The sequence below is a fragment of the Raphanus sativus genome, chromosome 6 (assembly GCF_000801105.2).
Source record: "Raphanus sativus cultivar WK10039 chromosome 6, ASM80110v3, whole genome shotgun sequence".
Taxonomy (NCBI): domain Eukaryota; kingdom Viridiplantae; phylum Streptophyta; class Magnoliopsida; order Brassicales; family Brassicaceae; genus Raphanus; species Raphanus sativus.
Genome location: NC_079516.1, coordinates 49,030,565 through 49,145,957, shown reverse-complemented (window position 1 = coordinate 49,145,957; position 115,393 = coordinate 49,030,565). Strand labels below are relative to the sequence as shown.

At 32.0% G+C, this 115,393-nt stretch overlaps 15 protein-coding genes, 1 long non-coding RNA gene and 2 other non-coding genes across 21 annotated transcripts; 7 read left to right on the top strand and 11 right to left on the bottom strand.

Annotated features, from left to right (window-relative positions):
- The first annotated feature begins 11,069 nt into the window (after positions 1–11,069).
- On the top strand, positions 11,070–11,833 carry LOC108810533 (auxin-responsive protein SAUR15-like). The gene has a single exon (XM_018582639.2). It carries the CDS (start codon positions 11,172–11,174, stop codon positions 11,562–11,564), a length of 393 nt encoding a protein of 130 aa, XP_018438141.1. The 5' UTR covers positions 11,070–11,171; the 3' UTR covers positions 11,565–11,833.
- Positions 11,834–13,159: 1,326 nt separating this feature from the next.
- On the top strand, positions 13,160–18,614 carry LOC108813368 (kinesin-like protein KIN-5C). Its single transcript, XM_018585905.2, has 22 exons — positions 13,160–13,393; positions 13,467–13,596; positions 13,814–13,972; positions 14,050–14,399; positions 14,477–14,615; positions 14,719–14,816; positions 14,920–15,076; positions 15,192–15,261; positions 15,355–15,431; positions 15,573–15,626; positions 15,718–15,798; positions 15,879–15,990; positions 16,062–16,148; positions 16,230–16,405; positions 16,492–16,653; positions 16,733–16,840; positions 16,937–17,095; positions 17,178–17,261; positions 17,344–17,549; positions 17,645–17,856; positions 17,938–18,089; positions 18,175–18,614. Exons 1-22 carry the CDS (start codon positions 13,335–13,337, stop codon positions 18,370–18,372), a joined length of 3,030 nt encoding a protein of 1,009 aa, XP_018441407.1. The 5' UTR covers positions 13,160–13,334; the 3' UTR covers positions 18,373–18,614.
- Positions 18,615–18,953: 339 nt separating this feature from the next.
- LOC108813369 (ubiquitin-60S ribosomal protein L40) lies at positions 18,954–20,000 on the bottom strand. The gene is made up of 5 exons (XM_018585907.2): positions 19,844–20,000; positions 19,682–19,768; positions 19,490–19,592; positions 19,197–19,263; positions 18,954–19,103 (listed from the first exon to the last, which is right to left on the bottom strand). Exons 1-5 carry the CDS (start codon positions 19,944–19,946, stop codon positions 19,077–19,079), a joined length of 387 nt encoding a protein of 128 aa, XP_018441409.1. The 5' UTR covers positions 19,947–20,000; the 3' UTR covers positions 18,954–19,076.
- Positions 20,001–21,015: 1,015 nt separating this feature from the next.
- LOC108807264 (40S ribosomal protein S14-2) lies at positions 21,016–22,308 on the bottom strand. The gene is made up of 5 exons (XM_018579529.2): positions 22,172–22,308; positions 21,870–21,989; positions 21,718–21,763; positions 21,335–21,550; positions 21,016–21,241 (listed from the first exon to the last, which is right to left on the bottom strand). Exons 1-5 carry the CDS (start codon positions 22,172–22,174, stop codon positions 21,174–21,176), a joined length of 453 nt encoding a protein of 150 aa, XP_018435031.1. The 5' UTR covers positions 22,175–22,308; the 3' UTR covers positions 21,016–21,173.
- A 129-nt stretch (positions 22,309–22,437) lies between these two features.
- On the bottom strand, positions 22,438–22,517 carry TRNAL-UAG (transfer RNA leucine (anticodon UAG)). The gene has a single exon. It is a non-coding gene; the product is annotated as a tRNA-Leu (tRNA).
- Positions 22,518–22,669: 152 nt separating this feature from the next.
- Positions 22,670–22,743, bottom strand: TRNAN-GUU (transfer RNA asparagine (anticodon GUU)). Its single transcript has one exon. It is a non-coding gene; the product is annotated as a tRNA-Asn (tRNA).
- A 157-nt stretch (positions 22,744–22,900) lies between these two features.
- LOC108807233 (peptidyl-prolyl cis-trans isomerase CYP18-2) lies at positions 22,901–24,217 on the bottom strand. Its single transcript, XM_018579492.2, has 5 exons — positions 24,058–24,217; positions 23,824–23,919; positions 23,672–23,733; positions 23,351–23,484; positions 22,901–23,244 (listed from the first exon to the last, which is right to left on the bottom strand). Exons 1-5 carry the CDS (start codon positions 24,127–24,129, stop codon positions 23,114–23,116), a joined length of 495 nt encoding a protein of 164 aa, XP_018434994.1. The 5' UTR covers positions 24,130–24,217; the 3' UTR covers positions 22,901–23,113.
- A 1,741-nt stretch (positions 24,218–25,958) lies between these two features.
- Positions 25,959–27,108, bottom strand: LOC108805977 (glycine-rich protein DOT1). Its single transcript, XM_056987567.1, has one exon. The coding sequence runs from the start codon at positions 27,053–27,055 to the stop codon at positions 26,192–26,194; it is 864 nt and encodes a 287-aa protein (XP_056843547.1). The 5' UTR covers positions 27,056–27,108; the 3' UTR covers positions 25,959–26,191.
- An 11,640-nt stretch (positions 27,109–38,748) lies between these two features.
- LOC108810531 (casparian strip membrane protein 1) lies at positions 38,749–40,546 on the top strand. The gene is made up of 3 exons (XM_018582637.2): positions 38,749–39,075; positions 39,955–40,078; positions 40,167–40,546. The coding sequence occupies exons 1-3, from the start codon at positions 38,792–38,794 to the stop codon at positions 40,380–40,382; spliced, it is 624 nt and encodes a 207-aa protein (XP_018438139.2). The 5' UTR covers positions 38,749–38,791; the 3' UTR covers positions 40,383–40,546.
- A 451-nt stretch (positions 40,547–40,997) lies between these two features.
- LOC108836038 (casparian strip membrane protein 1) lies at positions 40,998–42,708 on the top strand. Of its 2 annotated transcripts, XM_018609250.2 has the most exons (3): positions 40,998–41,975; positions 42,143–42,266; positions 42,354–42,703. In XM_018609250.2, exons 1-3 carry the CDS (start codon positions 41,695–41,697, stop codon positions 42,567–42,569), a joined length of 621 nt encoding a protein of 206 aa, XP_018464752.2. In that variant the 5' UTR covers positions 40,998–41,694; the 3' UTR covers positions 42,570–42,703. The 2 variants fall into 2 exon arrangements, with proteins under 2 accessions (XP_018464752.2, XP_056843839.1); XM_056987859.1 differs by having other exon boundaries at positions 42,143–42,708.
- A 15,896-nt stretch (positions 42,709–58,604) lies between these two features.
- Positions 58,605–61,895, top strand: LOC108809732 (B3 domain-containing protein At2g36080). 2 transcript variants are annotated; one of them, XM_018581887.2, is made up of 3 exons: positions 58,615–59,510; positions 60,590–60,777; positions 61,660–61,895. In XM_018581887.2, the coding sequence occupies exons 1-3, from the start codon at positions 59,000–59,002 to the stop codon at positions 61,708–61,710; spliced, it is 750 nt and encodes a 249-aa protein (XP_018437389.2). In that variant the 5' UTR covers positions 58,615–58,999; the 3' UTR covers positions 61,711–61,895. The 2 variants fall into 2 exon arrangements, with proteins under 2 accessions (XP_056844332.1, XP_018437389.2); XM_056988352.1 differs by lacking the exons at positions 60,590–60,777; positions 61,660–61,895 and adding an exon at positions 59,985–60,583 and having other exon boundaries at positions 58,605–59,510.
- Positions 61,896–71,869: 9,974 nt separating this feature from the next.
- LOC130496277 (uncharacterized) lies at positions 71,870–72,570 on the bottom strand. The gene is made up of 2 exons (XR_008935389.1): positions 72,255–72,570; positions 71,870–72,162 (listed from the first exon to the last, which is right to left on the bottom strand). It is a non-coding gene; the product is annotated as an uncharacterized LOC130496277 (long non-coding RNA).
- A 2,803-nt stretch (positions 72,571–75,373) lies between these two features.
- On the top strand, positions 75,374–76,431 carry LOC108809861 (transcription repressor OFP15-like). Its single transcript, XM_018581996.2, has one exon. The coding sequence runs from the start codon at positions 75,483–75,485 to the stop codon at positions 76,293–76,295; it is 813 nt and encodes a 270-aa protein (XP_018437498.2). The 5' UTR covers positions 75,374–75,482; the 3' UTR covers positions 76,296–76,431.
- Positions 76,432–90,180: 13,749 nt separating this feature from the next.
- On the bottom strand, positions 90,181–91,116 carry LOC108809638 (transcription repressor OFP6). The gene has a single exon (XM_018581787.2). It carries the CDS (start codon positions 90,988–90,990, stop codon positions 90,427–90,429), a length of 564 nt encoding a protein of 187 aa, XP_018437289.1. The 5' UTR covers positions 90,991–91,116; the 3' UTR covers positions 90,181–90,426.
- Positions 91,117–92,847: 1,731 nt separating this feature from the next.
- LOC108813617 (HVA22-like protein j) lies at positions 92,848–94,893 on the top strand. Its single transcript, XM_056989639.1, has 6 exons — positions 92,848–92,902; positions 93,020–93,118; positions 93,534–93,590; positions 93,677–93,740; positions 93,838–94,059; positions 94,162–94,893. The coding sequence occupies exons 1-6, from the start codon at positions 92,871–92,873 to the stop codon at positions 94,444–94,446; spliced, it is 759 nt and encodes a 252-aa protein (XP_056845619.1). The 5' UTR covers positions 92,848–92,870; the 3' UTR covers positions 94,447–94,893.
- On the bottom strand, positions 94,722–97,676 carry LOC108813616 (protein WVD2-like 4). Of its 2 annotated transcripts, XM_018586219.2 has the most exons (11): positions 97,526–97,588; positions 97,349–97,416; positions 96,860–97,114; positions 96,463–96,777; positions 96,324–96,373; positions 96,164–96,250; positions 96,006–96,086; positions 95,829–95,919; positions 95,675–95,746; positions 95,499–95,606; positions 94,722–95,392 (listed from the first exon to the last, which is right to left on the bottom strand). In XM_018586219.2, the coding sequence occupies exons 3-11, from the start codon at positions 97,013–97,015 to the stop codon at positions 94,979–94,981; spliced, it is 1,374 nt and encodes a 457-aa protein (XP_018441721.1). In that variant the 5' UTR covers positions 97,016–97,114; positions 97,349–97,416; positions 97,526–97,588; the 3' UTR covers positions 94,722–94,978. The 2 variants fall into 2 exon arrangements, with proteins under 2 accessions (XP_018441721.1, XP_018441720.1); XM_018586218.2 differs by lacking the exon at positions 97,349–97,416 and having other exon boundaries at positions 97,526–97,676.
- Positions 97,677–101,076: 3,400 nt separating this feature from the next.
- On the bottom strand, positions 101,077–101,925 carry LOC108810796 (RING-H2 finger protein ATL70-like). Its single transcript, XM_018582876.2, has one exon. The coding sequence runs from the start codon at positions 101,828–101,830 to the stop codon at positions 101,303–101,305; it is 528 nt and encodes a 175-aa protein (XP_018438378.1). The 5' UTR covers positions 101,831–101,925; the 3' UTR covers positions 101,077–101,302.
- Positions 101,926–110,093: 8,168 nt separating this feature from the next.
- LOC108835971 (E3 ubiquitin-protein ligase PUB23-like) lies at positions 110,094–111,759 on the bottom strand. Its single transcript, XM_018609183.2, has one exon. It carries the CDS (start codon positions 111,657–111,659, stop codon positions 110,433–110,435), a length of 1,227 nt encoding a protein of 408 aa, XP_018464685.2. The 5' UTR covers positions 111,660–111,759; the 3' UTR covers positions 110,094–110,432.
- Positions 111,760–115,393: the final 3,634 nt, after the last annotated feature.

Genomic DNA, 115,393 nt, shown 5'->3' with positions numbered 1-115,393 from the left:
TAAATTAGGTGTCTTAGAATCCAGCATGATAAAGATTCGTCCTTACTCCTTTTCAAGGGTTGGATCCAGTTAGCTGACGAATCCTATGATGTCATGTCCCCTTCTTAATGAATTGAAGTGGCACCACATCATTTGGAAGCTTCTATATCAATACTTAATTATTTTCATATACTCCCTCGTATCTATAAAAATAATTCATATTTTAGAGAAAAAATATTTAACAAATTTATTTATCTTTTTATATTTTTAATGTACTTTTTTGCTGTTTGCTGGACAGAGATATTTATGAGATAGTAGCTTAAATCAGAAGACCAACCAAAGGTATCCGCATTGGTACATAATCACGTCTTTTCATTTTCCATGAAATGCAGACAAGACAACCTTCAATAATTTACTATTGATACATAAAACTTGAGCTGATCTAATCGAACATCTTAGCTTTTATTCTGTGCTGTTCACTACAAAAAAAGAAGTGAATTGAATCACTTATATTGTATCACATAATTAAGTGATTCTATTTCAAATCACTTATCTTTAAATGAGACAAATAAATATAAATTAGCATCAATTAATAATAAGTGATATTATTATTAATTTATTTTGCATCAATTCAATGAAATGATATATTTTTCGCACTTTGTATCACTTTACAAAAAAATGATTCTATGATGAAAAGTTGTATCAGTTAAATAAATGATGTATTCATTGTTTTTTGTTGACATCACTTATTATTAAATGATACATAGTTTACTTCCATAAACAATTGATGCCAACTTAAATTACATATAATTATATTTATCTTTGACATCAGCTTAATAAAATGATGTTATTTTAATTTAATTTTGCTTCAATTAAAAAAATTGAGTTAATATAAAGATAATTTACACCAATAAAACTGTGAGCGTAATTACGTAATATCCCAAAAAAAAAATGGAACCACTATCATAACTACTTGAACCAATCTTGTTAAGAAAATAGAATAAATAACCAAAAATAGATCACGATCGTAAAAAATATTTTGTGTTTATCTCTTTAATTCCTTTTATTTGTTTGGCCATGTTCTCATATAACTGTTCACCTCAGTAAAATAACGCATGATGTTCTTTGTCAATAACTATATCTTCATCTTCCTCTTATTCTTCCTCTTACTCTTTCGATTTTTTATATTTTTTTTATCAGTTTAAAATTTATGGTTCTAACTTATTGGACTCAAAATAAATTTTCAACAAGAACCAAGCACTTATATGAGTCATTATGATGACAATTTGTTTTTTCCTTACGAAGGATAATGGAAGTTTATGAAAGGTATTAGTTTCTTGCTTTTTCATTTCTTCAATTTCTTGAGAAAATTACAAGTTTATAGGTTTTCTGTTTATGGCTTACAGATCTTTGGGAATGTCCAGAGGTAAAAATGGATACGACACTGATTTGAAGTATGGAGAAAAAGTAGAAGTCGGAGGAAGTCTTTACTCCAGCAACAAAGACTGAAAGATGAATACAAAGTATAAAAAGAAAAGAAAGAAAAAGAATCTCGATTGAAAAAAATTTCATGGCCAATTCTGTTTATCTATTTTTACATTTCTTTTGTTCTTTATAAATTTATCTTCCTGCTTCTTTCTATTTTTTTTAATTTTCCGTTTGGTTGTATTGTCACTGAAAAAAAGAAATTATTAATCAAAAATGTTTATCTTTTTATAAAAATACTCTATAAACGATAATTACAAAATAATAGTTATAAATAATATAACAATTAAATTTATTTTTAAAAATTATATCGATTTTTATTTATTTATCAATAAATAATATAATTAATTAAGATCAGTTATTGTAACCGATGTTAATATAAACATCAATTAAGAAATTGATGTAACTGTTAGTATCATATTCAACAATTGATACATATTAAAATCATCTATAAGAACTTATGTGAATATTATTAATTTTTGCATCAATTCTTGATAAAATGATGCAAATTATTTGTATCACCATTTTCAAAGTCATTTATTTAAGTGATGCAAAATTCTTTTCCATCATTTATAAGTGATGTAAAAAATGAAAATAAATGATGTTAAACAGTGTTTTTTTTGTAGTGGTTTGTGCAGACAATACGACATATCACGTCCTATTGTATACACGTCAACTTTCTTTGACATTTCTTCCTTTTTCAATTTTCATTAATATCTAGCTTAAAACCATTCCCAATAATGTTTTTTTCACTTTTTGTTGAAGAAAGTTTTGTTCCATTAATTTTTCATTTCTTACTTCAAAATGAATAAATGAACAATATGTCTTAAAATTTAAAAATATATTGTTCAGACCTCTATTTTTTAAGATGAAGGCTATTATGAATGGGATTGCAGATAAAACACAGAACTAATGCAGATCATCTATTTTGCAGATATGACTGCATTTGTTCCCCATTCATCATAAAAAATACAGACCAAAATAAAATAATAAAATATTAGTTAATCTGCATGCAGATTAGTTTTGGGAACTAATTATAGATCTGCATATAAATAATTGAACTGCGTTGGACAGCATGTTGGAGAAAAATCTGCATGCAGTATGTTTGATTTGTTTTTTCAGTTGATAGTTTTGTTTAATTCATTAATTCGTTTTCAAACAAAACATTAGTTCTCTTAAAATTATAATTTGATTGTTTATTTTATTTATTATTTAAGTATTAGCTCTTTAGACAAATTTATTTATACAATGAATACGGAACATATTTTATTTATTTATATAGTAGATTCTATACAATTTTCCTGAATATTATAATATCTTTTCAGTTTACATATCACTAATTATTTTAATTTTTTAAATATATATATATATATATATATATATATATATATATATATATATATATATTATTATATGTAATTTATAAATTGAAACTTGTTAAAATCCTGGATTATCAGAATATTTTTCTTGGGTTTTTCGAGTTTGACGCCGGTTTTCAGATTTTTTTTTCGGTTTCCAACTTTAAACCTAAATCGAATTGAAACAATTGTTAACTTGTTTATGTTTTGGGTTTTACAAAAAAAAATAATATGACCCAAACCCGACAACATTCGAATCGATTCCAATCCAAAAAATTGTTTTTTTAAATGAATCTTAAAAATCTTAACTGTAATAACCCAGTCCGACCCGAACTATACAAAGATTCGCAATACTAGTTCTATCATAGAACTTCTATGGTTGAAAAAATGATTCGGAAGAACCGGAGATCTGACAAATAAATTTTATGATAAATATTAGAGAAATTACTGCAAATATATTATGGGAAAATAATATTTTCAATTTTATTGTATGCTATTTACCTTTTATAGTGTTTAAAGTTTCCTTGTTTTTGTTAAAATAATAAAAATATTGATTAAAATTTGTATTTTTGTTTTAGATACTTAACTTAATTTTTTTTTTTTAACATTTGGTTAAATATGTTAATTCGATAAATTAGTTAAATCAGTTTGAGTGTTCAAAAAAAAATGTTAAATCAGTTTGATCTGCATTTGTTCTGCATGATCTGCTTGATCTACATTTGTTCTGATTGATCTGCATTTTGGATTCGATCTGCATTTTATTGATCTGCATGCCATTTGAAGCCGAACTTTCTAAATTATAAGTTAGTTCTTAACTTTTACTTATTCTTATCTTATGCTAAATATATACTATATATGTTACTATTACCCAATTAGTTTAAAAGATTCAGTTATTATTTTCATTGAATGTTTATATCAAAACATCATAGAAATCATTTAGAATAAAAAATATAAATAATTGTGAAGTTAAGTTTGAAATTTTGTTTTAGAAAAAAATACCTTGAAACTTTAAAATTGAAAATATTTTTGGAGATGTTCTTGTCTTTACCATATTCAGCATCGCTTTTGGAAAATTAAATATCCACCCATGGAACTTATATAAAGCACATAAAATCAATAATATTCTTAACTTTTCTAACCCACCAACGAATTAACGTGTTGATAATTATTTTTTATATCGCATCATTTGATAAAATACAGGCAAGTTTAATTGGCATTATGGAACTTTATATAAAGCATAAAATCTATAATATTCTTAGTTTTTCTAGTTTTCCACTCGTGTTGGCTTCTTATTTGTTGTTCTTTCCATTTTCTCCAAACTATTGGTCAAAGTTTGAAAGTTGGTTTACATTTCTTATGAACAGAATAAGCTACAGAAAAAACTAATGATAAAAATTCAGTGCTCCCTAAACATTAATGGTGAATTTTCAAGACAGTTACAGTATTTTAGTTTCTCGTCAATATTTTCTTTTGTCATATGAAAAAGGGACATTGATTATCTTGGAAACTAGGTTAAGAAATACTAAGAGGTTGACTATAGACGGCTAACCGGTGATATACCATTGTCATTTGACTAATCTCACGTAATCTGTGTTGAGAATGTAAGATAAGCATCAAAGGCTTTGAAAGTCGTTTCCGGTCAAATATCAGCCCACAGACTAATTTTAAATACATCAACGAATAAAATAGAATAATAAAACGAGTATATGCTCCGCTCCTTTCTACTAAAATGTTTTATTCCACAATGGTTTCTAGAATCTCTCTTTGCCCTTACCACCAAACAAGAAAATTTAAAGCAGGTAGATAGTAATTGTATCCTTCTACATTTTCTGACGATCGAGTTAATCAGACATCGATCTACGAGAAAATGGTAAAACCGTTTAGATTTTACGATAACCGATAAGGTATTCGATTAATCAGACGCCTTGGCTAGTCATTTGATTAATCAAATATGCACGTAATCATCAGTTGTATCCTCGGTTATTGGCTAGTTACAAGGTTGTTAAGCTAAACATATAAACATGAATTAACACATAGGTGTACAATCTACAATCTATCATATTAGATAATTTTAAATTTCAAAGCCAAAGTTATATATAAAAACCAAAATATGATTATTTCAACTAGGGGAGGGAATAAAATGTAATATGTTCTAGAAACAGAGAGGAGAGAAAGAAGAACATTTCGAATTTTATAGTGTAAGTAGAACTCTGAACACTCCACAACTCTAGAAGCTAAAACTAGTTATTGACTTGTATTCGCTACGTCATGAATGACATATTTGACAATTTCGGTCCCCGCATAGAGATATTAGTTTTCATCAACATATTCGAATACTGATCTCAATCAGTTGTCTACGTACATGTTATTGGACGTCTTTTAGATAGGCCTGGGCACGGATCGGATATTCGGGTTTTTGAAGGTATTTGTGATTTGCTTCGAATGTTACGGATATCTGATTTTTCGATTTGCTTTGCTTCGGAAAAATACGGATATTCGGAAAAACGGATATCCGGAAAATAAATAGATATTTGCGGATATTCGCGGATACTTACGGATCTCTCATTTGTTTTGATTAATACAAATAATCTTAAAAATTTGATACAAATTTGTTTTGTAAAATATATTTTTTGCATGATATAAAAGATAAAAATTAAAAAAAGCAATGAATCTTCATATTTTGTAAATTTTTAAACTTAGTTAAAATTATAATAACACAAAACTTAAAAAAATTATAATTATCGTAAATATTTTTCTTCCTTTTATGTAATACTTTTATATAAGTAATAATATGAATAGAATCTATCAAATAATATATTAGAATAATAATTATATAATTTTATACATTTAAAACTTTAAATATAATCAAAATATACATGTATTTATATATTGACGGATCGGATCGGATATTCGCTTCCCAAATTTTAATATTTGTGATTTGCTTCGATTTTGACGGATATTGAATTTTAGTATTTGCTTTGCTTCGAAAGCTTACGGATATTCGGAATTTTCGAATCGAATAGCAACGGATAACGAATCGAATCAAATTTAACGGATAAAATGCCCAGCCCTACTTTTAGAAATGCTTTTAGCCAGCTAGTAAACTTATCGGTAAAAGTTAACCGTGATGAAAAATATAGTCACAGTACCGTCAAGCAGAGCCGGTCTTGCAATATTTAAGGTTGGAAACCCAAAACCAAAAAGTGGCCGTTTTAAACAATTTGCTGATGGGAGGAACACACGAATGAATATGCAGGCCCGGTTTGAGTGGGTAAGGCAAGAGTATATATAGCCGGATAGCCCACATACTGACATACACATACTGTTTTGTGAGACGTTATTATAAAGGACAAACGACTCAATTTCTTTAAAACTGAACGCACAGATACTGCACAATATAAATAAAAGAACCGTTGTTCATTTTATGCGAAAACACATAGAAACTTGAGAAAAGTTTTCTAGGTCCTAGATTCAGAATTGGCTGGGCTAGGCCTGAGAAAATGCATTGATAATTGGTAGCATGGTTGTTATCACAGACATCCGTTTTCCATATCCAATGAACTAAGATATTTCATTGGTGATTGATGTATGATGATAAATAAAAAGATGCAATGATTTTACGAGACGATAGTAATAAGCAATGTTCAGAAATTGATGGGCGGTAACTAGGTTTTTTATTGAGAAGTGAGAACTAATAACTAGGTTTTTTTATTGAGAACTAGCTACTAAGCAAATTATTCGGGATCTGGCGAAGTCTAGATAGTAACTAATTATTGATTTATTTATATATCTTTATAGTTATATGAGATATTTTAGTTCTTGAGTTTATTTATAAAATTATTATGATGAATTATCAAAATTACAAAAAAAAACTAAATAAATGTGTGGATTTGTACTAATATCATTTCTTAATTTAATATATCTTAACTAATTTCGATTGATTTTGACTAATTTAAAATAGATTAAACCGACATGAATGAGATAGACTAGAAACGACATTTTTTACGTCAATGACACCAAAATTGGGTAAATCAAAATAAATCAGATTTTTTAAGAAAAACTGATTAACATTGTAACTCAATGGATGTCATCAACTGTATTGTAACTCAGTGGATGTCATCAATTCCGAATAAGTTGACATATTGAACATAAGGCAAACGGGATTATACAAATGCAACATATCAAATCCCTCATTTCTAACGGTGCTATAGAATAGGGATTGTTTACTTTTAGACTCAAGTACGACGGTTTTCAAGAATAGTTTTATCCTATATATGGGGATACAAGGAATCTAAGTGAAGTAAAATTAGTCAGGAAACATAGCGATGGAATGGTGATGATAGCTAATTACGAAATATTTTAATGTGGTGCATATATGGAAAACAACATGTACTGATGAAACTGTGACAACACAAATGTTTACGTAAAGTCGTACGTTGTCTCGTAATTGACGTTTCCATTACTAATTATCGCGCCTGGTAGTAATATAGTCGCGGACTTGCAGTTCCGGATCATTATTTGGATTCTTTTGATTTCTTCTTTGCAAAAGTCTAAAAATACTTATATTCTTTTGTATTCATTGAATCCTCACTTTTCATGTCAAAATATGATTTGATTGATTATATGTTTGTTGCAACCACGTTTGCAACGAAAGATACATGATTGAAATGATGTATAGTTGCTGTTGAATTATAAGATCTGGACACAGACCAAACTTTTTAAAGAGTTTATTAAAGTTTTTAATAAATGTTTACGGCCTTCAGAGTTTCAAATTCGGCGTTCTATCACCAGATTAACATAATTTCAATAAACCATTATCAAGAATGGCTTATCATTTTTGAGTTGCACAGAAATTATTTCATAACTAGAAACATATATAGAATAAAGTCAAAATAACCATCACCGAAATAATGTTTGTTAGTAATCCGCATCAAAACTGTGAAGAAACGAACATTAGAATATGAATATGATTTATGCAGCTTTTCTCAGTGACAGTTTTTATTTGAAGCATATTATGATTCTTGAAAACTTTTGAATTAAACAGAACTATATACTTATCCCTAAACAAAAGACCGTAATCTTGCAGAATCGTTACTACGACTCGATGGTTTACCTTTGACTCCAACTCTATCATTGATCATCCACGTGAAAGGTGGCATTTTTTAAAAGGCCGACAAAATTTTAGTAATAATATAGTCTCAATATATTTCTCGAATCTCAAAATAGTACATCGATCATAAATCAAACATATAAATTGACACACATTTGTTTGACCGTGCTAACTTCTTCAAGTTTGCTTTATCATCTGTATATATACATATAATCTAGGTACATATAAACTCGGTACATATAATACTAAGCGAGTGCAAAAATGTTCTTATATGATCCCACTGGGTAATAGCTATGGTCGCTTTCTTGCATATTAGAAAATTTCTGATTGAGTTATAGTTAGGGACCGATTGGTCATGTATGAAGACAAAAACATAGGAGTAAAACCTAGCTAAGTAACAAATACATATTCAAAGAAAGGGGCGAACCTAAATAGAATACTAAGTAGAGAAAACTGGAGTCAACTTACATAGAAGTAGCCAATACATGCTGGAATGTAATCTCGAACTTGATTTATGTAACGAAAACACCATAGTCCACAGATTTCTTTGAGTAGATACACTTGAGTTTAATGGGGGCCATTAGAGCATTATTATCGCATATACCCACCAAAGGTTTCTTTAACTTCTTTTTTTACTTTTTATCTTGAAAAAAAAAAGAAAAAAATTAAAACACCCCACGTGTCCGCGAACTGGGCAAAACACCACCAATATACGTTTCTTCATTGGCTACATTTTCTTCTTGTCTTCTTCTCTTTGGTGGACCCCAGACCAACTTTTCTCCTGCATACTCTCTCAAGATACTGGGATAATAATGCTCTTAGAAGAATTTCGAGAAGCTCTAAACCTTTGACTATGGACAAAGTCAAAAGTATGGTGGCCCAATATATGGTCCAATGGTTCTTCCACTTGTGTCCCTTCTCAACACTTCCCCGCTTCAAAGATCAAACCATCCTTTTCACGTTTGTTGTCCCTTCCCACATTTTTTCCACTACAAATTAAGATTTATTGTCGAATACAAGAAAAAGTTATAGTTTTTTTTTGCTAAATAAAAGTTAAACCCGGATCAATAATGGTACATAAAAAGTTATAGTTATCATAGTAGGCTAATTAATATAAATACTACGGCTAATTAATATAAATACTACTGCAGTAGCATATGTTTTCTACACAGTTAAAGCCTTGCCTTTTGTTTTCTTTTTTGAGTGTACGTGGTAAATAAATCGTTTTTTCGGCTTATAGAAATCAAAAGTTTTACTATTTCTATCAACCATCTTTTGAAATTGTCGTGAACGCAGACATATGCTTAGCAAGTAAAAGCGAACAAAAGAACATATATATGTTTGGTTCCATGTTATTTACAGATAATATGTACGTTAGATAAACCAAAGTAGTTACGATTTACAAACACGTAGCTAAGTAGCTTTTAAAAGAAAGTTACATAAAAAAGTGGCTTTAGAAGATCATCGTATAGCTTATGCTACCGAGTTTTGTATTGGCATGTTGCAATAAACTTTGTTTAGGCACCAAATTTGTTGGGGGTTGCTAAAAATAAGCGATAAATAAGAAAGAAGTCTCCTTCTAGCTGCTTGCTTATGAAAATTTAGAATTCAATTTATAATTCAACTAAAAGCTTAGATCTTTTTGATTTACAGTGAAAGAAACCAGTAGATGTGTCAATTTTCTTTACTATTTCTTTTTATTTACTATTTCATTATCAATAAAACGATAACAATACAGATACTTATGATTGTAATAGGTTATATGATACAGTAGATACTTTATATAAGTCAATAATTTTACTACAAATCAAACGATATCTCTAAAATTATTTTTTCACGTACTTTATGTTCTGAAGTGATCTGAACCTATGCTAGTAGGTTGGTGTACAACATTTTCAATCCAATCATTAACTGGCCAATAAAAAAAATAAGATGTTATAAAACGATGAAATTATCTATTTTAAACATTGGATACAAAATTTGATCAATTTTGTTTTCTTCTTCATGCTGACTAGAACACAATGGTGAGCAGGATATACATTGAACTGTGATTATAAATAATTACAACTAACGTGCTAATAGTTTAAACACAGCTAATAATGTAGAAACTAGAAGTCGTTATAGGCGCTCGTTGTATAGGAGCAGCCGGCATAAAGAGCCGTCTTGATAACATAATTATTTCTTACATTTATACAACCTACAAATCATAATTTTTATTTTAACACATTATTTTCTACATATATACAATCCCTACAAATCACAATTTCGTATTTTAAATATCAATACACTTCCGATATATAAACTAAATACTATTTTAATAGGAGTTTGATAATTATGAAATAATTTCCGTTATATACAACCACTCAAACTAACCACTTCAGAAATTTGAGTGATTTCCTATTTATTTATAAGATATTTACACGTTAGCCAACAATTCATGCATATACATATGTCAACAAGCTATTAGATAACTCTAGCTGACATTATTATATATCACTAAAATATATAAATCTCAATATACTACAGTACGACATTATTTATGACATTTTACCTACTACCAAATACTATATGTACATGGTTAGATGCACATGCATATATATAAGAAACATCATTTACAAATATTAAACTTTAAACATCACTAAAAACTACTTAATATTCGTCTTAGAGTTGTGTTTATATCCGATAAGTTAATTAGTAAATATTGGTTATTATGTGATTCAAGCAATGATCTCGTTGAATAAAGGGCCACATATAAAGAATCCTGAATCAAGCATGACGTTTTATATATTAACTTAAATGCCACAGACCGCATGTACGAATACACATCCGTGATAACCTATCGCTGGCGTGATGAACTAGGTATATAAATAATAAGTGATGCCATATTTATTCATTTACAGACTCCAAAGACATGAATCACGTAACCATGATTTGCGACGAGATATATGTCATTTTTATTATCATAATATTTAAAATGCAACTCTCTCCGCCAAGAAATGCACCCCACTATTAGAAGTCAACACAGACAAAATACATAAAAATAAGATAAAAGTCAATAGCGATCGCCAGTTCTCATTTTACTATATTCTTATATATATGATTTATCTAATCTTGATATATAATCACCAACCATCTTCTTCTTCTAGTTTCTTCATCTTCACAATCTAACTCTTCTACATATATCTTAATTAAGAGCTTCCCGGTGGACAAAATATATATATGTAAAAACATATATAAAAATGCTGGGAAAGAGAATAGCTTCTTTCAAGAATCTAGCCAAGAAAATTAAGAGCATTAACACGAGAGAAGGCGGCTCCGAGTCAACTCAGAGCATGTCTCTTCTGATTGGTGAGGCGGAGGACACGTCTCCGGCGGCAACAAAGACGCCTACGGGAATGTTTGCGGTTTACGTAGGGGAAGAGCGCGTGAGGCGAGTGGTGCCGACGAGCTATTTGAAGCATCCTCTCTTCAGAATGCTTCTCGACAAGTCACACGACGAGTTACACTGTCTCCAGCAGAAGGTTATGTTGGTTGTCCCTTGTAGCCTTTCCGTCTTCCAAGAAGTCGTTAACGCCATCGAGTCTTGTCATGGCAACTTCGACTTCGGCGATTTTGTGGAGGAGTTTCTTTGATTTTAATTAGTCAAAAGAACATTTCCAAGACGTCGCTCAACGTTCTTGTCGATCATCATTTTGTTTTCGTTTTGATAAAAAAAATAGATTATTGCTTAGGTCTTCTTAGGAAAATATATAATCGTTTGTAGGACTGATTGTGGTGAAGTTTGTGTTACATTAATCCATCACCCCTTTGCTGCGTGGTGTGGAATTTTTCTTCTTCTTTTTTCTCATGGAAATAATTGTATTAAAATATCAATACATAATTGGATTAATGTGTTTGGTTTCTTTTAGAAAGTTTGGTCAGAACATGTTGGGATGTTTGTGGGAAGAAATGTTGGTGAGTTGAGTTAGAAATTTGTCTAAAAACATCGGCAGACTGAGACTGCGAATCTGTGACATTGAGAGGGTAATGAGAGAGAGCAATCGCATTCCTCTTTTAAAGCATCACACTAGTGGTTTCTCACCAAACCTTTTAAAACTTTTTAAAATACAAAAATATAAAGAGAAACTGTCTCTACACTTACCACATAATAATTAAATATATAAAAGATTGATCTTGTAAAACATATTTTCTCTTGTAAATAGTGAAATTTAATTTTGAGAGATTCATGTTAGTTTAACTAATAATGATGCTCTTGTGATCTTAGAGTATGTTCAATGGGAGAATTCGTCCCTTGAAATTTTTAAAATACATATATGTGTATATACATATAAATAATAGTATTTAATTGTAGGGTGAATTTTCTGTAACTTTTAAATACCTACAGTTAAATATTATTATTTATATACATATACATATATGTATATTAGAATTTTAAGTGGAGAACTCCCAATCAAGAATGCTCTTATATCATAACAACAAAAGTTATCTTGGTTATATATATGTTTGATGGGAATATATATTTTTCACACTAGTTTACTATTTTTTTAATTTCTGAAAATTATTACATCAACCATTTTATAATGAATGATTACAATTTACATCACATGATAAAAAAATATCTGATGGCTGTAGATGATCTTTCTTTAACACTGTCTTCATTAAATAAGCATAAACTAGTAATTTGCAAAAAAAAAATAGATTTTGAATCATGGTATAGAAGAATTCCTCCCACATGGCACCTTAATTTGTTTCTTTCGTATATAAACGTTTACATTAACTTGATACGTTGACAACATTGACAAAGAACTGACTGAAAAAGCAAAATTACACCATTATTTCCATGCTATGTGGCCTATCAAAAAAGAACAAATCGACCTCCCTAACAAATCAATTAATCTATATATATCACTTTCTTTTTTGCAATTGTTCTTAAGATAGCAAGCAAACATCACAGGCCACATCTTTATTTCTTCTTATAGTAACGTAAATGTCTACTCAGTTACAAAAAAAGAAAAACATAAATGTCTACTCAAAAGTAACACTGAACTCCCATATAATAGTCATTTGGGCCTTAAATGGGCAGATTAATAATTCGTGGACCTCAATTTTGGGAGGGCTACGACATCGTCGGCCTGTAGAAGAGGAAAGGGCAATGTGGTAATGTTTGATAGTATGAAGAAACGTTTAATAAAAATTCAAAAAGAGGAGCGCGTCTTCAAATAATTCAAATCTCAAATCCACCACTAACACACACACACACACACACACACTCTCTCTCTACTAAGATCCCGTCGCCGGCGAGAAGAGGAAGAGACAGAAGCAAAGAAAAGAGAGATCTTCCCGGATTCGTACCAGATTTAAAATCAGTCTCTCTGGATTCACCGTCCGCCCGCCGCGTAAAAATGTCCGGCCGTCACGACAAAGAGAAAGGCGTTAACGTTCAAGTTCTTCTCCGGTGCAGGTATTCAATTTCTCGGAATTGATTTCAGGGTTAGGATTTTTGGGCCTAATCGCACTTTTGATTGATTTGACAGGCCGTTTAGCGAGGATGAGCTGAGGAATAATGCTCCTCAGGTTCTCACTTGTAATGATTTGCAGAGAGAAGTTGCTGTCTCTCAGAACATCGCCGGGAAGCATATTGATAGGGTTTTCACTTTCGATAAGGTACCAAAGCCAAGCAAGTGAAGTTTGTTTGAGTGTGTGTAGCTAAGTCAAAAGTGTATGCTTGGATCATCTCACAACTTACTGTGTGTGATGTTCATTTGTTCAGCCTGTTTGCTTTTGTGAAGTAGAACTACGTTAGTTATGTGAAGGTTGGTGGACTTTAGTGAGTAATCTATCCACATGCTGAATGTGTGTGTGTTTTATGTGTTGAGCGCAGGTGTTTGGACCATCGGCACAGCAGAAGGATTTGTATGACCAGGCTGTTGTTCCCATCGTGAATGAAGTGCTTGAAGGTTTTAATTGTACTATTTTTGCGTATGGTCAGACTGGTACAGGGAAGACATATACAATGGAAGGAGAATGTAGAAGGTCCAAGGTATGTGTTTGCTTTATAGGTTTTGCTGGTAATATTTTCCTAATCTTAGCTGTTTAAATCCATTTTAATTGGCACAGGGCGGGCCTAGTGGAGGGCTTCCAGCAGAAGCAGGTGTTATCCCTAGAGCTGTGAAGCAAATCTTCGATACTCTTGAGGGCCAGCAAGCTGAGTACAGTGTTAAAGTCACGTTTTTGGAACTCTACAATGAAGAGATTACCGATTTACTTGCCCCTGAAGATATATCTAGAGTTGTTTCCGAGGATAAACAAAAGAAACCCTTACCTCTCATGGAGGATGGCAAAGGTGGTGTTCTTGTTAGAGGGTTGGAAGAGGAAATCGTGACGAGTGCCAGTGAAATCTTCACTTTGCTCGAGAGAGGTTCCTCTAAACGGCGAACTGCAGAAACATTCTTGAATAAACAATCAAGGTAAGGTCTTTGATGTTTGTGTTCGTTGTAGTTTTGATGTCAAGGTCTCTCCTACATAACGGAATTCTTGCTTTCAGTCGGTCACATTCTCTCTTCTCAATAACGATACATATCAAAGAAGCTACTCCAGAAGGTGAAGAGTTAATCAAGTGTGGCAAGCTCAACTTGGTAGACTTGGCAGGATCAGAAAATATATCACGTTCCGGTGCTAGGGATGTAAGTAACATCTTACTGTTCGATTGAGTTGGAACGTTCTCCTTTCAGTTTCTAGATTCCTGGCTGCTAATATATCAGAACTGAAAAGCCTTTCTCTATCTAGGGCCGCGCTCGAGAAGCTGGTGAAATAAACAAAAGTCTTCTTACATTAGGGAGAGTTATCAGTGCTTTGGTTGAACATCTTGGACACATTCCTTACAGGTTTAAACTCGTTTTCTGGGGGTTTTCTTTATGTTACTGATCATGTAGCAGTGTTTCAAGCTACGCTAAATCCTATAATTAATTATCTTGCATTGAATTTTAGGGATAGCAAGCTCACCCGCTTACTACGTGATTCTCTTGGTGGGAGAACGAAGACATGTATCATAGCGACAGTTTCACCTGCTGTTCACTGTCTCGAGGAAACCTTAAGTACTCTAGATTATGCACACAGGGCAAAGCATATTAGGAACAAACCAGAGGTATTGTCTTTGTTATAAGTTTTTCATTCATCAATTTTATTTTCTTGTTTCCACTAGGCCAGCTACTGAAAAACCATAACTCATGTTCGTACTCTTGTATATTTCTCTTTGACAGGTTAACCAGAAAATGATGAAATCTACTTTGATAAAGGACCTTTATGGTGAAATAGAACGACTAAAGGCGGGTAAGACACATTCTCTCTTATTCGCCACAAAGTCTTCTGCTCTGGCTCCTCTGCTTGTCTATTACTCATGTTTTTCTTTGTTTATCTTTATAGAGGTCTATGCTTCCCGTGAGAAAAATGGTGTTTATATGCCAAAAGAGAGATACTATCAAGAGGAGAGTGAAAGAAAGGTATTGATTTTCTGAGTTCAATTGTTCCCCAAACTTCTCATAGAATGAAGGAACACAATGTTCATTTGACACAAAAGGAAATGCTTACCTCATCACCTCCGTACTCGTCTACTAATATAATTCTTTTTGCTCTTTTTGTAGGCAATGGCTGAACAGATTGAGCAGATGGGTGGTCAGATAGAGAATTATCAAAAGGTTTGTTTCTTATTACTTAATAGACCAAACCATAGTTGCTGCTTACGGAATGACATTTGAAAGTTGATTGTTTTCATGTTTTTCTGACCAGAAACTTGAGGAATTGCAAGACAAGTACACTGGTCAAGTGCGGGAGTGCTCTGATCTGACTAACAGACTTGATAACACCGAGGTATTAGTTCTTCCTTTTTGATGGGCATATCTGCTTATAAATATCTCCGGATGCTCTGACACTTCGATTGTGATATCTAGAAAAACTTGAACCAAACGAGCAAAATGCTTGCTTCCAAAAACGAGGAATTGAAGAAATCTCAATATGCCATGAAGGAGAAAGACTTCATCATTTTAGAGCAGAAAAAATCTGGTATTTTCTAAATCATTACTCTAATGAAGTGCTTGAAATTTTTTTCCTAACATTCTTCCGCATATTGCCAGAAAATATATTGGTTCAACAAGCTTGTACTTTACAATCCAACTTGGAGAAAGCTACTAAAGAAAATGCTTCATTACACCAAAAGATTGGTATGTGTTTTAAGTTTAGCTACTGTGGCTGTCTTTTCATCAGCAATATTATTAGTATATGATCGATTTGGTGCTGTGCAGGAAGAGGGGACAAGCTCAGTGCGGATAACAGAAACGTGGTCGACACTTTTCAAGCAGAACTTTCAGAACAAATTTCGAATCTGTTCAATATGGTTGCTTCATGTCTATCCAAGCAAAACGCACACCTTCAGGGTGTTAACAAACTGTCCCAATCTCGTTTAGAGGCACACAACAAGGTACAACTGTGTTATTCTTTGGTTTTCTAACAATCTTGTATTAATTATCTACCTTTGTAACATTATTTGCAAATTTGTTTTCCCAGGCCATTCTCGAAATGAAAAAGAAGGTTCGAGCTTCTAGGGAGTTGTATAGTTCTCACTTGGAGGCAGTGCAGAATGTAGTCCGCTTGCACAAGGCAAACTCGAATGCTTGTCTAGAGGAAGTTTCAGCATTGACGACTTCAAGTGCATGTTCCATTGATGAGGTATGCCTTTGCTAATTTCTCTCCTTTTCTTCGAGTGACTATTGGTTTGTTCTAAATGTAGTTGTCTTGTGGATTTCAGTTTCTTTCTTCAGGAAGCGAGACAACATCTTCATTATTTGATGAACTTCAGAATGCTCTTACGTCCCACCAAGGAGAAATGGCTCTCTTTGCGAGGGAACTGAGACAGGTTAGTGCTCTGAGATACAACAACATTTTGTTAGCTTAAAACTTTGGCCTTGGAAATTACAAAAGCTGTAAGCTGGATTGTTTTCCTAATACGCAGAAGTTCCACACAACGATGGAGCAAACGCAGGAGATGTCTGAATACACAAGTACCTTCTTTCAGAAGCTTATGCAAGAGTCTAAAAATGCTGAGAATCGTGCGGCAGAGGCAAATGATAGCCAAATAAACAGCATCATCGATTTCCAGAATACTTACGAGGTTGTTATATTACTACATCTATTCAAGTTTCGTGCTAAACATGTTTGCTTGAGCTCATCTATAACTGTCATGTGTTGTGCAGGCTCAGTCCAAATCTGATACAGAGAAACTTATAGCGGATCTAACTAGCCTAGTCTCAAGTCACGTTCGTCGCCAACACGAACTGGTTCGTTGCTTCTTATTCCATTTGTCTCTTTGTCTTCCACTTCGTTATACTTAAAAACTGTATTATATTTGTTTCCTGGCAGGTGGATTCAAGACTCCATAACTTCAAACACGCCGTCTCTTCCAACAAAACTTTCTTGGATGAACACGTCTCAGCCGTAAATAATCTGGCTAAAGACGCAAAAAGAAAATGGGAGACGTTTTCTATGCAAGCTGAGAATGACGCCAAAGAAGGTGCTGATTTCTCGGCTGCAAAACATTGTCGAATGGAGTTACTGCTTCAGCAATCGTAAGATCATTGCTATGGTTTTCGCAATTCCTTTTGAGTTACAAATCTTTCAGTTACTGTATTTTAACAATTTTTTCAATCCTTCTATCCGTCAGTGTGAGTCATGCGGAATCAGCTTTTAAACACTGCAAGACGACTCACGAATCTTTAAAGGAGATGAACAGTAAGCAAGTTGCAGATGTCTCGTCACTTGTTAAGTCTGCTTGTGATGATAACGAGCAGCACGACACCGAAGTAGATTCTGCAAGGACTGCGGCTGAGAAAGATGTAACCACGAACAGCGATGAGATAATCCAGCACATTGATCGTGAGTTCTCTTTCGTCCCCATGAATGGTTCCTATGGTTAAAAAGACAAGAGTCTAAAACGATATCCTTGTGATCTTTCAGGCATGTCGGAGGATGAGAAAGCGTCTGTATCACAAATATTGGACAATGTCAAGACACATGAAAAAGCTCTTCAAAGTTTCCAACAGGATCATTGCTGCAAAGCCAGATGCATTGAGGATAAAGCTCAAGAAACTTTTCAACAAAGATACATGGTAAGTTGTTTCTCTAAACCCTTATTTGTCTTCACTTTTAGAAGATTCTTCTTATTCACAAACTCTCATTTGGTGAACCGCACAGGAGTATGAACCCACAGGGACAACTCCGTCTAAGAGTGAACCGGAGGTCCCAACCAAAGCCACTATTGAATCACTTCGAGCAAAGCCAGTGGAGTCATTGGTTGAAGCGTTCCGCGAAAACAACTCTTATGAATCCTTTGCGGCGAAAGAGACAAAACCGCAACAGCTAACACGGTCGCCTCTCTCACAAGTCAACTAGGGAACCACCTCTGTTCCGTTTTATGCTCAATTTGGTTTTTTGAAAGTAGTGTATGTGTCTGTATAACTATATTATCTTTGTGCACATTGTGAAAGTATGCGATCAAATCAATGAAGATCTTGCAGGATCTTATACTTCATTTTTTTTTAAGTTTTAAGTCGTGAAAACAAATCTCTTGTGGGATTCAACTTCTCAATGTATGCTTTCTCATTATTATTTCAGTAGTGGAATTTCTTACAACAGTCTTAAGATCTCAGAGATTTGGTGATAATCTTGTTGCAGTGGTTTGTCATCTATTTTTCTTTTGGAAGAAATTGGATCCAGTTTTGTTTGGGGACCGGTTCTATTCTCATTGTTCTCTTAAGTATGTGTATGTGGGGCGGTGATATTGGAATGCAAATCATAAATCCTAACAAACAATATGTTTAGTAGTTTGTATTTAAAGCTTTTGCTCATGGTAGCTTAACTAAAACTACATGGAAATAAAATTGATATAAGAACTAACACAACTATTAGCAAACTGGATAAGACTATAGAAGGATGGAATTTGTAAAAAGAAAAAAAAGCCAAAGATAAAAAGATTTACTAAACAACAATCTTTTATGATTAAAATTCACTGAAACAAAGTTTGTGTCAAAACACTTGAGATGTCTTTCAAGGAAAAAAAAAACATAGATAAATAAGTTTGTTGTGAAGAAAACAGATCACTTGATCTTCTTCTTCGGCCTCAACTGCAAAAAGAATCACAGATCACAAATCAATCAACTCAGCACACAATAATTATACTCATAATGTAAAAAAATGAAAAGGGGAAGAACCAAAACCTGGTTGCTGTGTCCACACTTCTTCTTCCTGCAGTTGACAGCCCTTGGGTGCAGACGAGCATAACACCTAAAAAATCAAACATATTACTTATAAGAAAACATTCTTATCCCCAAGAAGAGACTTGTGTTAAAAGATACTCAAGCTACAATTCATGGTTCGACAAAATGATCAACATACTTTACGAGCAACAAGTAACACGAAGACAATGCGATGACATAGAAACTCAAACATTACTCTAATACTAAACTACGTTCATCACTTTCAGAAAAGAGATTGGAGTGATAAAGCTTACTTGCGGCAAATCATTTTGTCTTGATTGTACTTGCGAGCCAAAGCCATCAAAGAAGGCTCGATGATACCTCCCCTTAACCTCAGAACAAGATGCAGAGTCGACTCTGTTCCAAAAACAGAGCACTCAATTAACAAACAATCATTTCATTTTCGAGAGAGAGACAGAGAGATATTGAAAGAATCGTTTTTGAACCTTTCTGGATGTTGTAGTCAGCCAAGGTGCGACCATCCTCAAGCTGTTTTCCGGCGAAGATCAACCTCTGCTGATCCGGTGGGATTCCTGAAACAGAGCAAAAACGATTAGATAAGAAGAGATCACAACTTTAAAAAAAAAGACAGGAGTTGGGTTGTTTACCTTCTTTGTCCTGGATCTTGGCCTTGACATTGTCGATGGTGTCACTGCTCTCCACCTCGAGGGTGATGGTCTTGCCCGTCAGCGTTTTCACGAATATCTGCATCTTCTTCTTTTCAGCCGCAAGTATCAGAAGAAAAGTTTAGGTTTTGCAAAGAAGAAACTATTTATACTCCATTTCTAGGGTTTTTATGGGCCCTGTGAGCCCACTAAATTTTGGACATTGAGACATCCATTTGCAAACAAAACATAATTAGTGAAGCTAAGAAACCTGTAAAGATCAACTTCTTTCCACTTCGTTGCTTTGAATGGTAACCAACTGCCCTGGACCGCACCACCGTCAGCAAGATGTCATCAATCCATGTTTCCTTTTTTTTATCGAAGCATTAGATAGCTTCATCATTAAAAAGTTTGTGAACGAAGGGATTTGGAGATTCTATCAGAACAAAGAGACTTGAACAAGAAAAAGAAAAATAGAAAGCAAATGTGGTGGAATCACGAGAAAAGCTTTGGATAAAAGGTAAATACACATCCACTAAGTTTATCTTTTTAAAAAATTTAGTGTTTATCAAAAAATTAACATTTACAGAAGAATGAAAACTATAAAACCCTATAGGAAAAACAGCAAAAGAAAGTTTCAAAAAAAAAAACAGCAAAAGAATACGAGTACAAAATGTGTCCATCCACGTTTACTGTTTGCATTGGATTTGTAAAATCATGTTTATTGTTTGTATTGGATTTGTAAAATCATGTTTAATGTTTGTATTTAGATGGAGATAATGAATGAATTACTAGAGTAACAAGTTAAAGAAGCATAAATTGCAGATTAAAAATTATAAAAGTATTGAAAGACCAAGACATCAAGAAGTAAAACAGAAAAAAACTTCAAAGTAATGTTTATGTTCAACAAGTTAACTAAGATCAATGTAAATATTCTAAACCAAATCTAATTTATCTTTATATGTTTATGGTTAATTAATTATGTGTGAATATGTATACACATATCCTTGATAAATCAAAGTAAAATTATACATGAAATTTTAGTTATATATGATTCATTTTTTATGAAGAAATTTGACTTTAAAAATAATGGTTTTACTTTGTCCAAAAAAAAAATAATGGTTTTATTTTTTAAGAAAAAAATAGTCCCATGCATGGCATGGGGTCAATACTAGTAGTAGATAAATGTTGTTCAAATTTAACAAAAAAACATTCAACTTGGAACCTAGTTCAAAAGAAACATTGTTCTGACAAAATGAAACAAATGAGCTTAAATGGCAAAACACGAGCTAAACTCAACAAACATTGTTCTGACAAAATGAAACACAATTGTTCAGAGCCTCCTTCCTCTTCTACCACCCTTTCTGCGGGTACTGTCCGTTGGGATCGGAGTAACATCCTCTGCAACAACAACAATAACAAAAACAATTGCTTAGAAATGCTCATTAAAGCAAGTCTCGGTTGAGAGTAGACTACAGTAATGCGAGCTTTTACCAATGCGGCCAATTTTCATGCCGGATCGGGCAAGAGCTCTAAGAGCGGACTGAGCACCGGGACCAGGAGTCTTGGTCTTGTTTCCACCAGTGGCACGGAGCTTCACGTGCATAGCGGTGATTCCAAGCTCCTTGCATCGCTGAGCAACATCTTGTGCAGCAAGCATAGCTGCGTAAGGTGAGGACTCATCCCTGTCAGCTTTCACCTTCATCCCACCTAACCAAGCAATAAAAAGTACATTCACGTCCATAAATTAAAACTCTAGAGAAGCTGAGAGAGAGTAAATAACACTCCATGTCAGACCGACTAACTAAAGAGCACGACATCAGAAGCAGTAACAACAACAATCTCAATACACTAGAAACCAACGAATAGATGCTTACCAGTGATACGAACAAGGGTTTCACGTCCAGACAGATCAGTAACGTGCTGCAAAATGTATCAAAGACACAATGTAAGCTTCCCATATACCATAAATGAAAATGGAATTTATCTTATTGTATTCTAAGAGTTGTGAGAAAAGAAAATAACAGACAATGAAAGTGTCGTTGAAGGAAGCGAAGATGTGGACAACACCGAAGACTTGCTCTCCATCACGAACAGCTGGTCCAAGTGTCACTGTCTCCTCCTTTGGCTCTCTCGTCTTTCTCCTCGACTACACTCAACAATAACACTCAGCTTTAATTTACTCTTATTCGATCAATTAACTTATCTCAGATTGAGCTTGACTATAAACATAATAAAACATCAAAGACCAGACAGCGAAGACCTTAAGATGTATGATCAAATTTGAGATAATAAGAGAAGTGGGAAAAGTTTTACAAAGACGAAGCTTACCATTGTTATGATCGATCACAGCAAAGGTCACTTCTTCCTTGTGTAGTTTCCGGCTTGGGTAGAGGAAGAAGAGGATGCAAGGATGAAAAAGAAATTGATTTTTATAATTAGGGTTTCTGAGTGAGCCCTTTCGTTTAGGGTTTGGGTTTTGATATACGTTTTGGGCTGAATCTTAACTTCTTGGGCTGAGTGTTGTACTTAACATTCGTTTGTCGTTGACTAGGGGTAACGACGTCGTTTCGTGAATTTAAAAATATTAAAATGACTGACAGCTGTGGGATTTGAACCCACGCCCTTTCGGACCAGAGCCTAAATCTGGCGCCTTAGACCACTCGGCCAAACTGTCGTTTTGGTTGTTTTTGTTAGCCAGAAATTATTGAAATAGAGATATCAATCGCAAACAGAACAGTTCACCTAGAGAGGGAGAGTTACATTGGCCCAATGTTAAACCAACAAATTTACATAAGAAAAATAATCAGTCATTCAAAACTTATTACACGCTAGAAGGAGGGGTCGAACCTCCGACCTTGTGGTTAACAGCCACACGCTCTAACCAACTGAGCTATTCCAGCTTTGACTTCTCTAACACTCGATATTGCATCTGAAAAAGAAGAGTTTCATCTTCCTCCACCGGCAAAGCATTTGCTAGAGATGGCCTTTCGTTCTGAAGAGCACGTTGTATAATCAATGGTCATTTATTTGTGCAAATGTATAATGAAATCAATCCCATAATGTATAGAGAAATTAGGATAGATGGTTTTTGATAGAAACGATCCGTATTACAGAAACATAGATAGTGAACTGATTAAAATCAACCGTGAAACATTTTTTTTGGTCAGGAAGAGTCAAAACCTGACAAAAACCAGTCCCCATAGTAGTAGCAAGGATCAGTATAGAATAGGTTACAATTCTTCATGTCAACATCGTTTACTAATGTTGCTTCTAATCAATCACTTTGGTCCTCAGAATCTTCACTTCATGGATTGGCCTGTCGGTGTTATCGGTTTGGACACTACCGAGCCTCTTGATCACCTCCATACCACGGCAGACTCTGCCAAATATCGTGTGCTTTCCTAAAGTGATGTCAACAGAAGAAAACAATTAAGTGACAATTCTCTTCATACGATACTCAAAAAACATCAAAGCAAAGTGTCAGTTTCCAGAGATGGATCTGTTTACCATCCAATGAAGGTGCTGGAGCTAAAGTGATGAAGAACTGGCTCCCGTTTGTGTTAGGACCAGCGTTTGCCATTGACAAGATCCCAGCTCCCGTGTGCTTCAACTCTGGCTTTATCTCGTCCTCAAACTTTGAACTATCACAAGAACAAAGGCAAAAAAAAGAGACCCATATGAAAATAAGCTTAAACCAATATATAAAGACATACAAATATCTTTAAACCTAGAAAGTAGTTTCAAGCCTCGATAACAAGAATGAAGCTAGTTTAAACACATCCATGGAATCAACCAGGCATTTGCTCAAAGAGAGAATATATAATATACCCGTAAATGGATTGGCCACCTCTTCCAGTTCCAGTAGGATCACCACCTTGCACGATGAAATCCTGAAACAAAAAAAAACAACAAACTTCCATCATCAAAGTGATCTCAGCACAAAGAAAAAAAGAAACTCAGATCGGAATCAAGAAACAGACCTTAATAATTCTGTGGAACAGAACGTTGTCGTAGTAACCTCTCCGTGATAGCTCCACGAAGTTACGGCACGTTCTCGGGGAGTGTTTGTAATACATCTGATATGTAACTTCAAAAAATCAAATCACTGTAAAACCCTAGAAACCCTAAATCTAGATCTTAAGATCGTGCGAATAACAGTGAGAAACCTAAAAGAGGAATGCAATTAAGAGAGAGAGAGAGAGTGAAAGAGAAACCTCGACGGTGAACGGACCCATGGAGGTTTCTAGTGTAACCTCCGGGGGACTTCCTTCAGGTCTCGCCGTCATTTTCTCAGAGAGAGCAGCGACACGTCAGGAACCGAGTGAGAGAGTCGCGAGACGCTTATTACTCTTAGAGTCCTTATCGGGTCGGATCTGATTCTTTCTCAGTCATGTGTCGACCCGAGATTTCTGAAAACAGTTGGGCCTTATTCTAGTCCATTGAATGTATTTTCCCCTACAAGGCCACAATCGATCAAATGTATTAGATATTTTTTTTTATCTGTACTTGAAATTTGTTTTAAAATTAAAATATGCTAATATATTATTTTCTTACAAATGACGGTATTTTCTTCCGAAATCTCTACCATGGCTTTTTATAAAAAAATATGCTAGATTTTGTTAAAAACATCTTACGTCTATTTAATAAATTATTTTGAAAATGTTATAGAACCATCCAAAAAACATACGTAGTTACACAAAAGTGGATAACCAGGAACGATTAAATGAAGAAAAAAACATGTTTCTATTAAGTACTTATGTTTAGAATTTGGGAGAAAATGAGAATTGGTCTATTAGTTTGATACGGTGCTAATCCAAAATGCTACATTCTCTTCAAATATTTTGTTCCCGTGCGTTCGAATGGCGTTCTCAAGCGATTGTTCATGGTCTTACCAATAAATTTTATTAGTCGTTGGCGTTTATAATATTTTTTCCATGTTTTCATATATTCCTTACCTTTCGAATTTTATATGTTGTTGTCACTTCAAAAAAGATACTGAATGATACAAAAAAATTAGATTGTACCCTTGTGACTTGAGTAGTTTACAATATGAAAGAAGTAATATTGTTCTAATCCGTTGAGTAATTTACTCCCATGGTTTTTTTTCTAATCAGATTTTCCATACTTCACTCGAGAAAACACATCCAAAGGTACACACTATATACTTTGGTTTTGGTTCCATTATTGAATCTGATCCTCTATCAAAACTCGGGTTATATATAGTGTGGTGGCCATTTGGAGATAAATCCACATTGTAATACTAAATGTGTTATTAGTTAACCAGATCAACCGATTGGATATATCTAAAAAAAAACTGATTGTGCAAACTATACACATGAGAAAGAGTATTTTTTGTCATTGCATTTGGGAACCAAACACTCTTTGTCCATGGTGGATGAACATGCACTTGACGAATCTGATTCCATGTTTACTTCTCAATATATGCGCTATATCAGACCCGTTTTCTCTCGAGTTGTAGTTTTTTGGTTCCTCGTGACATCTTCCAAAATCCAAACTATTCAGCTTACCTATACAATATCTTCGTTTTCCAAAATCTTTGAATTCATTCCTCTTCCACGGCATAATTTGAAATTGTCATGTCTATATGACATTTCTCTCCGCACATATCAGAAAATCTCTTCAAATTAGACCACAAGTTATGTCGGGATAATATATTTTTCCGCTTTGAAAGTCAAATCTTATGAAAAGATTTTGCTAATGATCTCATCTTTATAATCTTTCTCTGTATAAATGAATTTGTTTGCTTTGTCTCCCTTTGTCATAAATTATTCTTTTACGAATCAAATATTTTCGCGGCCATCTCACTCCGTCACTCGCATATATAGATGAACTGGATAGAAGATTCCCCATATAAGCTTTATGCAGCTTACCGTATAAATCTCCTTTAAGCTTCTCAAATCCAAACCTTCCATTATATTCGGTTTGCATAAATTTAACCCATTATTTTCCTTCTACTAGCTAGACTTTATGCTTGCCAAACCATTTTCTTCAGTCAATGGCCCTACCTTTCTTACATGACAAACACATAATACATTGTAAGTCATCACCATGCACGTCTGCTTGATACCTTCATATATATATTGGTAAGTGGAAATAAGAACAGTTATGATATTTTCATCTTCGTTCATATAAACTTGACACACGCGACACGAAGCAGCATACAACTTTGGTACAATTAAAAACTTCAACAATAGCCGTTTTAGGCCTTATTGTACAGAGGATTTGCGTACTTATTACCACATGCATATATGTTGAAAATACATAGTCTCTTGCGAGTTATACATGACACCTGACTCAGTGGCCCTTACGCTCCACATAGATATAATTTTACGGTAAATAGCCACCACCACCTTCTCCGCTACCAGCACCGCCACCGTGTCCAGATCCAGCAGCTGCATAACCTCCACCACCTCCTCCGCCACCTCCAGCTCCACCACCACCTCCTCCTCCACCACCATGTCCGCCTTCTCCTCCACCACCACCGTATCCCTCTCCAGCTCCACCTCCGGCACCGTAACCACCACCGTGAGCTCCACCGGCGCCAGAACCTCCTCCTCCACCACCACCTTTTCCACCGCCTCCACCACCTCCATGTCCACCTGCACCGCCACCTCCATATCCTCCTCCAGCACCAGCGCCTTCTCCACCACCGTATCCACCACCATGTGCACCGCCACCTCCACCACCGCCTCCATTTCCACCGCCTCCACCACCTCCATGTCCACCTGCACCGCCACCTCCATATCCTCCTCCAGCACCAGCGCCTTCTCCACCACCGTATCCACCACCATGTGCACCGCCAGCTCCTCCACCACCACCTCCTCCGCTTCCTCCACCTCCGCCATGTCCACCAGCTCCTCCACCTCCGTATCCAGCTCCGCCACCTTCACCGCTTCCACCTCCATAACCAGATCCTCCTCCAGGACCACCACCGCCGCCTCCGCCAGCACCACCACCATGTCCACCGCCTCCGCCTCCACCAATGCCTTCAGCTCCACCGTAACCAGCACCACCTCCTTCTCCAGCGCCACCACCAACACCAGAATCAACTCCAATACCATAACCAACATTCCCGCCAAAGCTAGCGACTTCATCCTCGGGTTCATAGGAGGAGAGAAGTGCTCGTCTTGCAGAACATAACCCTAAACCTATTAAGAAACATAGAAAGAAAATATTTTTGTGAGTAGCCATGTTTCACTCTTTCTTATGACTAATTTGTTGTGTGAGGAGTAGCTTGAGAATGTGTCCGTATTTATAGGCATTTCACTAAACCCAACCGCGTTGGTTGCACATAGGATAAGATGTCCTAGAGTTCAGTTGTTGGGCCCCAAACCTCACCTATCAATCCCATCTAGTACATTTATGATTTTTTGTTGTTTTGATGCATGTTGTAGTGTAATTAATTATAAATAATTCTTTTATATATGCCGGCTTTGAAGTATATAATCATATGGTAGAACACCGATATTTAAGATATAAATGACGGAGTAAAAACTATCACTGGAAGACATAAGAGTGAAATGTTTGTTTTAACTTTTAAGACGTTTCATATAAAAAATAGTACATTTTTTATCAATATACATTTTCATCACTATTTATTTGATTGATCGTTCATTCACAAACTCTATCAGTTTAGAAAGCATATGGGGCATCAGATAATAAGAACATATTTTATTGATCATCAATGAATTAGAGTCGCAGAAAGTTTTTAAAATGACTAATTAATAAGAAAGTTTGAAAATTACTCTGATCCACATTCATTCATTACCTAAGGGTTTTATCACATATCGAACACTAATAATTTCAGATTCACTTATCACTGACACTAAGTACGTAGTGCCGTTTGTGTGTATTTTTGGTGTCTCCCACATTGCATAATGACATTTATATAATCAAGTATAATGAATCAGACCTAATTTCTACATATTATCATATTGTTCTTCATGGATATCTGACTCACTCCTATGTCTACACTAACTTTGAAAATTAAAAATCAATTCCTAGCAACTTGTGTTTATTAGTGGCTCCTCTAATGTTTGGCAAGGCAATAAAACGTTGCATAAATGTAACTAATATTTTTGAGTCTGATCACACCTTTGGTTCCAGCTTTTGTTTTCTTTCAGAGCCTAGATTTTGAGCAAAGTTAAGTTATAAACTTATATGTGGTTGAGTTCTATAGCTATATATTATATTCTACTGCTCTCTTCATCATCATTATATTATGAATAATCGTTGTTGGCCTTCAGTAATAACTAATGTCGTTTTTAGCATACACGTAGCCACCACAACGTTATTGTAGCATGTATATATGTGTTTACTCTTTCCGTCCTATTCGTCCTTTCACACCTTATTAACAATACAGATATATGAGCTTCTTGTATAGTTTAACGCGATAAATATAAACTTCATTAACATTTACACCCAAAACAAAAAATTCATTATCCTAATTAGATTAGTGATACCTTGTTTTTTATTTCTAATAAAGAGTCAAAGTTCTTCCCTAGCTAGAGTCAAAAAATTCTAGTGTTACCTAGTGATGTTATATCTTTGCTGGCTTTGTAATTAAGAGCATGTCTTGATTAGTCAGCTCGTAGCAAAAAAAAATGTCTTGATCATTTAATAAAACCCAGAGAAATTGAACTGCAGGATCAACGCTCTCTCAACGAATTTAAAAAGATTCATCTCTTTAGAGTATCTTAAATTGAACAATTAATCACGTGAGTTGTTTATGTTTTAGCTTCATCAACATTATGTCAACTGCATATTTTTTTTTTTTTTTTTTTTAACATAATATATTAATAAAACCCCAAAAAGGGTAAATCGGAAAAGTTTACATCCGGCGTTCCAGTAGAAAACAGCGACTATCTAAAGGAAGAAGAAGAAGCAAGAGACAGTACAACTGCATATTCTACCCACTACTATATAATAACAATTGGTAAAGCCTTTTTAACAATGAGTCTAAAATTCAGCAAGTAAAATAGATAATATAAAAAATAGTAAATGAATATCTATACGTTTTTTATTATTCAGAAACTTTACAAAAATAATTCTTATTAGAAATAAAAGGCCATGTGAAATTATCATTAGTGGGTTGGCAATGCCAATGAAGTGTGCATCCAGCAAATTAGCAATGCTGGTGCATGAAAATACTTTACAACCACATATAATTCTATCTGTTAAGAAAGTTTTTTTTATAATAACAACAAATTTATAGGTTTCACAATCATATAATAAACTAGTCCGGTTAAATTGATATTAATTTTTTATCTAGTTTTTTTTTAAAAATCTAGTTTGTATGATCTACAAGTTAAATTTCTATATTTTCCACTACATGCAGTCATTTACGTCAATAAATCTAATCCTCAAAATATTTGTATTTGATAGAAGATATTAGAATAGTTAGTTATCAAACAAAATTATTTAAATTATTGCTCAGTGGTGGTTATAAATATACTACTAGAACGGTATGAATCGAGTCGGATCGCATATATCATCATATACTGTACTCGTTAGTATAATTAACATTTAAATTCCTAGTTTATAGTCTTATCAACAACAAAATAATAATTCCTAGTTCGCACACTCTTTTCTAATCAATATTGTAAATCTAGCTTTGGATTACTGGTTATGATCTTAAAAACGCAGATTTTGATGTACCGCTTACTATTTAAACACTAATTTACCAACCAGACTCCTTTGATATTTTTAATAATATATATGTTATAAATATTGTAGTGATGTCCATATGGAAAGTCCTAGATATACTTGTTCCCCACTCCAAGTTAAGTTTTGTCTCCAAGCTATTGTATCCTATATAAGGAGTTCATTATTCATGGAATAAGACATCAATTCATCTCTTCTCCTCTCTTCTATTCTTCTTATTTACAACACGTTATCAGCACGAAACTCTATCATTGAGCAAAACATAAACCTAGCCGTCTAAGAAAAAAAAAACCTCAGTCGATGATGTTTTGGATCCGATCAAATTTCTATGTTCTTTGATCTCCTACTATGACTGTCTCTATCTTTTTCATCTTATACTTAGATACGTATATTATTACTTATGTGATATAAAACTCTAGCCGTCTAAACCCTATCCAAAATTATTTATCAATATTGTCTACATCTTGACGATCTCTCTGGCTTCTAATACCTTCGAGATAAGTAACATTTATATGTCTTATTTATCTTCTATAGGTAGCCGTGATGATGTTTGTATTATATTTATTCTCATATCATAATTATGAACATCACTAGATATTATTACTATATCATCAAAATCCGCTAGCTTATGATTTTATTCAGGATTTAAATTCTTTTTATATAATATAGCATCATTGAAATATGCTCCAATGATTTGATGTTGACCTGTTTTGTTTTTATTTGTAGCTATTTTGGTTCAATCCGTCAATCAGTCTTTGACTCTTTCTCTATGTATTAGTATTCTTGAAATATGCTAAGCCATGATAATATGAGTTACTTTCTATCTAGATCATTGCTTTAAAGGCGTTGAAATAATTTGTACTTTTCTTTCATAGAAAGAGCGTGACTTCTTTGATTCAGATGTTGAGGATTCCTAGTGTTACTATCAACCAAGCGAGGTTTTTTATAGTTGAGGCGTGAAATCTTAGACCTACCTTAAGGTCTAACCGACATCATCTCCGTTTAATAAGCTAAGTGTCTTTCATATTTTATTATCATAGACAAGTTATGGTTTGTTTGATGCTTATTGTGGATTAAGTTCATATAGATTCGTTCTCATATTATATTTAAAGCATATATTAATTATGGAGCTTTCTTGTGTCATAGTTACAAGTTATAACAAAGTGATTGCTTTGTTACCTGTAATATTGGTTTGATGGCATAAGACTTATGTTTTGTCATTGAATGTTAATCTCTACTAACCACACTAACGGCCATGTTTACATGAGCAGAACCTGAAATATTTCAGGGTTATTTTTCATTTATAAGAGATAAGCTTTTGTACGAGAATTCTAACCAAACCATGTGAGATCTCCGACCATAGTTCTTCTTACTGAGATAAGTACAATTTATATGTTATGATTTATATCAATACGTAAGGTACATGAAATTGGTATATGCATCTAGTTATTGTTTGGAGAATTGATTGGCTCGTAAAATAAAATTATCAGCATCTAGTTTCTTGATATATTAAGATGGTTAAGATAATATATATTTTATACAAAGAATTTTATGATTATATTTTATTACCATTATATATATGAGAAATGTAAGTTTAAGGTTTGACTTTAAAAAATTTATAAGTTTTGGAAAACAATCTAAAGAAAGGTATGATCATATTTAGGTGATTACCTAAAGCTCATTGTATATTTTGCATCTAAAGATTACAAGACCTGAAGTCTGTAAATAAAGCTCAACTATGTTGGATGCTAAGTTTAAAACAAAATTTTCTTGAAGAAAATTTTAATGATGGAAAAATGAGAATACATTTTTCACACAAGTAATGTTGTCCAGAAAACACATGATTGAGAAATAAGATTAAAAAAAAAAAGTTTATACTTGTATATTGTTTATTTGAGACTCAGAAAAACAATGAGCTATTGATGTAAGGTCAAGACCAAAAAGTTTTTTTTTAGAACTCAAACTCTCACCTGAAGTTGAGAAAATAAATGTGGTAATAAAGAAGAGATATGATTTAATCATCTGTAGATGAAAGAAAATTATTGTGAGTACAATATAAGATAGTATAAATCTTATAGAATGTTCAAGAAGAGGATATATGATGCTCCAGAAGAGTATATAATATTATTGCACATAAAAATGCAATTTAAATCCTTAATATATTATATTCTTATAAGTCTCAAAAGTAAGAAGGATCTAAGAAAGAATACATGGCCCATGTAAGGCATCTTGTTGATTCTAATATGAGATTCAATCGAGATAAATAAACATGTAGTGTTATCATCTCGAGGGGAAGAGTTAGAGAATCTCACATATTATAATAAGTGAAACATCTAGAAGATTATGTTTCCACTCGAAGTGAATCTATCTAATTTTGAGACAAGTTATTTTGAGATACTAAACAAAGGAAATGCTAAATTTACTCCCATAAATATTTCTCAAGGCAGTAAAAGCATTGTAGAGAAAGTATCTACATCCTCTTATAGATTGTACTACACAAAGATTAATGTAATGGAGATAAATATATTGTAAACCAGAAGTTTACAAAATACTTGGCATGAACCAGTTAGACCATTTTGGTTCAATAATGATGCGAAAAGATACATAAAGATTTATGTGAATATTTATTGAAGAATCAGAAGATTCTTGTGAATGTTTTCACAAAACGGTCTTGCTCATAAGATAAAATGAAAATACGGTTTTCACCAGCCAAATGATGTTATTGGCATGAATAAAGGAGATGTTGGTGAACTGATCACCCACTATGCATCTTTATAGTATTGGTGAATTCACATCTTAAGTCTATGACGATCATAGCAAATTCACTGGGATAAGTGTTAAACACTTTGAGCAACACTAATTCGCATCAAGCCAACAAGAAATCACAAGTTCTCCATGTTATTGGTATTGGATCAGAAACCAACCATTTTCCATCTAAGAATTTTGAATGTGCAATATACATTCTGGTTGCTCCACCACAGAGCTTTATGATGGGATCCCAAATGAGGTTGGAATTATATGTTGGATATGAATCTCCATTGATACTTAAGAATCTAGAGCCATCCCTAAAGGATATAAGTAAAGCTCTATATGAATGCTACAAGTTAATTAGTATTTCCAACATAAGGGGAAGAAAATAAACTGCTGGAAAAGAAAATAAGTTAAAAGAAATTATCCTTGATCCTCGGACTAAAGAGAAAATAAATCAGAAGTCCAAAAGATAATTCTATAGCTTAGTAAATAAGTTGCCAGAAGCAACTAATGACCCTAATATAGTGTGACCAAGTCACATATACCAGCTATAAATGCTCTAAATAAGAATTGATGTTCCAGAAGAACAATATCAAACTGCCAATTACGCCTGAAGCGTAGTAGAAATATTGGTTCCAAAGATAAAAATCCTCATAAATGAAAAGGATCACAAATTAATAATGGTCAAGAGGAATAAGAGTTTTGAATGATCTCTAGAAGAGACATTAACATGACTGAAAGAAAATTCAGGTACCTGAGACAATGAAAAGAGATCTCAATAAGTTATGTCATGTATGAAATAAAAGGGAACCGATATACAAATCAACGTCGTAGATATTTATGCATGCAAAGTAGCAGTTGATATGATAAATGAGAAAGAGGATCATAAAGAAAGTCTATTCAAAAGTGTACACACAGAATTGATTGGCCAAATCAGAAAGAAGTAATAGACAAATATAGAAACTCTTACGAAAGAGAGAGGTATTTGGACCAGTAGTCCATACGCTAGAAGGTGTAAAACAAGTGGGATAGAAATGAGTCGTTGCACCAAAGAAAGATCAATATGTAGTTGATTGTGAAGAGACATAGTCTCATGTGGTGGTAGATGCAACTACTTCAATTTCCTTATTAGTCTAACAATGAAGGAAGAGCTTGAATTATATGACCCACTGGAAAATGATAATCCCTGAAAGATAGAATCTAAAAAAGATTGATGATATCAGAATCATGTTCTTGGGAACTCTATGTATTCGATCGAAATATGTGTTATGGGATATATAAGATATTTGAAGCTAATCGATACATCTTTGTATTTATCAAGAGATTATAGATCAATAGAATCATTGATTTGAATACAATCAAAACTCCTGAAGAGTTATAGAAAAATGTACATTTGGAAGAAAACTCTTGACAATACCATATGTATTCCAAACTAGAGATCTAAAAGGTGAAATGTTTTTCCATAAAGATTCTTAAAGGATTTTATTATGCTCATATATGTTTGGTCCTGAAGTATCATACTTAAGAGTGTTATTAATCTCTTTCATAACTGAAAGATGTAATTTCATATGACAAGAAAGAAAGTCATAATAGTAACTTTTATAGTTATGAATAAACAACTCGTATGTACGAGGCGAATGATTGTATGTAAGATGTTTGGCTTGAAGTCTAAATAGACCAATAAATTATTGTCTATATCAAATGAGAATTGTGGACCAGAAGTCTATAGATCTTGAATACTCTAATAGAAAGAGTTTATTATGATATTCTCAGTTTCAAAGGAAATTTATTTGATTGGAATGCATATCCTGAAGATATTGCTTTTAAAGGAAGAAATATGAAAATGTGTATGATTGTACTCTTTTTCCTTATCATGGTTTTTATCCCACTGGGTTTTTCCATGTTAAAGTTTTAACGAGGCAACAAAGAACACACAAATGATAGACACTCAAGGGGATTATTATAATTTCAAAGTTAAAAGTCTATCATTGTACTGCAGTCTTTGAGATCAAGAGAATTGAAGAAACAAATCAAATTATAGGAAGACTCATGCATTGCAGACGAACGGCGATCTTCGTGTCGTACAAGTTTGTTGAAGTGGATATTTAGCTGATTTATACACAAGGCGCTATCCGCTGCTACTTTCAAGAAGTTAGTTCACCTGATCAGATTGCATCATCTCAGAGATCTTGACGAATGTACACATTAGGGGAAGTTATTACGCGCTGCACTCTTTTTCCCTTAACCATAGTTTTTCCCATTGGGTTTTCATGGTAAAGTTTTTAACGAGGCAGCATCTACGGCGTTTTGAAAGCATTTCGACATATTGGACATCGAGGGGAAGTGTTATAAATATTGTAGTGATGTCCATATGGAAAGTCCTAGATATACTTGTTCCCCACTCCAAGTTAAGTTTTGTCTCCAAGCTATTGTATCCTATATAAGGAGTTCATTATTCATGGAATAAGACATCAATTCATCTCTTCTCCTCTCTTCTATTCTTCTTATTTACAACAATATATTATATTTAGCACATGTAAAATATGAGAGACATGCAATGCATTTGAAATTAACTATACCGAACCAAATCTATGTATGAATTGAACCGAACCAAATCAAAATAAAACCTGATTTAGTCAAACAAATCTAACCTGAATTAAACAGAAATATCCATTCAAATGTGAAAGGGTTGGCCGCAAAAAAAAGTGCTTAGTTTTGTTCATATGAAAGTGGACCCAACCATTTCACTTTGTTTTGCGAGTGCCTTCTTTTAATATTATCCTAAATGGACAATTTGCCAAATACCCATATTAAAGACTTAAATTGGCGTTGTACACATGGATTGACGTTTGTGAGTCAACTCACACAATCCGTCTTCGTTTATGACGAAAATAACCCCAAGCTGAAATGTTATCTGGCATCTGCAATGCAGTGAAAGTCTGACAATTCTCTTAGTTTTCTCTCATTGGTCATAGACCATAAGTCTTATAATTCATCCCAACCACACGATTCCATGGTTTCTTCTGTCAACACTCGTGGACTTAATTTCCAGAGATTCTGACAATTCTCTTTTCTTTTTCTTCACATTTCATTTCTTTATTTTTACATTATTTTTCTTTTTAAATTTTCTTTTCACCTAAAAATTTATGTGTAAATCATTTTCTCAGCATAAAACTATGATATATACTTAATGAAAAATAAAAAAATCTGATAAATATTTTTTCTGGATTTATGATGAACTACATTATAACTGATCAATAATTTGACCATTAAAAATGTTACAAAATATATTAGAGAGTTAGCGAATTTTATAACAAGATACAAAATTTGTTAACATGTTACAAAATATGTTAGCGAGTTAACAAATTTAATAACATGATACAAATTTGTTAACTATAAAATAACATCAACTATAGTCTCGCTAACATGGTACACAATTTGTTAACATTAAAATAACATCAACTTTTACTAGGTTTATGATATAACTACATTATAACTCATCAATAATTTGACCACCAACATTTTACAAAATATGTTAGCGAGTTAACAAAAATTGTAACAAAATACAAAATTTGTTAACATGTTAAAACATTTGTTAACATGTTACAAAATATGTTAGTGAGTTAACAAATTTTGTAACATGATACAAGATTTTTTAATACTAAAATAACATTACTAGCATAAACTTATTTCAAATTTAGACAATCATAGTGAAATTTTTACCAGAATATCACTTATGAACTTGTGTGACTTATACATTCAATTCTTAAAGTATCAGGGTTAAATGGACAAAAGAGGCAAAATTTGAGGACAAACCATTGTTGGTCATCAAGCTTTTGCAACCACCTCTTCGGTGAGGCTGATTTGGACGACGATGAAGGCTGAGCTCGAGCCATCGATGCATACATTTGCTGTCCGCAGGTGAAAAAGAAGCCCAAACGCAGTGGCTAGTCTCGATTTCAAATAGAAAAAAAAATCACCAAAATAATCAACACTGTAAATGTTTTAATCAACAGGTCTCTAAAGAAATCCATAACAAGTAGAAATTTAAGTTTGAATAAAAATAGAGTCTATACAAAAAAATAATTCAAGAACACAGAGAATAGAAAGAGAAAGAGTTTGGAGAAGATGAAACCATGAGATGAAAGAGAATACGAGAGAAAAATGAATTAAGAAAATAAAATTCATCACACACATATCTCAAAAGAAATAGACACCTAGCAAGTTGTGTGTGTGGGGGGAGTGAACCTGAGCAAAAAGTAACGTGGGAGTGTCAGCTTAGATGTGTTGGTCAGTGTTAGATTAGTAGGATTAAAATAGAGATTAAAATTCTTGGTTTTTGACTATGGTATTTACTTAATATCGTATGCGATTTGCGGTATAGAAGCAAATTTTCCCTATCCTAAACTTTTGACAAATGGGTTTAGCCTTATGATTGTCACGAAAGATATAGAAACGCACACTTATATAAACTTACATTTACAATCAAACCAAAAATAAAGGACCGAACCCAATGGTACACAAAAGAAAAAAAAAATTTGGGCCAATGATCCTTTTCTCCAAATTTTTGCATAATATTTAATTAAATATATATTAATATCAGCAATAGTTCATGTGGGTTTGGTTTCTAGACTTTGTTTTCCTTCTTCTAAAACCAATCCCTTATATATTATTTGAGAAACATTACAATCTTTAAACTATGACAAGTGTTATCACCATATTAATTCTTAGATTTTTTTAGAGAATTAGATTGGCCAATCTAAACATAAATGAACAAAATAAACCATAAAATTAATTATTAATGTACCTAAATATTTTTTCATTATTTCTTTAATAAAAACTACAAAAAACCAAAAATGAACAAAATATATATGACAATTAATAATTTTGAATAATGAATATTTGATAACAACTTTTGTATCTTCTATCATTTTTATTTAATTTTATATTATTAAAATTAATAAAATAGTCATATAATAAAAATTGAATTAAAAAAAAACGTTTACCATCAACTTAAACAGATTTACAAAGATTCTGCAAACAAAAATGTTAACTTTACATTCATATTGAGATTTTTCAATATATGTTATATTTTGAATTTTTTTTAAAGACTATAAATTATTAGAATTATAAAAAGTCTCAAACTGATTTTTTATAGATAAATGTTTCGTTATAACAAGATAAATCAGATCATAAAACTATATGAATAAGAATTATTATTTAATAGATTTTCAGATTTAAATATACATTTATTTTAATATAATTTAAATTAAAATATATACTGCATAAAATGCATAATATTTTAATTTCAAAATTTGGATTGAACAACTATCTAGAATTTAATATTTCAATTTTGAAATTTGCATTAAATTTTTAAAAGTGACTGTAAACTACTAAAATAATTAAAAATCTGACATTAAATTTATTAATATTAATGGTTTGAAAAAATACAAATAATCATAAAAACATAAGAATATAAAATCTTATTTAATAGATAATAAATTAAAAGTATGCTATATATTTGTTAATGTCATTTAATTTAATATATACCATACAAAATAAATGAAAATAATTGTTCTAATTTATGTACCATAAGATGATTGTAAATTGAAAATAGTCATTATTTTGATTTATGTATTCGCGCCATCCTATTCTAATGTTTATTTTTCAGTAAATCAATAAAAAATATTATTTTATCATTTATAAAATGTAAAAGTAAAATAAATAATAATATGTAAAAATAATTTGTATTCACAATATTCCGCGCATCTTAACGTAGTATAACTTAAAATTTCATTAATCATCATTCTACGTCGCAGATTCAATTAATCCAGCGGTATCATACAACTCTAACATACAATATCTGTTATTCAATTAAAAATTCTTTTTGGGATTGGGCTGGACTAGACTTCAAGCTTTAGACTTAACGGACATGCAAATATGATACAGGGTCGTGATGCTGATGCCAATTATGGTCTAAGTCAGAGTCCCACAATACTCGATCTTTAAGAAAATGCAATATTGATCTCTAATATAATTCAGGAATGATCAAGATCATGCAAACTAGCATATGGAAGATCTGTGCTTCGTTGAAATTAATCAACTAATCTGAAAGTAGATTTTTTAGTCCTTCAATTAACAAAGATCGGTTGTACAATTGGCATGGAATACAATGAGGACAAATCACACTTTAGTAAGCTCTTTTGCCTGTTTACGGATACCAACTTATTAGTTTACATAGGATATATGTAGCTTTTCGTTTGTCTTGAATCATCAGCTCAAACCCAATTAAGTGGAGAAAGTAAGAAGCAACAACTCCTCTTCCGAGACTAACGAATCAACTAAACTCAATATTAATCAACACTATTGAAAGCTCATCATAAAAAGCTACTAATTATTTATAATTTTTCACAGCTTAATAAAAACCACTATATAAACACTCGACCATCTCCTATTAGTTTCCCATCACAAGTACAAAACATTTCTTTAAATCCCAATCGCAAGAGAGAATTAATGGCAAAAGAGTCCACCACCATTGACGTCGGCGAGCCTAGCACCGTAACCAAAAGTTCAAGTCATGTCGTAGTGGACGAGAAGCAAAAGAAGGGAATTGTGGCAGCAGCCGCGGGAGGTGGCTACAAGAGAGGTTTGGCCATATTCGATTTCCTCCTCCGTTTGGCGGCCATAGGAATCACCATCGGGGCTTCCTCAGTCATGTTTACCGCAGAAGAGACTCTTCCCTTCTTTACTCAATTCTTACAGTTCCAAGCTGGCTACGATGACTTCCCCACATTCCAGTAGGTCACTTTTCATGTTCTCAACTAGGATGGGCATTTTATTCAATACCCGTATCTGAATCTGTTCCAAAAATCCGAATTAAAATCTGAATCTAAATAGCAAAATATCAGAACGAGTATTGAATTTAGACAGGATATCCGAACGCGAATGATAACCGTACATATATATACTTAATCTTATATTTTTATTTTATATTTCTCATTGTATTTTAAATATGTATATAAATGATATACATACTTTAAGATCACATAATATGATAATATACATATAACTATAGACAAAATGATTTGATATTCAAAAATGCATGTAAGCTTTTTGTTTTATGCATTAATAAAAGTTACATCCAAAATTTTAAAATAATAACTAAATTAATGTTTTATTTCTTTTTAAAATGTTATCTCTAAATCTGGTAATCATTCAATCCATTAAGAATAAAAATAAAAATCATTTAAGTAAAAGTTATATATTTAAATACAAGAAACTTGAGAAATGAAAATTTAATGTATTTTTTCAAAATCTAAATATCCGAACCCGACCCGAAATAACCAAACCCAAACTAAAAATATCTGAACCCGAATCAAAGTAAAGAAATACTTGACGGATTCTATATCCTTATACCAAAATACCAGAAAATCCGACATTTTTGACCGAACCAGAACGGCTATCCGAACACTTATCTCTATTCTTAACGTATGGTTACTAATTTATACAGTGTTTTTACATAAATAAAAAATGCGTATATACTATATCGCTAACTATGACTATAGTTACTTTTAAATCAATCATGTACGGTTATATATTTAAAACTTGTCCGGTTAGAGACCAATAAATTTATGAATGTAAACCGTCTTTTTAAAACTTATAAATCGTTTTTGAAGGTTCTTTGTGATATCCATCGCCATAGTCGCCAGCTATCTCGTTCTTTCGCTTCCCTTCTCCATCGTAACTATTGTCCGTCCACTTGCGGTTGCACCCCGACTCATCCTTCTCATCTCCGACACCGTAACATCCCCTTTCATATATACACAAATTTTTTTCGATTTTTTTTAGTTCTTTCATTTGATTAATTATTTTTAATGTATATTTCAAGATGGTCCTGACGCTTACCACAGCAGCAGCCGCAGCGGCAGCCGCAATTGTCTACCTTGCACATAACGGCAACTCAAACACCAATTGGCTCCCCATTTGTCAGCAGTTTGGAGACTTCTGCCAGGCTACGAGTACTGCTGTTGTAGCCGCCTCTATCTCGGTTGTCTTCTTCATCCTTCTCATTGTCATCTCAGCCGTTGCCCTAAAAAGGCATTGATTTGCTATTTCCCGCGTGTCAAGATCGAAAGGGATCTAGAGGTTATTCATGTATATGTTTGTGGTGTGTGCTTTGTTGAACATGAGATGTTAAGTATATGTGGTATCATTATGGTGTGGAAATGTAACATGAGTTCATATATGTTTGAAGGAAAATTGTCTTGATTCAGCTTGTAAGCTTCCGGTTCGTATAATGGTTCTCGTTTTGTTATAGTATAGCCTGAAAACAAAAAAAATGAAAACAAATGGCAAAATCACAAAATTGTTCAAATAGTGTAATCGTCAATTACTAACATTGGTAAACGACCAAAAGCAATTTGATTATAATTCAACTCGTGACGATCATAAGTTGAAAATTCATATTCTTTAGAATTGTTTTACCTATACAAGTACATTTTCCCTCAACATTGATTTGAACTTGAGACCTATTTTTTTTTTTCATTTTTAACATGTCAAATTAATGAAACGAACTACTAAGATCTGGTGTATTTGCATAAAGATAAATAGATAATACATCCGGATGGTAGAACGACGAATATCGTCCGTTTTAACAAAACATATAAATATCGGCTTTTAAGTTCCTTTTTTTAAACCCAAGTCTAGTCCTGATGGAAAGTATCGCCATTCCTTCTCTCATTAACGACTTATACATGTGCTCGTCATGAAAAAGAAAAGCAAACAATTTAATGGAAGTCGTGAAAGCGCTGCACTTTGGCTTTATTAAATCCAAAGAGTAAATAATTTATTAGTGGTAATTAGTGCCCGTGGATATCAGCTGGTTCATCCTTCTGTTTTAAACCCAAGAGATCAAGCGATATTCCGACTGAACGATTAATCATGCATGACCAAGTTTTTTATCTTTTTTTGCATGACCAAGTTAATAACCATGCGGGAAGTTTTTGCTTCGCTTGAAAATAATTAATAACTAACTTGAAAGTAGTTAGAGTCATTCAATTAACAAAGTTTGGTTGTAGAATAAAATGAACATAATCAAGCTCTCTTGTCTGCGTATGGATGCCCACTTCATTAGACTTGACACATGATATTATAACATTTGTTCTGACTTTAATTGTTAGCTCAAACCCAATTAAGTAGGTAATAGTAAGAAGCAACAACTCCTCTTTCTCAGACCCTAACAAATCAACTAACCTCAATCTTATAATTAATAAATCCTAGTCAATCACTTATTAATACAGTCACTATATAAATAATTGTCCATCTCCCATTTGTTTCCCACCAGAAGTACAAATCATTTCAACACACAAACATAGACACATTTCTTTTTAGTATTTAAATCCCAGTTGCAAGAGAGAATGGCTAATGAGTCTACCACCATTGAAATCGGCGAGTCGAGTACCATGACCAAACGTACAAGCCATGTCGTTGTGGACGAAAAGAAGAAGGGCTTTGTGGCAGCCACTGCAGGAGGCGGCTACAAGAGAGGTTTGGCTATATTCGATTTCCTCCTACGTTTGGCGGCCATAGTAACAACTATCACGGCTTCCTCCGTCATGTACACAGCCGAGGAGACGCTTCCCTTCTTTACTCAGTTCCTACAGTTCCAAGCCGGTTACGATGACTTTGCCACATTTCAGTAAGTCCATTTTTCATTTTATCAACGTATGACTACTAATTTACATAATGTTTTTACACATCAAGTGCGTATATATAATATATCTCTAATTAACTACGGTGAGTTTGTTAAACTTGTCCTGTTAGTGACTTCTAATGACATATAAAACATGTTACTCTTTTTCGAAGGTTCTTTGTGATATCCATAGCCATGGTCGCTAGCTATCTCGTCCTTTCACTTCCCTTCTCCATCGTATCTATTATCCGTCCACTTGCTGCCGCACCCCGGTTGATCCTCCTCATCTCCGATACGGTAACTTCACTAACAAGCCTATTCCAAATTTTATTACAAAATTATAGATTTCATAGAAACTCATCCTCTTTTTTTGTTATGGTGAAGGTGGTAGTGACACTTACCACAGCAGCGGCAGCAGCTGCTGCCGCAATTGTCTACCTTGCACATAACGGCAACCCAAACACCAATTGGCTCCCCATTTGTCAGCAGTTTGGTGACTTCTGCCAAGCGGTGAGTAGTGCAGTTGTAGCAGCTTCTATCGCAGTTGTCTTCTTCATCATTCTCATAGTGATCTCAGCCATTTCCCTAAAAAGGCATTGATTTTATATTTTTCTTCTGGTTAAGATTGTAACGGACCTATAGATGTTCTTCTTGTGCTTGTTTGTGAATGCCATTGTGTGGGGAAAGTAAATGGAGTTGTTTATGTTTTATTGTAAAGCTTTTGATTCATCTAGAAGCTCTCAAAAGTAAGGAGATAAACGAACAATCCATCAACGCTACAACAATACTAATTCTCAAAAAAAAAAAAACGCTACAACAATACTAATACTTGATACATTTTTTCCATTCGGAGCCTATATATTTAAGTTGCGTACTTAACTCTTGTCCACAGCAACGTTAACATATTTGTAAAGATAATATATAATAATAACATTCGTCTGTTCATATGGAGTAGTGTATTACTTATTAAGTTTATTGACCATCAAGTTAATTACACACTTACTCCCAGCATTTGTTTAAGACATCTGTTTTGTGTCAGTATACTCGTCCATTATTCTTGCCATAATTCTCTGTATTTAAAAGCAATCTTGCATCTACGTGCAATGAACTTGCATAGACATCTCATTTCTCTTCTTAAAAATATATTGTTTACTATTAAATCCAGGTGTGTCAGATACCTACCAAATCAAACTTGGATATTTTGTCTAGTTTTAATTATTACATAAGTTTCATAATCAGAAATCTACAAATACCGTACGTGTATATGTACACAATGTGCATGCACACTGTACAAATACTTAGACTAGGTGTACGTAGTGGCATGTAGCCATAGTCTAGCTGCTACTATGATTTTGATGGTTATATAGGTTGACTGGGAAAACATAGCTTAGCACAGAGGAAATAAAATGGTTAAAAGTGGAGTAACACAAAATGGGTGAAAAGAAAATAAAAAAAAAAGTAATGAGAAAGAGAGGGAAAATGAAAAAAATATTTGTCACCCTTATTATATCTGAAACTAAGCTCTAAGAGCATCTCCAATGTATGCATGTATATTTTACTTTAAAATAGAGATCTCTATTATAGAGGTGAATTTGCACCAATGTATACCTCTGTAATAAAATTTTCTATTTCAGAAGAAAATATAGAAGAATATTACTTTTTTTATATTTAGAGGTGAAAATAGCATATCTTTATATTTTTCTCTATGATAGAATCTCTCTATTTATATACTATTTATACATTGGAGTAAATCCACATCTATAATAGAGATTTTCTATTTTGGGGGAAAATATAGAAATAAAAATAGAGGTGGGTTGGAGATGGTCTAACCGATGATCAAGGAATAGAAATAGAATAATACATTTCTTAATATTCCTAATTTATATACTATTTATTTATAAGGAATAGTCTTTTTATTTTTTATTATTTATTTTATTTTAGAAGAATATAGAATAATTTTTTTCCTCAAACAAAATTGATAAAATATAATCTTTTTTTTCATTCCTATAGTTTTATTCATCTACATTTTTTCCTATCAATTCTTAGTGTTCTCATAATAATCACCGGTGAGACCCTTAAAATAATGTTTAGGGTTTGATTGGTAACTAGCAACCTAAATGGAAGTAACTAAAATGGAGTAAATGAACGGAAAAAGTAGAATAAACAAAATAACATTAAAAATAATAAAAATATAAACTGGCGTTTATTAGTTTTTTTTTTGTCATAAAGGTACACAGGAAATGTGTTCACAGAATTAACAGGCAAATGCCTGCTAGAAAAAAAAAAAATCAGTGTGACTGAATAGTATTTCTCGCGATAATAAATCAGTGCAACAACAATTTTCTGCTCTATTATGCTAGTTTCTCCCAATCAGGTAAAATTTGTTTTCAACTTGTTTACTCTGAGAGAGAATAAAAATAAAAGGATACGTTACTTTACATTAACTAGAAGAAAAGATCTACTCTGATTTTTACTCTACATTTACTTTTCTCTTTTCTCCATTTTTCACCTTTTTACTCTACTAATTACCGATCACACTCCGGCTCTGATTGAATGTCACAAATGGCGATATATTTTTGGTGGAAAACATATTTATTCTCACTTCAGCCATTATTTAACCAATCAGGTTTGAAAATTTAACTTCCTTTTATGATGTTTATGTTGTGAATGTGTGTATTATTAATGTCGAATATGAACTCCTTATATATGGAGTTACAATGTCTGAAACCCTAATGGGCCGGTTACAAGATGGGCCGGTTACAGTAAGTATCTTTTGGATAAACATCCATCTGAACCAGTCGGTTCATAACACTTCCCCTGGATGTTGAATCCATCTTGAGTTCGCCAGATACCAAATCCTTTTTGGGCTCGTGATACACTTTACCAATTACTTGGTGTTGCCTCATTAAAACCTTACCAGGAAAACCCAGTGGGACAAAACCATGGTGAAGGAAAAAGAGTACAACATGTATCACTTCCCCTGATTTGTACCTCCGTATATGCTCTTGAGGTTGGCGCATGAGTAGACTGGTGGTAACTCCATGAGCGCCAAGTCTCTGAGCTGGTCTTCTAATGTGCACGTCCTGGACTGATAGGAAGATCTCATGGACGTGGTGCTGTTGTAGACATGGTGAAGAAGCCGGTTGACATGTCTTTGGTTGGACTCGTACTTCTTCATATTTGTTTTCCAACGTGTGCATACTGCTTGTTTGAGAACTATCCATGTATGGATCCAATGTTATAACCTGTATCATAATCAAAAACAAAACCAAGCAAACACATCTTTGGGTTTGGTTAGTATAAAATAATCTCAAACATAATAAAAGGATATTTCAATCCTGTCCCATTGCCTTTATATTTGGACATAGCTTAAGCTTAGTTCAAAGCTCATGTTCGTATGTGTATAACAAACACATCAAGGCAAGGCGCCAATGGCACCTTTGGAAAGGGACATGTATGGTTTTATTTCCAATGCCTCATGGTCTGATCATTAACAACATATATGATCATACTGCACTTTGAAATTATTTAGATGTATAGTATTAAGTTTAGACTTAACTATAGTTTCACTTGTGAATATTTACATCCGGATGTGCCTTGAGTCTTTTCTAGACCAAGGAAATATGTCTCTGTCCAATCTAGGATCAAAGGATCCGTGACCTATCTCAGATGGTCTCATGACCATGTTCCTTCTTAGAATAAAATGGGTCAGTACTCGGACCAAGTGAAAACCATTCGACCATGAGTCTTGCATTGGCTTGTATCCGGACTAAGGCACAACTTTCTTGTCGTCCTTATGACCAAATGGGTCTATGTACAGATATATAGACTATGGGACTATGTTACCATACAGTGGGGCGAGCCATAGACTTTATAGTAAGCATTTAAGATCAATGAACCTTATAAGCTTTACATAATGCTTCATACCTATCGTTTTGACATCTTTAATCTATGCTTTATTTGATGCACAAGGATTTCATCTTTAAGTATATTTAAGATACTCACTTTGTAGTCCCAAACAATCTTTGTTTGTCCCAAACTTAATCTTTCCCAAAACATTCATTTCAATGCTTTCTTTAGATAGTCTTTTGGGAAGTGTCTATAGAGGTTCCTAGGATATTTTTAGATCATTATCATACACTTATACACTTTAGTTCTCGAGAACTTGTTGCATTTGGCAACTCAATATCCTCTGAGACTTTCATTTCTATTCATTATCCAGTGGACTTATTCATAGTCGGTTTTTACATCCTTTAAACCGAAAATCTAATATCTTTTCTTATGGCCAGACTTACTAGGAATCTAATCGTTTGTTGCATCCACCACAAGGAGTATGTCTCCTTTATAATTGATTCCTGGTCTTTGTGAGATCCTTGTGCATATGGTCGTGCCTTATACTTGGCTATCTCACCATGTTTGATTTCTTTTACTCACAAAGAATCATTCCTGTCCAACTGGTTTTCTGTCTAGAGGTGTCCGAACTATAGGACCAAAACCTCTCTTTCTTTATGAACTTAACTCCACGTCTCCTTATCCATTTGATCTTAATCTCTTGTTGAATGCATTCATCTATGGACGTGGGTTTATGATCCTCATTAATAATCTCATGTGCTACATTGCATGCATAGTATATAATTAATCTCGAGCTCGTTTGTTCCTTTGAGTCCTAGACATGACTTAACTCTTTGAGGTTTCATTGTAGCCTTTAATACCCTGAAGCTTGGCGTCCCAAGCATCATTAGGTACCTTAGGTACAACCATATCTTATGGTTTCCTCATCCGTGGCCACGGCTTTTAGGTTTGTCCATCTTTGGATCGACTATGTCTAGGAGTCCCTCATCCACGGTTTCATTTGCACCTTTCTATATTTATACGAGGGATCTTATCTTTGGAATTCATTGGTCTATCATGTTTTCAAAACATGTCTTAGACTTAGTAGCAACCTGATTGTGTTCTTCTTGAACATCAAACGAATTTGGTGCATTTATAGCTGGTATAGATGACTTAGTCATTCTATTCGGGTCATTGGAATCTGGCAATTGTTTAAGCTAGCTTTTGTATACTCTTCTGGACTTTCTAAGTCTCATTCTCTAGTCTGAGGATCTTGCCAATATCAGGATGTATGATTCCATGTAATCTCATTTTATCCAGCTTATTCTTTTCTCCCCTTGATGTTGGATGTTCGGATTCACTGAGGTGATTATCCTTGTACCTGGCCTTTAATCATCCGTGGTTGGCTCAAGGTTCTTATGAACGTGGGGAACTTATATCAAGTCATATCCAACATCTATTCCCATCCTCTCATCTTATATTTCTGTGGTGGAGCGATAGAATTTATAAGTGGCACTTCTTTATGTGCTAAGATGAGGTGTGGCTGGCCTTTGACCCGTTTCAATCAATGGGATGGGTATCAATATTCATTTCTGTGTGTGTATGTCCATGTAGAATAAAATGTGGGTTTTATTCTTATCCTTCCCCCATGGACATATCATTCATTCTTAAAATACTTTTAGAATGTGAATCATGTAAAGATATGTAGCCTTTTTAGGCGATTTTTCTTTCTGTTCTTGTCCTTTCATTGTGAATATTCGTGTCCATATTGAGTCATGAAATGTTTTCTACATTCTCCATGATCATATAATGTTTATCAAACCCTTTGGGACGTGAGCACTTTAATCTATATTCACTTGGACGTTTTGAAGTAACATGTTTTCCTTTATCCTTAGTTTTAATCCGAATGGGATAAGTCTATCTTTATTCTTGTGAACTTTTTTGATGTATCAATATTGTGTATGTCCATGTTACATGAAATGATTAACACTTACCCCCATGGACATATCATATTTGGATACTTTTAGCGTGAGTTAACTTAGCTTTTACCATTATACAATCTTCTTTGGGCGGTTTCTATTTAAGGAAACACTTTGTTTCTTTTGCCCATGGATTCATTATGAAACTGTCCATTCATCAATTCTTAAGTCTTTCACTTATAAGAATGATTATTGTACACGTCCTCTCTTTGTGTACATAGCCTCAAATGTGAATACAATGCACACGATCTCTATATTGTACACGTCCTCTCTTTGTGTACCTTTGAGGCAATTGGATATTTGGTAGTGGATTTTGTGTCTTAAGATGTCTGTGGTTTGATCCACTGTACATCATAAGGGTATTCACATGAATGAACGTTTTGTTTATGATATAAAAGCTTTCATTTATTGATTCTTTCAAAGATAGCAACCAAAGGAAGTGAATAATGTTTAAAGGAAAATAATAAGGTATGAAATAACTAAGTAAGAACACTAAGGGCTTGATGTCGAGTCATCATGGTGATCTATTCTCTTATGCTTTGTTGGATCATCCTTTCTTGTGATCCATACGATCACACTTGTCATGATCCATGGGAACATCTTTGACAATTTTCCTTCTTCTTTCCGAACCATCTTAGCTTTTCTTTTAAAGCTTTGCTGATAAAGAGTAGCTAGATACTTAGGAGTTCTGCATCTCTTAGCCAAATGGTTGTCCATTCCACAATTATTGCACAACTTAGACCATCCCCCATGTACATATCCTCTCTTGACACGGTTGGTTTCTAGATCAGCCCTTTCGGCTGGTAGTGCATAAGCTGGTGGTAATGGAGTTGGCCTCGTAAACTCTCTTTCACTACTGTTCATTAGCAATTCATGATTTTGCTCAGCTTGCAACAATCTTGCTATTAGAGATGTATAGGTAGTGAAGCCCATTTCTCTGTATTGTTGTAGTAACAATAAGTTGGTAGGGTGAAAGGTGGAATGTCTTTTCCAACATATCTTCATCAGTCACTTCCTCACCACATAGTTTCATTTCGAAAACTATTTTGAGTAGGGCAAAGTTATATTCTCCCACAGTTTTATAGTCTCGGAATCTGAGGTTGATCCATTCTCGTAAAGCTTTGGTATGTATAACCTCTTGGATACAATTTCTATTTTCTAGATCTGTCCAAAGCTTTGAGGGATCATCGGTCAGATATAGACTTTTGAGTTTTTCACAAATATGATGGCGAGTGTTCAGGAGTTCTCTTGCAATGCTATCGTCTGTGATGCATTCACTAAGTTCATCAGACTCAAGTGTGGTTTTAATATCTTGTGCCCATTGCATATATTGCAAGTAGTTTTCTCCTGAGATTATGATAGAGGAAATTCGACATCTAAAATATTTAGTGTTTCTCTAGTTAGATCTTAGTAATATGTTCTGAGGAACTGATTTCAAAAGTTTTCCAGAAAGTTCTATAAAAGGAAACTTTCTAAAAATGGAAACTTTCTAAAAAAAAGGAAACTTTCTAGAAATGGAAACTTTCTAAAAATAGAAACTTTCTAAAAATTGAAACTTTCTAGAAATGAAAACTTTCTATCTACCAAATTAGGGTTTATAATATCGATTGGTTTAGGGATTTATAAACTGATTTGGTTTAATGTTTTCACAATTCGGATTTGATTTTTATAAGTTTCATAAACCGGTTTAAAATTGGGTTTAATAATCGATATGGTTTAAAGGGTTTCATAATTCGATTCGGTTTAGGGTTTTATACAAGTTTTAAATTTCATGAACTTTAGGGTTTGTTTATTAAACAAATTTATTATATCAAATCTAGAAATCTAATGATTCAATCAATCAGGGTATACGAGTTCTCTAGATTTTTAATCTCAATCGATCAAGATATAAACTTAAACATTTCTTTTATGAAATCGGATCTATCAAACAACTAAGGTTTGATGACTTACTTTTAGATCTCGATTTGCTCCTTGGTTCCTTTGGAAATCTCAACCTCAATTGATCTGATTAGATTTGATCCTTTGTTTTCCTTAAACAAATTGATGAAAGGAAGTTAGTAAGATCAAATAATAAATCGGCTATAAACAAACTAGAAAGAGAAGTTAACAGCCTTAAGTTTTCTTTTGACGGCGCGGTTTGTAGATGGCGGTGAGGGCGCGTCTATGATCTGATCGCGGTGCGGTCTGCGGCGCTGGATTCTCCTCGTCCAGATCTTCAAATTGATATGTCGCACGTCTTCTGGATCGTTACGGTTTGGGAGAACGATCGATTTGAAGTTGAATCAAAATTAGGGTTTTTGTGCAATTGACGGCGCGCACTAAAACAGAAATTGGCGGGGCGTCTGAGATCTGATTGACGCGAGGTTTCCGGCTATGTATTCTTCTCTTCAAGATCTTCAAGTTGGTATATCGCACGTCGTTTGGATCGTTATGGTTTGAGAGAACGATCGATTTGAAGTTGCGTCAAAATTAGGGTTCTTGAGCAATTGATGGCACGTACTAAAACAGAGCGTGCCGGCGCGTCTGAGATCGGATCCTCGCGAGGTTAGCGGCGATGGCTTCGTCTCGTCGAGATCTTCAGATTGATAGGTGGCTCGCCGTCTAGGTCGTTACGGTTAGGGAGATATGACTGTTTTAAGATGCGGCTAGTTTTTAAGGTTTTGGTGACCTACGAATTTTCTAGGGTTTTGAGCTTAGCTCGTGCTGATAACGTGTTGTGAATGTGTGTATTATTAATGTCGAATATGAGCTCCTTATATAGGGAGTTACAATTTCTGAAACCCTAATGGGCCGGTTACAAGATGGACCGGTTACAGTAAGTATCTTTTGGATAAACATCCATCTGAACCAGTCGGTTCATAACAGTTTAATATTTAAAAGGAGTAAAAGTTATTACTTTTTCACTTTTGGTTTGGGTAGAAAAAATGGGTTGCGCTGGATTCAACTTTTGTTTTTCCTATGTTAGACTATTTATCCTATTTATTGTTACTCTCAATTCCTTTTCATTTATTACTCTAAGTTACTCTCATCAATACCAATCACACTCTCACAGAAAAGAAAAAAGTACTCATTTTGTTTTATAATAATTGTCATTCTTAAATTTTTTTGTTACAGAAAAAATACCACTTTATAATTCCAATGTAAATTATATTTACTTTCAGTTAAAAATTAATTACAAATTACATTGATTTTATAAATAATTTTATTTATTTCAAATATATTGGTCAGAAAGATGTAATTAATAACAAATTACATATATTTTTGTCACTTTTCTAATATGTGTGAAAAATATCAAATTGACATTTATTTAGAAAGAGTTAAATAAATGAGTAATTCATTTCTTGTTTTACCTGATTGGTAGAAGTTCAGCAGAAAGTGGAGTAAATTTTTTTCAGCCATAAACATTATCGCTATCTTTGTTATTCAATCACACCTAGTGTATGTTTCTCTCTTTGGAAAAATAATAAAAGTAAATGGGAGGAAACTAAATTCCACCGGCAACTTTTAGGAGTAAATTGGAGTAATTAATGTTTCACCTTTATGTTTTACGCTAGAAATGCTATACAATCAAATCTCTAATTTATTTGATACTAGTGGTATTCCGGTGCTACGCGCCGGGTTCATATGTTATATTCTTACATGAATTTTTAATTTATTATATGATTTTAGTAAATAAAATATTCTAAAACTATGAAATAAAAATATGTATAAAAATGATATTTTCTGATCTTTTTGATAGTAGTTAGTGGAGCTGGGAATTTAATTCAAATTCCGGGGGTTTCACCCCGTTTGATCCGCCGCGGTGCGAGTGTGGATCGGTCGGTTTAAAATTTTCGAACTGCGAGTGCGGGTGTGGGTTAAGATTAGTTTAAGCGGGATGGGTGCGGGTCAGCCAAATATGAGTCATGGGTACCCGCCGACCCGCAAATTCAAAAAAAAAAATTTCTTTTTTTCGTAAAAAATATATAAACATATAAAATATTTTTATAATTTTAGTTAAAATGTTATATTTTAATATTATTTTTAATAATTAATATATAATGAAAATAATTAATATATAACTAAAATAATTATTTTTAATATAATTATTATTACCCGCGGGTAAGACGGTTTACCCACTGGTTTTGGCGGGGCGGATGCGAGTTTAAGATTTTTGGTCATACGGATCATGTGGGTCGAATTTATGAAAGTGATACAGATTGTTGACTATGGAGAATTATAGAGGCTCTATTCTTCATAGTCAACATCAAATATAAAAAAAACCTATAAACCGTGATTCAACAGTGGCTCTGGTTCGGATTCAAAACACTGTTATAAATGCTTGGGTTTTATGAGGAAAATTTAAAAAAACCAATGTCTTTCATAACTAACATTAAAACCTATTAAATATTAATTAAGAAAAAAAAATTATTAAAAAGAGTGTGCCACATGGCATTAAAACTCCCAAAGAAAAAAAAAGTCAACCATATAAGATATAAGATTATAGATAGTTTTTTATTTTGTAGTTTTTACGGTCTATAAATGAAAGCTTAAGGTTTTTCACCTAAATTACATAAAAAACTGCTTTATTTTTTTTGCTATAACTTTAAAAATAAACTAAATCATGATTGGTAAAAATTATAAAAATTTGATGTAGATTTTAACTAATAAAAATAAAGTTCCAACATAATTGATAAAGTTTTGTGATTTAAAAATAAATAAAATTAAAGTAAAGAGATAAAACCCAATCAATCACCTCCAATATATTTTTTTTTCTTTGGTAAAACACAAACCATATAGTTGGTTGATAGAAAATGATATTTTCATCTATACATTTTACACTTTTTATGAGCATTAGATATGGATTTTCGTAGTTGTTTTGGTCAATCTTTGAATCAAAATTGGAAATCGAATAGTTCAAAATAGCTACATTTACTAATACATCGAATCGGATTAATTCGAGAGACGTCAACTTTAAACTGGTCCAGATCATTTCCGATATCTCGTCACTATTCATTAATGGTTGCCTTATTCTAACCGAATTATTGAATTGCGACTCAAATTAATATTTTTATATGATACAGTATTATTTTAAAGTATATTTCCTGAAAAGTAAAGCTTTACGTCATAGCTTAAAATGAAGATTTTAGTCGTATACGTCGAGCATATATGCATCATATTTATAACCTTTTCTATATTTAAAGATAGATATTTGTATTGTAATAAAATACTGGTATTGGGATCATAAACGGGAACACAATAATTGCGAAAAGGCAATCAAAACGAGTACAGCAATGTAAAATACACATAAAAGATCGAGCATATGAGTATGACCTACCTAAAGCGATGATAGTTTAGTGATAATTTCTTAGAATTTGGTATATATTCATATTTGTTTAGTCTCGTTTAGGCTGGCAATGGTGATTAATATGGTGGACTATAGCAAAATCGATACATATCCTGATATTAATTGGAAATCATTCCTAATTAAATTATATATCAGATATGTTTTATACCACTCTACTCTATATCAATAAGTGTATTCTTTTCAGAGTCAATCGGATCAGTCTGGTACGATTTGTAAAAAAAAAGGTATGACCTCCATGCATTAGTCTCACTTACTTCTCTAACAATTAATATCGTGTATATTTATTTTTTTGAAGTTAAAAATCTTTCCTCAAATTTATAATTTCTTAGAACTTATTAGTCTCTCGCTAATTAAGGCTCAATATTAGTACTTTTCTCTCTCTTTTATATTTTTCTGTTTTAAAATATATAATTTTTAGAATTTCAAACATATTAAAAATATTAAGTTTTGATTATAAATATATTACGTTTTTGACTATTTATTTTCTACAATTTGAAACCAATAGAAATTTAATCAACAGAAGTCATATTTCATATTTCATAGTCTATTATCTTTATAATAAAATCAAATATAAAATGTAAAAATAAAATTTATTTTTTGAAATATTTTTCAGAAGATAATTTTTTCTAAAACAGAAAATTGTATTATATTCATTCAGTTTTTATTAAGAAAATTCTCTTTGTTTTCTATTAAGTGTCATTTTATCTTTTAAAATTTATTTCAGTATAAATGTTGCTTTATATTTTCAATGCATAGTAAATGAATTTTACAGCTTTTATCCCTATTTTTAGTTCATTAATTAACAAAAACCAAATAAAATAGTGTAACAAATAAGAGTAAAATAGAGTTTTTTAGTTTTCTTAATTTGTGTGTAAAACCTTAAAACTTATTATGAAACAGGCAGAATATTAAAATAGTACTCCATCTGTTTCTTATTGTAAGTAATTTTAGAAAAAATTTCTTGTTTCAAAATATAAGTAGTTCACATATATTTATGTAAATTTTACATTTATAATATATAGTATAGCCAATCAAATGATAAATGTTTTTTTTATAATTGGTTGAACTTATTAATTAAATATTGTTATTTTTAAAGTAACAACTTTTTAATATTAGTTCTTTTATTCTAAACTATTCACAATCACATTGTAAAACAGAATAAGTACTATTCATTTGTCAATAATTGTTATGCTTCATCCGAAAAATAAGTTTTTTAGTCAACTGACATAAATTTGAACCTTAAAGACGTTATAACTATTACTTTTTTGCTAAAATACTTATGACTAATTTTAAACTCGTGGTTAAATATTCAGGCAGAAATTTATAAGAATTTCTGATAAACCGGTCACTAAAATTTTTAATATAACCAAAATTATGTTCCTCTTGATTTCATTTTAAGAAGAACTTTCTAACTCTCTTTTGGCTAAACATTCTAACCTTTTTTTTGGATCAAAACTAAACTTTCTAACCCTTACAAACCAATTTTACTTCGTAAGGTAAGTGTAATAATAGTGGACAAACATTAATGTCAGAAGTAGAATTGAGAAGAAGGGTTTACCTGAAAGAACGAATCTACGTGGAAATTGAGAAAGTTTCGCGGCCATCGAGGATGAGATACCATACAATTATTAAAAGTACAGAAATACATTAACAACCTAGTCACCTACAAAAAGTTTCTGAATCAAAAAGTTTCTGTTTTCTTAATAATAGTTTCTGTTTATATTTAAACAAGTTGTCGACTAAATGACGTTTTTTGTTAAACATACGTCGTTAGATCATCTCCAACCCCACTCCATAATTTACTCCAAAATTGAAAATAGAGTTGAAAATGGAGTAGAAAATAGAGTGATGACCAAAAAATAAAAGCATTACTCTATAAATGGAGTAATGTTTTTATTTTTTGGTCATCACTCCATTTCCCACTCTATTTCCAACTCCATTCAGATTGGAGATGCCCTTAGACTTATTTGTCCAAGTTGTTAAGTTGCATTTCTTTATCATCAACCTAAGATGTACTACAGAATGAAGAATTGATCTCACATCACACAATTTTGGAACTTTAGAAACGAACAGTGTTTGATTACATTTGGTAAAACAAAAGCAAAAAAAAATGGTAATGAGATTGAGCACCTCCTGTTAAAACCATTAAAATAATTTTATATTTTTCTTGAGTTTAAAATTTTATGTCTAAGTAGATTATAAAATAAAACTTCAAGTAACTATCGGAATCTCGAAAAAAAAAACTAAAATTTGTTTGACACTTTATGCGATTAAAATTTCAATTACAGATGTAATTGGAATAAAAAGGTTAAAGTTCAAGTCTTACATATATCCACACAGTAAATCATTGGAGCATTAACTCACTATTAGTCTTTTTACTTTTATATCTAAAGAGTTTCAGGTCGACGTTGATAATGGACACTATATTTTGGGTGGACAGCTGATTAGATCGAGTTTAGCACCATCATATTAAATCACCAAATACAAATACATATATTCTCGAAGTAACATGATTTTTTTATGAAAGCCAGTTTAAAAAAGAAACATGTTTTTTTTTTTAGAAAAAAAAGAAATACAATTGGATAGCCTAAAAAATGATCACATAAACATCAAAATGACTAAAATAGATTTAATTAAAGAGATTAATGATAAATATACCTCTGCTTTACATATATATTAAATAAACAAATATATTTTTTAAAAATTATTTTTTTGAAAAATTATTAGAGTTGTTTTGTATCGACTAGTAAACGATTTATTTTTATGCCTAGGAAAATCTTCCTGATATATATATATATATATGTATATTTAAAATCATATTCGTAAGTTTTTTAGAAATGTTATATATTGAGTTATTTTCTAAATATGTATATAAATCAAATTCATTAATATGACATACACATTTAGGAAGAATATTTAAATATACATATAAGTTAAATTTAAGAAGTATGGACATTCTTGGGAATCCATGATTTTTAATTAAATTCAAGAACATATCATACATATTTATGAAGGTCTTACTAATTTTTTAGAGAATTTGTTTGTCCAAAAAAGTTTGATTTTTTTTTGAAAAATCGAAAGATATTTTTAATTTTATTATTTTCGAATTATTAAAATTTTATTTACTATATATTAAATAAATCATTAATTAAAAATTATAAATGAGAATATAATTTTCATTTAACCAATTAGTGGAACCTCTTTTTAATCATTTTGACTTTTGAGTGTTATTTTGGGAATAAAACTAAAAAATGAGCTATTTAGGAGATTTTCCTTTTAATGTATATATATACTGCTATAAGTTTTTGAAAATATTTAGGACATTGTATTGGTAATTTCTCACCAACGTGAAAAATACATTATTACATTGATATTTTAAGCATATATTATTAATATTTATTAATAGATATCTCAAGAATTCAAAGAATTATATCCAAAAAAAATTCATATGAGATTTTGCTGAAATATCTCAAGTTTTAAAATAGTCGTTAATAGATAGTAATATTATTTCATATCTTATATATTAAAACAGAAGTCATGACTTCTTTTATGTGTGATTTTTAAATTTAAATCATTCCTTAGAAGGTTGTTTCAATTAATTTATGGATTAATATATAAATTAACTTACTTATTCTAAAACAAATAGATATTCCTATATTTACTCTGAAAATTATATCTGAATAAAATCTTTTTATATTTTTTATTTACAATATAAATAAATATTATATTTTCATTAAAATAAATATTTAAAATATTTAAGTAATTTCGTGTTTATTTAAAATAAATGTATATTTCGTTTTTCACTTAATATCTTTTTAATATTTAGTTAATGGCGTATTTATTTTAAAACTAAATTTATATTTCATTTTAACTAAACAAACTTTTAAAATATCTAATTAGTTTTTTTAATTATAACTAAACTCGTATACAATTTTGTATTAAACTGTGATATTAATTTAATATAATACTTTTCAATAAAAAAGTTTATCTTGAAATTACAGTTAGGGGAGAAATATGCTATCACTGAAAATTTAAAACAAATAAATTAAATTATTGCATGTGAACTATAAAATTGTTGTTTGTTTAAAATGTTATATTAAACAATTATTAATATGATAAATAGTACAATTAATTATGTAAAAATGATAATTATATGTGTAAAATAAAAAAATCACCTGCACGATTGTGCGGATCAAGATCTAGTTCATATTTAAACATCAAATTTTAGCATTACTTTATTTTCCAGGAATCTGGTTAGAGATTACTTCTTATTCACGCCTTCTTATTAATAGATTATTCAACCTAGCTATCTGAAGAAATTTGTAATCAAATGTTATGTCTAACATAACTTAGTCCTAGTGTTAATTAACATAAAAAAACATTCAATATATATAATAAAATATTAACTTGGACAATATTTATTAAATAATCTTTTGAGTTATTACGCATTTGACTTGGAAATATATAGCCTAATAACTTGTGACCATTCAAATTCAAATTTAGCAATAATACTATAATAAGAAAAATATATCTAATGACAGATTGTGATAAAGATGTCAGAAAAACAACAATGAGGACAAAGTAGTCGGAATGACATAAAAACAAAAAGCAAGTAACAAATAAGAAAAGTTTGTTTTGGGTTTACGTAATACGTTTATACATTTACGAATATATATATTCTTGTTTTATTTTATGTTTGTTTGGGGGGGGGGGGGGGAATGCGAGGAGAGTATTGAAACACGACTGAAGAGAGAAGAAACAGACAATTGAAGGCAGATCTTATCTCTATCCCTCCCACGACTCTTCTCTTTGGAAACACAAAGCTATGTGTTCTTTTCTAAAAGTAATTAATATTATCCTGACCAATTATTTATTTTTATCATCTTACATAGATAGCCAGAGACACACAATTTTCGAAAATTTGTGAACAATACGTAGACACTAAAGAGATGTGTCATGCACGTGATGAAAAAAAAACTAAATAAGGAAAGGCTGTACATAGAAATCTTCTTGGTTAAGAGACAAAAGATCTTTTCAAGGCTTTGGTCCATGTATCTGCCTTTCTTTTCTTTTTCCTGTTAGTTTTTAATATATCTCTATCCTTACTATTTCTGGAATCATAAATTCTGTCTACTCTATTACATTGTAGTGTCTCAAAAAGATATAACGAAATGAATGAATACTTTTGTAAACTATATGCAAAACCATAAAATAGAAGTAAACTGTGTGTGTTTACTCGTAATACAAATGTCGGTATGTCAAAATCCAACATAATTAAGAATGAAATAATTGGATGATTTGTTGGGTGGTGAATGGAATGCACGTGCTTGAGAAGTTAGTAGTAAGCTAGAAAATGAAGGATAATGCGATAACATGTGCCTGATCCTGACAAAACACATCTCATATGTATATATAGCTATGTTACAAATATAATATGTTCAGAAAACCAAAATGTAAAATCTATACACCCTAAAATATCTGGAGATAACGATCCCTTATGTTTATATATCATATTTATATGGCCAAAAAACACCCACCTTATCAATATTTTCTGTATCTTTAAAATACGGTGGACTTTTTACATTTTTCAGGAGTATTATTCCATATTCAATGGATGTCATATAGTGAAATTTATGTGTCCAACTTTATGCACTTTGGTTTATATTTTACATATATCACACTAGAAACGCATACGCATATCTTACATACACTTGATCGCAGAATTATATATAGATGATTTTCTCTTTCATTGAAACCTATATTTATGCATATAAAAACAGAGGCAGATACATGTAACCTCAGCATTGGTATCTCAAAAAATATTTGCCATCTCCCTCTCATCACTATTCGTCGTCTGTTTCTCTCTCATTCAAATGTCAATAAACCAATACTCAAGCGATTTCAACTACCATGCTCTCATGTGCCAACAGCAGCAGCACCAGCACCACCACCACCATCGAAACGACGTCGTGGAAGAAAAAGAAGCTCTTTTCGAGAAACCCTTAACCCCAAGTGACGTCGGAAAACTCAACCGCCTCGTCATCCCAAAACAGCACGCCGAGAGATACTTCCCTCTCGCCGCAGCCGCCGCAGACGCGATGGAGAAGGGTTTACTCCTATGCTTCGAGGACGAGGAGGGTAAGCCATGGAGATTCAGATACTCGTATTGGAACAGTAGCCAGAGTTATGTCTTGACCAAAGGATGGAGCAGATACGTCAAGGAGAAGCAGCTCGACGCCGGTGACGTCATTCTCTTCCATCGCCATCGTGTTGACGGAGGAAGATTCTTCATTAGCTGGAGAAGACGCGGCGACTCTTCCTCCTCTTCCGACTCTTATCGCCATCTTCAGTCCAATGCCTCGATCCAATATTATCCTCATGCAGGTACCCTTTTAGTTATAGTTTAATATTTAGTTATTTATTAAATTTAATATTTAGTTATTTATAATTATACCAAGGAAATTTTTTCGGACCGAAGTCCTGATTCCAAACTAACTCCAGAATCTGGGGAAATCGGATTATTTAAGATATAAAACATCAATACTAACTACAGTTATAATCTCGGTGAAACTCAAAACCATATATTTTGGCAAAAAAAAAAACTCAAAACCATATAGTAATATTTTGCAAAATTTATTAAATTTGGAAAAAAGTCAAATTTATCGCTTAGATTTTTTGTCAACGTATAAATTCATTTTCCATGCATATTGGGTGTATAACAGAATTAAAATTCAACGAGTAGTTTTGAATTAAAAGTAACAAAGCAAAATTTATAGTGAAAATATATATACATGTATACATGTAATCTTTGAAGTTACGTGAACAACTGAAAAACGCTTTAGTGTTTGGGGTTTGTAGTGTGCGCGTGAGAGGGTAGACGCTCTTTAAAGAAAGTAGAGAAACGATGGAAGCCCATAGAAACAGAATCGGATTCGTATTATCAAACATTGCGTGACATTTGTTACGTATCCTTACAGCTGCTCTTTATCCATTTTCATTTTTTTTTTCACTACAACATATTTATATCTTATATATACGTCCGTGTATCTACGCAACATATTTAATCGTATCTTAGACCTTAATTAACCAAAACGGAATGCACTCTCTCGCTATATGTTCCGGATATGCATTTACTAAATTTCGATCTAAAAGATAAGCCAAGTCCAAAACCCATCATTCAACTTAGTCTAGAGTGTATAATTGGTTCATGTGAATGAGGACATAACGTTTTGCACTATACAAATGTAATTCGCCTATAATATGCCCATATATCTAAACGTGACGTGTCATTGTGGTAAAGCTTGTCATCTGAGTACCAGAATGGAAAAACTTTCACAATAAAGTCGTGTTTCCAGATCCTTTTGGGAAATTACATGTCAAAGTATATGTTGTTATCCATAATAGATTCCTCAATTTTGCTGTTCAAAAAAAAATATAAGATTCCTCAATTATTTTTATGCCAGGGGCTCAAGCGGCGGAGAGCCAGAGAGGGAATTCGAAGACATTAAGACTGTTCGGAGTGAACATGGAGTGTCAGCTAGACTCAGACTGGTCCGATCCATCTACACCTAACGGTTCCACTATATGTCCAACTAGTCACGACCAGTTTCAACTCTACCCTCAACAACACTATCCTCCTCCTTACTACATGGTACGTTTCAATATAGTATTTTGTTAAGTAAAAAATATTTTCGTTTTGTTAAAGTCTAAGTAGAGTAGTTAAACATCAAAGCAAATGTCATATCATTCAAACCGACATTTTATGTTTCTCGTTCACGCGTTTGCGGAGTCAGAATGCCAGATGGTTATTCGAGTTGGTTTGACCTTTTCTCCATTTATAATTGCCATGACGTTACTCTATCCGAATGTGCTTTAGTTCTGTGCACATAATGTTTTCTCAAATTAATGGTGTCGATTATTTTTCTTAGTACTGAAAGTAAGAAAAAGAACAAATTAAATAAATAGTCTTGGGGGGGTGGGGGGGTGGGCGTAAACGTACCACACCGACCAGTCTTTCTAATCTATCCTATTGCTACTAGTATTGTTACCAACTTACCATAACTGTAATAGTATTAATTAGTGTTTGTTTTGATCAAAAAAAATTCAGTGTTTGTGCATACACGTTTTCCATTTATATCATATGCTTTGTAGTCTTCACAGCCGTTAATTTTGACAATTCCGTCAAACTTTTCTTCTATACCTAATCTTTACATGAACAAGCATATATAATTGATGTGTCGATGTTACGTGTGTGAGTTGATGTATATAGACACATCTATTATTGGTTTTTAGCACTGTGAAAATATGTCTATCTTTGACAACGAAACTATTTGGTCTTTGGACCCATCTTTCCTGAGATGCTGCCCCAATAATAAAGACAGTATCAAATTTCGGGAGATTATTTGCATCTTATTACACCTAATATATCTTTATGTTGACTACATATATAGTCCAAAAAAAAGAAAGTCTAGATTTATTTGATACTATTGCAAGGACGTAAGTTTTATATAATAGGATTTATTATGTTTTGCAGGACATAAGTTTCACCGGAGATGTGCACCAGACGAGAAGCCCACAAGGATAGAAAAGTAGTTCAGATCTGGTCCCTGTCATGTTTTAGTTGTTGATCCCTTACTTTTACAAGGTTAATTTTGTATTATTTAAAGCAAAATCGTATTGATTCTTCGTTTAACCTTTCTCAGTTTTCACTCTCTTCCTTTTATTCCTATGTACTAGATTATTTTCAATACATTAGTTAACAATTGTAAAGAGTTCAGAGCTCTCGCTAATTCTAGAATTACCTTTACATAAGTTAGAGATCATCCGCTGCGCATGCTCTCTTTATTAATGTCTCAGCGAATCCATAGCTCGCAGCATCCACTATGATATAAAAGAGTTTAAAAGTTCTGTGGTACAACATAATAATTAGATATATACTAGAGGAAGTTTAAGCTCGAGAACCCTTTCCCCTTCGACTGTTCCTTTTAACAACTTCTTCGTAGGCCAGAAATGCCCAAGCCCACCAACCTCTTTTAGCATCTTCAAATCATATTCTAATAAGAAACACACGTGACTTAACTGTCGGGTTAAACAATCTACTCTTTTTTTTGAAACTTGTATGTTTTTAAAAAATCTATATATTTTTAAACAAACTATATTATTAAATCAAAATATTTTATAAGATTATGTGCTTGATTTTTTGAAAAAAAAATACATTGATATGTCACTAACATTTAATTTTATTATAATATATTATTTATTTAAATTAAGAAACAAAATATTCTCCATGTTCAAGGTAAGTAATGCCACCCATATTTTTAAAATAATATTAGTCGTAAGTTTTACGCAAATTTATACTATTAAAAATTAAGTAATGCCACCCATATTTTTAAAATAATATTAGTCGTAAGTTTTACGCAAATTTATACTATTAAAAATTATCATAAAATTAAACTTTAGATATAAAATAAATAGAAATGCAAACCTATCATAAATTATTAATAACGGAAAAACCAATTTGTCACATCGATAAATTTTGCTTTTTCTATTACCATTATTTTATTTTTTCAAAAGAAAAATAAAATTTTCATCAAAATCTAAAAAATACAAGTTTTTTTCAATTTCATATCATATTAAAAGTATGAGTTATTTATCAAATAAATTAAAAAATCTTATCATATTTTTTGGGTTTTTAGTACATAATCTGATATTGGTTCATGAGTTAATAACGAGTTTTAAGATATTTTTTACAGGATTTTATCAAATTTTTAATTAAATTTTTTCTTAAATCCGAACCAAAATTTACACAGATCGCTGAATTTATTGGTTCAACCAGTATCTTTATCAGATATGAAAACATTGCTTAAAATTTAAGCATTATAATAGAATATTTTTTTGAAACACTAATATAACACCTTTTAAATTATTTGTTTTCTAATAAAAACTATAAATTGAATCAAATTTTATAAAAATGGTAAAAATATATATGCACTTTAAAAGAGCGTTTTAAAATTTAGTTTACTCTCTTAAAACAGGATCCCTACTAGTTATTCTAGTATCATTATCCTTTTACAAGTATTGCCATCGATTTTATAAAGCAAATTCAGCCCTCATTATGGACACTTTTTTTTGTCAGCACTCATCGATTTTTTAATGGACACTTTAGTCTTTCTTTTTCCCACCAATAACACATTTCCCTCCTATAATATTTGTTTTCCTGCCATGCACATTAAATTTCAATAATCGAGTTTACAATAACAACGATCTTATGTTATCATGAACGTTTTGTAAACACAATTCCACGTATTCTATTTTTGAAATGAAAAAAAGTCCGTTGCAAAAGCTATTACTTTTATTCATGAATAGATGAAATGTGTGGAATCTCATTCCATTTATAATTTCACTTTCTATTCTATTTTTCCTATTCCACAAATAATCATTCATGTTATTCATAATATTCCTATTGGGAATAGTCAATTGTACCCATTATAGTGTTTGTGAAGAACAAATGGATCGGAGTTCAAAACTAGGACAGGAACTGTCATTCAATTGAAATTATAGCTGGTCCGGTGAATCTAACGGCAGTACCGGTCTGGTTTGTCTTTAGAAAGAAACCGAGGTGGCGAGGTGTTATACTTATAACATTGTGAAACAATTCGTTGCAATCTTGCTTCATCATATTCTCTAAGAAGATTGAGTTGTTATTTGACTCGTGTGAGCAAGAGAGAGGCGTCAACGACTCAACGCCGAGACTCATGTCAAATTTTGTTTTGTATCTGTTTTTTTTGGAAATTGATTTGTATTAAATCATCGATAATAAAAACTTGTAGAAATTTTTTTTTGAAACACACTTATAGAATATATTTTTAAAAATCTTAAAAGGATCCAAAATATATGTCTAAGGCCCAATTGATGATACTAGTTTTCTGGGTCGTGTCTACTGTTAGGAGACGCGGGATTCTTAAATTGATATACGAAGTCGTTACATCGATCGTGTTTGCACATCCTCTTCCTCTTACAGTCTTAGCTCATTTTCTAACTGTCTTTTATTCCAAATCATACAAGTTCCGGTACCGAGAACATAACAATGTGAGTTCTTTGATCACGTTTCTACGATACTACGAAGGGAAGGTCCATAACTCAATGGTTATAACTTAACGCATAGTCGTCGTCATCACCAGCTGTCTTCAGTTTGGCAAAAACATCTGAGATTACTTTCAAATAGCTAGTAATCTTAAATTGCCAAATATTCTAGATTTTGATATTTTCCACTGAGGAACCACTGTACTGAGGAAAATATTTGTCCATTATGGCCACTAGAGAGAAGACAACAAATGGTCCCGAAGAAATAAGGATTACTCAGATAAGATTGGGCCTACATTCTTTAAAAGCTATAAACTTAACATTTAATCACTCTTTTATATTCAAAGATCAAAAACAGTAACACATGACATTCTCCAACTTCTGAGCTCCAAATATTGTATCTTTCGTATTCGTGACACCACCACACTGTCCCCTCACCACTTTAGTCACGTCGCTGCAATTTCATGGACCCAAGAACAATCAAATTATGTATAAAGCTTTGGAGATATATATCTCAATTATTGTTACAACATGTGTATTTCTGTGTCATGAATTTGTTTCAGGATAACTTTTATGTTAAAACCTCGTTCAAAATTCCAATAAGAATATATATATATATATAGGATAACTTTTATGTTAAAACCTCGTTCAAAATTCCAATAAGAATATATATATATATATATATATATATATATATATATATATATATAATCATTAGAATTGATCTCTTTTTTTATGGAATAAACCCCTTGATAGAGACGTTGATATCTGTAAGCATTATCAATTTTTTTGGAATAAACCCCTTTAAAGAAATTATAGAGGAGAAAATAGAGTTGGGTTGGAGATGATCTAACGACTTTTTACATATCTGTATAATATTGTTTGATAAGTCAGTTTCATATGTGTTATTTTCACGTTAAATTTTTAGAATGATTAATTACAATGATATCATTAATGAATTAAAATATTATATATAATATCATCCTTAAACTTTTTCATTTTCATTTTCTCTTTCTCCTTAATAATGTTAAAATAAATAATAAATATTCTTTCTTTTTGTTATAATATTTTCAAAATAAGATATATAAAATTAAATATCTTCAAACTGAAATATAAATTATATATATGTACGTATTCATAGATATAGTGGTTTCAAAAATCATATAGTAATAAATAATTATATATTTTAATATAAAATAATATATAATTATGTATGGTTTGGAAAAAAGCAATGAAAAGAAAGCACCAATTTATATTTTTTATGATCTTGATATCTGGATGTCCTCAAAGGACTTCCGAGTAGCACCCTAAATACCGTCCATCGAAAATCTGGGTTTTGCCCGCCAAATAAATCAATTTATATATATTTGGTCTCTTTTATCTTGATAAACTATAATATTTCCTTTTTTTCTTGATAAACCTTAATATAATTATAATTAAAAATGAGACACAAATTTAAAATAATTTAATTAAATGATAAATTAAAATTAATCATTATAAAATTAACACAAAATTAACTGTATGAAACTGACTTTTCAAAAAATAATAAAGAGATTTTAGACATTTGTTCGAAAATAATATATAAATTTTTAAACATTAAGTCAAATAATATTATAAATATTTTTAAATTATATATTTTATGATATATTGATATTATCAAATCACTAAAGAGGAAACACAAATATTTTAAATAATATAAGTCACCATATGGATCATATATTGATATTACTCATCGAAATATTTTTTATGTTACAACTAACTTCAAACCAAATAAATAGTTAAAATCAAAAATAAAATTATGATTGTTAATTGGCAAAAGCTAAACTGGCTGGACTTACATCACTTAAATTTATTTTTCTTGAAACAATATGTATTAAATTATACAGAAATAAAATATATTTAACTTAACCCAGAATTAAAATTACAAGAATTAAAATTATTTTCATATTGTTTTTACTTAAAACAATTATAACTCAGTTTGGAAAAATAATTGTAACCTAACATAGACCAAAACTTAATTTGTTAGTCAATTAGATTTTAATACATAAAATTACATGTATAGTTAAGAAAAACATATTATTATTTTAAATAATTTTATTAATATTTATATATAAATATCAAAATAAGATAAAGTTTTAAAATAAAGCAACGAAATTATTAACAAATTAATACAATCTAATTGTGTAAAAATATTAATACCCTTACAAGAGCACCGAATAATCAACTAGTTCTTCAATATAAATTTAAACTATAAGGTGGAACAAGTAGTACTTTTTATTTGGAGTAATTTTCAAACAATATTACTATACAGAGTTTGTAAATTCGTAGAAAGGAATCATAATTTTGATATCGCGATGAAGAGAGGAGAGTTTCACAGGAAGTGGACCACATTGTCTCGGCTGGTGCATGCCACAAAATGGTCCCTTTGCTCTTCTACCACACTCAATGCCTTGGCATATTTACAAGTTCGAAGAATAAAAACAAAGCTGCAAAGGTGGGGAGCAAGCCACCCAAGATTCCCAAATAAACACAATAGCGTGGAACTGTCAAAGCGCAGATGCCAATCTTACAAAGGAGCACCTTACCGAACTCTATCATTGTTTTTTACCTAGATTTCTTTTTCTTTCGAAGACTAAAAACAATCGGAATTTCTTGCAAGATGTGCAAGTTTCTTTTGGATATGATCATGTTTGTACCGTTGATCCGGTTAGTCGGAGCGGAGGTTTAGCACTTTTTTATATGGATGATCCGTCAGTTACTATTTTGTATGCGGATAATCATATGATTGATGTTGAAACTAGTCTTGAAGGACATGAGATTTTTATGACTTTTGTATGGCGACCCTGTGGTTAGACGTCGAGACCAAGTTTGGGAACGATTGTCACGCATGAGTACAACACGTAGTAAAGCTTGGTTCATGATTGGAGATTTTAACGAAATAATCGGAAACCATGAGAAGAGGGGAGGAAGGCGTCGTTTAGAGAGCTCTTTTATCCCCTTCCGAATCATGTTAGAAAATTGTGAAATGCTAGATTTTCCATATAAAGGAAATTCTTTCTCGTGGGTGGGAAAAAGAAAATCCGGAAAAGTCAAATGTAAACTTGATAGAGCAGTGGCGAACGAAGAATGGCACGCATTATTTTCTCACTCTGTTGTGGAATTCTTACAACGATGGGGATCAGATCATAGACCAGTCGTAGCACGAATTCAGTCGCATGTTAGGAGGACAAGAAAAAATTTCCGTTTCGACAAGAGATGGATCGGAAAGCCAGGATTTAAGGAAGCAGTTGTCTCGGGATGGGGACAATTTGATGAAATTCCAATGAGGAATTTTCACCAAAAGGTTACCTCATGTCGAAATAAAATTAGCTCATGGAGAAAGCAAAACCTTACAAATTCTGCTTTATTGATAAAAGATTTAAAAAATAAGATCGACTTAGCCCAAGATGATGATTCCACTACATCAGAAGAACTAGACGATTTGAGAAGACAACTAATTTTGGCTTTTCGAGAAGAAAACTCTTATTGGAAACAAAAGAGTAGAGACCAATGGCACCGAGATGGCGACAGGAACACAAAATTCCATCATGGCATTACAAAACAACGGAGAGCCCAAAATCGGATAATTAGCATAAAAGACAAACATGGGAAGCTGGTAGAGAGTGACATTGAGGTGGAGAACGTGGCTGTTCAATACTTTCGAGATCTCTTCTCTACCTCTTCGCCGACAGAGCTAGATGCCTCCCTCCGATTTATCTCGGCCAAGGTATCTAGTACCCACAATAGGCTACTCTTAGAGGAACCGTCGGAGCAGGAAATTCGAAGAGCTCTCTTTGATATCAACCCGGACAAAGCTCCCGGCTCAGATGGTATGACTAGTAGACTATATCAGAAGTTCTGGCGGGAGATGCGGCTAGACATTATTAGCCTTGTCCGAGATTTCTTTGCAACGGGCAACTTCGATCCATTACTGAACCAGACAAACCCCGAGAGATGACTGAGTTCAGGCCCATTAGCCTCTGTAATGTCAGTTATAAGATTATATCTAAACTTCTATGCAAGAGACTTAAGAGAGTTATCCCGCGATTGATCTCGGAGACACAATCTGCCTTCGTGGCAAAACGGTTGATTACTGACAACATTTTGATAGCACAAGAAAATTTCCACGCTTTACGGACGAACCAGAGATGCAGGGAAGACTTCATGGCTATCAAAACAGATATGAGTAAAGCTTACGATAGAGTGGAGTGGAACTTCCTATCAGCTTTGATGTTGAAGATGGGCTTTGATGAAAGACTGGTTGACCTCATTATGTGTTGTGTCACGTCAGTTTCATATCAAGTCTTAGTCAACGGGCAACCAAGAGGGCGTATCCAACCAATGAGAGGGTTAAGACAGGGAGACCCTCTATCCCCTTTTCTGTTTATCCTATGCACTGAGGCTTTGATCACACTCCTAAATGGAGCGGAGGCGGAGAAGAAGATTGTGGGGCTTCGTGTTGCGAGAGCGAGCCCAAGGATCTCTCATCTTCTTTTTGCAGATGACAGTCTTTTCTTCTGTAAGGCGGAATTAAGCCAATGCAAGGAGATCATGGACATTCTAGATATATATGGGAAGGCATCAGGACAAAGATTAAATACGTCGAAATCATCGATGTTCTTTGGAAATCGAGTGGAGTGGTCCCGGAAACAAGGCATAAAAGATGTTCTAGGTTTTTCTACAGAAGGTGGCATGGGGATGTACCTCGGATTACCAGAACAGATAGGTGGCTCGAAGATGAAAGTGTTCTCTTTCGTACAAGATCGGTTCAACGGGAGAGTCAACACCTGGTCATCAAGACTCCTTTCTAAAGGAGGAAAAGAAGTTCAAATTAAATCTGTGGCTCAAGCAGTTCCGACTTACGTTATGTCGTGTTATTTGCTTCCACAAGGCATTACCGATAAACTAAGGAGCACAACGTCGAACTTTTGGTGGAGCTCAAAACAAAACAGCATAGACTTACATTGGATAGCATGGGATGAGATCTGTACCCCCAAAGATTTGGGGGGACTAGGTTTCCGTGATCTCCATGACTTCAACATAGCGCTTCTTGCTAAACAATTGTGGAGACTAATTCAGTATCCCAACTCCTTACTAGCTCGTGTTCTACGAGGAAGATACTATAATGGTACCTCTCCCTTGGAAGATAGGCGTATATACTCACCATCATATATGGATGGCGTAGTATTATGGCTGCTAAACCTCTTCTCATGTCGGGATTACGGAAAACAATTGGTACGGGCCAAGATACGAGGGTTTGGAGCGAATCTTGGGTTCCGGATGCAGTGGCCCGACCACCTAGACCTGCCGACCACATTGTATATAGACTTCCCCAACTTCCTGTTCAGTTCTTTATTAGGAATGATACCAAGGAGTGGGATATACAGTTGTTACATCAATTTTTTCACCCAGACGATATTCCCTTGATACTTGGGCTAAAGATTTCTCGCTCTAGCGCCCCGGATGGATATGTTTGGAATCACACAAAGTCTGGAGTTTACTCAGTTAAAACCGGATATGACCTATTACGATCGAACAAGTTGAGTCTTACGCATGAAATGGTTCTAGAACCAAGTATAACGAGCCTGCAAAGCAAGGTGTGGAAGATTAAGGCCCCAACTAAGATGAAGCATTTTTTGTGGCAGGCTATCTCGGGTTGTGTGGCGACGGCAGAGAGGCTCACGTATAGACACCTGGGCACCGATAGGAGTTGTCCTAGATGTGCTGGCCCAGTGGAGTCAATTAATCATCTCCTTTTCGAATGCCCTCCAGCCCTTCAAATGTGGGCTTTATCGGACTATCCGTCCCTTCCGGGTTACTTCCCGAGTACATCCATCTATCAAAACATGAATTTTCTGTTTTGGAAGAGAAAAGAAGTGGCTCCGTTGAGACCACAATTTGATACCTTTCCATGGATCTGTTGGTTCATTTGGAAAGCGAGGAATGACAAACTCTTCAACGGGAAAGACATATCTCCCATGGACACTCTTCGACAGGCGTCCCTCGAGGCAGAATGTTGGAGTAAAGCAAATGAAAAAGACGAGGAAACCGAGGAGGCCGACGATCTTCCTACTACAGAGGTTGAGACAATGCCCCCTTGGATCCCTCGAATCCCTACTTGTCAAATTGATGCATCATGGATCAATGATGGCAACGTTAGTGGCCTAGGGTGGAGACTCAAGGATCAAATGGGCATTGAATACTTCGGATTACGGGCATGCTATAGGAGCCTCTCAGCTCTGCATGCTGAGATGGAGGGCTTAATTTGGGCGGCTTCATGTATGAGAGATAGAAGGATAACCTCGATTCGGTTCGAGACGGACTGTTCGGACTTAGTGGACATAACCACAAATCCGATGGAGTGGCCATCATTCAAAATAGAGGTCGAGATGCTTCAGAAGTTACAGGAAGGTTTTGAGGATGTGAGCCTTTCTCATATTCTTCGGAACCGGAATGGCCGTGCTGATGCATTAGCAAAAGAGGTGAGGACCAGAGGCTATATATTTTCCCATATAGATCAGACCCGGACAGATGGAGAGGCTCCTCGGAGAATCGGCTCGTCTGTTATCCACTTGATCTAATTTAAATGGGTAGTCGACAAAAAAAAAAAAAAAAAAAAAACATCTATCATTATCTTGGTTTTAATAAATCCACATGATTTGTCTGATATCTCCAGTTTTAATTGTACAACTATTTCGAAGCTTCTACTTCTACAATATTAATTGTCTATTTAGATTGTTTAATTCTTTTAATAGATATGATCATGATAGAGATATCTCTCCTCCCGTGTCGCAATCTCTCTACTGGCGATGCGTGAGAGGCACGTGTGTGAAAGGTACGTGCGAAATGGAACTGGGAGAGACTCACATGGCCCTTCCCTTCTATAAAATATAAATTTTTTTTTTATACAACAGAGTGATCAACTTCTTTCTTATTTTTTTAGTCTTTTTAATATAAATTCACTGATACGATTTATGATTATAACTCTTTTTAATCATGTCTTTATATGTGTGATGTGCTGCATTTTACAGAAAAAACAATACATTCGAGATTCGGAGACTCTGACCAATAAATCATAGATGTACTAAATATTTCTTCAACCATTGGTTATGATAACTATGGACATAAAATACATGCGTACGTATTATAATGATGCAAAACTTTAGATACATTTTAGTCGAAAGGAAAAAAGAACTTTAGATACATCCACTACAAAAAAAAGATGATTTAACATCATTTATTTTTAATATTTGCATTACTTATAAATGATGTAATATAATTTTGCATCACTTATTTAAGTGACTCTGAAAATGGTGATGCAAATAATTAACATCATTTTATTAGTAACTGATGCAAAAATATGAAATATTTACATCAGTTATTATAAATGATATCAATATGTATCAGTTCTAAGAAATGATGTTAAGATTTACATCGGCTTTGCAAAATGATGTTATTTTTGTTTCAGTTAAAATAACTGATGTTAAGTTTTATATTTTTATTAATAAATAGACCAAATTTCTATAAAATTTTGAAATTAATTTTATTAATTATAAAATTTTAACCATCGAATTATATATTAAAACTATGTCATTAAATAAATTAAATAAACTAAGTAAATCTTTTCTATAAACAACTTGTTATTATTATTTTCCATTGACTAACAATCTGAAGAACATGGCAAAAATAAAAAGAAGTACAAAATAAAAGAATATAAACTCAGAGAAAAACTGTAACAAAAAATGAATTCTTCTTCTTTATATTCATCTTCAATCCTTATTGCTGGTGTAAAACTGAGTTGATTCAGTAAGTTAAGAGATTCACGGAAGCATTCTCCTTCAGCAGCATTTCCTAGAAACTTGTATTCCTTAAGATTTGCAGAAGATTTTTCATTTGTCATTGAAGAAATCGAAACCTAATATAAAAAAAAATTCTTAAACCATAAATAGAAGAAAATAAATATAGTTTTAAAAAAGACTTAGAAGAAAAACAAAAGAAAATCATTACCTTTCCAGAAAATTTTCAACAGGTTCGTGAGGTAGGAGTTCTTAGTTTCCTTTCACATCCTGCATGAAAGAAAAACAATCATCCTCATCACGATTTATAAAAGAAAAGCTGAATACCTTTTGATTATTTTTATAGATCACATAAGACTAGAACAATAAATTTCAAAACTGATAAAAGTTTTAAAAGTGAGAGGCAGAGGAACGGATGAATGATGCTATGATCAGAAGTTCAGAACTCATTAGATCTTGACAGAAAAATAATAAGTTTCTGTAGTTAGGATGAAACAGTTATAGTCTTTATAGAAGATCATGGGCTAATTAAACTACAACCACAAAAAATAATTAAAGCAGAAAATATAGTAACTGCATCTCGTAAATCAAGCTATAATTTTTAAAGGTTTTATTGAAACAAATGTTTAAATGAGCCAGTTTTTTAAAGTAACATCATTTTATTAAATTGATGATAATATAAATTATAGTTATATAAATCTTTTGTATCAATTTATTACTGATGCAAGATTATTATCATTTTAAAAACTGATGTTAACCAAAAAATGCTAATGTATCAGTTATCTAAATGATATAAATTTATTTAATAGTATCAATTTTGTCAAAGTGATACAAATTGATAAAAGTTATATCATTTAATTAAACTGATGTTAATTTAATTAATAATAACATCAATTATCATAACTGATCTTAAATTGTTTATATTTATATCATTTCTAAATAAGTAATTTAAAATAAAATCATTTATTTTTGTGATACAAATTAAGTGATGTAATTAACTGTTTTTTTTGTGGTGATCATAAATGATAAATATATGTAAATAGGGTTCAGGTGCGAGCAGATTCCACGAAAGAGAACACACCAGATATGTTTCCGGTTCGGGGAGGAGACGTGTAATAACAATTAGTTTTAAATACAGAATAATTGGATACTGTCTGATTTAACAGATTTTCTTAAAATCGACGTCATATCTTTTGTTTGTTGGTCAGTTAGTTAGTTGATTTGTTGGTTTAATTGGTTGTTGAGTTTTTCTTCTTTTATTAATGTCTACCTCATCTTTTCATTTTAATCCATTGACTTATATTTAAAGTCTAATCTCGAAAAGTATGATTTTAACGTTATGGATTTATTCATATCTCTTTCGTTTCGAATTTTTGGTGTACTAGAATATAGAACGAATAGTAGCTAATATTTTATTATTTAAAATGGTTTAATTTGCGTTTTATGTAAATTCCTATGCAATTATATTTTTGAAAAATATAAAAATTATTCCATCCCCTTCTGTTTTTGAGAAAAAGTAAATAACACAGATTAAGTTAGAGAACCACCGGAAAAAAAAAGTTAAAGAACCAAACTTAAATTTTTCTTTTTTTGAAAAAACCAAACTTAAATTAGTTTTCTAATCTAGATGTTAAAAAGGGAGTGATCGGTTTATATTTAAGAAATGTAGCTTTAAAATTTTTTGTTACAACAATATATTTTCTACAACAAAAAATAGAGTTTTAGAAAATATGGATGTTACAACAATTTTTTTCTAATTTTTTTTGCTGTAGTTTTAAAAACCAACATAAAGCATGATTGATGATTTTAAAGGTTGTAGATAAAAACTAAAACTAAAGTCATCTCCTATCCAACCAATCACCCCCATATCTAACTGTGGACTATTAACGGTTTATTAACAATTAAAAATATAGCGCACAGTGCCAGATAACAATTGTCTTTCGTTATTCACATGGCTGCAGAGTTTCTAATTTGGTATGCAGAGTCTATATGAATCTGTGTTGTTGATGACAAAAAAAATATAGAAGAAAGAGAAAAGGAAAAAAATTTCTGTATTAGAAATATATGATGTATTTTTATTAGTCAGTTAATAATATGAAAAATAAAAGAGATGTCTTTATTATTCTTAAAGAAAAAGAAGAAGATAGGGTTGATTTCTCAAAAGAAAATGTAGGGTTCAACTCTTTACCTCTATAACATAATCAAGTTTGGTGTCTTTTAACATAAAATTTTATTTTACTATTGAATTCATTTCTCTATAAGTGAGCATCTTATATGAAACCGATCTCCCGACATAATCAAGTCTTTTGTGGAATTCAGTCGGTAGATCGGTTTCATATAAGATGCTCACTTATAGAGAAATGAATTCGATAGTAAATTAAAATTTTGAATTCAACATTTAATGTGACCTAATATCCTGCTTTCTTTAGGAATCACAATTACTTTTTATGCCACGTGCAACATATATTTGTAGTCCCCTAGTACGGAAAGTTTCAATTTACTTTCTAAAACTGCGGTCATTGACACTTAGCTAACTTTCAAAATAGTTCCAAAGTTAAGGAAAAAAATAGAAAACTTTCAAAATAGTTTTAATTTCTAATATTAGTGCCATTCGTCTGTGCATTCACCGATAGTATACCACACGGTAAACGATGTTGTTAAACAAATATTAAAACTCTGTTGGATAATTAAAACTCAATAATTTGTGATACCCAGTTGAAATGATAAAATGAACCTCATTAGCATCGTTTCAAAAAGTTTAAAATACTCTTAAGATTGGAAGAAAGCTCTGAGAAAGGAGGACGAAAAGAAGAAAGTAGAATCATTTATTACTTGTTTAAAAATACATATTTTAAATGTTTCACATATATTTAAAAATACATTAAATTTCGATTATAAATGTATTATTTTTGTAACTAACAATTTTTATAACTTTTAACCAATAAAAACTAATAAATATTGTTAATTCTTTTGAAGTTAATAATTTTTCATTAATAATACTTAAAAAAAAATAAAATATATATTTTAAAAACAAATTATTTTTCTAAAATATGGATCTTTCTGAAGCATAATAAATATATATAAAATAAATACGAAATCAGCGTAACTGGAAAAATGTAGTACTTAATTATATTGAATGAATCCCAACCAGACAACATTAAATTATGAAGCCATTAATTTAATACAACAACCAAATAAAAAAAGAAATAAATGCAAATAAATAAATATATAGACGTTAAAATAAGTAAAGAAAGACCCCACCAAGCCCCCATGCATGTTCACCCCCTCTTCAAACCCTTAAAATCTTCCTCCCTCCCTCCCTCCCAAACTCCATTAACTCTCTCAGTTTCTTACTTTGAATCCAATCCCCAAGCAAAAACTAAAATAAAAAAATATATTTCTTGTCCTATTTTTCTTAAGAAAGTAAAAAAGAGAAAAAATGAAAATCCCATTTGTAAACAAGAACCACTCTTCATTTTTGTGTTCTTCAAATTCAAATTCAGTTTCATCATCAACAAATTCCACATCATGGGCATGGCCTTCTTGTCATCAAATCCCCAAAACCATTTCTTTCAGAGCCACCATCACTTTCAGCAACCCCTTCCACGAGCAAGAAGACAAGGAGGTTGACCAACCTGAGATTAAAGAGTCGATAGAGAGTGTGATAAAAGGGCTAAGATCTTCAGAGAGACTCATCTTCGAAAGCAAAGGAGAATCCAATTCTATACTCGAAGAAGCTACAACTAAGCGAGTACAAGAAGAGGAAGAAGAAGCAGAGGAGGAGGAAGGTTTCTTGCTCTTGTCCATGGAATCAAACGACCCTTACTCTGACTTCAAGAGATCCATGGAGGAGATGGTTGAGGTACACTCGCTTCACCACGACTGGAGAAGCCTCGAGCATCTTCTTGTCCAGTTCTTGAAAGTCAACGCCAAGACCAGCCATCGATACATCTTCGCCGCTTTTGTCGATCTACTCTTGAACTTAGCACCAAACGCTATTGAACCCATCAATAACAACATTGCCAAAGACTACGTGGACGGCGTTTCGGCGTCACGCGCCGCCGCCGGAGAGGCAAGCACTTCTTATTGTACCAGTATAAGTCTTGGAGAATCTCCGTTATCACCTTTGTCGTTCTACACGTCGTGTTCTTCATCTTCTTCCTCTGATGAGACTTCATCCACGTCCGTACGATTCTTGCCGTTGTCTTCGTTGTTAGAGATGGATGAGAAAACTAAAGACATTTTGGTTTAGAATGATTTTCTTTATTTCTTCTTAATTTGTATTTTTAGTTTAATCGAGTATTTGTGCAGAGTCGTAACACTACGCTGAATATTGCTATATTGGTATTTATTGTGTTTACTTCTTAATATTTAGATTATGCCGACTTTTTTTTTCCTTTTTGTAGGATGATTGATGCAAAAGAGGGTAAGAAGTAAAGAGAGAAAAGAGAGAAAAGAGATCTAGTTCGGAATCGGCGGTCGGCCGGCGCGTGAGCGTCCGTGCCGCCGCCGGTACCTTTGTTTTTTCCGTCAAGCTGATTCCTTTTGCTTCTTCTTCGTCTTCTCTAACCGTCTGCTTTGTCCGAGCTCTGGATTGGTGCTATCCTCATCGGTGGTTCCTCGCTTGGAGGGAAGACGCATGCGGGGGAGGCTCAAGGCGTGAGAAGATAGACTCGCAAGTTCAAGGGTTGAGTCCGGGAGATGGAGGCTACTATAGATCCGTCGCCGCCGGTTTTCTTCCGGGAGGTGGAGATTCTTAAAGATCCATCGACTCCAGTCCTGTCGTCGGGGTGTGAAGGCGGTTCTTTGCCTTGCGCCGTCGGCTTTTGGCGCCCTAGTTCTGCTTTAGGGTTTAATTTTAGTTTTTATCTTGTTAGTTTATGGGTCTGGTCGGGTTGTGATGGAGGAGATCTCGTCGAGGACGGGGAAGCTCTCCGTCGAGAATGGTGTTGTTGTGCGCGACATTTCATCTTTTGTGGAGGATGTTTATTGTTAAAGGTTTAGCTCTCGCTCCGGCGATTGATGCTTCCTGGTTTATAGATCCTCAAGAGATGAAGATGATTGTGGTGAAGCTAAGGGAGTGATGAACTCCGGTGTGCTCCGACGAATCGAGGCGTGGTTCGTCGGTGATGGTGAGAAGCGGTGAGGGTGAGAAGCGGTGACGATGTGATGGCTGTAGCGACGCGTGTCCCTCATCTCCGAGGATGATAACACGTGGCCTCCACTCAAGATCAGATTTTCGTGAAGCCGGCGTCGTTTAGTGCTTCGAGTATTAGGGTTTCCCAAGTTGGGCCTGTTGGTTTTGTAGCCCATTTGGATACTGTTTGTTTTTCCTGCTCTGTAGCGGGCTTGTAATATTGTGGGCCTCGGCCTAGTTTAATTAAAAACCTTTGACAAAAAAAAAAGGATGATTGATGATAATCCGATCGAACAATCTTATTTGATGAAAATAACCGGTTAGTTGATTTTTTTTTGTCACAACGTACATACATATATGTTTATGACATTACTACTTTTTTGTTTATTGTTAAAATAATAATAATCATATATGTCATAATTATTGTGAATACCAAATTCTTATGACCATTTTCTCCTGTAAAAAATTGGCATTCTTTGGAATGGGATCAGAAAGTTTAGGGGAGGTTTAGTATAAAAATATAAAATTTTAGCTTTGTTTGAACGTTGGATAAGCGAGAACGGGAAAACAGCGAAGATCTTCGCTTGAACGGCAGGTTGGGGTTTAAGACGAGACATGCGGGACTGTGAGTCTTTCTGTCTTTGACACAATTCTATACTCGAAGAATGGATCAAATGGATTGAACGATTCAAATATGAATCAAGCGGTTCAAAACATATGTTTGAAAGGTGAAAGTTGATAAAAAAGTGGTTCAAAGCATTGTAAGATTTAAATTAATTTATATAAAATTTTATAATACTATTTATTTTCATTATTAAATGTGTTATTTAAAAAAGAAAACTATAAATGAGAAATAAAAAATATTAAATATAATAGAGAATTATTTAAACATATATATTATTATTTTTAGTTTTAAAATTAAATATGTATCTGATTTTGGATATTTTAAAATAATTATATCTTGATAAAAAGCGGTGTAAAGTCAATTCAAAATCAATTTAAAATAATTATATTTATTATTTTATAATTATATTTAATTATTTTAAAATATTTGTTTTGAATTTATTTTATATTGCAAATAAATAAAATATATTGTTATAACTAGTTCAAGTTATCAATTTTTCTTAAAAACATAATATTTTTAGAAAATTTAATATATAAATATAATAAATAATAATTTATATTAAACATATAATAAAATAAATTGAAATAAGTATATAATTATTTTAAACATTAAAATAATTTTCTATTTGGGTGATTTAAAAAATATAGTTATATTTTTGGTAATAGTTTTGAGTTTATATTAATTAACTCAATGACTTTTAAAATTCAGAAGTTTTTCAAACAAAAGAATAACATATTATTTAAAAATAAAGTATGATGTAAAATAAAAATACATTATATATAGAAAATATGGTGTACATATGAAAACCAACTGATGTACTTAAATAAAATAACATTTAACATTAAATAAATATAAATGAATTTACATGTCATATAAACATAGTATTATTATAAATGAGGAAGAAATAAAAATTCATTGATATAAAAAATAAAAAAATGTTTTATAAACAAAAGTGGATGAAATACTCCATTTAGCAAGTGTGTAGAAACATTAGTGGTTCATCCACCTTTTTCATAAAAGACAAAAAAAAAAAAAATTAGACTACTTGTGTATCATTCATCTTTTTAATCAAATAGTAAACTTTTGGTGAATCCAGATAATTTGATGGATTAGATACACTTGTGTATCATCCACTAATTATACACCCTCCTCAAACTCAATAGTTCAAAATAGTAATATAATAATAATAATAATAATAATATATCTCGATGGATGAATGTATTTTTTTAATCTACAGCATTGGTTTCTTGATAGATCTTATCAAAGCCATGGGATTTGAATTCTACAGTCGTTTCTTTATATGGCATGGCAGAGCAGTTTTTTGTTTTATAAGAGACTTGGTTCATAGTAAATCCAAAAATAATTGTGACTGCAAAAGATACCCAGAAATGTAGAATAATACAAAATATTAGATGCTGGAAGATATTCCTGTATACAGGTCCTGCATATCAGTTTCTTTTTAGTTTAAAGTCTTCCACACATATTTAAAATGATAAGGAAACCATCTGTCATTAATTTGACTGTGATTCAGAATTTAAATTCTATAAACTAACAAAATTACAAAAACCCAAACAAAAGTCACCTAAATTAGTTCGAAGTTTTAATAACATCTAATAACAAAATTACATACTTTTAGTGACTAACATATTTACAAAACAATATTTCCGCCGTTGTTAAAAGATGAAACTTTTGAAGAATACAGTAAATATTTACAGTTAAATCACAGTTATTTTCTTCTATTATATACTTTTAGTAATTATCAATCAGTAATATTAAATTAATCCAAATATTTTTATTTAATATTTCTTAAAAATATATATTATTAATAATCAGCTAACCAAATATTTCTAAATATTTTTAAATTTCTTTTTAAGTTAGACCTTTCGAAAATGAACAGAATATTAGAGTATGATTAATAGTTGTTGTAGATAATGTTAAAATCTTCATTTATTTCTACAGTATTAAATTCAAAACAATCAAAATTTAGTATTTCTTTTTAAAAAATCAACTCTTAGAATAGCCTAAATTATACAAATAGTTTGTATATTTATTTATAATTTTTCATAAAATTATATAGTAATAAAATCTAAAAGTACAGCAAAAGTCTACGTATTTTTTTCTACAAAAAAAGATTTAAAGCTATATATTCATAACCAATAGGACCCTTAGTTACCATTTTGTTTGTTATTGCATAAACGAAAGACAATGCAATATAATTACGCGTAGAAGACGTTTTTAACGTATTTCATGAATCTTGATTTTTAAAAGGTTGAGTTTTAAAGAGCGGTCACATGTACATAGTTTAATCATGTGACGAACACGTACTTATGTTAATTAGTTGCACAATGGTACATAATTGATGTGATCGCTACCTTCGAGATTAACTTTCGCAGTAGCGATTATTAAAACCTCAGCGAAGCTTCGAACTTTTTGTATTATAAGCTATTTTAAAAATATTTTTAATCACCCTCTCTATTTTATAAAAGAAAAATTCACCTCTTGGATTTTTGTTAGCATCTGGTAACAGAGAACAAATTCACTTTTGTAGATGCAATAAGTGATTAGATTATCCTCAAAGTTTAGGTATATATACATTAAAAATAAATAATGGGAATAATAAAATATTTCATCCATTTCATTTTAATTATTATTTAAAATTTGTGCATATAAATTTAAAAAAATTAATTTTGTTTATTATCAAATAAAAATATAATTATCTATACCCATAATCATACTTCGACTGATGAAAAAATAATATAGAGAATATTATTAATAATTATTTTACATAACAATGATATTTATTTTATAGTAAACTTTTTACTATATAACAACATTTAAATTGAAAGGAAAAAATATATATTAGCATATAACACAGTAAATGGTTGGGATCCACAATTTTAGGCCGTGTTTTGCTCTCTCGAAATTGAAAGGACATTTATTAAAAAGACCAAATCTCAAGCGAAGATTAGAAATCTCAATCTTATCAAGCGACACTCCTTGCCTACTTGGTGTTGCCTCTTCTTCATTTACTCATATGCAGCTAATGCAATGTAGTTTAGGCTAACTTATGAAAAAAACAGCTACAGATCTTCTTTAAATTGTTTAATTTTCGTTTGGTTATAATTGTTGTATGATTGTTATTTAACAGTCGAAAAAACATTAAATCTTATATTTTCATGATTTTTATATAATATTTCCGTTCTTTATCACTACATGAAATTTCATTATATGTATATACAATATGCAAACAATTCTATTTTCAAATAAATAATAATAGCAGTATGTAGATTCAATAACTATAACTATTATTAAACGTTTTAGTTTTTAGGCTATCTCAAAGTTCACTTCATTTTTAATTATAAAATAGAGTAAAATAGAGTATAAAATAAAAGAAATTTTAACCCAACTACATATCTTACTTTATAATAGATTTACTCTATAAATAAAATATTTTATTTTTATTTGTTTAGTATTCTATTGTGAAATGAGAAATGAAACATGATTAGAGTATTTTAATTTATGTTTACTTTTACTTCATCTCGAAAAAAATAAAATTTTACATCGGAGATTCTCTCGCTAACGAAACGGTTAGGAATTGAACAAATAAAATTTCAATATTATTTGAAAAGTAAATGTGTTAATTAACAACATAAGTTAAACTAGATTTTAACCCGCACGTTCGTGCGGATATATTTATATTTTTTAAATATATTTATATTATTAAAAATGTTTTAAATATATAATTTCTATTTTAGTGTTATATATTGTATTACTATATCATATTATTGTTTATATTTCTTATTCAGTATTATTAATATATAATGGTTTTTTTAAAAAAATTTACTTTGTTATTAATTTTTATTACTTACTAATATATTTTCGAGTTAGGTAAAATAAAATAAAAATATGAAATACTCAAATAGAGAACCCCATTCAAATTATGTTGTTTTCTTTAATTTAAACATTTTGCATATAATACATTTTTAAATTTTATTTATTTATATTATAGAAAATAAATATGACTAAAATAATTATATTTACATGTTGTGTTTAAGAAAATATACTTTAACATATCTCATTTTAGTATTTTACGGGATTTATTTATTTTAAATAATATAATCCTATTGTTTTAGTAAACTTTATACATAGTAGTATCTATCATACTATTTTATTAAATTTATTATATAGGATATTTGTTTGGATGTTATGATATTAAGTTCTATTTTTTTTTTAAATTAAGACGTCAAAACATTAGGTTACTTTAAATTTTTACAACATATATAGTTAGTTTTTTCAGGTACATTTCAAAAGTTAATCTTTATTATCCATGATTTTGTCTTTTGTAAAATTTGAAATATTATCATTTTGAGTTTGAATATTTATTTTCAAAATAATATATTTTTTCGAGACAACTTTGGAAAATTACACAACTATTTTAGTTTGGAATAATACATGAATTTTGAATTTGTTTTGGTACTACATTACTGTATTATTTTATAAAATATTGAATTTTTGGTGATATTTTTAATTCTTTTATCAAAATTTTTTTTACAATTAAAATAAAATAAAATTTATAATTAAAATTTGATTTTTGTCACTAATATTTTAAATGAATTACTGAAATTTCATATTTTACTAATAACATATTTTTAAATAGTATATGAACTAAAGGTTATTATATACTATTATATTTTTGTATATAAACATTTTTAAGCAATATATTGCTAATAGTTTCAAAATAAATAAAAAGATAATGTATGGCTGTAAATATAATTTTTAACTTATGTTAATACATTTATCTTAATATAAAAGTATTATATAGTTTTCGAAGTTTAATCCATTATAATGATGATCAATAATTTATTTAAGTTAAAAAATAAAATATTTTTTTTGTTAATTTACCTATTTAATATATTTTTAATATTTAATTCATATAGCACTTCTATTTTTATATAATACGGAATATATCATAGAATCTATAAAAAAGTTAGTATAAAGAATTTTTTATTTTCTTTTTTATAATAAGTTTTAGTTAAATTTACTTATAATAATATTATATTACTAATTTCGAAATATATTAATGTGTTATTTATAAAAAAAATATTTAAATTTTAAACTAAGATTTTGTTAGATTCTTTCTCAACAGATTTTATTATAATTAAAAAAATCAAATTTATAGTTGGTTTATTGTTAATATATTTATAGTTGGTTTATTGTTAATACAAATAATCAAATATGTCATATTGACTAATTCTTTAAGTGGTCCTACTATGACTTGTTAATAGTAGATAAAAATAGAACCCTAAATTAATAGATTAGATTTCTAGGAAATGGAGATACAGTTATTGGGTTTGTAGTCTCAAATCAGTTGTTTTGTGAGAAAATATGTATTGGGTTTCTCTAAAACTTTTGGACAAGTAAAAAACCTGCAGTGTGTCTATTACTTTGTCTGAATTCTAAATAATCATATACAACCCGACCCACGTTTGCGATCGTGGCCTCGTCCAGGTTAATTTTACACATCACCGTCCAATATGTTGACTTCTATATGATATCGTTGGTCAGAAAATTTTGTTTCAACTCTTTAATTCTCTTTACTGAAACAGAATTTTGAACTTACCAAATGATAGAAAATTAAGTGAACAAGAACAACAGGATTACAATTTACAACTCACAAGCAACTTTGGGCTTAAATAATAGCCCATATTGTTCAAACCCATAAACAAGTGTGGCCAATTCCAATTTGTAGTTTTAGACCATCAACATCCTTGAGTCCTTAAGGATCCTTAGCAAAAAAAATATTTAAAATTATAGCAGCCCCACCAAAAACTAAGAAACGGGTAATAAAAACCACAAAACAAAGACCGATTTTCGTTAAATCTCTGCACTGTTCGCGGACCTCACCGACACGTGACGGTCCACGATTGGTGCATTTTTTAATTTTTTAATCAACCAATTTTTTTTTTAAGAAATCCTTAGTGGGTTTCAAAGATATTATTATCCTCTTAAAATTACAGTTCTATAACATCTCGGCTGTTTTCATAAGATATATAAAATTTACACAAGAATTACTTTAAATAACTCAAAATATTATTTTTTAAAAGTATATTTGATATAAACTAAAAACGATTCATACATTTTCTCAACAAAGTTAAAGTTTTATCTAGGAATGTAGGAATGTTTTTCTAAAGAAAACAACTTCTATATTAAAACAGGATGAATAAAAAAAATGTTCAAACTTTCCATCAGTAACACATTAATCTTCAAACACCTAAACCCAAATTGCAATAGTATACAGATTGTGAGATGAGAAACTATGTACATACCCTTTAGTCCTTAGAGACCTAACCTATATTATTATAACCAAGCGCTCGTAGCTTAGTGGTAAAGGAAGTACAGCTGTACTGTCCGCCACCTGGATTCGAGCCTTGGCTACAACGGATTTAACATCCCTTCCGTTGGAATGCTGGACCACTTTCGGAGGATAGTTGGAAATGTGTCTGCCCAGATACCAGAATTATTAAAAAAAAACCTATATTATTATTTCTTCGGTAATAAATAAAGGAAATTTGCATCCAATAACCAAATAAAACCTTTAACTTAGAGACAATAAAGATTTCAGAAGTTTTGAGATGTCATTAATGGAGGAGCACGAGAATCTCATAACGTTATTAATTTCATAGCGTTATTGCTCTTTTACTTTTCGTGTTCATATTCACAGGTTTCTAAGGTCATCATTATTACTAGTTGCTTGTTAGTCTAATCTGAATTTTACTTCAATATTGATTACCATCTTTACTTTTGGTAGTTGGGTCATATATTTATAGCACCCATTGATTGTTTTGTTCATCATTAATATGAATGTGTTAGTAATACTAATACTCATACTATGTTATAAGTATGTGGCTTGCAAGCTAACTTACAAGCCTAGTTGGATCAAGTTGCAGTGTGCAGATGGAGTTACATATTTTAGTTATTGAATTTTTGGCCCCGAACCTTTGTGGATGGATCAGTGTTTCTAATTAAATCGAACCAAACTGAAGAATCACCTTGTCAGATCGGTCAAATTCTTATTTTTAAAAACATATGGGTTGGTTTGATTCCACAAAAATTATATACATGACCGGTAAACTTAGTCTAGTCCATTGAACCAATTTAAACAGAAACTGAAAATATAATATAGGTTAATAAATAAGAATTGCTTAAACAAACACACCTATACATACATATATATGACGTCATTATGCTCAGACATGCATGTCTTTGGCCTAAAACAGAATTGATATTTTTTTTTTTTTTGAAAACCATTTTACAGAATTGATATTTGATTACCCAAAAAACTTTCTAATCTGAGTAATGATCAGAACTTTAGATTTTGTAGTGGTACCAAGTACCAATTGGTACCATCCACCAGGTGTCTGAAACGAACAAAGTGGCTTCTGATAGAAAAAAAAAGAAGACACTCAAAGAAAAAGAACATGTGATATATTTGGTTACAAATTATTTTGTTTGGATGATGAAATAGAAATAATTTTATTCAAACTTCTCATTTATTTTTTCAGTTGGGTGTACGCAATTATATTAATAAACATCTCATGTTTGATTTGAGATCGTTGAAATTGGATCTTTATTTTTAAAGTTTGTAAATTTTAAAAGAGCTTCGTATCATACATGAACAATTTAATACTAGTTAAATAACGTTTTCGAATGGACGTACAGAGGGAGTGCTTAAAATATTACTCCCTCTCTGTTTTTATTTGTAAGTGATTTTAGTTAAAAGTGTTAGTATCAAGAAAATAATTAGTTTTGAAAAATAGCATTTAATATACAAATTCAACTAATAATTAAAAGGTATGTATTATCTGATTGGTCATTTTATATCTAATTAATGCAAAAGTTACTTTGGATTATATAAATACATTATATTGTGAAACAATAAGTTTTGGCTAAAACTACATGTATAATGAAACAGAGGGAGTAATAACCAAGTGTCTCGTCTACTTTTGGCTTTAATTTTTCACCTACTAATGACACAACGCAGATAAAAAAATGCAGATCAAACAGAACAAATGTAGATAAAAAAAACAAATGCAGATCAAGTTAATTAATAAATTATTATATTTAAATAAATATCAAATTTGAAAATAAAAATTATTTTATCCAAACAATTATATAATTCGAGTTTTTTAATTTACATATCTATAAAGCAAATGATATAAAAATATTTTATCTTTTTTTTGAATATCTTATCTTTTTAATGAAATATTTTATAATAATTTTCTCATTAAGAACTATTCTTGTGATATAAAAAAATAAAAATATTTTTTTTATAAAGTTGTCCATCGATATTTAAATTTTGTACACCACTGTAGTTAGTTTATTTATATTTTGAGTTTTATAACATATATGCTTTTTATTTATATAAATATTGCATAAAAATTATTTAGTGCTGTTTTTTCCTTTTTTAAAAAATAAATAAATCTGTGTGTAACATTTATAGGTAAAAAACAGCAAAGAAAAAAAAATGAAATTCACCCATTGAACCTCAGTATTTAGTTAGACTCGTTTTTCCTTTGTTCGCATGACAGTTTTTTTTAAACACAAATTGAACTGCATGCAGTTCATTAAATATTTTATTATTAATTTGTTGTTCTGTAATTTAATTGTGAATGGAGAACAAATGCAGATCAAACTGCATGATTAATTTTCCTGCATCTCTCCCATGTCTCTTCTGCATCACATTCAGACCCAATATTAACTTTTAAACGATGTGTGAATAAGGTTCTTATACGATGGAAAACAAGTTTGTTAACTATATATCATGGTAATAAAATTTCATAAAAATATATTGAAATTTTTCTTTGTGAGTTATATTCAAGATATAAAACTCAAAATGATGTTTAAAATGTAATAAAAGCAGCACTTAGCACGATTTAAAAAAATTGAATATTTATATTCTAACTAGAACATTAACTTATAATTTTTTTATTGTCAATTCGGCCTTTTTGGTCAAACAATACTTATTCGTGATTCGCACAGTTTATTCTTTCAGTGTTTGGTTGGATTTTAGAAATGTTGCCTAGTCTTTGGCTGAGTATTCCAGCGGTTAAAGTTCTTAACATTGTTTAGTTGAAGCTGATGGCGAACCAGAAATGTAGTGGGACAGAGTGAAGAATTAAGTTACTTGGGGACCAATGTCAAATCTCAAGACAGAAAAAATGTAATTTTCTTGATATGTCTGTAGAACTGAGTGGGTCACTAGGAGAACTAATAATTACAAATATTTAAAAGGATGGATCGTATCCGAAGGTGTAAGAAGCGTCGTCCACAGCATCATATCATCATCTATAGGAAAAAACAAAGTCATGATGAATAAGAATACACAGAGAAAGAAGAAAAATAAGTCATCATAAATAAGTAAGACAGAGGAAGAAGTAAATATGCTGTAGTAAAATGGAACATTGATGTTTCTGCCTCGCTATTTATTACCCTGTTTCTAATTATTACGAATATCAAATCCCAATGCTCTCGCATTTCTTTTACCGTCCAAGGCCAACATGTTCTCTCCTTTTCTGTGAATAGTGTATTCATTACAGAAATACATGGAAATATTGAAAAATATTGTTGTGGGGCAGTACTGAAACATTATGGAATAGAAGTATTAGTACTATTATACTACTACTAGTATTGTATTTTCCTATTTGAACTAGTAATATACTAGTATAACCTAAAAATGAGAAAAGAAGTTATGATTCTACTCTGAAATATATACATGTTTACAATTAGTAACTTGTAAACGAACAGTGTTTTCATTTAATACAATCTTGTTTCAGAGAAATGCTTTTGTTATTTTTAATCTATTTGATACACTAGTAATATGACTGAACAAAAAAAGAAAAAGAGTAATGTATTGCACCCTACCCCCCAATTGGTATTTTGTATTGGACCCCACAATACGAAAGATGAAAGATCAGTTCTAACTTTCAGTAATTGAAACACGCTTGATGGCAGAGTTCACTCATAATAAATTACTGGAAATAAGTACATTTTAATAGTATAGCTAGGTAGTCAATTTAATTATGTTATGCGTCTTCTTATGTATTAGCAACGTCAACAAATCGGTATACAGCCTGAATTTGGCAACAAAAGTATTAACTTTAAAGACTGATATACAATTCAAGATTGGTACTCAAGATATATTAGCACACGGCCAAACTCTTGGTGTGCTGTTAGTTGCAATCTTGATGCCGAATGCTCATCTTCATTAGGTCTCAACATGTTGATACATCTTAAGCTAGCACATGTGTTAGCACAAAATATGTCGTTGCTAGTTTTAAGACATGTACATACGCGAAGACATACTTATTTGACATGTTGGATGATAGTCCTTAATGAGCACTCTTCTAGTGCCTGGTCCCCTCCTCCGCAAACTACCATACAAACGCTTTGGCTCCACACCAAAGCCAAATTGTTTTTTTTTTACTCCAACAAATGCATACTGCAGAGCCAAAATCTACGAACAATATTTTGTAGTGTTTGTAAAGTAAACTCGGGAATGACAAAAAATGTAGGCAATGATATTTTTAGAATACAACGATGTAATCGAAAATCAGTTGACAAAATAGATTTTTATTGAATAAGAAGTCGATTACAAGGAATAGCAAAGAAATTGACTATAACAAAGAGATCGATCAAGATCGGGATCTAAGACAAAGTAAGAAAGGTAAAAGTGTGTAATATACTCTCTCTAGGGTTTTCACTGTATCTCAAATGTTGATTTCTCTTTTCTTTTATAGTCTCGACTCCGTCCTTTCCGTAACCGACGATCTCTGTCTTCTTTATTGACTTCGTCATCGCATCGAACTTCTCTTGCGGGCTTCTCCTTTGCGACCTGCTTTCTCGAAATAGGCTCATTAGTCTAATGGACCGAAATTAGATCCAACACATACTACAAATAAATAACACTCTTCTATTTTTTTTTTCAAAAGTAGTATCTATCTATTTTAGCAAAAAAAAGGGTAGTATCTATCTACTATAGATTCATATAAGAGATAAAATCTATATCTATTTTTTTTTTGAAACTGAAAAAAAAAGATGATTTTATCTATATCTATTTTTAAATAATTTATTTTAAAAGAAAAGATAAAGATTGATTGGAGATGTTCTAATGGCCTATTTGAAAAAAACGAAATAGTGTTTAATTATAGATTTTCTACAAGACATGTGGTTCATATCTGCAAAAATAATAAACCTAAATTTTTCGGCTATAAAAGCTTTTTTATTTACGGGTATTGAAAATATTATCTATCACCCATTTCGTACATTCATCATTCTTTGACAGTGTCTTACGTGATAGTATAGATGATTTAAAAAAATAAAAATTATTACAATCTTAAGTTTCCGCACATCCGTACTTTAAGGATAAATAAACAAAAAGAGTTCACGTGGACTTGTTTTCGGAAGGTTCACGTCGTCATCGAAATGAAAGTCACGAGTGCGCAAAATCTTTGAAATATCTGTTGTTATTCGATTTTGGCCGATTACAACTACAAAAATCAACATATAAGCATGTAGTGATATTAATATTATAAATATTCGATCGTAATTATCTGTATACTGGCTGTAGCCAGAAAATTTGTTGCCATAATATGTAGCATAGTTTCATAAGATATTTCTAAACTGCTTTTATTACGATAGTCTTTTAATTTATCGAAGTTCATATTAGTCCTGAAGCATATTTGCCTCTAACCAGAAGGGAATGCAATTAATTTTGGATCTAACTGGTGACCATCTCGGAAATAGTAGGAACAAAAAGGAAAATAATTGATGGGAATAAAATTATGAGAATGATGAGGAACGGTTATTCCATATCAAATTTACTGAGGAATAAATTTGTTCTTTAATTCTCTACAATAAAAGGAATGAGAAGGAATGACTATTCCTAATGAATGGTAAAATTTGTTAGGAACATTAAGAAATGCATTATTCCTCTTCATTCCTTGATCACCGGTTGCGTGTTATGAGTGAAACTCGAAACTCTACTCTAGACAGTTATCTTCGTGCATTTACATTTTACTTGTTAGTTAGCGTATGAAACTATCTATGATGCTATATACTATACAAGTTTCCGAAGAAAATCTAAATAGAACTTCTTTTGTTGGCAAATACAACTTCTTGAACCAGAGAGAGATAACATCTAGACACGAGTTTTCTTTGTATTGCAAGTTTTTTGTACATAAGTACTTAGTATTTACCCCCAAAAAGATGATACTGTAAGATAGTTTGACGTCAAAGATGCATTATATACTTGTAATAGTTTAACAAAACGTATGTGGTTTTAATTTCAGAAGCATGTCTATTTTTAACAATATCCGAAGACTTTTTAAACAAAAGCTTATAAAACGAAGGGTCATTTTACATAACATTCTACCATTGTTGTCGTTACACTTGGTTCAAAGACAAACAAGAAAATCCCAAAGCTAAGATAAGAACTTAAAAAGCCCAAACCCAATAATATATTGACACATCGGTAGTAGGTAAAATAGATAGCAACGTGTCAATACATTATTGGTGACATGGCATGATACTTAGTTAATACTTAAAAGAGTTACATTGCATCGATCAGTGGTAATGGTGATTATGGTAATCACGTGAGGCCCGTGACGGCCCATGATGACGTACGAGGGGAGACTCTTGGACGCTGCCACGGCGTTTGACGGCGGCGGAGAAAACTCCTTCCCAAATTTCGGAGAAAGCGCGGATGATGATGCTGTGGTGGTAAGGCTCGTTGAGTGAGAGGAAGCAGTTGAGAAGCTCTCTGAGATCGTCTTTGGAGTAAATCTCGTTCTCGAGAATCATCTGAAGCATAGACTGGCGGAAATCGAGGTAAGGGTCATCGGAGTCTTTCTCGACGGCTACAGCGGCGGAGGGTGTGGCGGAGGAGGAAGAGGAGGTGTTGTCGGAGAACCAGTGAGTGGTGGAGGGAATGGCGGAGGAGGAAGAAACGGTGGTGGTGGTGGTGGAGGAGGAGTGGCCGTGGCCGTAAGTAGAGGAGTAGAGGCGGGGCTTTTTGGAGGAACGGTTGAAAAAAGAAGACAAGGTTGGGAACTTACAGTTGCTGCAACCGATGTCTACAACAGAGACTGCCTTAAGGACCATCTTCTTCTTCTTGCTTTTCACCGCCATTGTTGTCTCTTTTGTGATTCTGTCTCTCTCTCTGACTGTAAAGATAAAATAGATTTGAGAGAGAGTGTCTGCTTGGGATTGGTATTAAAGGATGCATGTGGGGACTGTGATGGTTTAATGAGAAGTAAACTCTTTGCACAAATATTTAATTTGGTGCTCAGAAACAATTTGAGATTTCTTGGTTCTCAAAAAAATAACAATTTGAGATTTTTTTGAATTTGTTGAATGTTTATTTTAAACATAAGTATACGTATATAAATGCATGACAGCATGGGCATTAATTTGACGTTTTACTTACTCTACTACTGTAGTATCTTTTTTTAAAGGACTAGATTTATTGAGTTATTTAACTTGTAATAAACTATTTTATCCTGCAGTTTCAATTAAAAAACCATTTTATCCTATGTCATGTAATTGATCATTTATAATGTGTCTCAAAAGTCAAATCTATATGGCTGGCCAACATAAGTTGTAAAACATTTGGTTAATGCAAAGTAGAAGTTGAGAAAAAAAATATGGCTGGCCAACATATACGTCATACATATTAGATTAGTATGCTTCCAAAAGTGATGTACATTCTCCAATTCATATAAAATACTGAATTAAACTATTTTGATTATTTTAAAATGTCACTAGTTATGATTTTAACCTAATTTTCCCATACTTCAAAAGTTCTTAAAAAGATTGCATACAAGTATACAGCACAAGTACAAAGATCAGGTTTTTTGTATGAACATATTCACCTTGTTTCTCAATTGGGCGAAAAATGTCAAATCCAACATGGAAGGCCAGGGGAGTGAATGAGATTTAATATTCAGTAGTCCTAGCCGTAGAACAGACAAATCATTAACATGGATACTAGACGCCGTGAAACAGTCAAATCATTAATATGGTAACCAAAAGTTTCTTGATTTTGAAGTATAAAGTTCTCGTTTTCTTGAGTCCTTTATAATTCCGATTTAGGAATAGGCAAGAAAAGGATCAAAAGGAAACAGATGTTCAACAATATTAGGTTTATTTCACATGTTTTCTCTAACCACGTCTATAAACGAATTAAGTACCTTCTACTCTTCTAGCCTTCTAGGTGATATACACTACAGAGAAGTCTTTATTGTTAATCTCCAAGCACTGAACACTGTAGAGTCTGGACTTTCCGAAAATACCGAGTTTAAATGGGTTCGTATTAGGAAGCCTTATGATCCGTTGATAAATCGCCATTAGATTAACCCAGATAATTTGTTACTCCGGTCCATTTAAGCCCAAAGGCCGTAGCTTGATACTCCCATTACCCTGTAAATTACGAGAATAACCTTCAGAAACGAAGTTTGGAGGTAACGGTCAACCGATAAACCTGTTCCTCGTGCCCCCAAAGATCCGAGTAGCGTATGTGGCAAGAAATAAACCGTTTATTTTTTATTTTTCCCAAACAATTCTAAGCATCTCATATAGTATAAAACATTGTTTTTTCCATCTTTTTTCCTCTCTTTGATATTCAAAGTTTCTGTTTTTTTTTTCCTTTGCTTAAATTGGAGAGACACCCTCTCCTTTGATTTAGGTTTGTTTCTAAATTATATATTTATCTTATAATTTCTTGCAGTGTACGAAATCCAAAACCAATAAACATAGTTTGATATCCTTTGCAGTTTTGATCTTTCTGGGTTCCTCGGAAAAAAGAACAAGTCCATACATTCTTCTTCATACTTCAAGAATCAATACGTGGAGACGAGATCTTCCTAACGTCTTTCATCTTCTTCAATAGGTTCGTCCTGTTAACAATTGTTACTCTGCTAAAAATAACGATCATTTGGGTTTGATGAATCGGTTCTGTTATGTGTTGCGATGAAATGTATAAACAGGAAATAATTCTGATTTGGTTGAAGATGTTGGGAGATTTCATCATCAGATTCCTTGTGTATGTTTTCTGCCCTACCATATATCTTGTCATCCATTTGGTTTATCATAATTGGTTGTCTTAGATAGATTAATGTATTTTATATATGTTTATAAAAATGGTGATATATAATGGCAGATTAATATTAGGGTACACATACCCAGCTTTCGAGTGCTTTAAAACGGTGGAGAAGAACAAAGTTGATATCGAGGAACTCAGATTCTGGTGCCAATACTGGTACTATAAATCGTATCTTTATGTTTATAATAACATTCATATATAAATCCACTGCGCATGTTGTAATGGTTTTAGTTCGGTGAAAATTAGATTTCTTTTGGTTTTTCGATTGTTTTATTTTTAGAAGTTAGAAAACAACAAAATTCGGGTAAGGTTGGTGTTGCTTGTTAGAAAATATCTATAACTAATTTCAGATAGTATTTCCTTCAAAAGTCTCCAAAATATTTTTAAAGAAATGTACTTTTTGTTTCGAACGATTATATGATATACAACTTAGAAATTAATGGTACGTTTCTATTAGAATAATTTTATTGAGACATCATTGTATGTGGTGCACGTTTCACTGTATAGTTTCAAATCAGTATATATTGGAAAAAAATGTCATTTTACTAACCATTTGTGTTTGAATAATTAGGATACTATTGGCGCTAATTTCATCGTTCGAGAGGGTTGGCGATATATTTATCTCATGGTAAAGAAAGATCATATTCATGCCTTAATTCATCTGTCTTTATATATACTCCATTAAAAATTGGCAAATGAAATTATTATTTGCAGGTTACCTTTGTATGGAGAAATGAAAGTGGTTTTCTTCGTATATCTTTGGTACCCCAAAACTAAGGTAATTCACATTTACTTTGTTTGGTGTCAATAATACTTAAATAAATGGTCATCTTATCTCCACTGATTATGTAAAACTCGAAAAAATGGTGATGAAGGGAACGAGACATGTGTATGAGACATTGTTGAAGCCATACATAGCTCAGCATGAGACAGAAATAGACAGAAAGATTATGGAGTTGCGAGCTAGAGCTTGGGACTTTTTCATCTTCTACTTCCACAACTTTGCCAAGGCTGGTCAATCCACCTTCATCCAGGCTTTTCAATATCTACTCGCCCAATCGCTCCGGTTCCCTTCCGCAGCCGCAGCTAACCAACCGGTACACTACTAAACCCATTGGTTTTTATTTTTTGCCTTTTGTCTCTCAGTTCACATATGTTTGTAGTAAATCTTCTTTGACACATTTGTTTTCCTGGTGAAGCCGAACGTAAATGTGAAAACGCAGCCACCGGTGGAGACAGAAAGTGAACCGCACTCACCCCCCGCACCTAGAGCGTTGAACAAATCACTATCTGCGTTGCGATCGTTAGAGAAGCAAACGAGCACGGGGAGGAAATGGCCACCACCGTCGACACCAGGCCGAGAAGCAGCCGGAACGTTCAGCGGAGAAGGAGTAGACATTCCGGATACAATCCCGGGATCACCCATCGCCGAGGCTCGAGCCAGGCTTCGCCGTGCTAACTCCAGGTCTCAGGCCGCAGCATAGTAACGTACATTAATTAAATTAACGTGGAGAAACCCTTTCTAATTTGTTTTATATAGGGAAAGAAAAGTGAAAGTTTTGACAATGTTTGAAAAAAAACAAAACAAGCTGAACTTTTTGTATGTTCTTGTGGTTTTGTAAAATTTAAGCAGAAGAAGTCTTAATGCAAACGAGAACACTTGTGTGTTGGTCAACCAAACCTGGTGTAGAGCTCATTTAGCATATTGTGACGATGGAATTGAATGGTACAACTCCAACACTGTTTTCACTCTTCAAAATTCACACACATCCCGTCCTCATTATACAAATATAAGTTACATTTTTTTTAATCCAACAAATAATATAAACCATAACTTAAATAAAGAAACAATCTGAGGCTTAATTTCCAAAATTAAAAAAAAAAAAAAACAGAGTGACTCTCAAAGTAGACGCAATGCAACAAACTCTATTCACACACTAAAGTTTTTTGAAAAAAAAAGAAGAAGAAGAGATAAGAGATTGATGCCAAGATCCAAAGGCCTTTTCTTGCTTTTTATCAGCCTCCCACAGCAACTTCACTTGTCATAATCTCAGCCTTCACTTGGATGTTGTTGGACTCCGGTTTAATCCCTTCCGGTTTAGCAGCCACGCAAGTAACCTCCTCTTCCTCTTCCTCTGCTTCTTCTTCTTTCTTCTCTTCAGGTTTAGCAGCAGCCACAGTAGAAGAAGCCTTATGCTCCTCTCTTCTTTTCTCTGCTTCCTCTTTCTTCCTCTCTTTGCCCTTCACTGACTTCTCTTGAGCCTCAGTCTTTGGCTGAGACTTTGTTATAGTCTTCTTCAAGCTAGATGATGATAATGGTGAGTCTCTTGGTCTTGCCACAACACGAGGAACAGTCTCACCTCCCGTTGTTCCATCACTGCTACTCTTTCTGCGTCCTAGCTTTGGAGATTTAGGACGAGTAGTTGGTATCTACAACGTTTTCACAAACCACATATTGATATAAACAAAACAACTATAAGTAAAAAAACAAGTATGATCACACACACACAGGAAGAGGAGAGCAAAAGAAGCAAACCTTCTTCAGTTCAACCTTAGGTGGAGGCTCTTTGTAGAAACTAGGCATGGGACCAGCCTTGAACGTCAAGCTCTTCCTCAACCTTTTGATCTCTTCTTCCTGACTCTCCTAAACAAAACACCAAATACATTATAGAAGCTGTCAGATCGATAAAGAGAAGATGTGTTGAAACTAACCTTTGACTTCGCCTGCAAAGTTGTCTTCTCTACCTCCTTGGCTTGGATCTTCTCTTCTAGTTTCATATAGAACTGAAAAGACCAGAGACACAAGTTAAGAGGAGACCATAATCTGCTGCTCTAGAAAGTTAGTTTGTAAAGCATAGCGGGCAACCTCCTTTCGTTTCTCAGCACGTTCCTCCAACCTGAATGAGAATCCAGAAGCAGAACCAACGCTGCTTCTCCTCCCACGAGGTGTTGAAGTTCTGTGGAACATCCAAAACATTATATATATAGAGAGAGAGAGAGACATTAACAAACATAGAATAGAAAATTTAGGAAAATGACATACGAAGTGGTAGTTGAACGGGTGTCGTCATCTTCCTTGCTTGCCACTTCACCTTTCACTGGTTTAGATACTTTCTCTGCCACCCTGTAAGTCATTCACGTTTACATGTTTTACTTCCTTTAATGTACACATAGTCACATCGAACACAAAGAGGGACTTACACAGCGGTGGCTGATGAAGCATCTTCAGTGTTCTTGCTAGCCACTTCATCTTTAATGGATTTAGAAGCTTCATCTACCACCACCAATCTGCAATTAAAATATTTGCTTAGTTTGGCTTATATAATACATATTTGAAATAAAGAAAGCATTTTTGACTCACTTGGAAGCAGGGACTTTAGCTGCTGCAGTCTTGGAAATGGGTTTCACAGGCTGGCACAGAACAAGGAGAAACCAAATAAGATATTATTGCTTATATAACAAAAGACATATTGAGAAACATAGCTCCAGTGTGTACTTACTAGAGTTTGCTTTTTGAGGGGTGCAGCAGATACTAAACTGTTGCGTTTGGTGGAGACACCGCTGCTTGGAGACGCAGTTGCCTTGGGTCTGGAACCGCTTGCAACTACGGGTTTAGGAGTAGCCTTTGGTGTTGTTGTTGTTGCATCGATGCTCTTTCTAGTGATATCATCACGAGCTCCTCCTCTAGCTGGAAACGAAGAGCTCTGAGAAAGGAACCTTGGGCTCCGAGAAAAGGTCCCTGGCTTCTTCTTAACAACAACTCTATTAGCTGTTTTACTCTTCACCGAAGCACCAGGCTCAGGGAGTTCAGCTTCCTGCAGAGAACGACAACACGAGAGAGATGTTAGACTACTGTCACTGACAAAAACACGAGTCCTGTAAGAAGCATTTATATACCTTTACAGGAACAGTTTCATCAGTTTTCTCGGTAGATAAGTCAAGAACCTCAGCTACGTTCTTGTCTTTGGAACTCCCAACGACATCAACATTCTCTTCCTCTTTCTTTGATCCATTAACATCAGTCGCATCTTGGATAGGTTTCTCAGACGCCATTCAGACACAAAGTAAATGTATAATGCTCACAAAGATGATGAAAGAGAGAACTCAGCTCAGATCTTTAATCTCTTAAGGAGCCACCCATTGTTCTTCCATCTGATCATAAAGAACAAAGCAATGCTTGATGTCAACAAAATCACTGAAAAGTACACTCAAAAAAGTCTGTCTTTTTTTCTGTCTGCACTTGATAATTGATTTAAAGCAGAAGGTATCAAATCGAATTTAAAGTTTGTTTTAAGCATTAAATCAAATAATAATTCACATCCGTTTTATTTGAACCAAAACGGTTAACTATGCTGATCATCAAACTATTCAGCAAAAAGTATGAACCTTTGCTATTGTCAATTCATGATTAGGACAAAGCTAAAACATACCCCCACACGAGTCGAGATCGAAATCTAGATATGAAGCAAGAAACACAAAGTAAGAATCAAGTCATTACAAGTTCCTAAGACTAAAAGTGAGAACACAGTGAACGAAAAAAAGGCAAAAGTTCAGATATATTACCTCGTTGATTGATTAAGAAAGGTATATGCTTTTCTATCAATAAAGCTTTCGTATGGTTGTGGCAAAGAAAAAAAAAAGACTCTGTGTGAGAGAATGAGGAGAAGGAGAGAGATGATTTGCTTTTTTCAACGCCAAATGAGAGGAGATGTAGACAAAACGACGACCAAATGACCGAAACGCCCCTCGTCTATTGTTATGTCTTTGACCTTTATAAGACTCTTCGTCGAATAATGGTTTTTTTTTAACTCACGCCGAATAATGGTTTTTAAAAATAGTTATAAGACGGCTAATTAGTAGTTTTATTTATATATATATATATATATATATGATGTATCATCATAAATTTTGTTGTCAACCATGATTCAATGAATATAAACCAACTGACTTAACACAAATCGCAGTTATAAATTGATTTAAGCATTACATGCTAACTAGTCTGTTTTTATTTTTCTCTTAAAATTTGTTTCTGAGTAAAATATTGAATTTTTTTTGTTATGACGCTTTCGATATTTAATTCTTAACTAGAGCCTAAACCCGCACACCCGTGCGGGTATATTTTAATTTATTTAAATTTTTCATTTTGTTTATATAACAAAATTATTTAAAAAAATATATAACTTAGTTTTGTATATTGTGTAACTTTATTAGCAATGTTGGTGGACAATTTTTATTTGATTTTTGTTTATATGAAAAATAATTAAAGATTTTATTTACAATATATAACATATATATTATGTAAATTTTGTATATTATGTAAAGCGGTAATGATAAACATAAGAGAAAGGAATCTCTATCACTAACTTTAAGTGAAATTTTTTATTTTTCTTTGATTACAACTCAGAATCTACCTCATAAATAGTATCATTCATTTTTTAAAAGATAGATTAAATGGCTATTAATTCTTTGATTATTGTTTGTTAAGATTAAGCTGTACAGATTTGTACCAATATGAAAAGAATTCGTTCATTTGATGGTATTAGAATAAAAACTCTCATATTTCAAATGATAGATTGTCATAATTGTAGAATCAATTATATCAAAGGTATATTCTTGTTTTTAATTTTATAAACTTGATTTTATAATAATTATATTAAGGCTAGTACAATTTCTTGTTAGTTAAGAAAACTTTTGAGAATAAAAAAATTTGATATATTTATGGTTAGTGTGATTGAAATTAATTAAGCTCACCTTAAGCTAAGTTAAATTAGCGTGAATGATATTGATTTTTAGGAAACAAAGACACTGATTTTAGGAATATTTTGTGGAACAATAATGACATTGATTATATCAGTTACTTCCAAAATAAATAATATTTATTATATTAATTAACTCAATGGCATATCATTGTAATTATTGAGAAACATTTAGGGTTAATTCAAATTTGTACTTCAGTTTTAATAGAATAGATTACGCAATATGTGTGTGTGCAATCAACAACAAAGAAAAGTCACTAAATGGTCAAAGAGTGAGTGAAGGGTAGAATGGTCAATAGACAAGAGACGGAGCCAAATAATTGAGATTGGACAAAGCAGCACAGTGTCGGAGAACGTGGGGGAGAGGAAGAGTGAGGGTCTTCCGTTACAGCGAACCCATTACAAACAAACAAGCCCCACGACATACCCGCCGCGTGTGGACCCCACTCTTCCGTCCGTTATTGCTGACGTGTCACGACCATTTCACATGATTGGTCTTCGTGTTTGGGCCCCTTCCAGCCCCGCTTGAGCTGTCTCGTTCTTATTACCAAAAAAAAAAACTGTTCCACATAGGTAGTGAACTGTGATTTCCCACCGTCAGATCTTTTGAGATTGTGATCACCGAAACGGACCCCACAGTGTTTCTATGCTTTTGTTCGGTAATGTTTAATGTATTATTCTTTTACAATAAAGTAATTTCGAAATGAAGTTAACTTTACTCCAATCTTATTTCTTAAAATAATTAACCAAATGTAATTGAATTACTTACGATTGTAAAAAGATTTTATTGCAAAAAGAGTTAAAAATTGAAATGAAGTCAGAGATGTTATTAAATGTGGTTAATTTTTCTTTAAGAAACGAAGGAAAACTGATCTCTTTTCATATACTCTTTTTAATGTAAAGGAAAACTGATCGCGTTTGCATTATCTAACAATATTTTTCTGTAAAATCATGTGCGAACACTCATTTGAAACCCTACTAGTGAAATACATAATAATGTATTAAAAAGTAGATAGCGGCGCATGAGGAGCAACTTTCATTGGAGTTGATTAAGGAGATATTTTCTCTGTTTCTGCTTCAGAGTTGTTTGCAAACGATGTACAAGACGTAAGGAAACGTTTTAATTCATCCTAACAACGGAATCCACGAATTATCAGGCGCCTAGAAATAGGCAACAAGTACACTACTACAAAGATGAACAAAGGTAACAAAGAAACAAGAATCTAGCTGCACATATATACACAGAAAACATGCAAGTAGCAACAAATGAAATCACTACAAAGATGACAGAAAGCAACAAACAAACAAGAATCTAGCTGCTTGATATACAGAACCTGTCATGTGATACTAACAACTTTCATCTATCTAAAGTATTCAACAGAGAAAGAAGATGTTTCTTGAGGCATACCTAGAAAAATGCAAGTAATACAACACTCTAAAGATGGAAAAACAATACATTACACAGAAATCATGGCATGCTTTTACTTAATTTAAAGCTATAATACCTTGACTGAGCTCAAAGATTTTTCTTGAAGAACAAAAAGAAGAATTTGGCAGTCTCTCTGGTGTGTTTTTATTAATTCTCGGAGGGCCTTTGTTTCGTGAAAATTATGATGAGCTTGGGGCTTCCCAACTGTTCTTAAACACGGTCCATTTTGGCCCGATTTCGAACATTCGTTAAAATCACCCAATTAACTTCAAAGCTCACCTAAAACCCACTAAAATTAAAACACCCCAAAGTCCAATACACCTCCCTAAAATCCTTTTCATCACTAATGTATGTGTATATAGATTATATTAAGAAAGATATACAATAAAAACTCTATAAATTGATAATGTTGGGACTATGAAATTTTATTAATTTATAAAAAAATTATTTTTTTAGATTTCTATATTTTAGAATATTTTAAAAAAAAAAATAAGAAAATTTGTTGATTATGTCATATATGTATTAATTAAATTTTAGAAATTCGATTTTTATTTCTTTTTTAATAATATTTGGTGTATACAAAATATGTGTTATAAAACTTAAATCTGGTATTTGATATAATTTTACTAGATATTATCAAAAACATATTGAAGTGTTAGAAAAAAAGATGAGTTTCATTGTGAATATAAAACAGTAGTATAATATTTGTTTGTATTTATATAAACCTTATATATATAACTTATTAATTTATATTTTAGTGGGCTATAGCACTTTCTAAAAATATTATCTTATTTTTATTGATTTATATCTTATTTTAAATCGAACCAAAAATTTTATTAATTTAGCGAATTTATTAATTTACCGAATTAAATCTTGATAATATATCAAGTCCCTCTCGACGATATTTAACACGGCATTAGTTAATTTTTCTCGCTACCTACGTAGAATTCAACTTGCCAAGAAAAAATCAAAGCAATTTATCCAACAAAATTGTGAACCTAACTCTTGCTTTTCCTTCCTTTTACATATTTTGGGTTTCAAATAATATATACAACGATCAATTTGTGACCAAAACAGATTACTTGACAAGGAAGTTAAGAGGAATATCTCGAAGGTTAGGCTTGACTTCGAGTAAGGATTCTCCGGATATAATAATTAGGGCATCCTGGTGGTGGCCACGGAGGAGGCTGTGTGGACAACCTCGGCGAGGGGAGTGGGTTGAGGAGTAGGAAGCGGCGAAGTACGGCAGACAGGACATGTAGGATTGAGTTTAAGCCACATGTCGACACATTTGAGGTGAAAGAAGTGGTTGCAATCTGGGAGTTGCCGCAGCAGATCATTCCCCTTGTAGTCTCCTAAGCATATTGGACAACACGACGACGTTGAGTTTCCCTTCGCTTCTGAGTAGAGGATCTTCGGGTAGCTCTGAATAGTGACATCGTCAAGACCGTCGATGATGAAGTGGTGATGCACACGTGTCCAATCTGGAGTGGTTTGTGATGGTGAAGTAGAGAGATGGCTACGTCTGCAGAAGTAGGAGATGAGGGTGATTGTGGTGATGATCAGGAGGAGCACTCCGATGGAGAATCCGATTCTATATCTGAATCCTACGATGTCTTCTGTGCCAGGGAGGTGATGGTAGCCTGGCATCGCGGGAGGCGGAGGCGTTTGGAAGGCGTTCATGGCGGTTGCGGTGTGAATTGTGATGGTTTTTATTGAATGGATTTTTAGAGGAGGAACAATATAAATACTGTAATAGAAAGATTTCAGATATTCGAATATGACTGGATACTGAAGCAGCTTAAGATTATCTAAGTCAACGCTAAGAGAAATATAGTGTTATTTTCAATCCACACTAGAACATTATATTAAAACTATTGTTTTTTCCACTGAAAGTTTTCTAACTGAATACTAAATCTCATATTATTTGAGGGCAATTAATTCATATCAAATTTCTTGAGTGGTAACATTCACAAATACTAAATATTAGCAAATAAATAAATAAATATCAAATGATAAATATTAAACATAACCAAATTTAATTAATATACATAAATAAAAATATTTTTTATGATGATACTATAGTAATAAAATATAATTGTAACACTAAAATGATGATACGAGTCTGGTTAGAGTTGCTCTAAACTTTGTCAAAGTAAACATTGTGTGACTTTTGGTTTTGGCACCATCCCTATTCCATTTTCTTTTCTAAAATGAAGTAAAAATGAATATGGAGTAAAATATGTTCTAACCATACTTTATTTTTCACTCTATAATAAAATTTACTTCATAAATATATTTTTTTGTTCATCATTTTATTATAAAGTGAAAAATATAGTTGGATTGGAGCATTTTTATTTCATATTTACTTTTATTTTTTTTTTAGAGGAAAAAATTAAGTTTTATATTGGAGATGCTTTAACTAGTCTGTATATGCAATTTCTAATTATAATACTGTAAATATAAGTTATATAAACACAAACAGATTAATCCATATACTAAGTTGCTAATAATAATACTGTAAATGTAAGTTGTATAAACGCTGACACACTAATGCTTTATTTTACGTCATTATAAGATTTTTTTGTAACTTAGGCTTTCAAAAATATATAATCGAAACACAAAAGACATGATAAGATTGTAGCCCAAATTAGATAAATACCGTTGATTTCACTCTTATTAAAAATAAAATTCATATAAATAATAATGTTGCAATTATAATATTTTATTACCTACAGAGTTCTTATTTAAATATATATATATATATATATATATATATATATATATATATATTGAAGTATCAGATTCAGAGAGTTATCAATTTTATTTTATTTGATATTTTAATGTATTTTTGAGTACATATCATATAATACAATTAAAAATTTAACTACAATTCAGTAAAATAGCACTAAAATAATAAAATAAAATTATAGAAGCAATTATTTTAGGTAATACAATATTTTTATGTTTGTATATAACATTTAGTTCGTAAAGAACATAGATGAATTTGTTTTTAATATTAGTTTTTCTCCTTTCAGAATTTCTGGGATCTCTCCACGAACCGGAAACAGTAAATTGATTTGTCCTCTGCAAAAAGAAAAGAATTATCTAAAAATGCCACAATAAACTTTATTTTTGTCGGCTATAACAATATATAATTCTTTAGATACTACTCGAGGAAATTAAATGTAACGATTTACAGATATTAACATCTGTGTCACCTAAGTTTAGATGTTGACAAAAGAAAGATTGAAAAGGAAGTAGCCCTTTTTTGTCAACAGAAAAGGACAGTAGCCAAAATCATACACACCCTCGAATTTTTTATACTAGGATCAGAATTTTTTTTTCTTGTACTGGAATTATAAATTTATAACTATAGAAAAATGAGGCTAAAACTAATATAAATCTCAAGATTTAAAGATAAAAAAACATTTTAGTTATATCATTAAATTTTATCTTTAATGTTTAATGATTATTTTATGAGGTCAAATTTACATTTTTAATGTGGGTCAGTCAGTACACATTTTGTTTAAACAAAACATTTTTTAAAAAAGTGGTGGGTCAGCTGACCCTCTCCTAGTTAGCTGCCTCAACCCCTGCCCTCAACGGAAGTATTTAGTAGGGGATCTAGAAATTGAAATAATTAAAAAATTGACAAGAATGGAGAGTGCCCTCAACGGAAGTATTTAGTAGGGGATCTAGAAATTGAAATAATTAAAAAATTGAAAAGAATGGAGAGAGAAGAAGAAAAAAATGTTGCTGAAGAACTCCAACAGAAAACAAAGAGATACTTATCTAGTGTTATAATTGGACTACTTTATTTTTGTGATTAAAATTTAACTACTAATTACAAAAAATAATATTAAGACAACTCTAAAACTAAGATAATCTTCTTCTCTATTTGACACTTCACGGCCTAATAGGATACTGCACCAATCACACCTGGTATGGTAGACAGTTGTTATAATAACTTTAACTAGATCTTGATCCGTGCGATCGCACGGATATGATGGACAGTTGTTATAATAATCTTAAATGCGCCATTTCATGCCTTCTTGATGTGATTTTCTTTTTAATAAACAAAAATGCTTATAATGATTGAAACATCATAACAAAACGTATATACAGGTATATTTGAATTTGAATATATATAAGAACGAAGACAAACCGGATGTAAACGTGTACAGCATACATTTTAAGAATGGTATTCTTATAGTAAAAAAATTATCGTAAGGGGGTCTCCAACTCTAGATTTTAATAACTGTTTTCTATAATTTTACTTTTAAAAAAAAAATTAAAGACCATAGAAATATGTATATTGATTATTTAAAATTTAAAGATTAATATATATAAATATATACAGTAAAACCTCTACAAATTAATACTCGATACATTAATAATCTCTATAAATTAATAAATCTCGTCGGTTCCATCTTGGACCAGTGTAAAATATGGTACAAATTTAGGTATGGAACCGTTAAAAGGAGCGTTCCAAGTCTTGGTAGTTGAGAACTTGAGATGCACATCTATTTATAGTTCTAGCAATATTAGTACGTAGTTGAGAAATGTACATCTATTTATATAGTTCTAGCATTAGTAATTTATCAAAAGAAAAGAGCAGTAGCATATTTTTGGGTGATGATTTTCGTAGACTTTTTAATGTGGTAGTATATTCATTTAATTATTTGATATATGGTTGAAAGTTGATACTAAACTAGGTTTAAGTTTCCTTCTTCGTACAGTGACACACAATACAAAAAAAAACGTCAGCGATCTCCCTACAAAAAACAATGATGTTGAGACTGGGAACCGTTAGAGAGAGCCGAGCGTTTGCGCCAACAACAGGCTGAGGTAATGGACAATTTAGCTCCTCGCTTGTTAGAAAAAAAAAGTTTAGAGAACCCCTGAATTATTTGTACAACTCAGTTTGTTGATTGTTTCTTGGTTGTGTCGAAGTCGTGGACAATGAACATAATGAAAAGAGTATTAGTTAAACTCCACGAAACCAAGTAGACTTAGTTTGATGCTAGTCAGCTTCGTAGGAGTATTGGAGGGTGTAGTTAATAAAATAATTAATATGAATCAGTTCATTTCAGATGGAGATTCTTGATGAGAATTAATGATCGAACAAGATTGAACAAATGAAAACAGGAGAACAAGAGATGATACGTTTACCAACAAAAACAAAAAAAAAAAGATGATAATTAAGCGTAACTTTACCCGGTCAGAGATCAGCAAACACCATCTGATATGTCGTATGAGTACTTTTTGCATGGTGAGAACAGTAAGCAAATTGTAGTTAGCAATGTTCCTTTGCCAGATTATCAAGTAGATGAACGACATGGATCCACCAGAAAGAGGTTACATGACATGCCACTAGTAAGCAAATTGATACTCAAGAGTTGGCTGCTCAATAGCTTAAGCTCTTTTTCTGTAGATTCAAATCGGAGACAGAGAAATTTGGGAAGTCTTTTAGAAACAAAACAAGAAGCAAAAAATGACCAACATGAACGTACAGCACCTCTTGAATTGAAAAGACCTATTTTTGATTCCAATGTTTCGGTTTCTCATGAGAAAGAAAAATTCAGTGTTGCACACAAGGACATGAAGAAAAAACTTAAGGTACACATGGCTAAAGCAAACTGTACGCACTAGGGAATATGTGGGTTCAGGACATAACAGTTAATTGTTTCAATAAAGGTAAATGACAGTGTTAAAGCACTTCAAGCTTTCATAGAAAAGCTATCTGCTTTCAAAATGAAACCGGGTTCCTTGATTCTGTGTCAAAAATTCAGTTAAAGTTTTAGTATGATTTTCGTCTCTCTGTCTGTCAGTTATTTTAACTCCCCTCTCCATTAACAATCCCTAGCTATATCTTTGAGCAGTGTTGATCTTACTGATATTGTGTCCTGTGTTTATTTTTCAGGTTTTGGTAGTTTAAGGAGAAGTTATTGGCATCCTTCAGAGATGAATAACCTCTGGTTGCATCTGAGGAATGATCAAGAAATAAAATCGTCTTAATAAAATGCAATAAATTTGATAGTCATAATACTCATACATTTCAGTTGACTCAAACCAAAGATAATATTTTTGATATACATATATTCACCTTGTCAATAAGAACCTATGTAGGTAACCAAATGTTTCAAGACGATAACCATAATCCCGCCGTTCCAATTTCTGCCACAAATATGTCCAACTATGTCTGTCACTGTCAAAAACTGCAAAGTTAACTATTTTGACTATTTGTGGCCATGAATTTATATGGACAGAGACTGACAAATAGGCTTTAAGTTTTATCTGCAAAGTATTGGTTGGTTTTGAAACTATGTACAAAAGGTTTTGGCAGTTTTGTCAAAACCATACGTTGAATATTTGATGAAGTTATAAAAGGAGAATAGTAGTCAGCGGGTCAAAGGTCTAAAACTATAGTCGTAGAATACGTGTCTCCGTTACGTCCTTAAATATTTAACCGATTTTAAAATCACATGTGATTCATTTAGTTTTAAGTTTAAGCCATACGTTTGGAAATTTGCGCTCTGTATGTCTAGTTTTTAGTATATATTGGTACAGCGATCGAATAAAAACGTCTTCATTTGCGGCGTCAAAATTGTTTGGTAGTTCAAGCCCGATCCATGTATGCATATCTAGTGCATGCACAAACAATGGCGCGTGTCGTGTATATACGAATACTGAACCGTATATTTATATAAGGGTTAAAAAAACTTAAAACATAGAGGCATGGATATTGGATACAGATAAGAAAAAGAAAAAAGAATTATTATTGAATATGTGGATAATAGTATTATTGTTCACGAGGGTAGACTTAATGTAGCAATAAATTTGGTTGTTGCAATTACTACTCCAAGTCCCGTGGAAAGGGGTGGGACGATGTACTCCATACGTATAAATTGAAAAGCATGTATAGAGTGTATTATATACGGCGCTTTTAAATTTTAAGACAAGAGGGCATTTAAGGTTCGTATCCACAATATCTAATCTATTAAATTAGAATAGCATCTTGACAAAAAAATAAAAAATAAGAATAGTAATTATTCCATTTCAAAATGATCTATATTTTAAAAAAATATTTCTAAAATATCCATACTTTATATTTTCAATGTATGTTTTTTTGCAACATCAATGTATGTAATAATAACAAATTTTAAATTTTAAAAACATTATTATATTTACTAAATTATGATTGGTTAAAAATCATAAGAAATAGCTAAACATATAAAATAATACATTTATTATAAAAAATCGTATTTTTCTAAGAAGTGTGAAAAATTCTAGAACATACATCTTTTTAAAATAGATGAAGTATTTTTTATCTATTGGTAAGAAATTATCATTTAAATTTTAGATGACCATACGGAAAGTGACAAATGTCATATCATAAAAATAATCTTATCATATATGCTAAGAAAGTTAGTAGAAAAAATTAAATCAAATATCAAATCCAAACAATATATTTGTGCAATAAATCCAACTACTATCAAAAATCCCTCAAAACACGAGTTTAAATCCAATTTTTTTTCAAAGCCCAAAATTCTATTTTATATGAATTTAGCTATACTTTGTATTTTTCAGTAAAAAAATATTCTTTGTTAAAAAAACTATACAGAAAATTCCACTTAAAATACTCGTTATATTTCGCTTTTTAATTACATACTAAAATAATTATAGAACCCACATAAATCATATAAAATATAAATCGAATATGTATGCTAAAAATGTCATTTTTAAAATGAGTTAAAATTCAGTAAAATGTAGATTCTTATATACCTAAAACAAAAATGTTAATGCAATTTAAATTATTACCAAAAGACAAATATCACATAGGTTACAAATAAAAATAAAAATATGTTTATTGAATAAAATTTTATATGAAAATTTATCCGCCCTTCAAACGCATGTAAAAAACTAATACTTACTTATTATTGGGCCATCAATGCTTTTGGAAACTTCTTTTTATCATTCTTATAAGATTTTTTAATTAACTAAATCGCAAGAAGACAAAGGTGAGAACCTTTAGTCCAGCCCCTTAGGGTGAAATAGCAAGAAATCAGATTTGGAATATTAACATTCGCCTACGCAAGATTAAGTCATATTTATCGTGAACATTTACATAGATATGAATCTATGTTTATGTCAATCTATATACTAATGAAATGATCTATTTGTAGAATGTACTTATGTTTAGGATTAGCAAACTTTTCTATGTCTGAGATATTTTTAAGTTAATTAAATAAATACATCTTTTTATCAAAAAAGAAATATAACTTAAAGATCTATAAATCTGATACATAAGTATTAGTTTGCTAATCCCCCCCCCAATCAAAGGCGTTTCTCGTGTTATTAGCTCGAGAGAGACTCCATTACGGTACATTATCAAATTACGTCACATAAAATAACATTTAAATCTCTTTTTTGTCGACAAAAACCAAAAAATATTTAAAAAATAACATTTAAATCAAAGAATACAAATACAACTGTTTTATTTATCGAGTTGAAGACTTTTAAGTTTATATATTTATTTATGAGTAATGAATCTCACTCTCTACTGTTCAACTACAGCTACATCCTGTTAATATATACTCCTTTCGTTTCTAAAAAATCCACGTTTTGGAAAAAAATTTCGTTTCAAAAAAATTCATTTTTATGTGTTTTAATATATTGATTAATGATAAATTGTACATTTTGAAAAAAATATAATTGTATTTATTAAAATCTTATTGATTAAAAATTATGGAAAATAGTTCGATAACTATAATTTTATGTTTTTTACATCTTTTATAGAAACGGAGTATTTATTTACAAGGTATGGTCCAACTGGACCCAATTTTTGTACTTTTAAAAGTATCTAGATTTTGTAAGCTGCTCGCAATATATGCTACTACTATGTTTTTGCTAAAATAAAAAGTGATCACTATTTCCTTTTCGCTATACAACACCCATTTGAAAACAACGGGAATGTCTTTACTTGTACTAAACCGTTTTTATGTGATATGGGTGGGTGGCATGATTCAACGCTAGCATGCGCCTGGTTATTTTCGGTGTCAACTTCTTTGTTCTATTTTTCTTTGGATGGCTATTATTGTATTCTATATAATATATAAAACTGTTTCTTTATTTTATAAATCTTTCTTAACTTTTTTGCTTTCTTTCTTTGTTTGATCATCTTACATTAAGATCTACTTATATAGATAATAGAAATCCTAACTTATCCTATTACACAATGATCTAAGATTTTATCTTTATCCTAAACCTATTAATTATTCAAATTTCCTTTATGGATAACTTGTTTACTAAGTAACCACTTGAAGCTTATTCAACATATATTTCACATAATTATTGCTTCACTCTCTACTTGCGTCTCTAAAATCCCTAGTCCATGATAATTGTACTCTTTTTTTTATAACCCAGAGTATTTTAGTCATTAGATTCAATGCAAAAGCATATTCTATTTAACCAAGCGAAGAAAATTTAGTGGTCTTGAAAATTTTTTGGTCCCAATACGGATCTGGATTCGAATTTCGTCGGCTACTGACACGTAAACTAAAAACGTAGGCTGCAAATACGTGACTAGTCTGGACCCACTTCTGTAGGAGCCTGAATATCTCTGTATAATCCAAAAAAACATATTCTATTTTGAACCAATTAGTATACTAGTCATTAGATTCGATGCAAATGCATATTCTCTATGATTATTTTTTCAAAAGAAAGGCATTACTCACAAAAAAAAGAATGAAATTCAACCCGATACCATCTGGAATTTGCAACCATAGTGTTAGCTTTTGCCTTTGTATTCTTGCAGTTACAAACGAGATATAACTTGACCAAAAAAATAAACATGCCTTGGAATAATTAATAAATTTAGTACTATAACAATTTGATCTAAATTTGAATGTTATAAAACTGATCTATGCATCTTATTTATCGCTAGCCACTAGGAAATTATTGTAGTCGAAAACTTATAATAATGGGGTAGGATATATTAAAACCTCCATGCGACAAATAGAAGCGTTTTCACAATATTGAACAAGTGGGAATATGCATGTAACATGTAATTTCATTCATATCATTGCAATTTTTATTAAGAATATTTTGATGATCAATTCCCTCTATTATCTACATCTTGAACATCAAAAGTATAAAAAGAAAACCAAAAATATAGGTTTGATTCCAACAAACTTATGAAGAATAATTACCATATAAGCGTTCGTACTTGTTGAGAATCAGACTCGTGTGTATGACTGTACGATGCGTACTTGGTTTTTCATCACGAGGGATACGCAAGAATCATGTTCCTTGTGAGACAAGGCGAGTCCTTCCAAACTCTAGCGTGCAACTTAAGCAACTCCTTTGCCTTCTCTTTAGTCTTACTTCCACAGCTAACCTGAAGCACAAGACACAACTTTGCTACAACCCCCAACTGTAACATCTCGTTTAACAAAGCCGGCGTCGCACAGAACCTCCCAACCGAATACAAAACCCTAACAGCTCTATCGCTTGTTGTCTGAGAAACCCTAAGTATCTTCTTGCACACCACTGCTATGGCTGCTCCGTGGTTCAAGAACTCAGCTCGTCCCTCCGCACACTGACACAATATATCAAGAACAACCATCGCCATCTCAGGACCTCTCCTATCTGATGTGAAACTCTCGTCCATGAGACGCTCTATTATCATAGAGATCGCTCCAGCTTCCACGGCCTTGTGTCTGTTCCTTCCCCATGGACATACGTTCACCAATATATGCATCGCCGCTTTCGTGGCCTTGTGCGAGATCCGGTCGTCTAAGATCTGGACGACCTCATTGAAAACCGCTGGCTTCAAAGTCATAATCTGCATTGGATCCGCTACTTCAAGAATATTTTTTAGAAGCAAAGTCGCATAGGCTCTTGACTCGTAGATCCCTAGCTGCATGATCTTCATCAACGAGTTCACAATATCGTTACCTTTCTTGTTGTTTAAAAGATTCTTGAGGACTGTCTCTGAAGCGTCGAGATGGTAGAGTAAGCTGAGGGCTTCGTCGGTCAAACTCATCGAAGAGTCAAGCCCGTTGTTGCTTACGATGGTGGCCAGGAACTCCGGTACTCCCGCCGCCTCCAGACACCTCTTGTTTGCAGTGTTCTCGGACACAATCTGACGAAGTCGTTGGAGGCACTTGACCTTGTTTTGATGAGAAGAGGCTGAATCTTGTATGAGCTTTTCGATCTCAGTTTTAGAGATCGGAGATTTCGGGGTGGGGATCCTCTCTATGCCGTAGGATGCGTTTAAAGTGCACCAAGACTGGATCAAACGGCGAAGAGTGTGGTTCGGGGTGAGATCTACGTCGGTTATGTCTTGTTTGGTAACCGGGCACGAGCTCTTCTTTGCTGAAAAGAGCCATTTCTCGATGCTGTCTCTGTCGTAGGTTATTCCGGTACAGACTATCACCGGATCTTTCATGATCTCTAGAGAGATGGGGCAAAGGAAGAACGGAGGAATATCGATCTCCTCATCCATTAAGGGGTTGAGAGTTTGACGAGAGCTCTAGTGAGTTATATTGATCAAAGAAGCTAAGGAAACAAACACAAAAAAGTATCCTATATTAGGAAGATGAGAGAGGAGCTTTGCGGGCTTTAAATATAAGAGGAAATGGCAGAAATTCACAGCAATTAAAAAGTCAATACACGGAAAATACAACAAATACTTTGATATATACTCTCTTGTAAAACTGTCCATATTTAAGTTTATTAGTATTATATTCTAATGGAACGAGCGAGGAACATAAATTTGACTTTCTTTTTTTCTTACTCACATGCCATAATTGATTGTTTCTTCCTATCTTTTTAGGTTTTACACATTTTAATTGCCACCCCTTTTGACTTCTGTCTTTTTTTTTTGTGGCGTCGCAAAAGGAAAATGTAACGGTACAACTATTTTTTGGTGTAGAAAATGGTTTCACATTTGACGAAACTCAAACGTTATAAATATAATCTCTGCTAATTAGAATCGAATCTGAGTGGTATAAGAACAACTCTAACAATAGTTTTCAATGGAACTTTTATGATTAAAAACAAATCCAAAACAATTAAAAGAGAAAAAAGGGAAAAATGAAAAGTTCTTAAAACACAATTGTTTAGAACTCATTAACAACCTTAAATAACAGATGTCATTTAATTAACATTTTATCTATAAAAAAATCAAAAGAAAAAAAACAAAATTATAATACTACTTTTTTTTTCTTTTAGATATTGGTATCAAGTGTTTCAAAAAAAAAAGATATTGGTACCAAACCATTGAGGTTGCTCTAATACATACTAGACATTCTTTTACCACTAGACCAACAACTTGTTGGTAACGGTAACTTATTACAGTACAAATATGCCAGTCCCATTGTATAGAACCTGTAGGATGATTTTGCAAAACTGTTAATAAAGGTTTGATGACACAATTGACAATCCATTAATTCTTCAATTTAAACTAACTATAGATGTGTATAGCAGATACAATTAATGCTAACACTGATAAAAGGATACTGTGCGTCGGAATAAACTCTCATACTGAAAATATAGCTCATCAAATAATATGAAAATAAAAATCACCATAAAGATATATCTTATAAATGTCGGATAATATAGAAGAACTGCATTATGACAAAACGGAAGTTATTTTAAAATTATTTATCTGCATCTCAACGTCGTTTACAATTTCCACGATTGCAGTTACAACTTTCTAATTTAAAAATATTGGTTTACTTTGATTGTTTCTTCTTTTGTTTCCGACAAAACCTAATTAAGTGCCATTAACGGTTCGCTAGACTTAAGACCCATACAAACTTATATCGTTGTGTTCAAACTTTTTCTAGGCTCTTCTACAAAACTTTGAATATTAGCATCTCACTAAACCGTCTTTCGTGATATTTCATACTTAATTTACTTTGACAACTCTGTGACGTGAAACATGATATAATTGTCAACGTCTGCCTATTTAAATGTCAAAGTCTAATAAAATGGATAATATTTGATTTTTTTAATGAGAAACTATAATAGATATGCTTGACTTCGAAATATAAATATAGGGCAGTGATTCGATCATGTTCTTGTCGTATTATTATGTTTCTGACAGGAACTTAGACATTTTAACTTAGAAAAAAAACTCGTATTATTTTTATATATCAGTGTATGATTAAACGATAAAACCATATAAAACAATCAGTCGATTCTCACTGATCAAAATTTCAAATCCAACTCTTTTCTCAAAAAAAAAAAAAAAAAATTCAAATCCAACTCTCAACATAAAAAATTATATTTTTATTATCAAATGTTAACTCTACAAATTAAACCATTTTTTGGTTAGTGTCATATAGTTTTAAAGAGAGGATCATGAAGTGGGACATATTCGGATGAAATTTTACAAATCAATAATCAGCTACGAAGAAGATCAATCAAATATATATACCCAAAACGTATCATATATATTACGGCTGGATTCAATGCAGTAGTGTGGAGCTTCAACAACTTATTATACCACAGTACTCACACAAAAACTTAACACGGTTTCAAAGATATTACCACTATATATATGCATGAATTTGCATGCCTGTAATGGACCTTTCTTAGAATAACAAAATATAATATTTCTATATTCATGCAAACTAGTTCAATAATTTTTTTGACCACCCTCTTTTAGCAATAAAAATACTTTAATCTTACTTTACGACTAACAATTGCAATTGCTAGGTACAATGCATCTGATCAGATCTTTGTAGAAATTTTATAGATAGTTATAGAATTTCTTTTCTTCTTTTTATCTATTTCACTTTTACATTATAAAGTTCATCAAAATCTGTAGAAAATGTCACCAAGTAATTCGTGCCCTATTTGTATATAAAATCTGCGAAAAAATCATAATATGTAAATTAATGTTTAACCTATGTGGTAAAAATGAAATGATTGTTAGTTCAAAAAAAAAAATGAAATGATTGTAGGAGGATGCCACATCGTGGGGATTAACCAGTCCTTGTAGATATCTAGAAATAAGCATCATATCAGGTCCATGACTAATGAGGCCCAGTGAAAAAAAATTAACTAGTCGGGTACGTCTGGTTTGATATTTACAATCTGTTGGCATGATGAGCAGCAAGCTTTGACTTTTTTGGGAAGGGAAATTCAGTGTATAAAAATTGTAACACTTTTTGTTAATTCGTATATGAAATTTGAATTATTTAAATATTGATGTATGTATTTGCGTAACTGAAATTCGTATGTACTTAGGGGGAGTTATTGGGAGAAGAATTTGTATAGAGTTTGTGAATTCTAAGAGTTGATTGATTTTAAAAGTTATGTGGATTGTGAAAATGTATATACATTGACTTATAGAATTTGATCATGATTTTCTTAGATTTGTCTAGCTTTTCATTAACTTGGATTACCAAAAGAGGTTTCATTAAAGAGACACACTTGTTATATATAAAGAATAATAAAAAATATTTTTTTAAAAAAAATATTTCGAATTATAGTTTTCAAATTCTAACGTTTTTATAAAAAATTGTTTTTTTTAATTTTCTTTTTGAAATTTGAAAATGATTTCCAAACTATTATAAACTTTTTATTTAAAGTTTTTATATATATATATAAATTTAATTATATATTGAAAATGATAAACATTATAAATATAAATTATGTTTTCAAAAGTGTAATGGTATGCAAAATGTAATGAATTATAGATTTGGACATAATTTGGTAAAAGTTGCACATGGATTTTGAAAATCACATGGATACATATGATATTTTGAAAGTTGAGTTTCATGAATAAAAATGAATAGAATTCATGTCCCAATAACAATAGATTTAGTTAGAATTAGAGAATCTATAATAACAAAACTTTTTGAATAACAATGGATTTGAATGGATTTTGAAAATTCTTAAACCAATAACAATTGATTCTATTAAGATTTATGAAATCCAAGAACCAATAACAAAGGAATCTCAAAATTTCCAAAATTCATGAAAATTCATCTCCCAATAACCCCCCCTTAATCGGGACTGCTGGATTTTGTTAACGTAGAATTGGTAGATTTTCCGTTGTGCTGACTGAATACTAAATAAAAGAATTATTTTTGATCTATTAAAAGACAAAATATAGCAAGCTCTCTGTACACATTTTTATTTTGAGTTCATAAAAGTTCGTGAAATTTTGTTTTTCTGTAGCAGTCTTTGAATATAAGCATATTACTATTCATTATTAATTGAATG

Excerpts from the sequence above, each read along its gene's own strand:
- LOC108813368 (XM_018585905.2), top strand. The coding sequence starts at position 13,335 with ATGTCCGGCCGTCACGACAAAGAGAAAGGCGTTAACGTTCAAGTTCTT. Across the intron at positions 16,654-16,732 it reads GTGCATGTTCCATTGATGAG|TTTCTTTCTTCAGGAAGCGA; the intron begins GTATGCCTTTGC and ends TGTGGATTTCAG. Across the intron at positions 17,550-17,644 it reads GAGTTACTGCTTCAGCAATC|TGTGAGTCATGCGGAATCAG; the intron begins GTAAGATCATTG and ends TCTATCCGTCAG.
- LOC108805977 (XM_056987567.1), bottom strand. The coding sequence starts at position 27,055 with ATGGCTACTCACAAAAATATTTTCTTTCTATGTTTCTTAATAGGTTTA.
- LOC108835971 (XM_018609183.2), bottom strand. The coding sequence starts at position 111,659 with ATGGATGAGGAGATCGATATTCCTCCGTTCTTCCTTTGCCCCATCTCT.
- LOC108809638 (XM_018581787.2), bottom strand. The coding sequence starts at position 90,990 with ATGGCGGTGAAAAGCAAGAAGAAGAAGATGGTCCTTAAGGCAGTCTCT.
- LOC108809732 (XM_018581887.2), top strand. The coding sequence starts at position 59,000 with ATGTCAATAAACCAATACTCAAGCGATTTCAACTACCATGCTCTCATG. Across the intron at positions 59,511-60,589 it reads CCAATATTATCCTCATGCAG|GGGCTCAAGCGGCGGAGAGC; the intron begins GTACCCTTTTAG and ends TTTTTATGCCAG. Across the intron at positions 60,778-61,659 it reads ATCCTCCTCCTTACTACATG|GACATAAGTTTCACCGGAGA; the intron begins GTACGTTTCAAT and ends TATGTTTTGCAG.
- LOC108810533 (XM_018582639.2), top strand. The coding sequence starts at position 11,172 with ATGCTGGGAAAGAGAATAGCTTCTTTCAAGAATCTAGCCAAGAAAATT.
- LOC108813369 (XM_018585907.2), bottom strand. The coding sequence starts at position 19,946 with ATGCAGATATTCGTGAAAACGCTGACGGGCAAGACCATCACCCTCGAG. Across the intron at positions 19,264-19,489 it reads GACAAAATGATTTGCCGCAA|GTGTTATGCTCGTCTGCACC; the intron begins GTAAGCTTTATC and ends TTGATTTTTTAG. Across the intron at positions 19,104-19,196 it reads AGTGTGGACACAGCAACCAG|TTGAGGCCGAAGAAGAAGAT; the intron begins GTTTTGGTTCTT and ends TTCTTTTTGCAG.
- LOC108836038 (XM_056987859.1), top strand. The coding sequence starts at position 41,695 with ATGGCTAATGAGTCTACCACCATTGAAATCGGCGAGTCGAGTACCATG. Across the intron at positions 41,976-42,142 it reads GATGACTTTGCCACATTTCA|GTTCTTTGTGATATCCATAG; the intron begins GTAAGTCCATTT and ends TCTTTTTCGAAG.
- LOC108807264 (XM_018579529.2), bottom strand. Across the intron at positions 21,551-21,717 it reads AACCCTTGTTCGTATCACTG|GTGGGATGAAGGTGAAAGCT; the intron begins GTAAGCATCTAT and ends TTGCTTGGTTAG. Across the intron at positions 21,242-21,334 it reads CATGAAAATTGGCCGCATTG|AGGATGTTACTCCGATCCCA; the intron begins GTAAAAGCTCGC and ends TTGTTGTTGCAG.
- LOC108807233 (XM_018579492.2), bottom strand. The coding sequence starts at position 24,129 with ATGACGGCGAGACCTGAAGGAAGTCCCCCGGAGGTTACACTAGAAACC. Across the intron at positions 23,920-24,057 it reads TGGGTCCGTTCACCGTCGAG|ATGTATTACAAACACTCCCC; the intron begins GTTTCTCTTTCA and ends GTTACATATCAG. Across the intron at positions 23,485-23,671 it reads GGTGGCCAATCCATTTACGG|TTCAAAGTTTGAGGACGAGA; the intron begins GTATATTATATA and ends TTCTTGTGATAG.
- LOC108810796 (XM_018582876.2), bottom strand. The coding sequence starts at position 101,830 with ATGAACGCCTTCCAAACGCCTCCGCCTCCCGCGATGCCAGGCTACCAT.
- LOC108809861 (XM_018581996.2), top strand. The coding sequence starts at position 75,483 with ATGAAAATCCCATTTGTAAACAAGAACCACTCTTCATTTTTGTGTTCT.
- LOC108813616 (XM_018586218.2), bottom strand. The coding sequence starts at position 97,015 with ATGGCGTCTGAGAAACCTATCCAAGATGCGACTGATGTTAATGGATCA. Across the intron at positions 95,920-96,005 it reads ACCCGTTCAACTACCACTTC|AACTTCAACACCTCGTGGGA; the intron begins GTATGTCATTTT and ends GATGTTCCACAG. Across the intron at positions 95,393-95,498 it reads CTAAGGTTGAACTGAAGAAG|ATACCAACTACTCGTCCTAA; the intron begins GTTTGCTTCTTT and ends AAAACGTTGTAG.
- LOC108813617 (XM_056989639.1), top strand. The coding sequence starts at position 92,871 with ATGTTGGGAGATTTCATCATCAGATTCCTTGT. Across the intron at positions 92,903-93,019 it reads TTCATCATCAGATTCCTTGT|ATTAATATTAGGGTACACAT; the intron begins GTATGTTTTCTG and ends ATATAATGGCAG. Across the intron at positions 93,591-93,676 it reads GGCGATATATTTATCTCATG|GTTACCTTTGTATGGAGAAA; the intron begins GTAAAGAAAGAT and ends TATTATTTGCAG.
- LOC108810531 (XM_018582637.2), top strand. The coding sequence starts at position 38,792 with ATGGCAAAAGAGTCCACCACCATTGACGTCGGCGAGCCTAGCACCGTA. Across the intron at positions 39,076-39,954 it reads GATGACTTCCCCACATTCCA|GTTCTTTGTGATATCCATCG; the intron begins GTAGGTCACTTT and ends TCGTTTTTGAAG. Across the intron at positions 40,079-40,166 it reads TCCTTCTCATCTCCGACACC|ATGGTCCTGACGCTTACCAC; the intron begins GTAACATCCCCT and ends GTATATTTCAAG.